This window comes from Centropristis striata, chromosome 7 (genome assembly GCF_030273125.1).
Source record: "Centropristis striata isolate RG_2023a ecotype Rhode Island chromosome 7, C.striata_1.0, whole genome shotgun sequence".
NCBI lineage: Eukaryota > Metazoa > Chordata > Actinopteri > Perciformes > Serranidae > Centropristis > Centropristis striata.
In genome coordinates, this window is record NC_081523.1 from 2,610,189 (window position 1) to 2,754,367 (window position 144,179).

Consider the following 144,179-nt stretch of genomic DNA (forward strand, 5'->3'; position numbering starts at 1 on the left):
ACTAATGCATGCAATGCACTAAAGCATTTATTTTCCCGGCTCTGATTCTGCTTTATCAACTTTTAATCCTGCTCGTCTGCTGCTTTTTTGGGCTAAACAATAATCAGAATACACCTTAAATGACAATCACTCCTTACTTTGTGTAATTATTGGTGTTGGATGTTAAATACAAGCCTGATTTTGGTGCAAAGACGATATTTCTGTGAGTAATTTGCTTTTATGACAATAATCTGTTTTTTAAAAGCCGGGAACAGGAAGTCTGTCCTACTTCACTTGACCTTCTCACAGCGTCTCAGAGCACACAGACACAAATTGTCCATAAGGTCAAAGAACAAGGCTCCTAATGTCCAACAGCATCCTGTGGGATTTTCCACAACACATGCAGAGCTGCAGGAGGTCAGACTACTGCCTCAGCATTTATTTACTACTTTTACCCAGAACAGATTGGCCGTGGTCGTCCTTTTTAATCCAAAAAACTTCAAAGCAAAGTTCTTAAAACACAGTTCTATAGTACAGTAATACCATAGATAATTGGATTATTATTATTTGCATTTTCTTAAGTCGATTTTTGTCCAAATATGGTTATAATGTGTGATACATTTGGATGGAAACCTGGCTATAGTCACAAAAACATACTTAATATTTGGGAAATAAATGTGAATTTGGCAGAAATTTACATAATTTTTGGATAAATTAAGGAGCGCTCTTGAGAGGCGACTGGAGAGATCTGTCTTGTTCTGGAGCTTTCAGTCATCTCACATGGTCTTCATCAGCAGATAAAGTTTGCTCCCTTTGCCGTGTTTAGCCTTTACATGATTAGCCTGTTAGCACATACACACTGTACTGCTATAGAGCTAACTATTAGCCTGTTAGCACATACACACTGTACTGCTACAGAGCTAACTGTTAGCCTGTTAGCACATACACACTGTACTGCTACAGAGCTAACTATTAGCCTGTTAGCACATACACACTGTACTGCTACAGAGCTAACTGTTAGCCTGTTAGCACATACACACTGTACTGCTACAGAGCTAACTGTTAGCCTGTTAGCACATACACACTCTACTGCTACAGAGCTAACTGTTAGCCTGTTAGCACATACACACTGTACTGCTACAGAGCTAACTGTTAGCCTGTTAGCACATACACACTGTACTGCTACAGAGCTAACTGTTAGCCTGTTAGCACATACACACTGTACTGCTACAGAGCTAACTATTAGCCTGTTAGCACATACACACTGTACTGCTACAGAGCTAACTGTTAGCCTGTTAGCAATTTGCAGACCGGACGCTAAGGGGTTAACATCCCCTCTGGCTCCAGCTGCAGCCGGGAGAGACTGCTGCGGGTGGACTGGGCCGCTTCGACTCGTTCTTACTCTTCTTAACGAGCCTCCGGCCCTTGCGGCTCGTTAAGAAGAGTAAGAACGAGTCTCCAAAAGTCTCCAATAACACCAGAAAAAGTCGCTTTAAAAAAAATAGTCGCTAAGGGGGTCTGAAAAGTCGCTAAATACAGCAACAAAGTTGCTAAGTTGCCAACACTGCTTCGCCGGCTTTTACAAATGGCGCGTGTTGTTGTGGCGTCGAGTACTACGTCACATCCTGCTTAGTGTTCTATCCAATCAGCAACCAGGCTTTTTACAGGGGAGAAAAACGACCCTGCTCTTCTACAGGGACAAAAAAGTCCTGAAAAAGTCCCGCCTCATTCTGGGTATTGGACTGTAGTGGAAACAGCCTTATTGTGAGCTTTACATCTGCCGATTTGGATTATGACTGACATACTGTCATGTTAGTTGTTTGTGGAGACCAAACCAGAGCTAAATGCTAAAAAATTCTGTGTCTGCTGGATGCCAAATTTAGGACTTTTTCCACCACATTCACTGTATGAGATGTTAATATGTCAGTCATGTCTTCACTGCCCCAACTTGGCAGACCATAAACTGTATAAAAATAGTGAACATAGTCATAATTTACTTGGTTTGCAGACATTTGGCATTTTGGATTGGGAACTGGAAGTGTCTTTTAGTCCAACCGAACACTGAACAAGACATTTTTAGGTGCACCAAAAGGTTAAAATGAAGTTTGATGAAGTGAAAACACAGTTTTAAGGTCACACAGGACTCTGTGGTAGCAACCTGACGGTCATATGGTTGCCACAACCTAAAATCATACCCTGCTTTATCGTCTATTTTACTCTAAATGGGACCATAATTTACTAAATGAACATTGAGCCTTAAAACTAGCGATTAAGACCATAAACTCCTTATGAGAATGTTTACTGAGGTAATAAATCAAGTGAGAAATAGTTATTTTCCTATTGACTTGCATACAAACTGACTTCTTCTTGCAGCCAGTGGAGTCGCCCCCTGCTGGACATTAGAGAGAATGCAGGTTTAAAGCAATTTAGCATTTATTTCCCTCTTGCAGCTCCAAGTTTTCCAAATTGTGGCTTTAGTTATGATAGTGAAAATAATATATATATATATTTTTATATTATATATTGTGAGTTTTGTGTTGTCATTATCTCTAAGCCAGAATCATTCAAATTACAAGAAAAACAGGCTTAAAATATTTCACTCTACGCGTAATGAATCTATATAATGTACAAGTTTCACTTTCTGAAATAATTGACAAAAAATATTGACTTTTTCACAATATTCTACTTGTTTTTAGATGTACCTGTATTTATAGAAAAAATGAAGAGGGTTAAGCATAAAAACATGTTAAAATTTATATTTTTCGTTATGCTGCATGACCATTTTAAACTTCTTTGACCTCGACGGTCACACGGCTGCACATTTGGCATGTTGGCTCATCCAGTAAACGCTCCATTGAAGTGCTGAAAGTCGCCTCAGGGAAGGTAAAACGTTTCTGTTCCCGTAAGTCCAGTATTTGTAACGACACGCTCACTCCTCAAACGCTCAACAAGGACTGCTGTCTGGGATCCTTCCAGATTCCCTCTGCAGGCAGCAGGTCCATCCACTTTTTTTATTTTCCCGTAATCACTTTGGAGCAGGGGAAGTCCAGGATGGTAAACTCTGCAGACAGATAAGGCAAACAGCCAGAGAGTGATTTACAAGAAAATGAAACTTTCTCTGTAAATGCTCTACTGGCACTTAGAGCATGTGACCGAACCCAGAGTTAAACATTTGACTGGTGATGCAACAAAAGGCCGCTCATAGAGGTTAATCTGATAGCACACAAATCAAATATTGGTTCAATTTGTCAACACAAAGAGACGATAGCTCTGCAGGACTGAGGCCAACTTCCTCAGAGCAGTGAGTGAGGAACAGAAAGTTACTGTATACGAACGTCGTGGTATCAGTTTCAATGGAATCTTTGTTTTTCCAGTGTGGTGTCACTCAGCTTTAACATGGGAATAAATCAACAAGGAAGTGCACACAAAGTGGGTAATAGTGCAACTTTGCTGTGATTTTTATGTCAATAAATCAAAACCAAGAGGGTTGAGATTTACCACATAAAATGTCCTGTGGAACTGCCAGGATCTCATTATTCTGCAGCCTGTGTGAACACGTTTTTGTGCATTTCTCTGCCAGGCTGCAGCAGTAAACTAGTGAACTTCACACACAGTTTCCTGTTCCTACAATGTGGTGAAGCTGACCGCTGCGTGGCCTCCCCCGACCCTTTGGCCCTAAGATCACTGCAAGGAACGCTGCCACAACCAAGTTATCTATACATTCTGTGGCAGGGTGGCATGAAATAAAAACATTTCTTTCCCCATATATTTCTTTATTGGGTTGTCAGGACATATTCAATCAGTAAGGGTACAATTCACCCATTTCCCCCCCTTTTAGAACCCCATTTTTGTGTCTTTTTTGTATGTCTTTGGTCATTTTATGTATTTAATTGGTTATGTTGTGTCTCTTTTGGTAATTTTGTGTCTTTTTTTGGTAATTTTGTGTATTTTCTTGGTTATGTTGTGTCTCTTTTTGGTAATTTTGTGTCTTTTTTGGTCATTTTTGTGTCTTTTTGGTCATTTTGTGTCTTTTTTTTGTATGTCTTTGGTCATTTTATGTATTTAATTGGTTATGTTGTGTCTGTCCTGTGAGAGTGTAATTTTGTATCTTTTTTTGGTAATTTTACATCCTTCATGTGATTTCCGAGCTTCTCCTTCTCTTTATACTCCCTAAGTCATAATTACTAACGGTAAAGGGCGCCGCTAAACAACACACGTTAATATAGCTGCTCTTTTTGGTCATTTTGTGTCTTTTTTTGTATGTCTTTGGTCATTTTATGTATTTTATTGGTTATGTTGTGTCTCTTTTGGTCATTTTGTGTATTTTCTTCGTTATGTCGTGTCTCTTTTTGGCAATTTTGTGTCTTTTTTGCTCATTTTTGTGTCTTGTGTCATTTCCCCCTTTTAGAACCCTCCACCCTGAACTAGAGACTCACATTCACATAAAATAAGCAAAAAACAATAAATAGTACTGATAATGAGCTAATACAGCTCTCTCCCCCTCAGAGAGAAACAGAAGGGCTGAACAGGAGACAAATAAACAAAAACCGGGAAAAAAAAAAGTATATATACACATACATACACACACACACACACACACACACATAATATTATGTATATATATATATATATTATATATACACACATATATATATCTACACTACCGGTCAAAAGTTTTAGAACACCCCAATTTTTCCAGTTTTTTATTGAAATTCAAGCAGTTCAAGTCAAATGAACAGCTTGAAAGGGTCCAAAGGTAAGTGGTGAACTGCCAGAGGTAAATAAAAAAAGGTAAGCTTAACCAAAACTGAAAAATAATGTACATTTCAGAATTATACAAGAAATGGGTTAACAACTTAACTCTATGGGGTCTTGGGCTATTTTGTCCATTTTTGAATTCTTTTCATGTCTTTGTAAGTCATTTTGTGTCTTTTTTTGGTCATTTTGTGTCTTTTTTTAGTCCTTTAGTCCAACATAAAATGTGATTTTGAATCTTTTTTTTTACTTTCAAAACACTATCATGTTCAATAAAGAATTTCAAATGTTGCAAATGTGCATTAATTTCAGAGTACACTGAGACATTAAACTGCATCATTTTCAATTAAATTCTGGAAAAGTTGGTGTGTTTTAAAAATTTTGACCAGTAGTGTATATATATACACACACATGAAACCAAACCAAACAAATAATAATGAATAAATAAATATAATAAAAAGGGACATTTAGAGGAGATATACAGAACGCTTGGAAAAAACAAACAAAAATTAGCTATAACAATTTGTATATGTTGTGCCAAGAGTTTGACCACCAAATCAACATACCAAAAACAATTACTGGCCTTTTAAAAGTTACATCTATTTATCTTAATTAGAACCATCTATGTTAATCATCTAATGATGAAATGGTCTCAATTAGGGAAAGAATGGGATTTTTAATGGGACTTTTTAATGGAACGTTTTCTAACTGTAATATATACGAAATTAAACGTTTTCTTCTTTAATTTTCATTTATCGTTGGTGTAGCCTGTTACAGCTGGAGTTGTGTTTTGGTTTGTGTCTGTTTTTCGGTCTTTTTCCTGTCAGGGACCACCTCCTGCACCTCCTCCAGGTTACCATGGGTAATCAGGCACACCTGCAATCAACTACTGATTAGAGGATTCATTCATTCATTCATTCATTCATTATCTTTAACCGTTTATCCAGACAGGGGTCTCTGGGGGCTGGAGCTGATTGGGCGAGAGGCGTGTCCACCCTGGACAGGTCTCAGACTCTCACAGGACAGACACATAAGCCATGTTTCCTTTAGGGCAGGGGTCTCAAACTGGCGGCCCGCGGGCCAATTGTGGCCCTCGTGACGATATTTTGTGGCCCCCACCTTGATATGAAAGTTTAATGTGAGTTTTATATGAATGGCACTTTACCGTGTTGTGTGTGGAAGGTCCCTTTAATTACTTTTTTTTGTAATTTTGTTTCTTTTTTAAGTAATTTTGTGTCTTTTTTTAACAATTTGTGTCTTTTTTTGTAATTTTGTGTCTTTTTTGATCATTTTGTGTCTTTTTTGGTCATTTTGTGTCTTTTTTAAGTAATTTTGTTTTTTTTCTGTCATTTTTTGTCATTTTTTGGTCATTTTGTGTCTTTTTTTGGTCATTTTGATACTGCCTCCAGTGGCCCCCAGGTAATTTGAGACCCCTGCTTTAGGGGGAAGAGTGTCCGCTGGGAAAGTCTCAGGCCACGGCCTCTCTAATGTCGCTCACTCTGCGTGTCTCCATTACAAAAAGGCCCCCAAAAGGATTTAGAGACTCTGGAGGTGACTTGAGGTTTTCCATCGTCGCTTAGTGACAGTTTTGTGACCGTGATCACATACGCGAAGGATTGAACACGGGAGACTCAACTGTGGCCGCCGTCGCTAACTGTGCACAACGTCAGCAGCTGATCATAAACAAACCAGCATGGCTAATTATGCACAGCGTCTCTGTGCTACTGTCCACTTCGTTCCGCGGACTGAACTACGAAAGGGCAGAAAATCACTTTGCCTTCACAGGATCACTATGAACGCCCTAAGGAGAAGAGACGCGTGTTGTTGTGGCGTCGAGTACTACGTCACATCCTGCTTAGGGTTCTATCCAATCAGCAACCAGGATTTTTTCAGGGGACAAAAATGGTCCTGCTCTTCTACAGGGACGAAAAAAGTCCAGACAAAAGTCCCTCAGGATGGCTCGTATTCAAATCAGGGGTGTTTTATCGAGTGAGACCCGCCTCATTCCGAGTATTGGACTGTAATGGAAATGCCCCTATAGAGACAGACAACCACTCACTCATTCACTCCTATGGGCAATTTAGAGGCACCAAGTGCATGTTTTTGGACTGTGGGAGGAAGCTGGAGTACCCGGAGAGAACCCACGCTGACACGGGGAGAACATGAGAACTCCACACAGAAGAGCCAGAGTTGAACCGGTGAGAGTGAGGCAACAGTGCTAACAATTTTTTCCGCATGAATTCTGACGTAGCGAACATTTACCTCATGACTGATCAACTGTTTCCTCTCTGACATGAAAAAACTATTATAAGTTTCCCAGTTGAATCTACTTCCTGAATATTTATTTTCTCTTGGTGGCCAAAGTTGTCCGGTGAACAACCTCTTTTTGTTGTTTTCTCTCTTCTTCTCCTGTTTACTGACGGATTACACTGCCATCTGCTGACCAGAGTATGTTACTGCGGCTTTGTTTATTTGCTCTAAACCAGCTGATGGAAACTCACCAATTTGCATTTTCTTTCATGCAACATTTGAAAAAATTGCTTTGAAATTTGCTTCAACTTTAATGAAAACACAGTTGATGCACTGACGTTAACTGGTGTTAACTCATGTTTTGACTTGTGATTTCCAAGCTTCTCCTTCTCTTTATACTCCCTAAGTCATAATTATTTACTAACGGGTAAATGGCGCCGCTGAACACAAACGTTAACATAGCTGCTCTTTTTGGTAATTTTGTGTCTTTTTTGGTCATTTTTGTGTCTTTTTTTTGTATGTCTTTGGTCATTTTATGTATTTAATTGGTTATGTTGTGTTTCTTTTGGTAATTTTGTGTCTTTTTTTGGTAATTTTGTGTATTTTCTTGGTTATGTTGTGTCTCTTTTTGGTAATTTTGTGTCTTTTTTGGTCATTTTTGTGTCTTTTTGGTCATTTTGTGTCTTTTTTTTGTATGTCTTTGGTCATTTTATGTATTTAATTGGTTATGTTGTGTCTCTTTTTGGTAATTTTGTATCTTTTTTTGGTAATTTTACATCCTTCATGTGATTTCCGAGCTTCTCCTTCTCTTTATACTCCCTAAGTCATAATTACTAACGGTAAAGGGCGCCGCTAAACAACACACGTTAATAAAGCTGCTCTTTTTGGTCATTTTGTGTCTTTTTTTGTATGTCTTTGGTCATTTTATGTATTTTATTGGTTATGTTGTGTCTCTTTTGGTAATTTTGTGTCTTTTATGTCTCTTTTTGGTCATTTTGTGTATTTTCTTCGTTATGTCGTGTCTCTTTTTGGCAATTTTGTGTCTTTTTTGGTCATTTTTGTGTCTTTTCGGTCATTTTGTGTCTTTTTTTTGTATGTCTTTGGTCATTTTATGTATTTTATTGGTTATGTTGTGTCTCTTTTGGTAATTTTGTGTCTTTTTGGTAATTTTATGTCTCTTTTTGGCAATTTTGTGTCGTTTTGTCATTTTATGTCTCTTTTTGGCAATTTCATTTTATGTCTCTTTTTGGTAATTTTGTGTATTTTCTTGGTTATGTTGTGTCTCTTTTGGTCATTTTGTGTCTTTTTTTGGTAATTTTACATCCTTCATGTGATTTCCGAGCTTCTCCTTCTCTTTATACTCCCTGAGTCATAATTACTAACTAACGGGTAAAGGGCGCCGTTGAACAACACGTTAATAAAGCTGCTCATTAACTGGCTGATAACGACCTGCTGGCCTACCAGCAGGCGGAGCAGGTTCCTACTCACCCAAACTGCATTCCAGCATATAAATAAATCTGGTTTTCATTGTTAGGACGCTGCGTTGGTCTCATGGTGACAGATAAATGAACGGGCGTGTTTACAGTAGAACCAGTGGAGGCGTCACCCGCTGACTGGGAACTGGCAGGAGGAAGGAGGGGGATTTCCAGGTGGCTGCATCTGTTTGCTGTTAAAATGAAATGAAACCTTGCACCTTTTAACCAATTAGTATTGTATGAGAATACAGCTTGATTTTAATCCTTTGAAGTCTAAGCATTCACATTTTTAACCCTTTGGAGTTTAGGGCTGTTTTGTCTGGGTTTTTTTTACTCCTTTTCATTCTGCCTGTATATAAACCACTTAAACATCTTTACCATGATTTGTTGGTAACATTGTTTTCAGCACAACCTCACCTATATGACCTGATTATTTTCATTTTCAATTACTGGATCAACATTTTGAACACAAAAAAACACACAAACACAAAAAATTACAAAAAAAACACATACAAACACACTCAAAACGCACCAAAAACGCAATAAAAATACAAAAAAACACAAAAAATACAAAAAACACAGATAAAAACACAAAGAAATGACAAAAAAACAAAAAAGAAAACCGTAAACACAAAAGATTGCATTACAAATGCTAAATGCACAAAGCTAAATTAGAAAAATCATGTTACTACACTTCGAGGTGTTTTTAAAAAACATTTTTTACCTTTGATAAAAAAAAGGTTAATGCATTAAATTGGACATGGAAACTTCTGGAAAAGCCAAAATTTTAGAGTTTTTTTTTTATCACTTTCACATGTTTTTGCAGCAGAATTCTGCAGCAGTTTCTCAAACAAATGTTGCCATTTTACGTGTCTGCAAACCAGATACGTTGAGTTTCATGATGTCACAAAAAACGAGGCCATGTGTCGTTTTCAGTGAGCGGCGCCCTCTAGTGGTCGCACTAATTATTAATTAACATAACTTTCTGCTACTGATATGCAAAGGGCCTCCTCAAAATAAACTTCTGTGTTCACTGGAAATATATTAACTTTGCACAATAAAATCAGACTTGGACTGAAAACGACTCCTTCTGCACTTAACTAGAACAGACACAGTTACGCTGGTTGACTCCAAATCACATTATTTACCTAAAACGTATATAATATGGGTTTTCATTAGAGCCTGGTGCGTCTCATACTCTAAAGGCTAAAGACGATCTGTGCATCACATCAGAGGGCCGTGACAACAGATTAGCATTAGCTGAGTTCATTATGCAATAAAAAACATGCACTTCTTCCTCTTCCTCTTTATCAATAAATAAAAAAATTCCATAAAGCTTCCATAACTCTCTGTATGACTGAAATGATTAAAATCCACTATTGCTTCTTTGTGGTGTTTATATATATATATATATATATATATATATATATATATATATATATATATATGTATATATATATATATATATATAAAACTTAAAATAAGAATAAATAAATACAAATAAATGTAAAAAAATAAATAAATAAATAAATAAAATAAAATAAATAAATAAAAACAATTAAATACATATGTTGATCCAATTATCTAAATCAATAAAATATTAATAAAATATTTCTATATTTATAACTTTTAATCTCTATGATTTAAATTATTTAAAACATTCAGTCATGTAGAGATTCTAAACTTATTATATATTATGATATTTTATTAAACTCCACCATGGCGTGTCATAGCTTGTTTGTGGTGGTTTTAATTAATCAAACAAATCAGATCAAGATTACTTTATTTATCCCCAAGAGGAAATAATACCTCTACTTAAAAAAACAGGACAGGCCACTTGTTTACAATATCAGGAAAGATTAAAACGCTGTCGTTCATACAGTTAAAATAGTGACAGTAGAGTAGAAGCAAAAAATATTCTTAAATGCTCCTGTGGGGCACATAGAAATAACATCATGGTCATTTTAAAGGCTTTTACAGTGACTGAGTGGGAGCTATACACCAGCGGTTCCCAAACTTTTTCAGCCGTGCACCCCCTTCTATGTCCCAACTGGGTTGACGCACCCCCAATCCCCCACACCTTCAAAAAAAACAAAATGCAATAAGAGTTTTTATAGCCATATTAAAGGTGGAGGATGATGACAGGCTCAGGATCAGAGGCAGAAAGCTGATCAGTTGGGAAAATGTTATAATATTTGAGCTGCGTTGAACAAAAATTGCAGCAAATTTAAATGAGCGTGGAGTGAACACAACCCCGTCATCATAACACAGGTTGGAAAAATTATACTAGAACAAGAAGATAACTTCTTCTACACTTCATTATAAGATCAAAAACAACCAAAAATAGATGCAAAAATGACCAAAGATGACACAAAATTATCAAAATAGACACAAATTGACCAAAAATACATGTAAAAATTACCAAACAACCAAAAAATAGATGCAAAAATAACCAAAATAGATGCCAAAAGGAAATGTAATTGTGTCATTATCAGACCGCCATTACATTTTTCATCTCGCGCACCCCCTAGCAGCAGCTCACGCACCCCCAGGGGTCCACGCACCACACTTTGGGAATCCCTGATTTACACCATAATAATGATTATATTACAGTTTTGCTGCTTTTGTTGTTGTGTAATTGTTTATTCAGTGGTCAGTGGTGTGAGGGTTAATCCCTCTGCAGAGATTAGAGAAGTGTGTCTGTGACTCAAAGTGTGACAAACTGTTCCTCTTACCTAAGAAATAAAGTCTCAGAGTGCTGGGAAATTTAAATTAGAGATAGTAAAATACTACTACTACTGCTGGACGTTAAAGCTCTGAGCTGACCTCCTCCAGGAGGAGGAGGAGGAGGAGGAGGAGGAGGAGGAGGAGGAGGAGCAGAGGGAAGTGAAAGTAAAAGTGAAGAAGACAGTATAAAGGCTGCAGGAGCAGACAGACTTCAGTCACTTCACCTGCAGGTGCTGAAAGGAAGAAACCGGCTCAGCCAATCAGCATCCAGAGAAAGAGACGACATCACCACCCAGCAGCAGGACATCATGGCTCCGTGGGGCGACAACAAGCTCTTCTTCTGCATCCTCTTCATCACCTGCATCAGCCGTGAGTCTCTTTCATCTCCTGACATCTTAGAGAACAAACAAAACCTGAATATTAAAGCTACAGGATGTAATAAATCTGATTTAAATCTGTCTGGATCGGCTCCAGAAGGAAGCAGCGGTTTGTAGAATGAGCATAAAAAAAAAGAGGAAACTCCTCAGTGAGGTTTAAATGTGCATCTGTGGTATTTCACTTGAATTGGAAATTAAGATTTCTGCGTTTGCATAAAGATTTAAGCCTGTCTTTTTGAGTTTTTATCACAAGTTCACTGCAAATTATTCGTTTCTTACCAAGATAAAAAAAACTTTTTATGTCTTCTTTGTGATTTTACGTCTTTTGTTTCTTTTTTTGGTCATTTTGTATCTTTTTTACATCTTCTTTTGGCCACAAAATGACCAAAAAAGACAAAATATTCACAAAAAAGATAAATTAAAGCTGCCAGCAGTGATGAACTGATGATTATTAGGTTCTTACCAAGATAAAAAAAACTTTAGATTTAGAATTGTTAGATAATTTATCTTGTTTTAAGAGTTAATTTTTCAAGAAATCTTGTCAAGGTAAATTATCTGTCCATGCAGCAAGATCATTTCCCTCAGATTTACTGTTTTTATCTGTTTTTTTTACAGTGTTTTTCTTCTTAATTCTGTGTGTGAATCAGGTTTACGGTCTGTAGTCTGTGTCTAGATAATCCAGATAGGAATTATTCCATAAAAAAAAACTTGGTTAAAGGTTAAAAACTTGCTGCAGCAGGAGATGTGAATAATAATAATACCAATGTTGAGTCAATAAAAGGAAAAGAACAATGTATAATATGTAATATCAAGTAAATATAACTCCCAAAAAGTCAGTTAACGACTTAAAATCAATGCAGCATTTAACAGTTAAATGTCTTTAATAGTTTTGCTGTATCTGATTATTAGTTATGAGGGTAAACACACACACACACACACACACACACACACACACACACACACACACACACACACACACACACAAACACACACACACACACACACACACACAGGGCGTGCTGCTGGTTTTCCCCTCCGCTCCGGCTTTGTATTAATGTTAACTATTAACTGCTGGAAGTCCCAGTCAAGTGACAAAAGACAGTGATGCAACGTTTGTTGTGTCAATGTTAACACAGCAAAGTGTGTGAGAGAAAGTGTGTGTGTGTGTGTGTGTGTGTGTGTCCTGAAGTGCTCCATCACTGATTTACTCTGTGAATTCCCTGCAGGTTCAGGAGTTCACTTCATATTATGTCAGAATTTATTGTGTTTTTAGCTGTTGCAGAGTTTTTCTTTGCACAAGATTCAAGGAGGTAGAAATAATTATTTTTATTTTATTTTTATTTTATATTTATTTTTATTATTATTTGTATTATTATTTTTTTATTTTATTTCATTTTATTTTATTTTATTTTTTTATTTTTATTTTTAATTTCTTTGCAAGATTGCACACCTTACATTTTGTTTAGCATAAAAAGTAATACATGTTAAATATAATAAAATATAAATGCTGCAACACAGTGGATGCAAATTCAAACATTATAATCACATTTAAAAAACTATATCTGGATCTTTTGCTCATATTATGTCAGAGTTTACTGTGTTTTTAGCTGTTGCAGAGTTTTTCTTTGCATTTGAGCTTTTTTTGTGTCAAGATTCAAGAAGGTAGAAATTATTTTTATGCTTTTTTTTTGCAAGATTGCACGCCTTACAATTTGTTTTCATAAAAAGTAAGAAAAATATAATATATAATACAATATAAATGCTGCAACACAGTGGATGCAAACTCAAACATAAACACATTTAAAAAACGATTTTATTTTATTTTTAAACAATAAAAATACCTGGATTTTCAGCTCATGCTGTCAGAATTTACTGTGTTTTTAGCTGTTGCAAATTTTTTCTTTGCACTTGAGCTTTTTTTTTGTCAAGATTCAAGAAGGTAGAAATTATTTTTATGCAAGATTGTACGCCTTACAATTTGTTTTACATAAAAAGTAAGAAAAATTTGATATAATAAAATATATAATACAATATAAATGCTGCAGCACAGTGGATGCAAACATTATAATCACATTTTAAAAAACGATTTTATTTTAAAACAATAAAAATACCTGGATTTTCAGCTCATATTGTCAGAATTTACTGTGTTTTATTTATATTATATTTATACACCTTATATTTCCAGCTGCTTAAACAGAAATTAAATTGTTTTGTTTTGCATAAAAAGTAAGAAATAGTAAATATAAAATATAATATAGACACAATGACCAATAAAGACACAAAATGACTTACAAACACTAAAAAAAAGACATTAAAATGTTTAAAAAATAGACAAATAGCCCTAGACTCCATATATTTTAGTAAGAAAACAGGAAAAAAGTCCAAACAAAAAACTTTTTACAGATCTAACTGGGTCACAGAAACTTCTTACATAAATCTCCGGTAACCTGATCCACCTTTTATCCTCGTGTGTCTGTTGTTCTGCTGCTATAAAAGCGTTTGATGTTTAGTGAAGCAGTAGCCGGCCACGCCCGCCATTAAAACACATTAACACACACATTAACACACACACACACACACCACAAAAACCTCACAAACAAATGAGCCTGTGCATGCAATAAAAACATCAGTTATGCACTAAAGTGTTGACTTCTTGCACACTTTATTCAGCTTTTCATGCATTTATTTAGTCATATTTTAACTTAAATCCTGCAGGTGAATCCAGTTCTGCTTTGAACTGAACTGTGACGAAACTGTAATTACAGTTGTTGCATCATTTCACTATAAAACTCTGTGGGCGTAAAAACTGCTTGTAAAAGTTTGTAATTTCCCTCTTTAAGAAGAAGAGCTGAAGTCAGCTTTGTATTGTTGCTGGTAACAATTCAGTTATGAGGTAAATTATATTAACTGAAGTTTGATAAATGTCTCATAGTTTATTTCTTAATTTTATTTTGATTTAATTATATTTTTCTAGCTACGATTTCGTAAACTTTATTTATTAATTTTTTTTTTTTTAGAATTTCTTGCCACAATTGGATGATTTTTTTTAATTTATTTAATGACATTAATGCTATTTTATTTGACTCAGTTGGATGTAAATTTTTATATATAATTGGGGAAAAAAAAGAGCAAAATTTTCTTGTATTTTACCAAAAAAAGACACAAAATGACCCCAAAAAGACACAAAATGACCCAAAAAAGAAACAAAGTGACAAAAAAAAGACACAAATTTACCACAAAATGATAAAAAAAGACACAAAATGACAAAAAAAACAAACACAAAATGACCAATAAAAGACATTAAATGATCAAAAAGACTAAAACACATTAACACTTTAACACAGTGGAGACAGAGCTGACTTTTTTTTTTAGAATTTCTTGCCACAATTGGATGATTTTTTTTATTTATTTAATGACATAAATGCTATTTTATTTGACTCAGTTGGATGTAAATTTTTATATATAATTGGAAAAAAATTGAGCAAAATTTTCTTGTATTTTACCATAAAATCTGTATTATTGCCATTATTATTATTATTATTATTATTATTATTATTATTCATAATAATAATTTAATTTCAATTAAACATACATTTCCATCCAACTGCGTCAAATAATTCTAATTAAAATCTAAAAAAAAAAGAGGGAAAAAAAAGTGTAATTTATGTTATTCTACACATTATTTGATAATTTACATCATCTCAAACTGTTAAAATGTGAATATTCTGCCAGTGAATATTGTTTTTTTTAAATTGTTTTTTGTGTGTTTCAGTGGCGCTGGCTGAGGTCCCGTCTGACTGCTGCCTGATGGTCAAGAATAAACAAATTCACAGGTCAAGGGTCGCAGACTACCGCCAACAGGTCGGAGGTCAAGGCTGCTCCATCGACGCCATGATGTAAGTGTCTGTAGAGCAGAAGTTCTCAACCTTTCTGAGTCTCGACCCCCAATCTAACATCATGTTGTCTCACTGAACAGAATCTCACAGTTCAGATCAGACAAACTCAGTTGATACGATGAATTTTGGACAAATAATGAAGCAGACAACAACTAAAACATCTCTCTGTCTGTGCATTTATATATATGTTTTATATTTTATTGTTCCTTTTAATCTAAGTGCTTTGCTATCAGTTTAAAGGTCCATTCTGACCTCCTGAGTGTGGAACAGTCAGCTTCAAGCCAGAGACTCCTTGGAAAGTAACAACTTGATACTTTGGGATTTGTCAGAAAAGACACAAAATGACCCAAAAAAGAATCAAATTGACCAAATGAATTACATAAAATTAAGCAAAAAGGGACTCAAACTGACCACAAAATGACAAAAAGTGACCACAAGGAGAAACAAAGTGACAAAATGACCAACAAAACACACAAAATGATTAAAAAAAAAAGACACACAATTACCAAAAAAAGACAAAATTACAACAAAAAAAAGACACAAAATTACCAAAAAAACACACAAAATGACTGAAACTTTGCTATCAGTTTAAAGGTTCATTCTGACCTCCTGAGTGTGTAACAGTCAGCTTCAAGCCAGAGACTCCTTGGAAAGTAACAACTTGATACTTTGGGATTTGTCAGAAAAGACACAAAATTACCCAAAAAGAATAAAAATTGATCACAAAATTACACAAAATGATAAAAAAGACACAAAATTACCACAAAATTACATAAAATTCAGCAAAAAAGGACTCAAATTGACCAAAAATGACAAAAAATGACCAGAAAAGACACAAATTTACCAAAAAAGACACAAAATGACCCCAAAAAGACACAAAATGACAAAAAGACACAAAATGACCCAAAAAAGAACCAAATTGACCAAAAGAATTACATAAAATTAAGCAAAAAGGGACTCAAACTGACCACAAAATGACAAAAAATGACCACAAGGAGAAACAAAGTGACAAAATGACCAACAAAACACACAAAATGATAAAAAAAGACACAAAATTACAAAAAAAAGGACACAAAATTACCAAAAAAAGACACAAAATTACCAAAAAACAGACAAAATGACTGAAACTTTGCTATCAGTTTAAAGGTCCATTCTGACCTCCTGAGTGTGTAACAGTCAGCTTCAAGACAGAGACTCCTTGGAAAGTAACAACTTGATACTTTGGGATTTGTCAGAAAAGACACAAAATTACCCAAAAAGAATAAAAATTGACCACAAAATTACACAAAATGTCCCAAAAAAGAAACAAATTGACCAAAAAAAGACACAAAATGACCAAAAAAAGACACAAAATGACTAAAAAAAGACACAAAATGACCAAAAAAAGACACAAAATAAAAAAAAGACACAAAATGACAAAAAAAGACACAAAATGACAAAAAAAGACACAAAATGACCCAAAAAAGAAACAAAATGACCCAAAAAAGACACAAAATGACAAAAAAAAGAAACAAAATGACCAAAAAAAGACACAAAATTACAAAAAAAAGACACAAAATTACAAAAAAAAAAAAGACACAAAATGACCAATGATTTGGCGACCCCCAGAAATCATCTCGCGACCCCAATTGGGGCCGGGACCCCCAGGTTGAGAGTAGCTGCTGTAGGTGGTGTGAGGTGGAGCATGTTTCTGACACAAAAGGACCCAAAAAAGAATAAAAATTGACCACAAAATTACACAAAATGAACAAAAAAAGACACAAAATGAAAAAAAAAAAGACACAAAATGACCCAAAAAAGAAACAAAATGACCAAAAAGACACAAAATTACTAAAAAAAGACACAAAATGACCCAAAAAAGACACAGAATTACCCAAAAAATTGATTCTGATCCTGATCCTGATCCTGATCCTGACCCTGGTGTTTGTGTTCCTGCAGCTTGGTGACCCGGGGCGGTAAGAAGCTGTGTGCTCCTGCTGACGTGTCGTGGGTCCACGAGGTGGTGAAACACGTGAAGCAGCTGAAGAAAGACTGCAGGGAGAACAACTACCAGGTACGCCGTCTCATCAGATCACACAAAAGGTTTCTTTATTAAAAGGGAAAGAGAAAACACCCTGATGCAGGACTCACACCGCAATAAAAGCTCATTATTATGCCTGATCCATGACCATCAAGACACAGAAATATAGAAATGCAATATTGTTTTCTAATTTAATTTAATAAAATAAATAAAAATGGACCAAAAATCTATTTTATTTTTACTATAAAAACATTATTATTATAATTAATAATAATAAAAATAATTATTTCGATTGAATATAAAATATGTTAGAATTCCTTGAGATTTGTTATTTAATTGAAATTGTTTAATTGTTTATTTTGATTTAATAAATTATTTTTATTTTTAGATTTTATTAGAATTATTTTACACTGTTGGATAGACATTTTTATGTATAATTTAAAATAAAAAATATAAAAAAATAGACCCAAAATGTCCAACATAAAAACATTATTATCATTATTATTATTAATAATAATAATAATAATAATAATTATTGTTATTATTATTATTTCCATTAAATATAAAATATGTTAGAATTCCTTGACATTTGTTATTTAATTGAAAGTTTATTTTGATTTATATATTATTAAAATAAGAAATAGACCAAAAACATCTTTTATTCTACCATAAAAACATTAATAATAATAATAATAATAATAATAATCGATTAAATATAAAATATGTTAGAAATCCTTGAGATTTGTTATTTAATTGAAAGTTTATTTTGATTTAATAAATCATTTTTATTTTTAGATTTTATTAGAATTATTTGACACAGTTGGATAGATATTTTTATGTATAATTTAAAAAATAAAATAAAAAAATAAATAAAAAATAGACCCAAAATGTCTTTTATTCTAAAATAAAAACATTATTATTATTATTAATAATAATAAAAATAATTATTTCAATTAAATATAAGATTTAATAACAGATTATTTGTATTTTTACAAATAATCTGATTATTAGAATTATTTGACACAGTTGGATAGACATTTTTATGTATAATTTAAAAAAAATATATTTTTTAAATAGCCCCAAAATGTCTAACATAAACATTATTATTATTAGTATTAAAGTAATTAATTCCATTAAATATAAAATATGTTAGTATTCATTCACATTTGTTATTTAATTGAAAGTTTATTTTGATTTATATATAATTAAAATAAAAAATAGACCAAAAACGTCTTTTATTCTACCATAAAAAACATTATTATTATTATTATTATTATTATTATTATTAATATTATAATTTTTTTTATTTATTTTACATTTAAATTAAATATAACATTTAAGAGTCAAATAATTCTAATAAAATCTAAAAAAATAAAAAAATAAATAAAAAAGGAGAAATAAAGTGCCGTCTCTGTGATTTTGTCTCTTTGTCTTGTGTGTTAATGCGGCCCTGAGTTTGTCTGTCAGGCTGTTTCTCGCCTCATTAACTTTACATGTTTCACAGTTTAACAGTGAAACCAGAAACTCTTCGTCTGTTTCCAGTCGAGACTAAACACGCTGATGTTTTGTCTCTGGCGTCACTTTTGGACAGCAGCTTTATTTTGAAGCAGCGATGACGTTATTGGCTCTTAACTCTAAATATTTGTGTGTCTGCAGGGGAAACGCTGCTCCGGACTGAATCGTGAGTAAACAGAGAGCGACCTTTGACCCCTTCAACAACAACAACACCACAGCGGGAGTGAACCACTGCGAGCCGGGACGAGAACGGGTCAAACCACTAAAATAAATGAATAATAAGAGATTCCTTTACCTTTATTACCATTGTAGCAGATAAAGTTTTGTTCAAATCGCAATTAAATTAAAAAATTTGGAAGGAATTTATTTTTTTATGGTGTATTTCTGTTTAAGAATTGTGAAATATAGAAGAAATATAAAAATGTGAAACTCTCAGGCAGCGGCACTTTGTTGTACGGATTTTTCAAAATAAAGCTTTGTTTTTCCAGATCCTCAGCATATGTTTCATTCTTTGCAGAAACTTTGTAACACATTTTAAATACACAGAATTTATTTACAGAAATTACACAAATTAGGTAAAATTATATTAGCTATAGTTTAAAATATATTATATTTATTATAATTTCATACATGTATTATAATTAATTCATAAACATTTAATTTGATTTAATGACATCAATGGCAGTTTATATTAATGAATTATTAAAATTAAATGTACATAAACTTTATCCATGCATATAAGGTAAATTATATCGCTACAATTTCATAAAATTATTTTTGTTTTCGTTCATAAAAAATGTATTTGATTTAATTACCATATAATTTTTTTTTTAGTTTATACTGGAAATACTTGACATTTTATATGCAGTCGAACTGAATTTTTTTTTTTTAAAGAAATTCTTATATTGTGCCATAAATTATTGGATTATTGGAATTGATAACTGACATCTTAGAAAAACATAGAAAATTAAAATAAAAAAGTTAAAAAAAATTTGATTTGTCTTAATTTATTTCATGTAATTTTTGTTGTTTTTATTAGAATTACTTACTAACTTACTGGAAGAAATCTCAGTAACAGATATTTAACAAGAATAACAACCTAAAATTCTGGTAGCATCACGGTCTTTACTGTGTTTCTGTTCAGTGTTTTCTGTGTTTTCATATAAATCCAACAAAGTCTGATCAATTTAAAGTTTAATAACACACATTACCTGCAGATTGTTTCATGCATTTGGTTCAAATTAGTTTAAATGAGCCGTAAAAAGACTTCAGATCTGTTTTCAAAGGATTTCAAGCTGGCTAAGTGTGAATAAATACAGACGATGCAGACAGACAGGAAGCGATCAACGACTTATTACCACAATAAAGGTAAATATTCTGCTTACAGGTCGGTAGAGAGGTGTGGTTGAGGGTAAAGTTCAGGTTCTGGTGGCTTGAAAGCAAAGAGCACATGGTGGAAAAAAGAAAGAGCCGGCTGAATGAGGAGAGAGGAAACGGCCCAGAGAGGGGCGGGGCTTAGTGTGGGAGTGATGTCACTGGGACAGGAAGTAAAGGTCAGAGGTCATGGAGATGGCAGTGAAAGGGTTTAAAGTAGAGGGAATGTTACTGGAGGAACGGAGATGTTAGTATGAATCTAACGGCTTTTCTCAAGCGATCTGATTGGCCAGACGTCCACGTAGACCAGTTATTTGTTTACAAACATTGACATGCATGAGTACGCCTGCTGCAAAAAACAACAGACAACCAATAAAAAGACTGTGATCACAAAGAAAACCAGAGACTTTCTTCATTTTACTATACTAAGTATAAAGGGACAGAAGAGGCTGGAAGCCTGACAATACTTCAGACAATACTTCAATATGTAAATCTGTTTTTGGTAACTTTTTGGGTTATTTTATGCTTTTTTTTTGTAATTTCATGTCATTTTTTTGGTAACTTTGTGTCATTTTTGGTAATTTTGTGTCTTTTTTTGGAAATTTTACTTGTTTTTTGGTAATTTTATGTCCCTTTTTTGGGTAATTTTACAACTTTTTGGTCATTTTATGTATTTTTTGGTAATTTTATGTCATTTTTTTTGGTAATTTCATGTCATTTTTTAGTAACTTTGTGTCATTTTTGGTAATTTTGTGTCTTTTTTTTGGAAATTTTACTTGTTTTTTGGTCATTTTATGTCCCTTTTTTGGGTCATTTTACAACTTTTTGGTAATTTTATGTCATTTTTTTGGCCATAATGGTTCATTATGTATAGCATGTGGAGACCCAATGTTTTTTTTCCAATATTCATGACACGTGTGTGTTTTTAGTGTGAAAGAAAAAAGCTGCAGTGCAGCAAAACACACTGGCTACTGCCTTCTTATAATCATTCAAATATAACAGTACCAAAAGTAAAAATGCTCATTTTGCAGAATAATATATACTGTCTGATAGGATTATATATTAATGCATTTATTTGTTTTGTCACTTTAATGTTGCAGCTGGTGAATGTGGAGAAATTATCAATTTATTTATATATATTTCATATATTAGATTTAACCTAATTTATTAACCTTGGGACCAATAAATCCCATTATTATTATTGATATCACACTATCAATATTTATTGATTATTCTGTATTGTTAATAAAGTTATACAGGTTGTTTACACAGAGCTGAGAGGAGAGGACAGGAGAGGCTGGAAACTTGACAATATGTATAATATGTGGAGAAAACATTTTTTGGTAACTCTTTTTCGTCATCTTGTGTTTTTTTGTAATTTTGTGTCTTTTATTTGGTAATTTTGTGTCATTTTTCTAATTTTGGGCCTTGGAAGTGATTTGGTATCTTTTATTTGGTCATTTTGTGTCTTTTTTTTTGCAATTTTGTGTCTTTTTTCTGTAATTTTACAACTTCTTTGGTAATTTTAGATCTTTTTGGTATTTTTGTGTCTTTCTTAATCATTTTGTGTGGGTTTTTTTGTGGTAATTTTGTGTCTTTTTGGCCATAATACTTCAATATGTGCAATATGAGTTTTGACTCAAACATGACAATACTTCAATATATACAAAATGTGGAGAAAACATTTTTTGGTAACTCTTTTTTAGTCATCTTGTGGGTTTTTTTTTGTAATTTTGTCTTTTTTGTAATTTTGTGTCTTTTATTTGGTAATTTAGTGTCTTTTTTTGCAATTTTGTGTATTTTTTCTGTAATTCTACAACTTTTTGGTAATTTTGTATCATTTTAGTAATTTTGTGTCTTTTTTAATCATTTTGTGTTTTTTTTTAATCATTTTATGTTTTTTGTGTGTGGTAATTTTGTGTCTTTTTTGGTTATTTTACTTTGATTTTGGCCATAATACTTCAATATGTGCAGCATATGGAGACCCAATTTTTTTCCCCAATTTTTATTCATGACACCTGTGGGCAAATAATCAGAGAAATTGAGATTTTTTTTTTCATGATTTATGTCATTATAACTGTGTTATTCCACCCAAAAGACATATCTGAGATGTTCCCACTTCTAGCCATGATTTGTTGACACAGAGCTGAGAGGAGAGGACAGGAGAGGCTGTTTTTTTATGAAGAGTTTTGACTTAAACATGACAATACTTCAATATATACAAAATGTGGAGAAAACATTTTTTGGTAACTCTTTTTTAGTCATCTTGTCTTTTTTTTTTTTTTTTTTGTAATTTTGTCTTTTTTGTAATTTTGTGTCTTTTTATAAATTTGTGTCTTTTTTTGTAATTTTGTTTCTTTTATTTGGTAATTTAGTGTCTTTTTTTGCAATTGTGTGTATTTTTTTCTGTAATTCTACAACTTTTTGGTAATTTTGTATCATTTTAGTAATTTTGTGTCTTTTTTAATCATTTTGTGTTTTTTTTTTAAATCATTTTGTGTTTTTTGTGTGTGGTAATTTTGTGTCTTTTTTGGTAATTTTACTTTGATTTTGGCCATAATACTTCAATATGTGCAGCATATGGAGACCCAATTTTTTCCCCAATTTTTATTCATGACACCTGTGGGCAAATAATCAGAGAAATTGAGATTTTTTTTTTTATGATTTATGTCATTATAACTGTGTTATTCCACCCAAAAGACATATCTGAGATGCTCCCACTTCTAGCCATGATTTGTTTACACAGAGCTGAGAGGAGAGGACAGGAGAGGCTGTTTTTTTATGCAGAGTTTTGACTCAAACATGACAATACTTCAATATATACAAAATGTGGAGAAAACATTTTTTGGTAACTCTTTTTTAGTCATCTTGTGTTTTTTTGTTGTTGTAATTTTGTCTTTTTTGTAATTTTGTGTCTTTTATTTGGTAATTTAGTGTCTTTTTTGCAATTTTGTGTATTTTTTCTGTAATTCTACAACTTTTTGGTAATTTTGTATCATTTTAGTAATTTTGTGTCTTTTTTAATCATTTTGGGTTTTTTTTAAATCATTTTGTGTTTTTTGTGTGTGGTAATTTTGTGTCTTTTTTTTGTTGTAATTTTACTTTGATTTTGGCCATAATACTTCAATATGTGCAGCATATGGAGACCCAATTTTTCCCCCAATTTTTATTCATGACACCTGTGGGCAAATAATCAGAGAAATTGAGATTTTTTTTTAATGATTTATGTCATTATAACTGTGTTATTCTGCCCAAAAGACATATCTGACCATGATTTGTTGACACAGAGCTGAGAGGAGAGGACAGGAGAGGCTGTTTTTTATACAGGGTTTTGACTCTAAATGCTTTCTACCTTCTGTTATAAATAAATTAATATTTTTGTCAGTTTAAAGATCATTTTCCTGAAGACTTTCATCACTTTGCAGACTCAAACTCAAACTTTTGTCCTTTCTGTGGCTGTTTTAGTGTCTCAGTAATCGGAGCCTGTGTGTGAAGCCGATGCTCCCTTCGTTGAACCGTAAAGTTGAAATAAAAGATGCAGCCGATCCAGTTTGTTGGAACTTTTTGTGGCTCTTTTGTGAGTTTACACAACTCTCCTTTCATAGAAACTTAAAACCTTCACAAACATAACAGACGAGACGTTAATGTGGTGTCTCTGATGAGGCAGCAACAGGACAGAACATTAATAATAGCTGGATTGTGGGATCAGTTCGGAGAATTTAAAGAAAAAGGAGGTTGACAGTTTTGTTTTCTAGATTTTGTTCCTGTGGGTTTCAGATGAGTGATTTCCTCGACTTTAGTGTTCCCGTCACTACAACAGACCTTTTCATCTGGTTAATCTGAGAAGTTTAAAGGCTCAGATCCCCTTTAATTCACCTTTAAATCCTCCTGTAAATGTCCAGGATAAATAAAGGATTATATTTCACATTGTAAGTGTTTGGCAGAGACATTTATTTACAGTGAACGTGCCAAAATTAATGTCTAAAGTCTTGTTTATTCCAACTTCACTAGAGGAAGCTGCTGATTACCAGACAAGATATACACAAAGATAAGAGGTAAATCTGAATACGATGGAATAAATGACTGTGTTTATCACCTGTCTGATCTGGAGGTGTGTGTGTGTGTGTGTGTGTGTGTGTGTGTGTGTGTGTGTGTGTGGTATAAACATCAGAAACTTCCCCATGTTGCTTAACGTCCCTCTCGCTCTCTGTCGCCTCGTCCAAAATTATGCAACCCATCTGAATAATTTCCATGGAAAATGTGTCTTCACTGTTCAGGAGAATCAAACTTAGAGAATTTCCTTGTTCCTTGTGACGAATGCATGAAACATTAAGCAAGTACAGCAAGTACAGAACTGTGTGTTAGATAATTGTGGGTTTGGACGTGTTTCTGCAAGATGAATGCATAGAAATATGATCAGAAATATGATGCTTTCCCTGTGAACAAATGTCTGCTCTGTTGGCTGCAAGAGGCCGCTTTCTGTGTGGCTTTCTTTCTTTTTTTAGAGGAAAGTCTGCACGTTGTCCCCGTCTCCAGTCCTCCGGCTTCCTAAACCCTTTTTTTGAGTAATTTTAACATTGTTTTTTTGGCCATAATACTTCAATATGTATAGCATGTTTTTTTCTCCAATATTCATGACACTTGTGGGCAATTTATCAGAGTAATTTTACATTTTTTTGGTCATTTTGTGTCTTTTTTGGGGTCATTTTGTGTCTTATTTGCTAATTTTACAACTTTTTTGGTAATTATATGTAGGAGTGCACCGATCGATCGGCCGGCCGATCGGCACCGATTTCCTTAATTTTGCGGGATCGGCCGATTCTTTTATGTCAAACCGATCTTATCTACCTCGATAATAACCCCCCAATGACGAAGCAGCGGTCCCAACTTTGTTGCTTGATTCAGCAACTTTTCAGATCCCCTTAGCAACAAATCCAGGGACTGCTTCTTACTCTTTTTAACGAGCCGCTAATGAGCCGGAGGCCGGCTCGTTAAGAAGAGCCGCCGTTAGCTACAGTTAGCTCTGGGGGCTAACTAACTTGTCCCACCTTGGAAACCCTCTCCCCTGTTTGTTTCTTCTTCTACAGTTTGTTTCTTCTCCTACAGTTTGGCATCTATCCCGCCACACTGTATCATCAAATGCTACGCTGCCCCCGTGTGGAAGGCACCAGGAATACAACTTTGTTTTCTTCCAGATATGATGAAATATTCGATTTTTTATGATTTAATGACTATTCGAATATTCTAAAATCGATGCCCTCCCTAGTTGTTTGTATGTTGTACTATAACGAAACCAAAAACTCAGCACACTTTATTTATAGTTGCAGTTCTTCTGTCAGTTTGTCCTGTAAATTGTTGCTATTTATTTTAAGTTCAATATTTTATTAACTACCTCAGACATTGTGATTTCCTTTATTTGTTAAAGAAAAATACTGCTGTGTTTATTGTTTTTCAATAAAATAAAAAAATTCTGAATCGGAGGGTCAGGCTTTTTAAAAATTGGTGATTGATGATCAGCCAGAAAATTGCAATCGGTGCACCCCTAATTGTATGTATTTTTTTGTAATATTGTGTCATTTTTAGGAATTTTCCAACTTTAAAAAAAAAAATGTACGTCGTTTTTTTAGCCATAATAGTTCAATATGTATAGCATGTGGAACTCCCAATTTTTTCCCCCAATATTCATGACACACCAGAGAAATTAAAATGGCAATTTTTCTTTTTTTTTTCTTTTTCTTTTTTACATTTTATCTTTATTTAGAATCACATTTCAATATCACATTACAACAGTCATCACCGTTTTGATAATAGACATTGTGATCCATATTTTCAGATTTTTTTCTTTTTTTTTTATGATTTATGTCATTATAACTGTGTTATTGTGCACAAAATACATGTTTGAGCTGTTCCCACTTCTAGCCATGATTATGCTGATCCCATAGAGCTGCAGGACTTATAGATTTTATATATATTTTATATATTGCAGTGAAATAAGGCCACAGTGATTAAGGACTTCCAGCTCCTCTAGTTTCATTCTCCGGTGGGTTCGGGGAACTGTATTGTCTTATTGTGTTAATTCTCACGGCTGAACATTTCTTTATGAAACCATCTGCTGCTTGATGAGCCTCCAGACTTCTGGTTCCTGCAGGGATTTGCTCCCAATCAGACACGGACAGGCTGTAATGATGCTGAGTGATAAAGTCATAATGTTCCTGTTGGACGGGTCGAGGTCAGAGCTCTGAGGAGCCGCTCCACTCTTTTCACACCAAACTGAGAAAACACTTTCATTATGTCAGCGGTCATGTCGAAACAGAAAATGTTTCCATATAATATTGGCCATAAACTGAATGTTGCACGCTCTGACCTCCTTGTTTCTATCATATTTTTATTGTCTATATTGTTTCTACCTATTTATTTGTGTTTGTGTATCCAGATTTCTTTCCCCTGATAATTATCACTTGTTTATTAGTCTTCTGTCCACTACACCAGTGGTTCTCAACCTTTTTGAGTCGCGACCCCCAATTTAACATGCATGTTGTCCAAGACCCCCACTCACTGAACACAATCTCACACGCACAGTTCAGATCACCCAAAAAAGAAACAAAATGACCAAAAAAGGAAACAAAATGACCAAAAAGACACAAAATTACCAAAAAGACACAAAATTACCCAAAAAAGAAAGAAAATCACCAAAAAGACACAGAATTACCCAAAAAAGAAACAAAATCATCAAAAAACGACACAAAATGACTAAAAACAGACACAAAATGACTAAAAAAAAGACACAAAATGACCAAAAAAGACACAAATTGACCACAAAATGATCAAAAAAAGACACAAAAGGACCAAAAAACACACAAATTGACCACAAAATGATCAAAAAAAGACACAAAAGACATTAAGTGACCAAAAAGACAAACACATGAACACTTTAACACAGTGGAGACAGAGCTGACTTCCAAAATGATTTGGTGACCCCCAGAAATCATCTCGCGACCCCAATTGGGGTCCCGACCCCAAGGTTGAGAATAGCTGCACTACACTGTAAAAATATCCCGTTGTTTTTACCGTAAAAATGACAGCGAGTGGGGTTTCTACTGTAAATTTAAATGTAAATATCAGCAAAAACTGTAATTTAGACTGAATAATCTCATTATTTTTAGGGGTAATTGTGTCATTTATTCACACATCATGGTATTTCTCCATTAATTTTACATGAAAATGTTATATTTTTACAGCAAAACTGTGTGTTTCCTACAGTTTATGACAGTAAAAGTTAAAGTTTTGTGCTACTCTTTAAAAATGTCCTGTTGTTTTTACGGAAAAAAACTGGCAGCTGTGGTTACCAGAATATTTCCGTAAAAAATACAGTACATATGTCGACATCTTTACAGAACAACTTGTACATTTTACATCCTTAAACTGTCTTAATTAAAAAAAACAAAAACATTTTAAAGTTGTAGATTATAGCGTCCTTTACTGCTAATTTAACAGGATGATGCTGCTTTTATACTAATTATTTATGCAACATTCACATGCAGATTTTGCTTCTTGTGCAATGAATAGCAGTAAATTAACATCCAGTTATTATTTATTGTACACTGAATACCAGTAAAATGTACAAGTTGTTCTGTAAAATTTATATTTGTACTGTACTTTTTGCAGAATTATTCTGGTAACCACCACAGCTGAAAGTTTTTTTTCTGTAAAAGCAAAATAATTTTTTTTACAGTGTATGATTTTGCGTCTTTGTCTTATATCAATTTTACTCTTTTGTCTTTCTCTTGTTCGGCTGCAAGCCTTTTTCCTTCTGTAACACTGTTTTTAAAGGTGCTTTATAAATAAAGTTATTACTATTATTTTTAATATGATCTGTGGTTGAGGAAGTTCCTCATCTAAGGCCAATAATGTTCTTAAACAACCAGCTGGATTCTCTAAAAAGAGAGATTTTCTGAAGATCAAAAGACAGGAAATGCTGGTTGTTTACCTGCTAATAAAGCATCTAAACATTCATCTGTGATGCTGCGTTTCAGCTGAAGTCGAGAGTGGGAATTTCCCAGTTGAAAGTTTCATCTTCCGGCCTCAAAGTGTCCTCGGTGCACGACTCCAAACATAAACAAGTAAACATCTGACAGACAAACGGATGTTTTTTCTCTGAGTGTAAACAGAGTCAAACTTCCAGCATGAAGCCTAGAAACAGAATAAGTGGAGATAATGAGTAATGCAGGAGATGACAGACGTCATTATACATTTTATTTTACAGGATTTTGCTTGAAAACGTCTGCAGAGCAGGATTTACGAGATAATAGTATGAATTATTTTAATTAAATACAGGCAAATATGCTCACTCCACTGAAACGGCTCTCCTGAGAGTTTCAAATTACATTTTAATGTCCTCTGATGCAGGTAACTGCTCAGTGCTGGTTCTACTTGACCTCATATGGTCATATGGCGTCCCGCAGGGCTCAGTACTGGGCCCCCTGTTATTTTCCTTATACCTACTGCCCCTGGGTCAGATCATAAAAAGACATAATATTGCATACCATTTATATACGGATGAGATCCAGCTCCACTTCTCTTGTAAACCTCGTGATGCTTTTAAGCATCGAGTCGAGGCTTCTCGACTGTGTCAGGGCTATTAGGAATTGGTTGGCAGAAAATTTCCTACAGCTGAATGACAATAAAACTGAGGTTTTGGTTGTTGCTCCAGACACAGTCACCCCCACAATCGTTCAATCCTTTGGGCCTCTGTCTTCTGCTGTCTGCTCTAAGTCCTCTCTTACTAACTTAGGGGTGTTTTTTGATCAGTCTACATTGTTTGACAAACACATAAAACAGTTGACCAGATCTTGCTTTTTCCATCTTAGAAACATCAGTAAACTGAGATCTGTAGTTTAGTATGTCCGCTCTTAACCGCCTTCAGTCAATTCAGAAGTTTACTAGAAGGAATTCAGAAATGTTCCTTGACTGTTAAACTGTAAAATGACTCACCATGGCTTTTTTTAAGAGCCTTTTGTCCGATTTTATCTTGAGCCCCCTAAAATCTGAGCCTTATAAGTTAGAAAGAGGATCTTTTCCTCACTGTATTAAGTTTAATATATGCAGAGTTTTATGAAACCCGTGTTCCTGCTGATTGAGGCAACATGATGCTTTAACATTAAGTTTAATATTCAAGACTAAAACACCTGAATGTGCTTGTGGCTGCAGCTTTACACCAATTTCTGATATTCTGCTTGTTTGTGCATCATTTTATGAACATTTTGTTGAAACTCAGCTAAACTGCTTTGTGTCTTTGGGTTTGAAATCATTATTAGAGCTAAAAAATGAAGTTATGTGCAAAATGCATTAAAAATATTAAACATATTGGTTCTCATAATCCATAACATCAAGTGATTGATAAGTTATTATGGTTCTGTGAGGCTCTAAACAGAAAGATTTGAGAGGAGTGGATACAGTACCAGGATACAACACTACAGACGATAAATAAATAACAATAAGCAAATAAATGAGAGAGAAAACATACTATAATACCTGTGTGTCTGCTCTGTTCTCAGGTTTCACTGTGCTAAAGAGCTGAAATATTGCAATTCAGTGACCTGACAGCAGATTTATCTTGTCGTTGAGCTCCATCTGGTGGCTGAAGAGCCTCATTACACACAATGTTTGATAATAGAAGTTCAGTTTATTATGACAGGATATCATTTTTTCTTTCATTTATCTAACTCAGGAATGCAGCAACAATTCAGAGAAAAGGCTGCTGGTTGGTGAAAGTGTTTATAATTTATGATAAAATTATCTTTTTTCTTTCAGAGGAGATAGTGATAGTGGGAAACTTCATCTCATTTTATACTGACACACTGAGTTTTGTGTTTTCATTATCTCTAAGCCAGAATCATCAAAATTACAAGAAAAACAGGCTTGAAATATTTCATTCTATGTGTAAAGAATCTATATAATGTATAAAATATTGAACTTTTTCACGATATTCTAATTTTTTGAGATGTACATGTATCTATAAAATGACTTATTGGATTTATCGTCCTTTGTTACCAAGGAAATACATAAAATGACCAAAAAAGACACAAATAGACCAAAAAAGACACAAAATTACCAAAAGGAGACAAAAATGACCATACTGCATTAATACAGCGTTGACTTCAGAAAACAATATTCCAATTTTCACTGTGTTTTGTGTTTTCATGATCTCCAAACCAGAATCATCAAAATTACAAGAAATACAGGCTTGAAATATTTCACTCTGTGTGTAATGAATCTATATAATGTATGAGTTTCACTTCCTGAAATGGTTGACAAAAAATATTGAACTTTTTCATGATATTCTAATTTTTTGAGATGTATCTGTAATCTATAAAATGACTGACTGTAAATGGATTTATCGTCCTTTGTTACCAAGAAAATACATAAAATGACCAAAAGAGACACAACATAACTAATGAAATACATAAAATGACCAAAAAGACTAAAAAATGACACAAAATGACCAAAAAGACACAAATTTACCAAAAAAGAGAAATTAAATTACCAGAAAGACACAAAACGACAAAAAGAGACACAACATAACTAATGAAATACATAAAAAGACACAAAAAAGACAAAAAAATTACCAAAAGAGTTGGGCCCATTCTAATTATTTGAGATGTACCTGTATATCTGGATTTATCTACAACTGTGTATTAGTTAACTATTTTTCATTGTTTTTCTTTGCCAAGTTTGACAATATAGAGAGGGAATATAAAAGTTGGGGCCTCAATTATTTTCTAGATCCGTAGATTATTTACTTTAGTAATAAATTATTTGTTTGGCCTTTGTATAAAATGCCATCACAATGTCTCAGATGATAGTCAGAATACTGGCATAACCACAAAGATTTTGATTTCTATATTGTAAACATAATAATTAAGGTCTCAAATGAGAATTATGTTTTTTAGAATCTGTATATTATTTACTTCATGAGTATGTATTGGCTGTTGTATATATTCTTGGTCAGAAAATAGTAAAAAAAAAAGCTATCAAAATGTCTTTAAACGCCTTTGAAACCCAAAGAATGAAAATGTATGGTAAATAATACATGTAATTATTTCATTATGTCACTGTGTTTCCACCAAAATAGAAGAAAAAAAATATTTATAACATTCAAAAAGCTGTGATGTTTTTTTTTTCACTTTTTCATGATATTCTAATTTTTCTGAGATGTATCTGTATGATTCAGAATCAACAGATTTTGGGTGAAAAGTGAAACTGTTGAGGAGAAAAAAAGAGACAGGAGCCGTTTGAGTTTGTGATCACATGAGCACTTTGTTATTTAACATCCATAGTAGTTTGATAATGTGGTACGTACACGTCATAAAGCCTGGACACAGAGAGAGGAGCAGTGTCACTGATGCTGGACGTATTTACAGGCAGCGGAGAGGAAGCAGATAAAAACAACCAGAGAGAGAAAGAAAGAAAGAAAGACGGATTCTTTCTTTCTCTCCGTGGAGCCTTTCAAAGCACAACATTTCATTTCAGCCAATCAAACGAGACGCGAGTCTCTGCCTCGAGTCGCTCTGCTCTCATCACTACCACGGGCTTGTTTGTTTGTTTGTTTGTTTGTTTGTTTGTGTGATTCTGAGCAGGATGTCAATGAACAGCAAACTGCCTGGAGGAGCCCAAACAACACCGAAAACACCTTCACACCTTCCTCTTCAACTAAAGCTTAGACTTTCTGTTTTTAACCTAAAATGCATTAATAACATTCATACATGAAGCTCTAATGGCCCGAAATAATTAATTATAATTAAAAGGATTTAAATATATTTACAGTTCAATAAAGGCTGAAATTATTTATCATACATTAAAAAAAACAACCTGTACAATAATGCAACACAAAGAAGAAATTTAAAATAATGTCCTATATGTAAGTTTTTCAAAAACTACACAAGCATTCATTTATTTAATAAATGTACACTTAATAATGTGAAATATTTGGATTGGGCGTCTCTATACTCAACATCTATCCAGGTTTTCTATATATAGCCGTTCATTTTTAGTTCTTCGTCATTTTATTTTGAACCTAAGGCCACATTTTATTTCACACCTGTTATGATTTTATTTCACGCCATCACAACATGTGTCGGGTTTCCCTTTAAACGTCAAAAAATATCATCTCCTCTATATCATCTCTGGAGTCTTTGCAGACATAAATGTCCCGTCAGACACGAGTCGGAGCTTATATAAAATATAACATCAGAGTCTCCCTTTGCTTTAAGGCATAGATAATAATCATCTAGTCCTCTAGAAATGCTTCATAATCAGCAATAACCCCGACACATTCAATAAAAAGGCCTCCACACGTTGCTTTCATTGGACATCCTTCCTTAGTTTCAGATGCTTCCCTCTGCTCGATAAATAAATAACAACTCACCACATGTGGAAGTCATATAGAAGCATTTACACTTTTACACTTTGTACCAGGAGATTCACCGCAGCTCAGCAGCTCAGCCTGCAGCCGCTCGCTACACGCTACAACGCTACAACGTCTCAACGCTACAACGTCTCAACGCTACAACGTCTCAACGTTACATCGTCTCAACGCTACAACGTCTCAACGTTACATCGTCTCAACGCTACAACGTCTCAATGTTACATCGTCTCAACGTTACAACGTCTCAACGCTACAACGTCTCAACGCTACAACGTCTCAATGTTACGTCTCAACGTTATGTCTCAATGCTACAACGTCTCAACGTTACGTCTCAACGCTACAACGTCTCAACGCTACAACGTCTCAACGTTACATCGTCTCAACGCTACAACGTCTCAACGCTACAACGTCTCAACGCTACGTCTCAACGCTACAGCGTCTCAACGTTACATCGTCTCAACGCTACAACGTTTCAACGTTACATCGTCTCAACGCTACAACGTCTCAACGCTACAACGTCTCAACGCTACAACGTCTCAACGTTACATCGTCTCAACGTTACGTCTCAACGCTACAACGTCTCAACGTTACGTCTCAACGCTACAACGTCTCAACGCTACAACGTCTCAACGCTACAACGTCTCAACGTTACGTCTCAACGCTACAACGTCTCAACGCTACAACGTCTCAACATTACGTCTCAACATTACGTCTCAACGTTACATCTCAACGTTACGTCTCAACGTTACGTCTCAACGCTACGTCTCAACGCTACAACGTCTCAACGCTACAACGTCTCAACGCTACAACGTCTCAATGTTACGTCTCAACGTTACGTCTCAACGTTACGTCTCAACGTTACGTCTCAACGTTACATCGTGTCCTAATCAGGAGCCGGACGTGTCTTTAAAGACTTTAAAGAGGGGGGACCGAGGAGCAGGAAACACAAGTGGAGGGAAAATAGATTGTTTTTTTAAGGTTACATGCACTTAAATAATGTTGATTTACCCCAGCTGTGACGGAGGACTCCCCAAAAACTTTCTCATAGTAGTTTTTGCTGGATTTGAAACAAAAACTTTAGAATTTGCAACAAAAACTTTTGGATTTGTAACCAGAACTTTTGGATGTTTTTAAGTTTTTGTTGCAAATCCAAAAGTTTTTGTTGCAGATTCAAAATCAGAATCAGAATTTGCAACAAAAACTTTTGAATCTGCAACAAAAACTTGGATTTGCAACAAAAACTTTTGAATTTGCAACTAGAACTTTTGGAAGTTTTTAAGTTTGTGTTGCAAATCCAAAGATTCTGCTTGCTGCTGAAACTTTTGTTGCAAATCTAAGTTTTACCTGCAAATCCAAAAGTTTTGTCTGGATTTGCAACAAAAACTTTTGGAAGTTTTTAGGTCTGTGTTGCAAATCTAAAAGTTTTTGTTGCAAATTCAAAACTTTTTGTGTCAAATCCAAAGTTTTTGTTGCAAATCTAAAGGTTTTGTTGCAAATCTAAAGGTTTTGCTTGCTGCTGAATCCTGTGCTGGAGCGAAGATGTAAGAGACGTCGAGAGTGAGTTTTGGCGTCATGGAGGAGAGAAGCAGCAGTGATGTGACCAAGCTGTTACAACAGAGACGAGTTTTACATCTTTCAGCCTGAACGATTCTGCTCAGCACCAAGAAAAACGTTTAGATTTGCAAACAAAAGTTTTGGATTTGCAGTAATAAATGTTAAATCACAAATCTAACTTGCATTGAAACATCTTTTGGTTTCAGTGTCGATAGTTTTTCTTTCTGTGTTTGCATGATAAAGACACAAAGTTAACTCATATTTGCTGCAGCTGCAAGCATATGAAAAACTAAATATTGGTAAAATATATTGACATTTAGACGGACTAAATCATGCCCAACAACAAAAATCTACTCAGATTATTGGGGGTCTGTACTTTGCATCAAGGTAGAATAACAATTTACATGTTTGTAGGTTTATAGCCAACAAACAAACTCATGGTCATGGTGCTGCAGAATCACACTGATCCAGGTCAAATAGAAAGTTTTTAGGGAGTCTCCTTGTGAGGAAAAGGAGGAAAAAAAGGCCATTTATCCCGTCGGTCCGTCCATCATTTCCTCTCTATAAACCGGCTTTAATGAGCAGATATTAAATAAAACAGATGGAGAATGGAAACAGATTTAGACTCGTCCTTTTGCCTTCTTTTCTGTTAAACAGCCATCTAGACAAACTGTGGTTTTATACTTTCCTAATAGTAATAATAATAATAATAATATGTTGAATCTCTGCATGTGGAGCAGACGTAGATCAAAACATTTTCACTTTTACATCAACCACCTTAAATCTTACCAGAATAAGCAAGGGTTCACTGGCTTCTACAGGGATTTAAAAGATCAATTGGCACCAAGTAAGCAGGAGGACATGAAGGGCCCCGCGGGGGGCCGGGGGCCCTCAGAGTGGCACAGAGGGGTCAACGTCTAGACTGTACAGCAGAGTGCAGCGCGGCGTGTTATCTATCGGAGTGAGACGCTGATACCCTCGTGGTTTGGTTGCGTGTGTGTTATAGAGAGTGGACAGTGGCGTGGCTAAGCTAGCAGCTAGCAGCTAGCAGCTAGCAGCGCGGCTTCACGCCGGCAGAGAAGCGAGTCGGAGAGTCTTTGGGTTCTGGTCTGGTCTTTTGGTTTGGTGGATGTTTGCATGCAGACTCGTCTGGTGAACCCTCCAAAGAGATTAGTGAGTTTAGCCTGCATGCTCCCTTTGCACCTCTACATCTTCATCATCTTCATCATGTTTCTACAAGGTTTTTTTTCAGGAATCATCCCAAAGTTCAGGTTTGTGTTTCAGTAGGAGTGTGGCAGGAGTTCCCTCATCTCACACGAGTTCCTCCTATATATATACATATGTATTTATATATGTGTATATATATACATTTATATATAAATATATATGTGTATATATATATATATATGTGTGTGTGGGCGTGTGGCTCAGCAGTGTGTGAGTCCAGCAGCGTCCAGGCTCTCCTCCATGCTGTTGAGGGTGACGTAGATGATGGGGACCAGGCCCCGGGTGGAGCCCAGGGAGCACAGCAGCCAGTCTGGATCGGCCTTGTTCAGGACCTGCAGGACGTCCCCCTTGTTGAAGCTCAGCTGGCCCGGCTCCGTGGCGATGTGGTGACACAACGCTCGGACCTCACTGAGGAGACACAGAGAGACAGAGGAAGTCTGTTAGGAGAGAACTGGGGTCAGATTCACAAAGCATTCTTAAGAAAAAAAAATGCTTCTTAAGTGCCACTTTTTTCTTAACTTTGCTCTTAAGACAAAATTGAAGAAGATTTGGTTTTCAGGAAGGATTTCTAATCTTTTCTTTAGTTTTTTTCTTAACTTTCTTCTTAAGTTTTTCCCTGAGAGAACTTGAGAACAAATGAGATTCTTGAAAACAAAGTTCTTAGATTTCTTCTCATATTTCTTAGCAACTTTAATTGAAGCCCTCAGCGTATATTTACTTGAACAAATTTGTATGACATTTATTCGATTTCTTTAATATTTAGTTTAGCCCTAGACTATGTGATAACAAGTTTTGTTCATTGAAGTTGGTCAGAGTAGTTTTTTTGTGAATGTATCACATAAAGCTTATTTTGCCAGTTGACATATAATGTAAATGTCCTTCAGTCTGTGTGACATGTAGGTTTATTCCTAGATTAAACTACAATGTACTCTTAGGAAATCACAGAGGCAGCTGTTGTATTTGATATTACTTCATTAATCACTATGAACATATACGGATAAAAACGTTTGTCATGCGAGGGATCTAAAGATAAAAATCTAAGAACTTCCTGAGTGAGAAACTAAGAAGTTTCTAAGACATACGACAGTTCTTAAGAAAAAATGGTGAACAGCATTTAAGAACATTCTTAGGAACATCTTTTTTTTTTTCTCAAGGATTTTCTTAAGTTTTATCTTAAGAACACTTTTGTGGTGTCTATTTTGATACATTTTTAGATTTAGTCATTTATGAAGCAAAAATACCCCAAAATTCCCTTGTTGTCAATTCTGAAGATTTCTTGCTTTTTTGTCTTACATAATAGTAATCTCAGTATCTTCAGGTTTGGACCTTAAATGGGCTATTTTAACATTTTGAAAACAAAATGATTAATCCATTAATTGAAAAACAGCAAAGCAATAAAGCTGTATGGTTTATATTCTTATAGCTTTCTTTTGAAGTATAGAAACTGGATGAAGTTTCATTTTCAGAACAGTTTACAATTCTCATCAGCTTACACTGGGTCAGCTTGCCACTTTTTCTTTTTTTGCCTTTATTTAAGAGAAGGACTCAGCCTCTAATATATGTGGCATGCACTCTACCATGGTGAGTCAAATTGGACCTTTTCTTGTCATTTTTTTCAAACCATAACCTAAAAAAAGCTGTTTAAGACCTAATCTTTGCTTTGACCCCAATATGAACCTTACAGGAGACCTCAAGTCTGACTGAAACAACTTCAAACAAACATGATTTCACATTTTTTATGAGCATTATTTAGGAAGATAAACTTTGATATTCTGATTTACTTTTGTGCCTTTATTATATCAGTCAAAAAAACTAGATTTGAGAACAAAAATATCAACACAAACTATTTTTTTTAACTGCAAGTAAAGTAAACTTGTCATTAATAATATATTAATGCAGTGTGTTGCCCTTTTACTACAGTTTACAGTGTAAAGTGTGTTACCATGGAGACTGTTGTCTGGCTCCAGTGGGCGGGGCCGAGGAGTGGCTGTGAGTGGGTGTAGCTGGAGGCTCCGCCTTCTTCCCGCTCCCTGCTCCGATAGTCTGAGCCACCAGGTCCAGAACAGAGCGGTCCAGAGAGAGCCACCCTGACGGAGGTCTGAGGAACAAAACACAACGTGGTGAAAAGAGAAATTCATCGTAGTTACAGCCAGAGTCAATCTAAAAGCATGTCATGTTGTAAACTCTTAAGAGTGAGGGTGAAGGGTGAAATTATTTTTTTTATTGGCAACAAACCCCAGGAAAATACACGAGTCTGGCTTCTGAAAACTTTTGAAACAGCTCACAAACAAAGTTTTTTTTTTTAAAATAAAGGCTCTGTTCCTTAACCCTCTGGGACCACTAGGGACATTTTCAGCGATATTTGTCATTTTCCACTTCTGTTTTGGCAATAATTTTGGCTGTGATACTGCAAATGACATGATTTTTGGAATATGTTTTTTTCTTGATATATTTTGTAATCCAAATTTCAATTTTTCTTTGTGTTTCATATTTTTATTGATCTGTATACAAAAAAAAAACAGAGGGACATACCTACATCAGGGTACATTGGTGTCGACATTAAACATGTTGTACAAATCCTTAGATTTAAATTGTATGATTTTAAGAACAAACAACAGTCACACAAAACGAAACAAAATAGACTATACAGTATTTAGATATTTAGACATAGTCTGTATAAAATGAATAAACTGACCACATAAACATAACAGATAAAATACATAAATAATAATAAAAGAGAGAGGGGAAAGAGGAGGAAGTAAAAAAAATAAAAAATAAAATAAAATAATAATAATAATAATAATAAAAATAAATAAAGGACAAAGAAAAGAAAAAATTTAAATTTTTCTAATGTGTCTATAATACATTGTGAACAAATGTACTCCCCTTTTAGACCCTTCAGGCTGAAAATGTCCACTTAAAAAAAACGCTATAAAAACTTAACAGATTAATATTTTTTTCTACTTTTTTCTGCATAAAACTCTTAAAGAACTTCTGCCCTGCTCAAAACTACCACACATTCAAAGATTTTGAGGATTTTAACCCTTTAAATGCCAATTTGATTACAGGTTGTCACTGTTTTCCAAAGAAAAAACACACAAAAATGTAGTTAATTTCCATATAATAAATGATTTTTGGCTGGGGCATTGGTTTTTATGACAGCCTTGGATATGTCAAAGATTAAGAACAAAATTGATTTTGATGCATTTTTAGTTTTTGCATCAGATTTAAAATGTAAAAATTCATTGCCACTTGATGGCAGACATGCCCACTTCCAAAAAACGCGATAAAAATATTACTGTTGTATATATAATTAATGTAATATTTGATAGTTTTGATCAGGACTGAAGTTGATTGAAAGATTCAACCAAAAAAAGTTGAAAAAAATATATATCAGTACATTTTTGTGTTTTTTTCCCCCATAAAAAAAACATCAGTGACATTGTGCAATCAAACTGGCATTTAAAGGGTTAAAATCAAAAATGTTTTAACATTTGGTAGTTTTGAGCAGGGCGGAAGTTGTTTAAGAGGTTTATGCAGAAAAAAAAGTAGAAAAAAATGAATAAATATTAATCTAAGTTTTTATCACGTTTCTTTTGGAAATAGACATTTTTCAACTAAAGTGGGCGCAGAGGGTTAAACAGTTTGTGTTACTTGAAAATGTTACTTAAACAGTTTAAAAAGATGCATTTTTTGGGTAATATTTTCAGCTCTGGATTCAGATGTACAAGTAACTAATTTTAGCAGCAAGACATGTGCATGTGTGATAAAATGAGAGTAAACTCCAGTGTGTGAGTCGTGGCAATAAGTTACTTTTGTGATTCCCACACAGCTCTCCCTAGCAGATCAATGTATTGTTGGTTTGGTCTTCAGGCTGGTCTGGTTCTTTCTTGTGGACTCACCTGGTCTTCTGAGTTCTCCCCTTCTGTTCTGCTGCCTCCCCCCTGACAGGAGAACCAACACTGGAGCCAAAGAGCCTCCCCCAGCGGAGACCCTGGCCCTGTGAGGGGCTCTCCTCCTGGGCTGCAGCTGGAGCTCCGCCCCCTGCAGCCTCCGGAGCTTTGGTCTCCTTCTCCTGGTTGAGGACGGACTCTGGGGGGCTCCCCATCCAGGAGGGTCTCCCCCTGGAGCCGGCTGACTCCCCGCTGGAGCTGCTGCTGCTCTTCCTGCTCCTGCTGCCCTCCCCCTCCCCCTCCTGGCTGGCCTCGGCCCCCTCCACCACTCCCTCTCTGGTGGGAGGGAGGTGCTTCTGTCTTCTCTCTGAGGACTTCTTGCGTTTCTCAGTCTTGATGAACTTTGACCCCTGGGCGGACTGGTCGATGTAGACCTGAGAGGACTGCATCAGCTGGTACCACCAGCCCGCCTGCCTCTCCTGCCGCTGGCGCCCCTCCTCCACCATATCCCTCTCTTTCTCCTTCCTCCTCTCCTTCTCCTGTCCCTCCTCTCCTTCCTCTTGGCTCTCCTGCCCGACTCCTTTCATCCTCTGCCCACTCATCCCTCTCTGCTTCCACAGGTGGGAGAACCCTCCTTCCATGTCTGTCAGACTCTCACATGTTTCTCCTTCGCTCCTCAACCTCTCCTTGCCTCCTGCTCCTTCTCTCCTCGCCCCGACTCCTTCCATCCTCGGCCACGTGCCCTCTCTCCTCAGCGCCGCTCTCTCTTTCTTCACCTCGCCGCTGGAGTCTCTGACCATGTCGCTCACCGTGGTGCTCCACCCCCTCATCAGCTGGAAGGTGGAGCGGGTGGACTGGTCCACGCTCTGGCCTGCGGAGCACAGCTGCTCCTTGCGGCGGAGGTGCTCCTGGCCCCTCTGGAGGAGGTGCGGCTCAAACAGCAGGTCCAGGTCAAACGGGAGCAGAGACAGAGGCTGCAGCAGGAGGAGCAGCTCCTCAAAGAGAGGCTGGCACGCCCCTTGGGACAGGGGCAGGAAACCCCACGGGTTGTAGTGAGCTGCTATGATATCTGAGGAGAGAAACACAACAAGAACAAGATTCAGAAGAAGAAAGACCTGCACATATGGACATTAAACAAGTATCTGAGTACCTTTTATTATTATTACTATTAACTATTGGTTTATTTAACAGGGACAGTGCATGGCTCTCAGCCGCACCAGAATAAGCTACTAGCTAAATTCCATCCGTGGTCCCTGGGCAGGAACAAATAACATCAATCTAACACAAACAAACAAGCCTTTCAAACAGCAACAACAAAATTTCACACTCTTAAAACACAATAGAACACAGAACAACAGCAAGAGTAAAGTCACAGTATTAAGACACAACACCAAAGACACACCTCAAGAAAGATAAATGATCGTGTGTTTCCCCTAACCATTATATTAGGGGTTGACTTGACCATCAAGTTAATTTTATTTTCCATATAGCGCTAGCCTTGGTATACCCATACTGCCTTGCACGCTCAAATTTAATTTCGAACCTCCATCCAGTCTGGCAACCTGAGCCGTTTCTTAGCCCTGTTTTAGGGATCCAATCACAGAGCGGGGAGGGACGGCAAGACGATGACGTGTACTACTCGGCACTTGGAAGCTTGTAGTTTTCTTACGGATCCAACATGGCTGCTGCAGACGCGAAACTCTCTTTAGCTGTAGATGATGTTTTAAATAGTTTAGAGCGAAAGCTGAAAGGCGAAAGGTCTCTTGGCGGCTCCGCTGTCCCCCGGCTCGTAGCGAGATCACCGGTGGCGGGACTATTAGCGCCGCTAGCGGCACTAATCACCGGCGCTACCGTAGCGCCGGTGATCTGGCTACGAGCCGGGGGACAGCGGGGCCGCCGAGAGGCCCGCAGCAGCTTGTTTATTGCCCATAAAATCAGTGGATGTGTGTGGCTGAATGACATGAGGGGGAATAAAGCGTGAAAATAAATCTTGCAGAAAGCGAGAACTGGAGAAGCAAAGCAGCAGCAACACTCTCTCACAGACACACACACAACAAACATCCATCTCTGTTGCTCTACTACGTCATCTGGTATAACTGATCTGATTGGCTAAGAGCTACCTACAGACGCTTTGATAGACATTCTAAGCGCCCAAAAATTTGGTCTGGTGTAAGCCAGGCTAATATAGTGCCAGATCACAACATTAGTCATTTAAGGTTACCTTTCCTATATATCTTGTCCTTTTATTTAACAAACGAAATAAACATATGTTATTTATCCTATTTACACGACGGTGAGTCATTTCTGTCTCTACATGGTTGCACGTTTATATTTCTCGTCTGTTCTCCGTAGTCCGCACAATGCGGGCACACAAACACATGTGCAGGGTTTCCCATTAATGACCTAGACGTGGCGTCCTCCTCCGAGACATCCACGCACATTCACACACACACACACACACACACACTGAATTCACCGAGCTGCCCACTTCTCCTGCAAAACAATTCCAGCATGATAGAGAGACGCCTGAATGCATCCCTGTCTGGATCAGTCCCGTCCCCACATCATCTCTAAACTAAAACTAAATACCAAACACACTGCTGCATAGACCGTTCGGCTAGCATTAGCTGACAATTAAAGTTGTTTTAGTCACAAAAGGCTAAACTGTGACCAACGGTCTGAATTACTTCCTGTCGCTAAACACATGCTGCTTTCAAAATAAGAATACGGTGTGTTAGCAGAATCCACCACAGAATTTACAAGAAGACTATCAAAATAAGATGCCTTAAATAAAACATACAAGAACCTTTATTCTCCTTTACAATTATTAATTAAAATATGCAATGATGAGATCAGTGTATATGATGGAATAGTGGCATTAGAATCTGCAAGAGGCCACTAAATTTGGGCTTTTTTAACAGCAGCACAGTAGGATAACAGAGATTCTTTGTCACAGTATCTCCTGACTGGAAATGTCAATGTGAACAATTTTTGCTCTCATTTAGCTCTTAAAGTGCAAAAGATCGATGCATTTTACTTAAAAATGTACAACATTTTCTCCATAACTTTCCAACTGACTCTTACCTTCATGTGTGTAAAGGTGATTGAACCAGAATTCCAAAGATTTTAGGCTGTAATGGAAGAAGCACATTATTATAAGTTAAATTACACAAATACACCATCACTTTCCTACACGCTGACATGGTTTAAAACTGATCTGATAGAATAAAGTCAACTCAAACCACAAGAAGTGATTGCAACTAGGGTTGTCATGATACTAAAATGTTCAACTCGATACCGATACTCAGGAAAATATTCGATACCATTTTCGATACCACAAGGATAAAAACAAAGACCCCAAAATTTAACAGAAATATTTATATTAACAAGAAAAATGCAACATGTAAAAATGAACAGAACCACAGGTTAAATATTTATAATAAAAAACAGTTGTGCAAAAAGAAACTGCAACTATGATAACAAGCTTCAGGTCTGAGGTAGTGCAGAAAATAAATAAATACAGTAAACAAAAACAATTAGAACAATATTTTGAGGTTGTATGCTACGGAAGCCCTGAACCGCAAGTGAAGAAATTTTTTTTTGAGATATTATCTTGAAATAACGAGATCATATCTCGTTATTTCAAGATAATATCTCATTATTTTGAGATAATACACATATGTAAAAAAAAAATAAGAATTAAAAAAAAAAAAATCTTCCAAAATTTTTTTTTTCTTCAGATATTATCTCATTATTTCGAGATAATATCTCCTAATTACGAGATAATATCTCGTTATTTCGAGATAATATCTCGTTATTACGAGATAACACAAAATTTTTTTTTTTTTTTTACATAAAAAAAATAATGAAATGAAAATAATCGAAATCATGAGATAATATCTGAAGAAAAAAAAAATTTCGGAAGATTTTTTTTTTTTTAATTCTTATTTTTTTTTTTACATATGTGTAATATCTCGAAATAATGAGATATTATCTTGAAATAACGAGATATGATCTCGAAATAACAAGATAACATCTCAAAAAAAAAATTATCTTCACTTGCGGTTCAGGGCTTCCGTAGTATGCTGTGCACAAGCTTGATAAAAAAATAACAATAATTTAACTTAAGTGTTCATTCCTTGGCTAGGTATCGATACTTTTGAAAATGAGTATCGTATTCGGGAACAACGTTTTAGTATCGATACTTTTGACAACCCTAATTGCAACTAAACCAAGACGCAACATCAGCAAATACTCTCACTGACGACCTGCAAACCTAATTTTTTGGTCACCTCAAGAGGAAAATGACAGAATACAGACAGTAATACTGAGGTTGAGGACATTAACTCACTTTAGCAGGCCGAAGATGAAGGCGTTGAGTCTCATGTTGTGGCTGGTGAGCTCAGAGAACTGGCTCACCTTAGAGAACAGGCTGTGGAGGACACGTGTGGACGGACCTGAAGGAGATAAACAAACAAACAAACATCATCACTGTGTTCTGGGTAACTCAGAACCACCTCACTGTTTTATAAACTATTACCTCAAATGGCTGCTAAGAATGAACCTAAAGGTTCATCTCAATAAATTAGAATATCATAGAAAAGCTTATTTATGTTAGTAATTCAATTCAAAAAGGTGAAATAACACATTATATAAATCCATTACACACAGAATGAAACATTTCATGTCTTCGTTTATTCTAATTATAATGATTATGGCTTACATTTAATGAAGACCCCAAATTCACTGTCTCAAAAAATGTTTAATATTACAAAAGATCAATTTTAAAAAGTATGTTTAATATGTACAGTACAGGCCAAAAGTTTGGACACACCTTCTCATTCGATGCGTTTTCTTTATTTTCATGACTATTTACATTGTAGATTCTCACTGAAGGCATCAAAACTATGAATGAACACATATGGAATTATGTACTTAACAAAAAAGTGTGAAATAACTGAAAACATGTCTTGTATTTTAGATTCCTCAAAGTAGCCACCCTTTGCTTACTAGAATATAAGACATGTTTTCAGTTATTTCACACTTTTTTGTTAAGTACATAATTCCACATGTGTTCATTAATAGTTTTGATGAATTTACAATGTCAATAGTCATGAAAATAAAGGAAAAACATTGAATGAGAAGGTGTGTCCAAACTTTTTGGCCTGTACTGTACATGTTGTCCTCTGAAAAATATGTCCATCTATATGACTCAATACTTGGTTGGAGCTGTTTGATTTGAACTGGAAATGGACTTTTACATCATATTCTAATTTATTGAGATGATCCTGTACAATCAATCAGATCAAACTTCCATCTGCAAAAACTGAATTTGAACTGTTTTCCTCCAATATGATAAATCTACAAGTGAAAAAAGTCAACTTTCTTGACAGCTTTTTATTCAGGAAACTCGTATCACTTTCAACAATAACATGGAAACATCATTGTATTGAAACATCAATAGTAGAACAACCAAACATCATGTTGTGGTTTATTTTGAAGACAACTTATGTAAAACAAGATTAGTCTAGTGTGCAGCTCTTGGTGTCATTTAAATGTGCATTGAGCATTACGGTGTGTTTAGACCGGACGCGTAGCGAATATTTCGCGTGACAAGATTACATACAAAGTCAATGCAAACACGCGAATAGACGCAAATTTTTGCCGGCGGTGCGAATCGCGGGTTTCGCGCGACGCGAATGCCGCGATTGACGCGAATGTCGCGGCGCGAATGAAACAACGCAAATTCGCGTGCGTTCAATAAATTCAACTTTGGCGAAATATTCGCGTGACGCTGTGTCGGGACAGCCTATCAGCGTTGAGATTCTGGACGACAGTGACGTCATGCATCCCGGGAACCCGCCTATTCCGGAAAAATGGAGGAGAAACTTATTGTTGCGGTCTGTGGGCTTCCCGAGCTTTTTGACACATCATCACCCTCCTACCGCAACCGGAACCATAAAGATCTTGCCTGGAGGAGGGTGAGTGAGGTCACCGGTCTGCCTGGTAAGTTGTGACAATGTGATTTCAGCTATCTGTTGTAGCTACTTCTCTACAAAGTTAGCATTAGCATTAGCAGCCTTCGCCGGCCGGCGAAAATTCGCGAGTTATTTACTCGCGCGAGTGACGCGAGTAAATTCAACTAACGCAATGCGAAAATTCGCTACGCGTCCGGTCTGAACACACCGTTAAACTGAAACTTTTCAGTTAAATCATCTGGCTCCACTGCTGTTTTTAAAAGGTGCCTTATAACTAAAGTTATTATTACTATTTGATGTGATGAAACTGCAGTAACCCTCCAACCCTGATTCTAGAAAGTTGGTGTAAAAAGTCAACATAAAACAGAGATGATTAAACCCAGAGTGATGTGCTGATCTCCTCACCCAGCTGTGTGGAGGCCTCCACCAGGCTCCAGGGCTGACAGCGTCTCTGTCCGATGATCAGGTCCAGAACGTAGGCCTTCAGGCCGTCCTGCAGCACCTCGTGCAGGGCCGGACACAGGTACTTCAGGATGAGGTGGCCCACGTTGGGACTCACCCAGCTGTTCCCCAGCTTCGCCTGGAGGAGCAGAGAAACATGACGGCATGAAGGGAAGGAATGAAAAACAGAACCAGGGACTCTGGAGGCAAGATGAAGGATCAAAAGGACAGAATGATGCAAAACTTCTGGCCAGTGGTGCTTCTACACAGGGGCAGGGGCCTCCAGGGGCCCCTGCCCCTGGAGGCCCCTGCCCCTGTGTAGAAGCCCTTGGCCCCTGCTGTGGCCCCGGTGTCAAATTAATAATAAAATGATCAATTTATAACGAAGACGGAACAATTCTTACCTAGTTTTTGTTCAAACAATATCTCATTGTACACAAAAGGAACCCAGATTGTGTACATTGGATAATAGTTTAACTGTGCAATAAAAGCTTGTGTACACTACCGGTCAAAAGTTTTAGAACACCCCAATTTTTCCAGTTTTTTATTGAAATTCAAGCAGTTCAAGTCAAATGAACAGCTTGAAAGGGTAAAAAGGTAAGTGGTGAACTGCCAGAGGTAAATAAAAAAAGGTAAGCTTAACCAAAACTGAAAAATAATGTACATTTCAGAATTATACAAGTAGGCCTTTTTCAGGGAACAAGAAATGGGTTAACAACTTAACTCTATGGAGTCTTGGGCTATTTTGAATTCTTTTCATGTCTTTTTTTGTCATTTCGTGTCTTTTTTTGTCATTTTGTGTCTTTTCTTTTGGTCATTTTGTGTCTTTTTTTGTCATTTTGTGTCTTTTTTTGGTCATTTTGTGTCTTTTTTTGTCATTTTGTGTCTTTTTTTTGTCATTTTGTGTCTTTTTTTGTCATTTTGTGTCTTTTTTTGGTCATTTTGTGTCTTTTTTTGGTCATTTTGTGTCTTTTTTTTGGTCATTTTGTGTCTTTTTTTGGTCATTTTGTGTCTTTTAATTGGTCATTTTGTGTCTTTTTTTGTCATTTTGTGTCTTTTTTTTGTCATTTTGTGTCTTTTTTTGTCATTTTGTGTCTTTTTTTTGTTATTTTGTGTCTTTTTTTGTCATTTTGTGTCTTTTTTTGTCATTTTGTGTCTTTTTTTGTCATTTTGTGTCTTTTTTTTGGTCATTTAGTGTCTTTTTTTGTCATTTTGTGTCTTTTTTTTGGTCATTTTGTGTCTATTTTGGTCATTTTGTGTCTTTTTTTGTCATTTTGTGTCTTTTTTTTTGGTCGTTTTGTGTCTTTTTTAGTCCTTTAGTCCACCATAAAATGTGATTTTGAATCTTTTTTTTTACTTTCAAAACACTATCATGCTCAATAAAGATTTTTAAATGTTGCAAATGTGCATTCATTTCAGAGTACACTGAGACATTAAACTGCATCATTTTCAATTAAATTCTGGAAAAGTTGGTGTGTTCTAAAACTTTTGACCAGTAGTGTATATATATATATAAAATAAATCATTCTCACTGTACTGCCCTTTCAAAATAAAATAAAAAGTAATTGTGCACAAAAATGAGAAATGTCATTGTCATACAACAATAACTGTTATTGTTGATGAGTCTCATTGTTTCAATCAATGTATTTGTATCTTCCAAATATACTTAAATGAGATGTTTAAATAATAAGCTAAAATAAAAGTTTTCAATGCTTAAATATGGCCCCTCCTTGGCCCCCACAGTTAAACCGCCACTGTTTCTGGCCCATTTGTCTCTGTAGATGAGTATATATGTTGTTGTTATGTGTCAGAGTAAAGAGACAGAAAGTAAATATATTATTTATGTGCCTGAGTTTTTAAATCAGAGACTGATGATAGGATGTATTTGTTCTCTGGATTAAACTGATCTGCAGCCCAGTTTTATTACCAGCTCTGCTTGAATAAACAACATTAAGTGCCAAGAATTCAGTTTGCACATTGAAGCCCAAAAGTCACAAGGGACCAATTAAAAAACTCCTGAAAATGTTTGTGTTGTTTCCTGTGTGGCTCATGTGCTGTTTAATTAAAAATGACAGGAGGAGTTTTAAACATGACGGGACTCAAACTGAGCTTGACTTCACATGCGTGACACACCTGGGAACGGCAGGAATACTTTTAAACATAAAGGCTTAATGAAGATTTTATACACTAACGTTATTGTTGCATAGGTTAAACCAGGACAAATGAAGATGTGAGACAACAGATGGAGCCATCTGAGTGGGAAAGTGATGCCATTTACCAGCTGAAAGCTTTTATTACTGTTGTTCGGAGATATAAATAAGTTATTGTGCAAAAGCTATTAGCTTCTAAGTCCTGCTGTGTGAGCTTTAACCCTTAATAGGGCACTCATTGAAATACTTGCAAATTCCAAATTTCAACCCTAGAGAATATTGGAGGATATTACATACTGCCAGAATGTGTAAAAAAAACATACGAAAATAATATTTTGAGAAAAAAGTTGACGAGATTAAAGTGGCAAATCTACAAGAAAAAAATGTGCAGATTTATGAGATTTAAAGTGGTGAATCTGCGAGAAAAAAGTTGCTTTTTTCCCACTTTTTTCTCGTAAATCTGCAACTTTTTTCGCACAGATTTGCTACTTTAAATCTCTTAAATCTGCTACTTTTTTTCTTGTAGATTTGCCACTTTAATCTAGTAAATTTGCAACTTTATTCTCGAAATATTAATCCCCTCCCCTAGTTTGTATTTGTATTTTTATTCATACTTAATTTGCCCTAATATGCCGTCATAGTCAAGTTCTCCTGGTACAAGTCATTGAAGAATAACTCTGTATGACTGTTTCTTGCAGATTTTTTTTCTAAATTTTTACATTGGAGGTCCAGGTCAATAAAGTTAATATTATTCCACTATTCCACTGCGACGTATGTTGTTGTTGTGGTTGTCACTGTCATGACGCGTTGGTTTATATTGGGTTAATATTACTATTTTTAATTTTTTTTAAATTTTATTTAATTAGTTATTTTATTTATTCTTGTTTATCTGTTTTCTCTCGTTAGCGCTTCTTGCTTTGTTTGCCTATTAATTTTCATTGTGTGATACATATAAATGAGCCATGTTATATAATTTTATATATATGTCGTAGCATCTGCCCCTCATCCACATACACGCACACACACACACACACACACACACACACACACACGCACACGCACACCTGTGATGCCTCTGTGCAAATCGTTTATATTCATGTTTTTCTTTGTTGTTGTTCGCGCTGTATGTCTACCGTCTCTACTTGTGGTCCACATGGTGTAGTGTATTTGTCTCTAATGTCACCTGTTTGTTACGTCATTTTACCAATAAAAATAAAAAATAAAAAATAAAAGTTAATATTATTATATTATTATCATACTGATTGGTCAGATGTCATTGTGTCACTGTCTGTGACGTTTTGGATATACCGATAAAGGGTTAATCTGCCAGTAGAACCAACCCTCCTTTTATGTTAAAGGGTTTATCAGCAGTCAGTTAGTCATTAGTCGAATATAAAGTCTTACCTTCACATCTGGGTCTCGACTGGTGCCAAAGTGTGCCACGATCAGATCCACTGCAGTGTTGACGGCTTTCACCAAACCTGAGACAAGGAAGAAAGAGTTCATCAATTCTCACTATGTAACTTTATTCTTCTGCTCCATAACATTTTAGAGGCATATATTGGACTTTTTACTCCTTTACATTTAGCTGACAGCTTTAGTTATTTTTCAGGTCGAGATTTAACAAGTAAACCTATAATTAATTATAAAATTATAATTTTGTGTCTTTTTAAAATAATTTTATGTCTTTTTTTTGGGTCGTTTTGTATGTTTTTTGGGTCATTTTGTATCTTTTTAATTTTTATTTCATTTTGTTTATTTTTTGGTAATTCTGTGTGTCTTTTTTGGTCATTTTGTGTCTTTTTTAAAAGTAATTTAGTGTGTCTTTTTTGGTCATTTTGTGTCTTTTTTAAAAGTAATTTAGTGTTTTTTCATTCATTTTGTGTCTTTTTTTGTAATTTTGTGTCTTTTTTTGGTCATTTTGTATCTTTTTTTGGTCATTTTGTGTCTTTTTTGTAATTTTGTGTCTTTTTTTGGTCATTTTGTATCTTTTTTTGGTCATTTTGTATCTTTTTTTGGTCATTTTGTGTCTTTTTTTTAATTTTGTGTCTTTTTTTGGTCATTTTGTATCTTTTTTTTTGTCATTTTGTGTCTTTTTTTGTAATTTTGTGTCTTGTTTTGGTCATTTTGTATCTTTTTTTGGTCATTTTGTATCTTTTTTTTGTAATTTTGTGTCTTTTTTGTAATTTTGTGTCTTTTTTTTTGTCATTTTGCATCTTTTTTTGTCATTTTTATTAATTTTGTCTTTTTTTGGTCATTTTGTGTCCTTTTTTTAATTAATTTTGTGTCCTTTTTTATTAATTTTGTGTCTTTTTTTAGTCATTTTGATACTTCCTCCAGCGGCCTCCAGGTAATTTAAGTTTTGAGACCCCTGTGTTAGATAAATCACACAATGAATGAGAAACAAAGGTGGAACAGGCTGTGTAAATCGGCTCAAGGACCCTTCAGCGTTGTAGATGATGAAGACGTTGGTGCGTGTGAGAGGTTAAACTGGACCATGGAGCTGAAGGATGATCTCTCTGCTCATTATACGACAGACAGAGAGGCTTTGAATCTCTCTCCTCACTGTCAAGTAGCCTTTCAGCAGCGAGGAGCTCTTGATCTAAGCACCTTTCAACAACATCGTTTCTCTCCCTGTTCTGCTTGTCAACAGCACTGCATGCTCTGGAAAAGTGTTTATTTAAACTCTTATCTGTAGCTACATTAACCCATTGACGCCGGGAAAGCATTACCGCATTTCTACCATTAAAGCCGGGAGCGCTGTTGCGTCACTCTACCATTAAGGCCGGGACAGCGGATATGTCATTTTGTAGTATTTGTATTTTTTTCCACCTATTTTCGGTCCCCTGGCCAATGAAATGCATCAGAATACATGCGGGAGTGTCGCAATGCACCATGGGACTTTTCCAGAACTTATAAATCATGGAGGAAGACGACTATAGCGGAGGAGCTCAGCAGGAAGTGACGGAAGAGATCTGATGAAAACAGCGCCGATGATTTTATTGCTGATCTGAACTTTGAACCCTCGGAACCAATCGACCGGCATTTATGGATGAGGAATATGTTTTAGACGACATATTTTCACCAAAGAACAGACAGATTTGTGGCCATCTGGAGATAATAATATTATTAATAATATATTAATATTAATAATAATAATAATAGGCTAATTGATTGTGATGATGATATAAGAAATCATGACTGTTTATGTCTTATATTACTTTATGCGTCGTTGAGTACCCTGAAAAGTGCAATATATAAAATGTATTATTATTTTTTATTATTATTATTATGATATATTTTTTTTTTTATACAGTAGGCTAATGAGAACTATGTCTTTTTCTTCAAGTGGTCATATCATGTTTGCATCTTGCTAATGGGCATGTTTTAGTATTATGCATAGGATTTTTTATTCAGACAAATGTTACATTTGCTGAGTTTGTTGATTTTTAAAAAAAATTTATTGAAGGTTTGGACAAATAAACTCAACTTCGTATGAAAGCCACGGGTATAAGCTCTCAAATACTTGAGTTACTACTACTACTGAATTTCATTTCTATCTGCTACAGAGGCTGAAAAATCTATTATTTAGTAGGTGTTGAATTTCCAGAAAAACTTCAGGTTTTAGGGGGTCATTTGAAAATCGCCCAGAGGTTTTACAGGCATTTTTTTCCAGGCGCTTTAGGCCTTAATGGGTTAAACAGAAATGGGAAAGGGATACTAATAGTCATATTATGGAGGAGACTGGGATGAAATATTGTGAATTTCAGTGGAAAATAACAAGCTGGACCTCCTGCAGATTGTTTATCTGGAAGAATCTCAGCAGATTCTTTATCACACCAGTTCAGCATCACATCACTCAGCTTCTTCTCACCAGATGTTGGAGAACTTTTGGCTTCCAAGAGGAAAATCATTATCTCCTGTTCTGTCCTAATGTAAATGCTTTCTGCCGTTAGATCTATAAAGAATTGGTGACAATATTTGGGACAAACGTTGCTTTTAATTGGGGTGAATTTCTTTTTAGGCTTCTGCACTCTACATCCTCAAATAAAAACACTAAATACCTGTTTGGCAGACTTTGCTAAAAAAGCTCTAACAAGGAAATAGCCCATTTCTACTGCCCTACAAAGTCTAACTGCAGTAACTACATTTCTGGTTGAAATTGAGTTATAACTAAAAATGAACTCCTTGCTGTCTGTTTTTATCTTGTGACAAAGTTTTAGATTTCAAATTTGCTTTGTTTCAGATAAATAATGACATAAAAATTGCAGTCAGTACAAAATCCAACTCAAAACCAAAGCAAACCGCAGTAACTTCACTCCGACTGTGATACAGTGTAGCTTTGTATTTCTTCATTGTGTTGAATAGTGAAGACAAGAATAATAGAAATTATACATTTATTTGACATGGAAATTATTATCTAGAAGGTGATGAAGTAAAAAAGTGAGATAAAATGATATTAAGACAAAAATATAACATTACTTTATAATATTGAGTCTAAAATGTACAAATAGTTGAATACAGTTGTGAAACACTTTGAGATACACTTATAAAAAAATCAATTTGAAAATGTTTATTGACTGAAAACTAAATATAAAAGTTTTTCTCAGTATGCTATTTTTGTAATGGAAAGAATCACTTTCTCTGTGAGGCTTCAGAAAGACAAATTTAAGGAAATCTAGGAGAAGTGGAGATTGTATATTGCCCTGAAATGCCCTTCTTTTGTTTAATATTATGTAACTTTCAGTTTTTTAATTTGTTTTACTACCTGCTGTAGATGGAAACACCCCAAAGTTCTGCTTGTTTGTTTATAAGTAGGTAAAAATCTGAAAATATGGATCACAATGCCAATTATTATAACGGAGATGACTGTTGTAATGTGCTATTGAAATGTGATTCTAAATAAAAATAAAATAAACTGTTATCTGTGAGTTTTGTATCTAAATCAAGTTTAGAATAGTTTTGGATTTTTCATTAGTTTTAGTTTTAATTTTGTTGTGAATTTTTGTTTTCAAATTCAGTTAGTTTTAGTTAGTTTTTAGAGTGAGTTTTCTAGTTTTAGTTTATTTTTTATTTTTTTTAAATGCTTAGTTTTAGTTTAGTTTTTATTAGTTTTAGTGTTAGTTTTAGTTTTTTTGTAATGGGCTATGTGTTGGGTGCCAGATTCAAAGAGGTCATAATAAATGTTTCCTTTATTTTCTTTGGTTTATCATCTCAGCCCCAATAAGGTTATTAACTCTTATAGTTCTGGGTGTTTTGTATTTTGGTTCTAGTGTAAACATCCCAGTCTCAGTAAACATATTCACCATGTGTTGCATGTTCAAATAGAAACACTGAATTATGAATGAAAAAAGTTGAAAAAAACGAAAACTAAGGACATTTTCACTATCATTTTAGTTAGTTTTGTAACCACAAAATACAGTTTCAGTTAGTTATCGTTTTATAAAAACTCTAGTTTTTATTTTTATTTCAGTTAACGAAAATGTTTTTTCAATTCTAGTTTTCGTTATTTCGTTAGTTTTCGTTAACTATAATAACCTTGATCTAAATGTGTGTGTGGTGCAGCAGTACAGAGCAGTGTATTACTCTATTGACAGCCTGTCATAACTTATATCATAAACCTAATAAGAGATGCAGAACGTGAGGTGATATTCTGTTGCTCAGAGGCTTTTCTGCTAATTAGAAACAAAAATGAATGCTGGTTTGGAGTCTGGACCTCCAACGTGATGCAGAAACAGACAGACAGGAAGTCTGGAACTAAATCATGACAAACAACTAAATCATGACAAACAACTAAATCATGACAAACTACTCCCTCTGATGGATTTGTTTGTTTGGGACACAAGAGCAACTCAAAGTCACTGAGATCTGCTTCATGATTTACTGCTGCACGGCTGTTTGATGCTTGAATGCAAAACGTCTGAAATGAGACGTTCAGAGGTGGAACGGAAGACAGAAGAGAGGCTTCACGGTCTGCTGAGTGTTTTCTGATCATTTCAATTAGAACAAAGTGTGAAACTGCATTGGAACAATCTGTCTTCAGAACTTGTTGTCATCTGATCATCTGTCATCATCTATATCAGTGGTTCTCAACCTTGGGGTCGGGACCCCAATTGGGGTCGCGAGATGATTTCTGGGGGTCGCCAAATCATTTTGGAAGTCAGCTCTGTCTCCACTGTGTTAAAGTGGTAATTTTTTTGGTAATTTTGTGTCTTTTTTTGGTGATTTTGTGTCTTTTTTGGTGATTTTGTGTCTTTTTTGATCATTTGGTGGTCAATTTGTGTTTTTTTTTGGTCATTTTGTTTCCTTTTTTTGGTAATTTTGTGTCTTTTTTGATCATTTTGTTTCTTTTTTGGTAATTTTGTGTCTTTTTTTGGTAATTTTGTGTCTTTTTGGTCATTTTGTTTCCTTTTTTAGTAATTTTGTGTCTTTTTTGGTCATTTTGTGTCTTTTTGGTCAATATGTGTCTTTTTTGGTCATTTTGTGTCTTGTTTAGTCATTTTGTGTCTTTTTGGTCAGTGTGTCTTTTATGGTCATTTTGTGTCTTGTTTAGTCATTTTGTGTCTTTTTTGGTCATTTTGTTTTCTTTTTTTGGTCATTTTATGTCTTTTTTGGTCATTTTGTTTCTTTTTTGATCTGAACTGTGCGTGCCAGATTGTGTTCAGTGAGCGGGAGTCGCGGACAACATGCATGTTAAATTGGGGGTCGCGACTCAAAAAGGTTGAGAACTACTGATCTATATGACTCCTACAGCTGAGGAAGACGCCTCAGAAACACCTAGTGAGGTGATGTGAAGAGAAGTTTTTTATTAAATCTCTATTTGTTCTATAATACTACCGAAGTCAGCTACAGGATGTTGTTTAAATATCAATAACATGACAAGAAATTCCCATAACACAGTCTTGATATTGGAACTACAGTCATGGAAAAAATTTAGACCCTTGTTTTCTTCAATTTATTTTTCTTTCTAATGTCTGGTACATCTAAAGGTACATTAGTTTGGACAAATATAATGATAACAACAAAAATAGCTCACAAGAGTTTAATTTAAGAGCTGATATCTAGACATTTAACATGGTTTTATTGATAATGATTTTGGTTATTATCAAGTTAAGTTAAGTTTTCCCGACGGCTGCACAACTCCAGAAAGTTTGGTGGAATAAATGGAATTGGTGCCAAAGCCGGTGTGGTGTGGGAACATTTTGTATTTCACTATTCAGCTCAGCAGCAGAACAACAACTGCAGCCGCCGCTTATTGTAAACAAACCAGCATGCTAACTGTACACAAAGTGTCCGCCGCTGATCGTAAACTAAACGTCATTGCCAACTGTGCACAGAGTGTCTAGTGCTTGTTGTAAACAAACAGAGATCGCTAAGTGAACACCTCCTGCAGCAGCAGCACATACACACTGTACTGCTACAGAGCTAACTGTTAGCCTGTTAGCACATACACACTGTACTGCTACAGAGCTAACTGTTAGCCTGTTGGCACATACACACTGTACTGCTACAGAGCTAACTGTTAGCCTGTTAGCACATACACACTGTACTGCTACAGAGCTAACTGTTAGCCTGTTAGCACATACACACTGTACTGCTACAGAGCTAACTGTTAGCCTGTTAGCACATACACACTGTACTGCTACAGAGCTAACTGTTAGCCTGTTAGCACATATACACTGTACTGCTACAGAGCTAACTGTTAGCCTGTTAACACATACACACTGTACTGCTACAGAGCTAACTGTTAGCCTGTTAGCACATACACACTGTACTGCTACAGAGCTAACTGTTAGCCTGTTAGCACATACACACTGTGCTGCTACTGAGCTAACTGTTAGCCTGTTAGCACATACACACTGTACTGCTACAGAGCTAACTGTTAGCACATACACACTGTACTGCTACAGAGCTAACTATTAGCCTGTTAGCACATACACACTGTACTACTACAGAGCTAACTGTTAGCCTGTAAGCACATACACACTGTACTGCTACAGAGCTAACTGTTAGCCTGTTAGCACTGACTGTCCTGCCTCTTAAAGGAGCCACACCTCTTTTACAGTGGACACATTATAACACAGACTTTTTGTGCTATTACACAAACAGCTGTTGAAATATTATTTATAATATATAATAATATGATATTTATCTCAGTGCAGTTTCTTTTAACAGAGCCTGAGAGTCCATTTTATTTGTTTTGATTGTAATTTATTTATTCATGTTTTATTTGTCTAGGATGTTTTAATATTTATTTTCCACATTTCAATTTCAATGTTTAACATCCTTGAAATTTAAAAATTCATTGCTGTGGAAAAGGATAAACTCCACAATACTCATGATAGTTTCTGGCAAAATATATAAAAAATGTGTTATCGTGACGGGCCTAGCAATGCGCTCCAAGGGAAACATCGTACAGTCAGACATTTAGTCGTTTAGCAATTAAATATTTAGAGACTTCTCACTGATTCCCAGTGTCACTGTTGATCTCAGACATTAGTTGAATTTCCTCACACACAAGATTTTAATATTTTAACTTCAGTTGAGACAAATAAGCCAAAGATATACTTTTTAAACTTTTGCATTGTATCCCCCATTGTTATTAATGTTGTTAAAATGCATCCCTCTTTGTCATAAAATAAATAAATAAAATAAGTAAAATAAATAAATAAAATAAGTAAAATTAATGAATAAATAAATAAAAAAAGTAAAATAAATAAATGAATAAGTAAAATAAATAAATAAAATAAGTAAAATTAATAAATAAATAAAAAAAGTAAAATAAAATAAATAAGAAAAATAAAATAAATAAGTAAAATAAATAAGTACAATAAATAAATGAGTATAAGTAAAATAAATTAATAAATTAAATAAGTTAAATACACACACACACACACACACACACAGGTCCTCACCTCTCTTCTGCGTCAGGTCCACAGAGATGTGTGGCTGTGAGTAGGAGCAGGAGGAGGAGGAAGACGAGGCGTCGGGGGAGAGACAGAACTCCTCTGGAGGTTTCTCGGTCAGAGAGAAGTAGTCCGGCAGGAAGTCACTGTAGATCTGCTGGAGCTTCGCTGATTGGCCAACTGCTGAGACACACACACACACAAACACACACACACACACACATGATCAGACACACACAGAAACACACACTGCCACTTTAAAAGCTTAGATCAGAATCTGCAGGTGAGACTTTGAGGAAAATCTGTTGTCCAGGAAGCCTCCAGGAATAATTCTGAGTGACTTTACTGTTTGAAAATGCTTCAAAATGCTTGTCTATCTATTTTTAATTATTATTATTATTATTATTTTAATTTATTATTATTATTATTATTATTATTATTTTTCCTTTTTCTTATTTTTCAACACTCAATAATGTTGATATGTTTGGTTGGTAGTATTGCCATTGTAATTTATTTATTAATTTTTTTGTTTGTTATGCTATGCACCGTAAAACCCAACTTGTTGTTTCAACTTAAATATATGAGTGTCAACAAAGACAACGAAGTTAACTTAAATTAATCTTGCTATTTGACTCAATATTTTAAGTTAAAACAACTTTTTGCACAAATCTTTGTTGTACTGAAAAGGAAAAAATAGTTATGATAACAAACAGGCAACATTGGGTTTTACAGTGCACTACCATTTTATCTTCTTTGTTGCAGTTGCTATTATTGCCCAATTGATGCTTGCCACACCTGTTTGTTTGTTTGTTTGTTTTAAACTAAATGGAAAAACCAATAAAAATGTATCACAAAAAGAGGAATATTTGTTGTCCAGGGAGTCTCCGGGAATTATTCTGAGTGACTTTACTGTTTGAAAAATGCTTGTCTATTTAAAAAAATAAAATATTATTATTATTTTAATTTATTGTAATTTATTTATTATTATTATTATTATTATTTTTCCTTTTTTTCCTTATTTTTCAACACTCAATATTGTTGATATGTTTGGTTGGTAGTATTGCTATTGTTATTTATTTATTTATTTATTTTTTATTTGTTATGCTACACTAGCATTTTATCTTCTTTGTTGCAGTTGCTATTATTGGCCAATTGATGCTTGCCACACCTGTTTGTTTGTTTGTTTTAAACTAAATGGAAAAACCAATAAAAATTGATCACAAAAAGAGGAATATTTGTTGTCCAGGAAGCCTCCAGGAATTATTCTGAGTGACTTTACTATTTGAAAAATGCTTCAAAAACTACAAAAGTATCCAATCTACGTTTCGACTATCTTCATATTTCTGCATTCCCTCACTGTCAGTAAAATCATGAGCACCATTGAGGCGTCCCAGCGCGTGGACGGAGGGCGCCGAAGGGAAATCGAACACGTTGCGTCTGGGAGGTCGCGGTCCACTGGCCCTTCTGGGCTCCAGGCTACCAGACAGGGAGCCCGATCCTGAAGAGGAGTGGCCCCCCGAGACCCTCTCCAACCCCAGAGGGTTTCTACGGCGGTACTCCCTCCATTTGAGAGCCTGGGGGGAGAGGTGGTGTGCTGATGGGGGGGAGTTAGGTGATGATCGGGGGGTTTGGTGGTGGTCGGGTTAAAGGTGGATTATGAGGAAGTTGGATCAAAAGAAAATTATGGGAGGAAAACAGGAGAAAAAGAAAGGAGGGCAAGTGGAAAAAGGTGAAGGAGAATATTTCAGAGCATGCATGGAGGGAGAGAAGAAAGAGGAGAAGACAACAGTAAGAATGTAGAAGAGCTCCAACACTTAATACCATCAGAGAACTGAAACCTGTAGTCGGATCACAGAAACAACTCTGTGAAGATGAGGAGTTTCATTCTTTGGGCTTCAACTTTCCATCTTTTAAAATGTTTAACCTGTTACTGTTCAGAGACCTTTTTGGTGGTTGTGGGCAGTGGATGTTTAGGGGGAGGTAGCAGGTCAACAATAAATGCCACATAGAAGTGTTGAACATCATCTGAAAGATGAGAATCTGAAGATTAATTAGTGATGAAGCTCAGCACTGTGTGTCAAGTTGTTTTGGTCAAATTTTTTTTTAATAAAAATGACCTTATTAGTTAATTACTTATTTACTGAAGCCTATTACGGTGAATAAAGGGTCATAACATTAGTAATAGTAACACTTTATTTCTAAAGTCCAGTCCAGGTTCAACTGGGTCCCAGAAGCTGTTGCAGCAATTTTTGGGTTGATACCATTTGCTACACATATTTGGTGCTAAATAATGCAATTTTATTAATATGGAGAATGGATAAAAATGGTCAGAGAAAACCTCCAGAATATAACATCAATATATAAAGACCTTTGGAAGAACATATAAGGATCCATGCTGAGATTTGGGTTTAAAAACGTATGTTCTACAAACTGCAGAGAAACCCTCTTATTGTTAATAAACCTATGAAAGCTGCACATCCTCTGAATGCTCCAGGTCTCTAGTTTATGGCTGTAAAGTTTGATGAGGCTGTGATTATCCTCGAGGTCACAGCAGCTCATTTTATACACTGAGCTCCAGACTCAAGAAATGCCCTCACTGCAATGAAGTGGCTACTACTGATGACTAACATCATACCACATGAAGAGAACTGGACTCATTGGATCCACAAGAGTGCTTAAACTGCATGTTATCATCATGTATGTAAAGAGGAGAGTAGTGGAACACAGAGAGCCTATTTTTATTGAGATAGCATGGTGTCAGAGGTCACATGACCGCTTTGAAAATCGCCAAAATAGACTAACTTTGTAGAGTTTTCTCAACAACTTTCCCACATGGTATCCTAACATGCTTGGGTTTTATAGATTCCTTAGATATTTTAGTTTCATATGATATCATTATATTTAGCATACTTGAGCCCGCTCCGGCCTCCGGGGGAAAAAAAGTGGCGTATCATTCCGCCGGCCTGCCCGCAGGACTTCTGAATAGTAACAGGTTGATGAATCTTTAATTAAATGCCCGTGTGTACGTGTAAATACCTCTGCTGTTAAAGGTTTACTATTAGACTGGTAGTTGCAAATGACTAAATTACATTTCAGATTTTTTGAATGTAAACATGTTGACTGACTCCACGATGCAGAGACTTACAGGTGCAAGAAATCAAATGAGAAGTAAAGTAATTCAGAACAAAACAGGAAAGATGACCACAGTCATAAAGTTGAAAGAAAAAGTAGAAAAAGAGTAAGAAACTGTTATTGTACTGTTCATTTTGCTGTGTTTTAAAGGAGAAATTATTAAAACCTACCATTATGTGTCCTGGCTCCATGACCTTTGTTTCCTTCCACATGTTTTCCAGAGTCCAGGCAGCCCAGCGGGCTCAGAGAGTCACTGTGGACTGCTGGTAAATTGGGCAGAGCTCCACGATGGAAGCAGTGTCCCTGCACCGGCGGCAGCATCGGAGGCACCGTCCCTCTCTTGGCCCCCAGGGACGGAGGGGGCGGGGTGGCCGGTAACGGCGCTGAGCCCCCTCCTGGTTTCCCTGACGATGGGGGGGTGTGCAGGCCGGCTGACAGCGGGCAGGACAGGCTGTGTGGCGGCTGAGGGCTCGGGGTGCAGGTGGAGCAGGTCCCGGAGCTGGCCACGCCCTGCAGCCGCACCGGGGAGTAGCTCCCAAGAGGAGAGGGTCGCACTGACCCGGGGGGAGGGGCTGCTGCAGCCAGAGACCCCTGGTACCTGTGCACATTCTCAGCTGCATCCTCACCGTCCTCCCCCACCGGACCTCCAGAGCCAGAGCCAGAACCAGAACCGGAGCCGGAGCTGGAGCGGGCCTGCATCCCAGAGACGTAGCCTGTTAGCAGGGGCAGCAGAGGCTTCGGCTGCGGGGGTTTGGAGGCGAACTGGTGGTGGAAGGTGAAGGGCTGGATGGGCAGGGTGGTGGGCCGCTGGTCTTTACTGTAGCGCACCACCGCCGGGCGGCTGTCTGAGGAGCTGGAGAGACCACCTGATGAACACAGAGAGGACGGGAGATAAAGACCGGGTTAGCTTTGTATGCTACATAAACATTAAATTCATTGAATTCCTCTGTGTAATAAAAACAATCAAGGCTGCAATCTACGGTGGCCCTGAGAGCTCACAAGGCTGCAACTTAAAAAAACGCATACTAATACATAAAACACAAGCAAACTGAGAAAACATCTTCATCAATCTGACAACACAAGAACAGCATTTAGAAAACGAAAAGTGTTTCCAGAGGACACTTAAAAGTGATGCACGCGTCTAGCCGGCGATCGATAGCTCGGTTAAGCGTCCTTGAGTGTCTAGAAAAGCGATATATAAATTAAATGTATTATTATTATTATTAACGTTAGCTGGCTATGGATAGCGTGTTAGTGTTAGCAGGCGAGCAAGACCAAAACCAACTCGGTGCCGTTGAGAGAGACCAACTAAAACGTGTATCATTCATTTATTTGATTTGTTTAGCTGCAATGTGACTGATACGGGCTAGCGAGCTAATGCTAGCGGTCTAACACTATATATCACGTTATAACATGAAAATATCATTATTATGAAATAATGTGATAATTTCACATCATAACGTTATAACAAATAAAATTATAATTATGTTGAAATAAAATGATAATATCACAAGTGTGTCCAGATGTGTGCATCACTTTTAAGTGTCCTCTGGAAACACTTCTGTTGTGTTGTGGTCTTTGCAGCGTTTTCTAAATGCTGTTCTAGTGTTGTCAACCAGTGTTGCTCTCTAACCAAAAACGTGAACATTTTAATCTTCATGACAGTAGGATGATCTGTTGCCCGACTGTCGTATTAGACTGCATTGGTTTTATGTAGGTGTACCTAATAAACTGCCAATTGGGTTTAAATGGCAATTTTTCCACAGTAGAAGATCATCAGTAGTGTATTATTTTATTCCAGGGTTCAAATTAGAGGTACAATGAAGAAGAAATAAAATGTTCATGTATATTACTGTGTAAACAATCTTGAAACCCATCAGTCTGACCCTGGTTTCCCTTTAGGACACATCAGAATAACGGAGATCCTCTGATTAGCAAAGACTGTATTGTTTCTTTGTACATAAATGCAGATAATAAAAACCTTAATTGTCATCATGATAGCGGATGTGTTCCACCCTTTAGCCCTTTACACAGACTGTTTACCAAAGTCCACTCCAATGTGATTGGTTAATACGACTCGGACTACAAATGGAAACCAAAACACTTCAGACACAAGAACCTTGACCCACTGCCAACAGACTCTGCATTCATGTGCAGATGTTTGTTTACAAAGAGATAACTGAAAATAAAGTAAGAATCATCACAACTTCCCCATAATCAAAAATCATCAAATGTGTTACTTTCAACCAACCATCTAAAACCAGAAGATATATTTAAAATGTACACTGATAAAATACAGAGCAGACAGAAAGGCTCACATTTCAGAGAATAAAAACAACTGTGATTAGCCTTTTAGCACGGTAACTGTTCAAACATAAAGGTTATATTTGAAACATTAAACTGAGACAAACAGAAAAAACTGCCCAGTCACCAGGCAGCTGATCGCACAGAACCACAGTTCAACAGTGCTCTGACAGGCCCACGTGCACACAAACACACACACAAAAACACATTCAGAGACTAAACCTGAAGGCACTGCGTCAGGAGGGACACCAGCCAGGAGAAGCCCCTTTTTCTGCACTTCTTCTCTGCCACTCAGTCACTATCTGTGTGTGTTTTACCGTCTGTGTGTGTGTGTTCGTGGCTCCAGAGCAGTGTAGGGCAGACTGAACATGTGTGACGTCGACAGTGTTGCGCAAGCTGTTTGTCACCCGAAGGCCCGCCCGCCCAGGCCACCTGAGCTGGGTGCAGTGGCGTCTCACGGCCACAGAGGGCGACGTTGAGCCGCTGGAGAAACATGATGGAGGAGAAACACTCCACACCCAGCAGGCCTCAGCTCCCACTGGGGATGGAGGAGAGAAACACTCCCTCTCTGCCTCTCCTCTATCTGCTCCGTCATCCTACTAATTGCCATTTCTTGCCTTCTCCCTCTGCCTCCTCTCTTTCTCCTCTTTCCATTAGGCAGCCGAGGCTTTTGCCTTTGCAGCTTCACGTTAGCATCATTAGCGAGCGAGCTGCAACCAAAAGAAGCCTTTTAAAGAGGCCTGCATGTTGCGGTGGAACAACGCAGCTGACTCAAGTGAAGTCTGATGAATAATATATGTATCGAGCTGCACACAGCCTCTCATTATAATCTGAAGTCATCACACGCTGTTAGGAACTCAAGAGGAGGATTTTGAGACATGTGTAAGATGCACCATGTTCTCAGAGATGACCCATTTTTCTCAAATGTCTTTATCAATCTTCCCTCTGCCGTTTATGCTGTCATTGTTTTCTTGGTCTCACAGCTCCAGTCAGCTAAACAAGCCATAATTAAGCCGCTTTAAGTAGGTGTGGACTTTTTGTTGTAGCACCTGAACTGGTGCACTGTGAGAGATAAACATGTTTATTCAGCAGCAGAATGCAACTGTTATACAGGTACATCTCAAAAAATTAGAATATTGTGAAAAAGGAAGCAAGTATTGATGTATAGAAATTAACATACTTTACATAAGCCTGACATTTGTGTTAAAAATATCTTTCTTTAAATTGATCTTATGTAATATTCTCGTTTTCTGAAAAACGAAAATACTTGGGACTTGATAATCAAGCGTTAGAGAGGTTCTCTAGTTGCCTGGAACACAGACTACAGTTTGTTGCATATAAGGGAGTAAATTCCCCACCCCTTATGACCAAATGTGGTGTCCCCCAGGGATCAATCCTGGGGCCATTATTGTTCCTTATATATATTAATGAAGCCTGACATTTGTGTTTAAAATATCTTTTTTTTAAAATTGATCTTATGTAATATTCTGATTTTCTGAGACACTGAGTTTTTTTTTTTGCTTTCATTATCTTTAAGCCAGAATCATTAAAATTACAATAAAAACAGGCTTGAAATATTTCACTCTATGTGTAATGAATCTATATAATGTATGAGTTTCACTTTCTGAAAATAGAGCTTTTTATTAATTCCACTGAAGTGTTCTTGTTATGACTTATATCTGTGGGTTTGAATTTGTGGACAGGTGTAAACAAAATGCTGTAACTCCTCTTCCTTTAAGATAATTTGTCTAATTATTCGAAGGAGCCATGGGCGAGAAGCATGTTCATTGAATAATATAACAGCATAATGGATTTGTATGAAAAAGATGTTCTTTGTTCAAATGTTCCTGAAGTGATTTGGGGACCTCCAGCCAGTATGAAAGAGTAAAAGGGGACAGCTGGATCCTCCTGGGACATTCCTCTCCCGGTCCTAAATGTCCCTGGTCTTATTCCAGAGGAATTCCAAGCACTCGCTGTGTGTGTTTATCTAAGCAGACACACACAGCAGCAGCTGACACTGAGCTTCAGGAGGTGATGGTGGCTCTACTTACAGAAACTGATCACATTAGTGCATCCATGCAAAAAGTCCTCTCAGATGAATTATTCTTGACTGTTTAATTAGACCAGCCATTCTCAACCTTGGGGTCCCGACCCCAGTTGGGGTCGCAAGATGATTTCTGGGGGTCGGCAAATCATTTTGGAAGTCAGCTCTGTCTCCACTGTGTTAAAGTGTTCATGTTCTTTAGTCTTTTTGGTCATATGTTGTCTCTTTTTTTGTCATTTTGTGTTTTTTTTTTGTCATTTTGTGGGTTATTTTGTCATTTTGTACCTTGTTTTTGGTCATTTTGTGTCTTTTTTTGTCATTTTGAGTCTTTTTGGTCATTTTATTTCCTTTTTTTGGTCATTTTGTCTCTTTTTTTTTAGTCAGTTTGTGTCTTTTTGGTCATTTTGTTTCTTTTTTGGTCATTTTGTGTCTTTTTTTGATCATTTTGTCTCTTTTTGTGGTCAATTTGATTCTTTATGGGTAATTTGTGTCTTTTCTGACAAATCCCAAAGTAGCAAGTTATTACTTTACAAAAAAATATATATAAATGCACAGACAGAGATGTTTTAGTTGTTGTCTGCTTCATTATTTGTCCAAAATTCGTCGTATCAACTGAATTTGTATGATCTGAACTGTGCGCGTGAGTTTCTGTTCAGTGAGACAACATGCATGTTAAATTGGGGGTCGCGACACAAAAAGGTTGAGAACCACTGAATTAGACAATATGATGGACAGTCAGAGGTGTCTGGAACGTGATTGATCATCTGATTGAATTATGGGCTATAAAAGATATTGTGTTAGTCACCGTGACCCTGCTGCTTCGTACGCTGTTGTTCAAACCGACACGATGCCTCTGGGCCCGTTCACACTCAGTTTGTTCAGAGATTCCCACGGCCTCATCAACTCGCCTGAACGTGGTTGTATTCTCAACAACTACAATGATATTTAACTTTTTTTATTTTAATGTTGGTGCCATCTTTGACACTGAATACTTTGTGATGTTTCAGCGACACAAGGTGGGACATAGGGGTGGGCCATATGGCCCTAAAAGATTATCACGGTATTTTTGCAATAATGATATTCTTGATGATATTAAAAAATGCTGAAAAATATGTGGAAAATAATTTCATAGTCTGTATAAATAAATAAAAATCGAATCATAAATCTAAATGTAGTGTAAATTGCAAATCCCAACAGCTGCCCAATACAAAAACATACAACGTACATTTTATAGTACAATGCATCAATCTCGTCCACTTTGAGAGCTAAATGTGAGCAAACACCTCACATAACATTTTTTACAGTCAACATGTTTCCACTAGGACATGGAGCCAGACAGTGTGGAGAAACTGCTGGCTATGGGGGTCCTGGAGAATTTATTTTTCATAAAAGCCCAAATTTGGTGCCTCTCAACATTCTAATGCCACTATTCCATCATATACACTGATCTTATCATTGCATAGTTTAATGAAATATTGTAAATGAGAATAAAGGTTCTTGTATGTTTTATTTAAGGTGTCTTATTTTGACACATTGTGCTCTTATTTTGAAAGCTGCATATGTTTAGCCACAGGAAGTAATAGCAACTTTTTGTGATTAAAAACAACTTTAATTGTTAGCTAATGTTAGCTCACGGCTAACTAACGGCATAATGCAGCAGTGTGTTTGGACCGTTTGGACTCTGGCGGCCCGGACAGGTTGATAGGATTTAGTTCGGCTCACAGAGAGATGATGTGGGGACGGGACTGATACATTACAGACAGACAGGTAGGAGGGCAGCCCGGTGTATTCAGTGTGTGTGTGAATGCGCCTCATGTCTCGGAGGAGGACGGAGAGGTGGGCGGGGTTTAGACTGACTGACAGGTGACAGAAACAACGCTAAATAACTTCATGTTATGAATCGTGTAAACAAACTTTCGGTAGCTTAAAATGTGACGTTCAAGTGCAGCACATGAGACTCTGGAGCCGCCACAGTCTAGGTCATTAATGGAAACCCTTACGTTACTACGGCAACAAGTAGGAATGTTGACAATATCATGATATGCATTTTTTTACTCAAAAAAAATATAGCTGTATTATCGTGAATGATACGACATGGCACACCCCTAGTTATCATGCAAGAACATTTGGCTAACGGCTAACTAACGGCATAATGCAGCAGTGTGTTTGGACCGTTTGGACTCTGGCGGCCCGGACAGGTTGATAGGATTTAGTTCAGCTCACAGAGAGATGATGTGGGGACGGGACTGAGACAGACAGGTAGGAGGGCAGCTCGGTGTATTCAGTGTGTGTGTGTGTGTGTGAATGTGCCTCATGTCTTGGAGGAGGACGGAGAGGTGGGCGGAGCTTAGACAGACAGACGGGTGACAGACACTCTGCTGAGTACATTTACATTTACATTTAGTCATTTAGCAGACGCTTTTATCCAAAGCGACTTACAGGAAGAGTAAAAAGCAAACAGTCAAGGTATAGTGCAATAAGAGCTATTAGTGCTAGTGACAATTCTTTGAGACACAACACTAAATAACTGAATCGTGTAAACAAACTTTCGGTAGCTTAAAATGTGACGTTCAAGTGCAGCACATGAGACTCTGGAGCCGCCACAGTCTAGGTCATTAATGGAAACCCTTACGTTACTACGGCAACAAGTAGGAATGTTGACAATATCATGATATGCATTTTTTTACTCAAAAAAAAAAAAAATAGCTGTATTATCGTGAATGATACGATATGGCACACCCCTAGTTATCATGCAAGAACATTTGTTAACCGAACAAAGAGTCTGTAAAAATGTGTCACCATTTCAATAACAGCACCCTTTAATGACACAACAGCAAAGACAGGTGACACCATTGTTCCCATCAGCATGAGGACGCTTCTGTAACTTTCTCTCACCTTCCCTTGTTTTTGGGACGAGTTGGGCCTACGGGCTCTCTTGATCAGAACGACACACACACACGCGCACGCACACACACACACACACACACACACACACACAGCCCACCGACCTGCAGCTCGGTAGCTGTGGTGGAGCAGCGGGGGGGTTTCTCTCTCTGCACCTTTATCTCCACTCTCACCTGATTGTTATTCAGAGCATGTGTGGCCCACTTCAACCCTTCATTCCCTCTAAAGCTGAGGACACACACACTCCGCATGGCTCTGCTATACATACTGGCACAAGGGGATTTTCTCACACACACACGAAGCGAGTCTAAACACACAGGATCAAACAAAACCATTCAGCTATCATACTAAATGCCCACAAAGCGAGCAAACACTCTCACAAAAACCTCCAGTCTGAACACCGCAATGAAGGATTTTTCTTTTTGTGTAATACTCTATGACCCTTGCATGTATAAAGTACGTCTATGCAGTATATAAAATCACCATGTCAGCCTGGAAATTGTTACACAGACTTCATTTCACAAGGGACAAACTGGCAAGGGACACATGCCACATGTTCTGGTCTTGTCCCAGGCTCAAAGCGTTTTGGACCAACATTTTCAAAACCTTCTCATCCATCTACAACAAAAATATAGAGCCCGGTCCTCTGGCAGCCATTGTTGGTGTTGCACCGGAGGAAACACAACTAATGTACAACACCAACACAACCTGAACGTGTTGGAGTTTTTCTCTTCTGCATATTTTTGCATATAATTTGCACTCTGCACATTCTCCACTTAATTTGCACTAAGTTGTATATAGTATATTGTATATTGTTAAATGTCTTTTCTTAGATTGTTTATTTTTTATCTTTATCTTAAAATTTGTGTGAAAATTTTGCGGGTGTAACAAAGAAATTTCCCCGCTGTGGGATTAATAAAGGTCAAATCTAAATCTAATGACTGCTCAAAGGAAAGCAATAGTATTCTTTTCATTGTTGGCCAGGAGATTGATCTTATTTAACTGGATAAAGGCAGCACCGCCAACTCACAAATGATGGGTAGAGGAGGTGATGGCACTCCTTAAATTAGAACATCTTAGATTTACTTTGCAGCGCAACACTAACAGATACTCTTAGAAAGCAGGGAGTCAATAGGAGTCACAATTACAGGTTCCCTGCATAGAAATTAGTTTGCCACTCTATCTCCTTAAAAGTTATAACTGTTTATAGGTCAAATGTCCAAAATAGCTTTTTCTCACCGAGAAAAGAACTTAGTGTCCCTGTAGCTGATAAGAGTTTATTTTAGGAGCTGATATCTAGACATTTTTCATGATAATAACCAAAATAATTATCAAGAAAATCATGTTAAATGTCTAGATATCAGCTCTTAAATTAAACTCTTATCAGCTATTTTTGTTGTTATCATTATATTTGTCCAAACAAATGTACCTTTAGTTGTACCAGACATTAAAATGAACAAGAAATTGCAGAAAACAAAGGTGGTCGAATCATTTTTCCCATGACTGTATGTTTCTTCTGCTATCCCCTTTGATGTAATTATAGTCCATAAATATGTCAAGCTTTGTGTCTGACAGCTTATATATATATATATATATATATATATATATATATATATATATATATATACACTCATTTATTTAACTTATTTTATGTATTTATTTATTTATTTTACCTATTTTATTTATTTTACTTATTTCATTTATTTATTTTACCTTTTTTTATTTTTAACTATTTTACTCATTATTCATTTATTTACTCATTAATTTTACTTATTTTATTTATTTATTTATTTTACCTATTTTATTCATTTATTCACTTTACTTATTTTATTTATTTATTTTACTTATTTTATTTTTTTTATTTTTTATGTTACATATTCCCTCTCATCCTTTGGGATTTAGTGTCAGATAAAATAAAGACAGCTATAAGCTATATATATATATATATATATATATATATATATAGCTTATAGCTTTTAGCCTGTTGTTGTATCTGTGGTGCATGAACTGATTTTACTCTATTTTCTAAAATGAGGGAATTATCAACATTTGTTCAGTGATGACAAATAGCCTTTTGGCTAACTTCATATACAGACACATCTCAAAATATTGAAATATTTCGCTTTATGTGTAATGAATCTATATAATGTATGAGTCTCACTTTCTGAAATGATTGACAAAAAATATTGAACTTTTCCACGATATTCAAATGTTTTGAGGTGTACCTGTAAATGTTTATTAATGTGCATGTTTCCTGTTAAATAAACTAGTGAGTGAATAAAAAGGTGAGGTACCTTCGGCCTTGGCTCTGGCCTCCCTGGGCCCCTCCAGGTGTCTCTCCATGCTGCCCTGACTGTAACACCTGGTGAAGGGGACAGGCGACAGGCCGTGACTGTCGGCCTCCACGTGCTGCTCCAGGATGGGAGAGAAATCCACAGAGGAGTGGGAGTGGGTGGAGTAGGTGGAGGAGAAAGGGTCCGCCGCCGACTTCAGTGACGGCGACCCCCCCGAACCTCCGTTTCTGCGTTTGCTTCTGGCGATCTCTGCGAAGGAGGTGACGCGCGGAGGAGGAGGCGGGGTCGGCGTGGAGGCGGCGCCCTCGCTGAGCCGTACGGGGCAGCTCAGCATGCGCTCCAGGGAGCCGAGCCGCGGGGGCGGAGACTTGTCCAGGTTTCGGTCGTAGCTGCGGGAGCGAGGACGACTTCCTGTCGGGGCTCCGATGACGCCGCGGCCGGCCACCGGAGGGGACACGTTGACGTACACCTGACCCTCGATCACAGCAGGAGCCGCCTCGGACCCAACAGCTGCCTGATGATCCTTCTTCTTCTCCTGCTCCTCCTCCTCCTCCTCTTCTTCATTATCATCATCATCATGGTCTTCTCGCTGAATGAAGAGATACGACAGTCACATTTTCTCCAAAATACTTTCAGATAAATGACATTACCAACAATTACCAACTGTATCCCCCATTGTTATTAATGAAAAAAATGCTCTTTGTCGTCTCAGTAATTCCTTGCATGTTTTTTTTTCTTTGTTTTGTCTTTATTTTATCTGACACTAAATCCCAAAGGATGAGAGGGAATATGTAACATAAAAAATAAAATAAAATAAAATAAATGAAATAAATAAAATAAGTAAAATAAAATAAATGAAATAAATAAAATCAAATAAGTAAAATAAATAAATCAAATAAGTAAAGTGAATAAATGAATAAAATAAGTAAAATAAATAAATAAATAAAGATTAAAATTAATGAGTAAATAAATGAATAAAATAGGTAAAAATAAAAAAGGTAAAATAAATAAATGAAATAAGTAAAATAAATAAATAAATCAATAAAATAAGTTAAAAAAGGTAAAATAAATAAATGAAATAAGTAAAATAAATAAAATAGGTAAAATAAATAAATAAATAAATACATAAAATAAGTTAAATAAATGAGTAAATAAATTAATAAATAAATAAAATAGGTAAAATAAATTTAAAAAATAGGTAAAATAAATAAATGAAATAAGTAAAATAAATAAATAAATAAAATAAGTTAAAAAAGGTAAAATAAATAAATGAAATAAGTAAAATAAGATAATACACACAAATAAGATAACACACACACACACACACACACACACACACACACACACAACATATATAACTTAAATAAGTAATACTCCAGGAATGTAGTACTGTATTTACATAAAGTTGGATAGTGTGAGACAAATGATATTCTGACTTTACGTCCCCAGTGTTGGTCAAGCTCCATAAACACTGGATCTACCAGAATTAAAGTCAACAGCAGCTTCTCAGTGGATCCAATATTATGTTAGAGTTGCTATTATTCAAGCTAACGATGACATCACCCTGATGACATCACCAGAGGGTGTTTCCTCACACAATAGTATTCACCTGTGACCAAAAAGCTTTTTTAATTTCATGATCTAAATACTTTGAACCTGATGTTTAGGACAACAAATCCACAGTAAACAAAGATCCTAAACTGCATTTATTGGTTTTGACACAGTAGCAGAGTTACTGAGTGACCTTCCACTCTCCAGAACTAAAATAATCCTCAGACATGAGATCACATCACCCAGACAGTGGCTGGGCTCTACAGTGAGCCAGTGCCAGACTAATACCAGGTCTATTTTAAGTTTGGGGGGTTTCTGTCATTGTCACGGGGCCTTTAGTTTAATTTCTTCCATCTATTTATGTATCCATGTTTCTGCATTATTTGCCTCCTTGTTGATATAACTTGACTAACTTACTTTTACCTTGAGTTGCTGTTTTGATTTCTTCCATTTTCTTTTCTTTGCCTTACAACCTGTATTTCCTCTGACTTAATAAAGTAATAATGACTTATTGGTACAAATCAGCTAAATGTTCTGCCTAGATTTAAAATAAAATAAATAAATAAATACAATAGGTAAAATAAATACATGAAATAAGTAAAATAAATAAGTAAATAAATAAATAAAATAGGTAAAATTAAAAAATAGGTAAAATAAATACATGAAATAAGTAAAATAAATAAAAAAGTTAAATAAATAAATAAATAAAATAAGTAAAAAAAAGGTAGGTTGTTGATATAACTTGACTAACTTACTTTTATCTTGAGTTGCTGTTTTGATTTCTTCCATTTTCTTTTCTTTGTCTTACAAACTGTATTTCCTCTGACTTAATAAAGTAATAATGACTTATTGGTACAAATCAACTAAATGTACTGCCTAGACTTGATTAATTATTCATGCCGCCTGCAGCAAGCTGTGTTTTTAAAGATACAACAGAACTGGAGTAGAAATCAAAGAGTGAGAGAAAATGTTTTTAATATTTTCTCATTTGTTTGGATTATGTAATCATCTGAATGAGTAATCTTCACTTCTACCTGATGATAAATGGTGCAATTAATGAGCAATTCTGCTTTTTTTCTCTCAAGGACTCTTGTGCACCTTGTTTTTCATTTTCTGACAATTATCTGGCATCTTTAACACACAACAGCTGCACCAAGACAAGCACAACTTTCAGTGAGTTCATGATTAGGGCGGCACAATTAATCACATTTTTAGTTGCAATATGGACTTTTGCAATATCCAAATCGCAGGAGACACATTAAGACAAAATATCATTATGAATTATGAATTATTATATGATTAATTGTCGTTTTGCAGATATTTTCCAACCTACAAATAATATTTGACGTACTTAATACCATCAGACCTGATGATTTATTGAGATCTGTATGTATTTCACAGAACATGTAGCTACTACTGGAGTTTTACAGTAAATATGTGACTTCTATTCATCAGATGGACAGAAAAACAACCCCAGGTTAAAGCTTACAGTCATAGAAAAATTATTAGACCATCCATAGTTTTCTTTAGTTTCTTGTTCATTTTAATGCCTGGTTGAACAAAAGGTTCATTTGTTTGGACAAATATAATGATAGCAACAAAAATAGCTGATAAGAGTTTAATTTAAGAGCTGATATCTAGACATTTAACATGGTTTTATTGATAATGATTTAGGTTATTATCAATAAAACCATGTTAAATGTCGCAAAATTAAATATCCTGTTAGATGGATTCCAAATTGTTGTAGGTAAGATTCTCCACTCACCCTAGACGACTCTCCATCTTCGTCTTCCTCCTCCACACCCTCCTCTGCAGCCCTCTGCCTGAACAGGAAGTACTCGTTGGGCTGGGTGGGGGTGGGGCTGCCTTTGCTGTGCTCGTCGGAGCAGCTGTTGACGGAGGAGCCGGCGGGACTCGGGGACGACTGGGACGACAGGTCGCAGGTCACCAGCTTGTAGTAGTTCTGTGTGGCGACGACCAGCCGCGCCTGACTCTGCAGACAGGAAGCCAGGTCTCCGGACGAGCCGGAGTGTGGAGGGTGGAAGGAGTTGCAGTTGGCGTCCAGGTCCAGAGCCCCCTGGTGCTCCACGGCGCAGGAGCAGGTGGAGGAGGTGGAGAGGAGCGGCTCACGGAGGAGAGGGAAGGCGCTGCTGAGGCAGGAGGGCTGCTGCTGAGACAGAGGAGGCTCAGTGGGCGAGGTGTGGAGGTCCAGGTAGAACGCCCCGCCGGTCGAGTCCCGCTGGGTTCCTGGTGGGTCAGAAACAGACGAGGTGCAGGAGTGGTCGGTGGAGCTGTTGAGGTTGGTGTGTCCGGAGAGCGCCGGCTTCTCCGGGATGCTGTTGTTCATCTTGTTGTAAATGGCGCTGAAGTTGACGAGCACGCCGTCGGAGCTGTTGCAGGACGAGTCGCTGCCGTAGCCCTGCTGACACTCTGAGAAGGGCTCCGAGAAGGCCTCGGGGTAGTGCTGGGAGTAGTTCTGGGAGAGCACGCAGCAGGAGCAGTGCTGGGTGGAGGAGCTGGAGGAGCTCCGCCCACACCTCATCGGGTGATCTTCGTCTTCTCCGTCGTCGTCGTCGCCCCAGTCGTGCTCTCCGCAGTCCATGGACATGTTGGAGCCGCTGCTGCCGTGGCGCAGCTGGCTGTCCAGTCCCAGGATGTCCAGGTCCTCCAGGTGGGTGGAGAGGTCCGAGGCCACTGCCCTGAGGGACTCCCTGCTGCTCCCACCCACTGACCGGTGCAGCAGAAAGGGCTCCGAGGCAAAGCCCAGGTCGTGGAGGTGGAAGGGAGCCATCCCGTGGTCGAGGGCGGAGCCAGTGTCACTGTGCAGGTGAAAGGACGAGTCTTCAAGGTAACCGCTGAGGTTGTCACCCTCGTCCTCTTCTTCTTCATCCTCGTCTTCGGTGTTCAGCAGGAATGGATTATGACGCAGCGGGTTCCTGCTCCTGGGTTTGGCCCGGGGTAATGTGTGAGCTGTGATCAGCTGGTCCTCCGAGTTACTCGAGGTGAAGGACGAATCGTCGCTTGCCGTGCTGCCTCCTCTTCCTCCAGCCTTCCTCTCTCGGCCCTTGTTATGGGAGGCCCAGGAGCCGCTGGAGGTCTGGATCAAGCTGCTGTAGAGCAGAGCCTCCCTCTGGAGGACGTCCCTCTCTGGGAGGGAAGTGGTGCGACTCAAGCCCAGGTTCTCCGGAAGGCTGAAGGGGTTGCTCCTCTTCAGCGAGGAGACCCCGCAGCCACCTTTTCTCCCGCCCGACACCTGGCAGTGCACCAGCGGGATGTGGTGCACGATCAGCGTCTCGCCGGACAGCTTAGGAGGGCTGTCCATGGTCCAGGAGGAGGGAGGCTGGGGCTGGAGCAGAGGGGAGGCCCTGTGTGGGTGGAGGGGAGGGTGGAGGAGCTGTTTGGTTGAGGGTTTTGTTCACACTCTGGTCACTGGGCCCAGCTCTGCAGGGCTGCCAGGGACCTGGAAGGAGAGGTCAGGGAAGTCAACACCGTGGTCAGAGTGGTACATCTGGAAAATACAGAGAGAGACAGAGAGAAGAAGGACATGTTAGGAGCAGGAAAATACAGAGAGACAGAGAGAAGAAGGACATGTTAGGAGCAGGAAAATACAGAGAGACAGAGAGAAGAAGGACATGTTAGGAGCAGGAAAATACAGAGAGATAGAGAGAAGAAGGACATGTTAGGAGCAGGAAAATACAGAGAGACGGAGAGAAGAAGGACATGTTAGGAGCAGGAAAATACAGGCATTAACCCATTGAAGCCTGGAAAGCGGATATGTCGTTTTGTAGTATTTGTTTAAGCTCTCAAATACTTTTTGAATTTCATTTCTATCTGCTACAGAGGCTGAAAAATCTATTATTTAGTAGAAGTGTTGACACTTCTGTTGACTTTCCAGAAAAACTTCAGGTTTTAGGGGGTTATTTTATAATCGCCCTGAGGTTTTACAGGCGTTTTAGGCCTCAATGGGTTAAAGCACACATTTCACCTGCAGGATCAAAGCTACATGGTCGTATAAATCATCTGGAGAGAGTCCAGGAAAAAGGGCAAACACTAGATCAATACAACAAAATTATTGTTGTATTAGCTGAATTGTAGTACCAGAAATGTAGTACTGTATTTACATAAAGTTGGGGAATAGTGTGAGACAAATGATATTCTGACTATGTCCCCAATGTTCTACCAGAATTAAAGTCAATAGCAGCTTCTCAGTGGATCCAATATTATGTTATAATTGCTATTATTCAATCTCATGGTGAGATCACCCTGATGACATCACCAGAGGGTGTTTTCTCACACAATAGTATTCACCTGTGACCAAAAAGCTTTTTTAATTTCAGGATGTAAATACTTTGAAATAAATGTCATTTATGCACCAGAAAAACCTTTAAAAAGAAAGCTTAAATCTAAATTAGCTACAGTAAGAGTACTGACTCCTAGTCTAATGTGTGCACTGAGCAGAGTGAGTCAGCACCATGTGAAATGGAAACAGTGAGATACACACACACACACACACACACACACACACACACACACACACACACACACACAGCAGCTGACTCTTTAACAGGCCTATGATCTCATCCCCATTCGCATATTACACCCTAAATGAGAGACACACATACCGACACACACACACACCAGCAACCGTTATCCTTCATCTGTCACACCTTCAATGAAAAAATAAAACCCACAATTCACATCTCTCCTTTAAGATCAAGTCAATGTAATTAGCTGATTACTGGTATATTTCTAACATCTGGTTTTTGCACCCTGTGAATTGATTCATAGACACGCTGACTAGGGCTGGGCGATATATCAATATATCGATATATATTTAAATGTGATATGGAATTAGACCTTATCACATATGTCGATATGGTTCAATTTTTTTTTCCTTCTTCATACATAAATGCTGCCCTTTCTAGTGTTGATTTCAGATAAAGATTGGGCTATTTTATTTCATAGGCTATTTTTATTTAAGAATTCTTAGTATTTAAATGTGCACTTTATGGAGCTTTGATTTAAAAAAAAATATATACTCCTGTTGTTATACCGTATTTATGTTCACTTAAATAAACTGTTACAATAAAACTACTTGTGACATGTCATATTTGGCTTTGACTGAACATTTGCTCTCGCTTAGCAATTAAAAATATCAGGATATATATCGTATATCGATATTCAGCCCAAATATATCGGGATATGACTTCTTCTCCATATCGCCCAGCCCTAACGCTGACAGTCCACTTGGTTTCAGATAATCACACACTGGCTGCTGATCCATTGAGCCTGTCAGCTTTAAATTGCAGGGCAACAATACTGATTAAACTTTTATGAACATCTTTAACTTTAAGCTTTAGATTTCTATATGTCATTTTTAACATCATGTGTTATTCTTTTGTGCATTTATAGCAAACAAAGCAGACAAGAAAAATAAAAGCTTGTGTCTCATGCTGCTGGTATTATTGCCTCCACAAAAGCAGGTTATGTTTTCAGTCGGGCTTGTTTGTCTGTCTGTCTGTCAGCCGGATTACAGAAAAACTACTGGTCCTCTTTTCATTAGATTTGGTGGAACGGTGGAGCATGAACAAAGAAAGAACCCATTACATTTTGGAGAAAATCACAAATTATTTTCACTTTCATTTACACTGTCGAAAGGACATTTGGTCTGCTCTCTCTGAGTGCCTTTACTTGTGTTTCTTACAGTTAAAACTACATTTTTCCAAGATGTTTTCTGCGTTCTGACAGGATGTGATTTCTTCTGTCAACAGCTTTCTTATCGAGCTAGCTGAAGAATATAAACACGTTGTTTTTCCATCAGCTTTATACGTCGCTGCCTTATCTAAAATGACGTTGAACTCTTAAAGGTTTGCAGTAGAAAATGTTGGATGTCACACAATGTTTCATGCAATATTAAATGCAGTGTAACAGCTGGGACACGCTGACTATCTAATCCACCATGTGTTTAATCATTTATTTAAATTAATGTTGAAATAATGTACTATTTTTAGATGGATATTTCTGTTGCAAAGCTTCAGGAGCAGCCTCAGACTGTCCCATTTTGGAGACTAGGGCTGCACAATTAATCGATTTTTAATCGTCATCGCGATTTTGGCCGCCACGATTAAATTAACCTGATCGCCGGTGATATTTCCATTTTAAAATGCGGCTCTCCTGCATATCTAATCAAGCACTTTCAACACCAGTAGTCCATCAACCACCAGGGGGCGGGGTCTTTTTCCCGCCCTGAAAAAAGCCTGGTTGCTGATTGGATAGATCGCTAAGCAGGATGTGACGTAGTACTCAACGCCACAACAACACGCAACATTTGTAAAAGCCGGCGAAGCAGTGTTGCCAACTTAGCAAATTTGTTGCTATATTTAGCGACTTTTCAGACCCCCTTAGCGACTATTTTTTTAAAAAAAGTGACTGGCGACAAATCCAGCGACTTTTTCTGCCGTTATTGGAAACTCGTTCTCGGCCCCCACAGCTTGTTAAGAAGAGTAAAAACAAGTTGAAGCAGCACAGTCCTCCTGCAGCAGTCTCTCCCAGCTGCAGAGCCGGAGGGGATGTTAACTCCTTAGCGTCCAGTCTGCAAATTGCTAACAGGCTAACAGTTAGCTCTGTAGCAGTACAGTGTGTATGTGCTAACAGGCTAACAGTTAGCTCTGTAGCAGTACAGTGTGTATGTGCTAACAAGCTAACAGTTAGCTCTGTAGCAGTACAGTGTGTATGTGCTAACAGGCTAACAGTTAGCTCTGTAGCAGCACAGTGTGTATGTGCTAACAGGCTAACAGTTAGCTCTGTAGCAGTACAGTGTGTATGTGCTAACAGGCGAGAAGGTTAGCTCTGTAGCAGTACAGTGTGTATGTGCTAACAGGCTAACAGTTAGCTCTGTAGCAGTACAGTGTGTATGTGCTAACAGGCTAACAGTTAGCTTTGTAGCAGTACAGTGTGTATGTGCTAACAGGCTAACAGTTAGCTCTGTAGCAGTACAGTGTGTATGTGCTAACAGGCTAACAGTTAGCTCTGTAGCAGTACAGTGTGTATGTGCTAACAGGCTAACAGTTAGCTCTGTAGCAGTACAGTGTGTATGTGCTAACAGGCTAACAGTTAGCTCTGTAGCAGTACAGTGTGTATGTGCTAACAGGCTAACAGTTAGCTCTGTAGCAGTACAGTGTGTATGTGCTGCTGCTGCAGGAGGTGTTCACTTAGCGATCTCTGTTTGTTTACAACAAGCACCAGACACTAAAAACTGTTGCTATTGTTTGTTTAAAAGCAGTGCAATAAAAATACAGATGTTTCCCTAACATGATGAATAATCGAGATTAATAATCGTGACTACAAATATTGATCAAAATAATGGTGATTATCATTTTGGCCCTATCAGAGACCAGTCAGTTTGACTGTAGGCCGGGTCCTTCAGAGGCTGCAGCTGAAGTTGGACCAGATAGTGTCTGCTGGCAGCCCTGCCCAGCCCAGGTTTATTACATTTGACTTGTCTAAGTTAATTCACCTTTTGTAATGACTTTACTTTTCTCCAGCAGAGTATTATAAGGTTCAGTAGGAGCTGGATCAGGAGTGAAAGTTGCTCTAAATCATCTGCTCACCTGACCATGACCTGGACCAGACCGGCGCTAACTAAGACTTAGAGTAATCCCTTTATTATACCTGCTTAGTGACACATAATCCCAGATCCAGCAGGTCGATTGAAAGGGAATTTGAAGTAAAATTTTGATTCTTTAATCTTTTTGCTTTGAGACGAGAGACAAAGAAATGTGGTGGAAGAGTTACAGCTTAAAAAATTAGCAGGAGCCGAGCAAAAAAAAAAAAAAAGGTGGCGTTACAGTATTTTACAGAGAAGCACAAATCACACAGATAATCATATGCAAATGTGGATGAGACCTTTACGAGCACAATGACAAGCAGGTGCCTAGTGAGCACTGCTTCATTATCTTTACTGCTGAATAAAGAGGAGAAAGGCCAGCTGAGGCCGCAGACTGAATGTTAGCGTGGTGGGACACTCAGGAGCAGCGTAATAATGGACATGTCACTCTCGACAAATGACCTTTTAAACGCAGGACTGGATTTTATTTGCTGTCAGGGAGACTTCAGCTTCACCTGCACAACCTTTTTATCTCACAGGAGCCAGCTGCACATGGTCTCCAGCTGCAGCCAGAAACCAAGAAACTTTGACAGATATTTACATATATATATATTAGGGCTGGGCGATATGGCCCTAAAAGAATATCACGATATTTCAGGCTATTTTTGCGATAACGATATTCTTAACGATATTACGAAATACTTAAAAAGATATGAGAGATGTTGATACACAGTATTTATGTCCACATAAATAAACAGGTTCAATAAAACTACTTGTGACATGTCATATTTGGCTTTGACTGAACATTTGCTCTCACTATAAAAATATCAGGAAATATATCGTATATCGATATTCAGCCTAAATATATCGGGATATGACTTTTGGTCCATATTGCCCAGCCCTAATGTTAGCAGATCATTGGTGAATAAATGTTGAGAAGATTTGGAAGAGTCACAACTTCAGTTCAAAAGTTAAAAAAAAAAAAATAATCCCATCTTGTATTATTCACTTTAGCTCTTTGACTTTTTAGAGTTTGGATACAAAAATCCCAATAAATCTCAACTGTGTTCATATCTCTGACAAAAGAAACAAGAGTTCAGATTTATACATTAAGGAAAGAAGGAAACACAAAGTCTAAGCAATAAAAACCCAAAGAGCTGATAATTAGAGTAGAAATGTGTTCTAATAAGTGACTCTTTATAGAATAATCACCTTTATTTTATTGCAAAGTACAGCAATGAAACTATGATCTTTTTTTGTACAAATTTGATCTTGCTTCCAAACTTTTGGCCTGTAGTGTAGATATATGAGGCATAAATGCATCATTTTTTTACACCCTATAAAAAGTAAGTAACTTCAAGCTTCAGTGGAGCAGCTGGGAGTCACCTGCCTTGTTTATGTTCTTCATGATACCTGCCAGCTTTTTTAAAATTCATATTCACTGTGAAAATGTTTTAAACTCTGAGAATATCCAGCACAAGCCCCTTTCCCAAGCCCTTATCTTCTGCTGCTGCTGCTACATTATGCATAGAAATCACAGCAGGCCTATCATCGATAAAACCAGAAGGATTCTCTGGAATGAAAACTAGGTTGTGAGAATATTATGATTTGAATCATAAACGACAGCACTAAACATAACTTTCCGTCTCTGACAAACAGACTATCAGAGTATTTCAAGTAGTGCCGAACAGGACTGTATAATGAACTGTATAATAATCTACTGATTATTTAGTAGAATATTCAAAAGAATAAAAAAACGTCCATCCCGCTTTCCCTTCCACAGTCAATTAATCTTAGAGATAAAATCCAGAATTTAGTGAAGTCATTTTAGGTCAAAGTTTATAGAGCAAATTAAAAAAAAAGTGCTGTACAGTTATTAAAATACAATAAAAATCATACACAAATATAGTAATAAATAAAAACAATGAAAACAATAAAATACTAAAAACAATAAAACAGTATCAAAAAACTAAATCTAAAAACAGAGTTAGAGTTAAAAAAGAAAAAAAAAGTAAAAGAGAAGTAATGTTAAATTATTAATGAGGCAAGTTTCCTAAAGATTTTTTTATTTTTTATTTGTTAACTTTAAAAAAATTAGTTGTTTGTAAAATAATGTGCAATCTTCTTAATGCACATTGCAAAGTGCCAAACATTTTAGTAGCATTTGAAATACGATTTTGACATTAAAAAAATGTGATTAACAATTTTAAATGTTTCTTATGTGTACTGATTGACAAAAATGTGCAAAATTTCGACCGTTGTCTATTTGTTATCTTACTTTTAGACTAGTTGGTCAGTCTTACGTTAAAACATTGTATTTCTATACAAGGTTACTTTAGATTCTTGCATTTTTTTAAATAGATTGCTATGTTAACAGCCAACAATAATGTCTGATCTTGTTCTACGACTGCTTCAGTAACTTTACATCATGGAGGAAGTCAGACATCCTCTTGTTACGTAACACCAAAGCACTCGACTCCAATTAACAGCCTAAGCCTTGTAGTAGTAATATATTCAGTCATGTATTCCCTGTTGCATAAAACATAATGATTAGAAATTAATATGAAAGAAAAGGTTTGCACGTAGACAATTCAAATGGTTTTATACAGACAGAAGAAGCTCCATATGGAAAACTTTTCTCATGCAAAATGCTTGGCTACCTCACTATTACTTATATTATTTATTTTATTTCCATACAGCTCCACATATCTCAGTACAAGGATGTAAATAGTGCTGCAACTAATGATTATTTTCATTATCGATGAATCTGTCGATTATTTAAAACTCATCTTAAAACCTATTTTTATTCCAACCACACATGAGACTCTGCTCTTGTTTTAGTGTTTTTATGGCTTGTTTTCATTTATTGTTTTTTAAATTGTTTCTTTAAAAAGCAATTAAACTATTTATTTAAGTGTTTATTTCCTGTTTTATTTATTTTACTGTTCTTGTTTGCTTGTTTATGTACAGCACTTTGTTGCGGCTGTTGTTGTTTTTAAAGTGCTTTACAAATAAAGTTGAGTTGAGTTGAGTTGAGTAAACGATTAATCGATTAGTTGTTTGGTCAATAAAATGTTGAAAAATATCAATCAGTGTTTCCCAAACCACAAGATGACGTCAAAAAGAGACAAAATTACCAAAAAAAGACACAAAATGACTAAAAAAATACATAAAATGATTAAAAAAAGATACAAAATGACTAAAAAAGACACATAATGACCAAAAAAAAGACACAAATAGACACAAAATGACTAAAAAAAGACACAAAATGATTTAAAAAAGACACAAAATGAATAAAAAAAGACACAAAATGTCCAAAAAAAAGACACAAAATGACAAAAAAGACACAAAATTACCCAAAAAAAGACATAAAATGACACAAAATGACAAAAAAAGACACAAAATGTATAAAAATATCAATCAGTGTTTCCCAAACCACAAGATGACGTCCTCAAATCTCTTGTTTTGTCCACAAACCAAAGAGATATTCAGTTTATTGTCATAAAGGAACAAAGAAACCAGAAATATTCACATTGAAGAAGCTGAAATCAGAGAATTCGGACTTATTGTCTTGAAAAAAACTGCTCGAACCAATTATTCAAGTATCAAAATAGTTGATGAATAATTTAATAATCGATTATTGTTCGATTAATCGAATAATTGTTGCAGCTCTACACTGGATTATTTTGCAGAATTCAAATTGCACGTGTTTTAAATACACAGAAAATACTGAGTGAAAAACAAATCTTTGTGTTGCATTTATATGTATGAAAAGTAGGGCTGGGCGATATGGCCCTAAAAGAATATCACGATATTTCAGGCTATTTTTGCGATAACAATATTCTTGACGATATTACCAAATACTTAAATAATATATATATATATTTTTTTCTTTAGTCTGTATAAATAAATAAAAATCTAAAATGTAGTGTGAAGTGCAGTTGCCAAATACAAAAAAAATTGCTCTTGACTCTTGTGTATGAGAAAATAATAAAATTAACCATTTAGGGGTTCCGGGGGCAAATTTTAATGACATTTTGTAAAGGAGAATAAAGGTTCTTGTATGTTTTATTTAAGGCGTCTTATTTTGACAGTCTTCTTGTAAGTTCTGTGGTGGATTCTGTTAACACACTGTGCTATTATTTTGAAAGCTGCATGTGTTTAGCGACAGAGAGCAAGTAGCTTTTTGTGATTAAAACAACATTAATTAACATGCTGAGGCGCAGGCAGCAAACAAACAAACAACCTATGTTACACTATGTTTTATATGGATAGGTGTGTGTATATTTGTGTGTAAGGGTGTGTGTATATATGTCGATATGTATTCTCTTATATATATATATTTTTGTATATGTATGTGTGTATGTGTATATATATATATGTATGTTTTATTTTATTTTATTTTTATTATTATTATTATTTTTTAATTTATTTACTTATTTATATATATTTTTTATTTTTTATTTTTATTATATAATTTTTTTATTTTATTTTATATATATTTTATGTATGGGTGTGTGGTATATATATATATATTTATTTTTATTAATAATATTTATTTTCTACACACTGTTGTGTTAACTGATCTGTTGTATTAACCTATTAATACAACGATGTAAGGGTCTCTGGGGGGAGTGGAATGGGTGTTGGGTTATATAAGAAAATGAAAGTATGTCTCTTCGATTGTACTGTTTACTGCAACTGTGAATCAATAAAAATATATATATATAAAAAAACAACATTAATTGTTTGCTAATGTTAGCTCGTGGCTAACGAAATGCACAATGCAGCAGTGTGTTTGGAGGGCAGCTATATATATATATAGGATCTTTAAATCAGCAGTTCTCAACCTTTTTGAGTAGCGACCCCCAATTTAACATGCATGTTGTCCGTGACCCCCGCTCACTGAACACAATCTCACAAGCACAGTTCAGATCACCCAAAAAAGAAACAAAATGACCAAAAAAGGGAAACAAAATGACCAAAAAAGCCACAAATTGACCACAAAAGATTAAAAAAAAAAGGCCACAATATGACCAAAAGAGACACAAAATGACCCAAAAAAGAAACAAAATGACCAAAAAGACACAAAAAAAGATACAAAATTACCAAAAAAGGAAACAAAATGACCAAAAAAGACACAAATTGACCACAAAATGATCAAAAAAACACACAAAATGACAAAAAACACACAAATTGACAAAAAAAAGACATTAAGTGACCAAAAAGACTAAAACACATTAACACATGAACACTTTAACACAGTGGAGACAGAGCTGACATCCAAAATGATTTGGTGACCCCCAGAAACCATCTCGCGACCCCAAATGGGGTCCCGACCCCAAGGTTGAGAATAGCTGCTTTAAATAAATGTGAAGTCTGATAGATGATGTCAGTGGAAAGTGACATTAACAAGATCAGCTGAATGGTTGAGATGAACGTTGGCAGCAGCGTTAACAGCAGACGAGGGGAGACTGAAATTGGTTTAAGGGATTATCTGCAGGTCAGCCAGGCCGGGTTATGTAACGTGACTTCAGACTAGACAGACGGACATGAGGAGACAAGCACAACTGTCTGGGATTTATACTCTCACTTTCACTCACTTTGTGATTCTTTATGAACTGATTTTTTTTTTAGATATCCTTGTAGAGCAGGGGTCTCAAACTCAAATTACCTGGGGGCCGCTGGAGGCAGTATCAAAATGACCAAAAAAAGACACAAAATTACAGAAAAAGACAAAATGACTGAAAAAACACTACATTACGTTAAAAAAATTACGTTAAAAAAGACACAAAATGACCAAAAAAATACACAAAATGACCCAAAAATATACACAAAAGTGACCAAAAAGACACAAAATGACAGAAAAAAACTAAATTACTTAAAAAAGACACACAATTACCAAAAAAGACACAAAATTATTAAAAAAAGACAAAATTACCCCATAAAAGTAATAAAAGGGACCTTCCACACACAACACAGTAAAGTGTCATTCATATAAAACTCACATTAAACTTTCATATCAAGGTGGGGGCCACAAAATATCATGACGAGGGCCACAATTGGCCCGCGGGCCGCGTGTTTGAGACCCATGAGTGTAATGTTAGTAAATGAGTTTGGACAAACAGGATTTTGAGGAGAATGTATGCGTATGTTTTCCACTGAGAATCAAACTGTTTGCTCTCTATTTGCTGGTACACAGCTCTGTAAGCAAGACAACATATGTAGAGAAACACAGCATATCGTTAGCCTCTTAGCATAATTGCCTAAGTCATTTTTTGGCCAAATTGTGATATCTGCCTAACTTTACTCTCCTACCACTGCTGCATCTTTCTGCCTCATTGCATATGTTCTCAGCCTATCAGAACACTTGTTAGAGTCCAAAATCACTTTCTGCCTTAGTCATCTCCTTGACTTAGGCCAGGGGTCTCAAACTCGCGGCCCGCGGGCCAATTGCGGCCCTTGTGACGATATTTTGTGGCCCCCACCTTGATATGAAAGTTTAATGTGAGTTTTATATGAAATGCACTTTACCGTGTTGTGTGTGGAAGGTCCCTTTAATTACTTTTTTTTGGTAATTTTGTGTCTTTTTTAAAATAATTTTGTGTCTTTTTTTTAGTAATTTTGTGTCTTTTTTTGGTAATTTTGTGTCTTTTTAAAATAATTGTGTGTCTTTTTTAGTAATTCTGTGTCTTTTTAGTCATTTTGTGTCTTTTTAGGGTCATTTTGTGTTTTTTAAATAATTTTGTGTCTTTTTGGTAATTTTGTGTCTTTTTTTTGGTCATTTTGTGTCTTTTTAAGTAATTTAGTGTTTTTTCAGTCATTTTATGTCTTTTTTTTGGTCATTTTGTGTCTTTTTAAAAATAATTGTGTGTCTTTTTTAGTAATTCTGTGTCTTTTTAGTCATTTTGTGTCTTTTTAGGGTCATTTTGTGTTTTTTAATAATTTTGTGTCTTTTTGGTAATTTTGTGTCTTTTTTTTTTGGTCATTTTGTGTCTTTTTAAGTAATTTAGTGTTTTTTTCAGTCATTTTATGTCTTTTTTTTGTGGTAATTTTGTGTCTTTTTTTGGTAATTTTGATACTGCCTCCAGCGGCCCCCAGATAATTTGAGTTTGAGACCCCTGACTTAGGCATTTTTGCGGCTACATACAAACCAAACTACATTATTTAAATGTAAGAGAAAAATTGCCTTAGTCAGGGCATATTCTGTCACTTTTATCTGTTATGACAACGATGTGTTTAATTTTTTATGCAAACTTGTTCACACTTCTATTTGAACTTACTAAACTTACTAAAATTGTGTATTTTCTTGTTTCCCGAAAACATTCAAATATGACTTAGGCAAATATGCTATGAGGCTAACGATATGAGCAAACACACATACAGAGGAATGTGCTGCATCCATTCTATGTCAGGACAAAACAGTCACATCTAATAAATGGTGTTGTGAAGAGGCAGCCTAAACCAGTCTGGCCCTTTAATGACTTTCCAGACAAACAAAAGGAAATTTCACTTTTAACACAATAATATGGACTCCATCATTTTTTGTCAGGAAACGTAGTAATTCTGTCTGTCCTGGTATAATAATAGTGCTTGTAGTGGTAGCTGTAAAAAATTAAAATTAAAATTTTCCACCTAGTCGTAATTTGGTAAATGATAAACGGACTGTACTTATATGTATATATGATTGATTTACTCCACATTAAAAGTCTCCTCATAACGTGTTCTTATCAGTAGCAACTCAAAACCAGATTATTTACTGTATTTTATAAAGCGATTAAATTAATATTGAGCAGAATTTAGTTTAGTGTTTTGGTTCGGACCCCGAAACCTTCGTGGTATTGGTCATGTGGCCCCTTGGGTAAATTAATAGCCCACCCCTGTCTAGACTGTAGTTAGTGATGATGTTGTTGTTATTAATTACATTTTTACAGGAAGGCATTACTTAAAGTCAGGTACCAGCAAAGATGACCTCAGAAATGTGTCACTTTCCTGCAGGAAACGTGATCCTGATACATGATGTAATGCATTAATCACAGCCGCTCTGCAGCATTGTGTGCTGCTGGACTCACTGCTGTCCCTTACAGGACTTATACGGAGGACAGATGCATTATGGGTGACCAGACTACTCAAGTATTCAAGTACATGCACAGAATGTGAAACAGAGAAACTTGTGAATGGGGCCATTGAACAGACTCTGACGCCTTTATGCTCCTTTGTTTTTACCAGCACAGCGTGAGGAACAGAGCTCAGAATTTGGACTTTTTCTCACAAAAAATGCACATAAACTGGCAAGAATTTAACCAAAATGTCTCAATATAAAGACAAATGACTCTATATATATGTAGTGATTCTCATGAAGTCGAAGTTCTGTCTGTGAAGATTATCAGGATATACTTTATTGAACTAAATATGTTTTCACTTTTATATGAATGAACAATATAGCTATATTGAGGGACAATTCATTGTTTTGTGCTAAAATAATATTTTCGATTCACAAATTCATTACCGTAACGCGTTCAGATAAAAATGTCATGGTTTCCCCCCACACTTATATACAATAAACATTTAATCAACTTTATAAAAATAAATCATTTGCTTAAAAATGTATAATTTAACAGAATGTAATCAAATATAATGGGTTTAACAATGTATAAAGAACAAAATCTGAATGAAAATTGATGAGAAAAAATGGTTAAATGTTACGGTAAAGATAGAATTGTTTGCATTAAAATATGTGGATATTTTAATAAAATACATTTTGGTGATACCAGCTACCCTTGAGCATATTTAAGTGCTTGCCAAAGAAAAAAAAGCTTTCGTTGTTTTTTTAATTTCAATTTAAAAATGTGTTACGGTAATTAATTTTTTTGCTCACAGTGTCTCTAAAAATGTCAGAAAATACCTTAAATTTTTTTCTAATTGATTATAAATTCATATTAATCCTCTGGAGTCCATCTATTTATTGAAAATACACATGTTTTATTTACATTAATAACTTTATTTATATCTGATATGTAGACAAGCTGAGAAAGCCAGTTAAAGTTCAATCATAGGAGCTTTCACAGTGTGACATTTATGTTTCTAGACCATTTTTAAATGTGAATTTTCTTTCTACAATGAAAACTATTACTATTTTTAATTTACATGCAAATAGACAGTTTTGTAGTTTTATTGTTTATTACTTTTTCTGCTGTTTTTGTGTGTATAAATGTTAAAAAAAAAAAAAAAAATGGTACATTTCCACAGACACCTGTGTCTTTTGTTTGTATTTTCGGTTCCTGGCAGCTTTATACTTTGTTAATTAAAATAAAATGAAAAATCTGACTGATAGCCAGGTTTGTGCCAAGTTTATCGTCTGTTTTTATTCTTATTTTTTGTAAAGCACTTTGTGTTGCATTTATATGTATGAAAAGCGCTATATAAATAAAGTTTGATTTGATTTGATTTGAAAAAGGAGCCATGCATGTGATGTAAGGACAGACTGGAAGATGCTAAACAGAGACAGAAATAAATGCATAGGAAGTTGACAAATTTGGAACAAAATCTCCTGGACTTCAGAGGTTAAAACAGTGACTTTATATATGTTATAAAGGGTAAAAGAAAATATGTAATATGTATTCAATGCTCTTGGATTCTTGCTATGATCTGCACCATGTTCATGAGGTTGTGTTCAGGAGTGAAAAGGTTGTGAAAGAGTAGTAGGTCGAGCTTCTAACAAACAGAGATTGTTTAACAAAACATGTCCTCCTTCCTTTAAACCAGCTATTCTCAACCTTGGGGCCTGGACCCCAATTGGGGTCGCGAGATGATTTCTGGGGGTCACCAAATCATTTTGGAAGTCAGCTCTGTCTCCACTGTGTTAAAGTGTTCATGTGTTTTAGTCTTTTAGTCTTTTAGTCACTTAATGTCTTTTTTTGTTCATTTTGTGTCTTTATAGGTAATTTTATGTCTTTTTTTGATCATTTTGTGGTCAATTTGTGTCTTTTTTGGTCATTTTGTTTCCTTTTTTTGGTCATTCTGTGTCTTTTTTTAGTCGTTTTGTGTCTTTTTTTGGTCATTTTGTGTCTTTTTTTTGTCATTTTGTGTCTTTTTTGGTCATTTTGTGTCTTTTTTTGGTCATTTTGTGTCTTTTTTTGGTCATCTTGTGGTCAATTTGTGTCTTTTTTGGTCATTTTGTTTCTTTTTTGGGTGATCTGAACTGTGCGTGTGAGATTGTGTTCAGTGAGCGGGGGTCACAGACAACATGCATGTTAAATTGGGGGTCAGGACTCAAAAAGGTTGAGAACTACTGCTTTAAACCAACAACAACAGCAGTTATGAAATCTGTGTTATTACCAGATTACAGCAGATAAGATCAGATAACGGGTTAACAAGAACAAAGAAGCTGGGCCGAGCCAATCAGATATCATTTCCCGCGCAGCATCAGAAGCCCTGGCTCCGACGAGCCAATCAGAGGGAGCCGTGGTGCTGTGGGAGAGACGGCAGGAGAAAGACTCCAGGAGGGAGGAGGAGGTGATGTCTGCGTCAAAGACTAACTGAAGTCACCATCGCAACCAGTCAGATGAAAACAGACACACGCACATAAATGCCTTCAGTCTGAGAGTGTGTGAGTCTTCACAACACCTTCCTCTGCTGAGTCCTGCTCTCATTCTGCTTCTGGATCTGATGACTTTTATAAATTCTTCTTCTTTAAATATATGGTGTTGACATTGTCAGGTTTTTTCCCCCATGAGTAAGATCAGTACATGTAAACGCATAGAAAATGATCCAGATTGTGTTTTTGTTGTCCTCACCTGACTGTCAAAAATACTGCCAACCAGGTACAGCTAGGGCTGGGCGATATGGCCCTAAAAGATCATCACGATATTTCAGGGTATTTTTGCGATAACGATATTCTTGGAGATATTACAAAATACTGAAAAAGATATAAAGAAGATTTTTTTAGTCTGTATAAATCAATAAAACTAAAAATAATACCATTGACTCTAGGGCTGCAACGATTCGTCAACGTTGTCGACAAAAATCGATAATAGAAACAGTCGACAATGAATTCCATTGTCGACTATTGTTGCCAGACGTGTTTTTCCAACAGCGTGAGGCATCTCACTTTATTACAATCTCTGCCGAGCGCGAGCGGTAACGTACACGCTTGCGGCGTCCAACACAGCTACACGTACCAAAACTTAGAAAGTTTGGGAGCATTTTAGCCTGGATACGGCCAAAAAAAATGACTTGCAAGGTTTGCAAAGCAGTATCACGGCAGCACCTCGGCGATGCACGAGCATTTAAATAGAAAGCATGTGGGGCAGTTGAACCAAACAGAGTCTGATTCGCCTCGGTAAGATTCAAGTAACATTCAGCCGATACGTTTCGTTTATAAGCGCTTTTTTTTAGCTTTAAAAGAGAGCTTTAACGTTATGTCTGACGAACGTATTTTAGATTAAATGCATGCAGTCTGAAGCAGAGAGCAGCATGGAGCCTTTCTGCAGAAGAAGCAGATGTGCAGCAGCAACAGGCTCCTCACTGAGTCAGTACTGGTGCTGGTCTGTGATACGAGGTTTCAACAGGTGAGCCCAGTTCAACCCAGACTACATCCAGAACCAGTTCCACCCACTTGATGGAGCAGAAATACAGTTTTATAAAACACATTTTCCTGTCCAGAAAAAATGGACAGAGGTTTATTTATTTTTTGTATGAATCAGCAGCTGGATTGTTGAATAAAAGATGCATTTTTCATTTAAGTACCCATCTTTCTTGTGTTTATTATCATTTGCCACATATTTAAAGCAACTTCATGCTAAATTTAAGAAAAAATGAATAATTATCCGATTAGTCGACTAATCGTTTCAATAGTCGGTCGACTATTAAAATAGTCGTTAGTTGCAGCCCTAATTGACTCTTGAGTATTAGCAAATGATTAAAAAAAATAATCATCTAGGGACAAAATATTAAATCAACATGGAAAGTTATAAACCCCCAACCAAACCACATACAGTCATGAAAAAAGTCCCTTTAAAATAGTTTAAAAGGACATGTTAAAATATGGAAAATGTCTAGATATCATCTCTTAAATTAAACTCTTATGAGTTATTTTTGCTGTTATCTTTATATTTGTCCAAACAAATGTACCTTCAGTTGTACCAGGCATTAAAATGAACAAGAAACTGAAGAAAACAAGGGTGGTCTAATCATTTTTTCCATAACTGTATCACTCAGAGCTATATAGCAACATGTGAGAAAAGATTGGCTTTGAAGCCTTTTAGCTTGAAGAAACACGCAGCTGCTTTGACAGACCACTAACTAACTATCATTAAAAGGTCAAGTTCTCCTCTTGGCACAAGTGGGAACAAAGCTAAACTTACTGGTGATTTATTTGAGTTTTAGCAGCCGTTTTGGCTTGGAGTTCTAAGACGTCGTTTGAGCTCTACTAGCAAAATGTTAAAACATAAATACACAAACTGAAGTGCATATTCGAAGCCTGCTCTCCTCTTTATAGTCAGGCAGCTTAGCTAAATAAAGGGGACACGCCGGACAAAAGCACCAATTTTTTTCCACATACTCTCTATCATCATAGGTTTCAATTTTTGGTAGGAGCCACTTCATCAAGATTGTGGATGGGAGATGGCAGCCATATAAAGTCTATGAGAACCAGTATATCTTCCAAGCCACTCAGAAGGTCAATCTTGGTGTCAACATCTACATTTTCTGGGTCAAAGAATCATTTAAAGCTATTGAGAATATCACTAGATGATTATTTGATCAAATAGATATGTTCATTTTCACCCAGACTGGTAGGCAACTAGCTTCAAGTGCTGCAGCAGGAATCCTGAGTTGAAAATGTTTGGAATCAATGTTCACGGGAGAGTGTGGATTAGCTGCCATGTACACTGCTAAATAAAATCAAGGGAAAGCTTTAATCTCATGTCAGATCTTGATCAACAAATTATTTACAGTGAGAATCTTTACTGATGTGCATTGTATAACTTGTTGAGATCAAAATGACATAAATAAAAACCTATATCAATATATGTCCGACCACTTAGGAACCTTGGAATTACGTAAAAACATGTGGAGAATGAACATATCTATTTGATCAAATAATCATCTAGTGATATTCTCAATAGCTTTAAATGGTTCCTTGACTCAGAAAATGTAGATGTTGACACCAAGATTGACCTTCTAAGTGGCTTTGAAGATATATTGGTTCTCATAGACTTTATATGGCTGCCATCTCCGATCCACAATCTTGATGAAGTGGCTCCTACCAAAAATTGAAACCTATGGTGATAGAGAGCATGTGGAAAAAAATTGGTGCTTTTGTCCGGTGTGTCCCCTTTATTCTCAAATCTGGTCCTAAGCTGCCTGACTATTACCGCATTTTCCGGACTATAAGTCACAGTTTTTTCATAGTTTGGCTGGGGGTGCGACTTATACTCTGGAGCGACTTATGTGTGAAATTATTTACACATTATTACCGGTATATCATTTCACATGTTATTTTCACACTAAACCGCAAGAGGGCGCTCTAGGCCGAGTATGAGGATGAGTCTGACGTAAGCGACGTAGAAGAAGAAGCGCTGCATCTTCTACCTCCGGAGTTAGCGGAGTTGTTTAAAAGTGAGGATGAAGATTTCATTGGATTTTAGTTATTTGGAGTGACACGGATGGTTTGGTAAACTTCTTAGCATGTTATTTATGCTATAGTTATCTGAATAACTCTTAATATGTTATGTTAACATACCAGGCACGTTCTCAGTTGTGTCATGTAACGTAAGCATACCGTACAAGTATTCAGCCTGTTGTTGCCTCTATTCTATTTTTATTTTAAATTGCCTTTCAAGATGACATGTCTGTTCTTGGTGTTGGATTTTATCAAATAAATTTCCCCCAAAAATGCGACTTATACTCCAGTGCGACTTATATATGTTTTTTGCTTCTTTATTATGCATTTTATGGCTGGTGCGACTTGTACTCCGGAGCGACTTATAGTCCGGAAAATACGGTAGTCTTGTCTGCTGCTTTCCATTGGAGGAAGAGAAAAGAGAGAAATACCACGAGTGTTTTCTCTCCGTGTCAATACTCTGATAACTGGGGATTCATGGAGGCTTCTTGTAAGAGCCAATTAGCTTTGATTTTTCTCCACAAACACACGTCCTTAATGGGTTCTTTGGGAAAACCCCACATTATTGCACGCCATTATTTTGGAGAGAAGGGTGGGAAATTGACCTATTTATGAAACACACTGAGGGGAAAAGGAAAGCTACGCTGTAACAAAGGATATCCTCCCTGTTATATCATCAAGGCTGTACTTCCAGGAATAAATGTGAGTCTGGGAGGGAGGAGAGCATCCGAGTGGAGGCACACCCTAGCCGGGCAGAGACAGACGGCACAGCCAGGGAGGTGGCAATTAGGATGATGGATGGAGTCCACACTCACAGTGGGACTCATGTTTATTGAATGCAATCTTTTGACTATTTGTATACTACAACAGGGAAGAGGAGAACCTTTGTGTGCAGAAGCCACAGTAACAATAGCTGATAAATCCCAAAATACAAAAGGGCACTAAGTCAATTTTTATTGCCCTGCAGCAGAAAATAGCTGTAATTTATCTGTGAATGGTTGATAAGGTTGTTGACTAAACAGGAGCAGAGATTTCGACCATCATAACTCACATTCAAGCTCCCATTAGTCTCCATTAATCCGAACATAAAGTACAAACATTTCCTAACTCCGTGAGAGAGCACTTGACTAAAATGTGACTTCACTGTTTGTGTCACTGTAACTAGGGAATGGGAGGACTGAGGCACTAGGTCATAAATTACATCATGTAGTCTACCATCTGTTTGATAGAATGAAAACAGCCCTCAAGTAAATTTAAGTTTAGTTAAAAAAGTAACAAAATGTACCCTTGCTTATCCTCATTTTCTGTCTGTGAAGAGCAAAAACAAAGCTGCCAACCTCGGCGCTGATAGGGAAGCAAAACAGACTTTTAACAAGAGAGATAAAGACGGAGCTCCTGGTCCTCCCACCCTGTCCCCCTTATATCAGCCTCTCAATCTCCAGCTTTGATCCATGCAACTTGTTCTAACAAGCTCTGTACGAAACTTGGCTGTCATGACTGATGACCAACTGGTCTTCAAGACTCATGTGTCCTCAATTGCCAGATCTTGTTGATTCTCCCTGTAGAACATCAGGAAGATCAGACTACCTGACCAACAATCCACACAACAACTCCTGGTTCAGGTCCTGGTGTTATCACGTTTAGACTACTGCAGCTCTCTACTGGCAGGTCTTCCTGCTGCACCACCAAGCCTCTAACGGTGTGTTCAGACCGGACGCATAGCGAATATTTCGCGCGACAAGATTATATACAAAGTCAATGCAAACACGCGAATAGACGCAAATTTTTGCCGGCGGCGCGAATCGCGGGTTTCGCGCGGCGCGAATGCCTCGATTGACGCGAATGTCGCGGCGCGAATGAAACAACGCAAATTCGCGTGAGTTCAATAAATTCAACTTTGGCGAAATATTCGTGTGACGCTGTGTCGGGACAGCCTATCAGCGTTGAGATTCTGGACGACAGTGACGTCATGCATCCCGGGAACCCGCCTATTCCGGAAAAATGGAGGAGAAACTTATTGTTGCGGTCTGTGGGCTTCCCGAGCTTTTTGACACATCATCACCCTCCTACCGCAACCGCAACCATAAAGATCTTGCCTGGAGGAGGGTGAGTGAGGTCACCGGTCTGCCTGGTAAGTTGTGACAATGTGATTTCAGCTATCTGTCCGACGTATCTCGGACTTCCAGAGCAGGTACAGGGACGCTATGCTTGTCATGGTTGATGACAGAATGAAATGGAGGGAATTATTTGGCGCTAAATAGTCTCTTGGGCGAAAATTCGCGAGTTATTTACTCGCGCGAGTGACACAAGTAAATTCAACTACTCGCGCGATCAACTCGCGCGGTTAAGATGATCCAGAACGCAGCTGCACGTCTGGTCTTCAACCACATGCCTGCATCAAATTCAAAGCCTTGTCTCTTGCCTACAAAAAAGCATCGGGCACAGCTCCTTCTAATCTGAACTCCTTTGTTCAGGTCCACAAACCTCCCGCCCACTACGCTCTACCAGTGAAAGACGTCTGGCTCCTCTACGTCTCAGACCAGACTCTTCTCCTCTGTAGAGCCCCTACAGGTGGTGGAACCAACTTCCAAACTCCAACTGATCTGCTGAGTCCTTCTCAATCTAGGGCTCCAACTAACTATTACTTTCATTATCGAATAATCTGTCGACTATTTAAACGATTAATCGATTAGTTGTTTGGTTAATAAAATGTATAAAAACATCAAGAGTGTTTCCCAAACCACAAGATGACGTCCTCAAATCTCTTGTTTTGTCCACAAACCAAAGAGATATTCAGTTTATTGTCATAAAGGAACAAAGAAACCAGAAATATTCACATTGAAGAAGCTGAAAACAGAGATTTTGGACTTATTGTCTTTAAAAAAAACTGCTCGAACCAATTATTCCATTATCAAAATAGTTGATGATTAATTTAATAATCGATTATTGTTCAATTAATCGATTAATCGTTGCAGCTCTACACTGTAAAACCCAATGTTGCTTGTTTGTTATTATAACTAATTTTTCCTTTTCAATACAACAAAGTTCGTGCAAAAAGTCATTTTAACTTAAAATATTGAGTCAAATAACAAGATTCATTTGAGTTAACTCCTTTGTCTTTGTTGTCTTGACCTAAAATTCTTTCGTAGCATGGACACTCAAATATTTTAGTTGAAACAACAAGTTTGGTTTTACAGTGTAATAGTTAAGCACATTTGATTATTATGAGATCAACTGTTTATACAGGCTGTACACTGTAAAACCAAACTTGTTGTTTCAACTTAAATATTTGAGTGTCCGTGCTGCGAAATAATTTTATGTCAAGACAACAAAGACAACGAAGTTAACTCAAATGAATCTTGCTATTTGACTCAATATTTTAAGTTAAAATGACTTTGTTGTATTGAAAAAGGAAAAATGAGTTATGATAACAAACAAGCAACACTGTGTTTTATAGTTATGACTTGTCAAACTACCTGAACAACATGACAGATGGCTCCGTCACTGTGAAATCATTGGTTGATCCTGTTCAGAGACTCTCTGTTCCCTCTCGCCTCCTGCACCACTGGTACTGTCTATAGCTGTCTGCTGGTTGAGTTACAGGCTCACAGTGTGTCTGTGTGTGTTTTGGTGTGTGTGTGTTGCTAACTGAATGAAAAGAGCTTTTGTTTGTTGCACACATTCAGCATCTCCCAGCAGTGTCAAATGAAGCCTGACAAAAGAGTCGGGGAGCTGAAAAGAAGGAATGCCGAAGCTGAACAACCTTGAAAGTTACTTGCAGACCTTCAGGTTTATCTAACATCACTATACGGCTCAACAAATCACAATTTGTTAAGCAGTTATTGCTTGTCTAACCAGGAAAACACAGTGTGTAAAACTATTTCCACTGATAAGAGAAAAGTAGGAAACAAGCAGGAAATGAGCCAGTGTCACGGTCACTGAGCCGTGTGGACATTTCCAGGTTTAGAAATACACAATTTAAAGATATTCCTGCATCAAACTAGGGGTGGGCGAGATATCGATATAAAAAATATATGTGATATGGAATTAGACCATGTTAATTGTTGGGCTTATTATATTTTTTGGGGTTTATTTAAAAAAAAAAAAAAGTGTTAATTTTGGTTGAAAGGACGCTTATTTTTATAGAAGCGATGTTTGCCTGGATTCATGATGTCCAGGATTACAATCAATGATACTGGTTAAAGCTGTATTGTTGTTTTTTTTGTATTTTATTTGTTTTCTGATCAAATGCATTTGACCAATTATTCCTAAACATTTAATCCAAATGGCTATAATATAAAAGTCTTTTTAATTCGTGCTGCATTTTGTAATGTACTTTTGTGCTGCACTTTTCTAATGTATTTTTACTGTTAAAGTTGTTGTAGAACTGTTGAGTATTACTTGTTGGAATGTGGACCCCAGGAAGACTAGCCAACTGTCATGGCATAAACTAATGGGGATCCTTTAATAAAACAAAACAAAACAAACAAGACCATATCGCATAAATAGATATAGTTCAATTTTTTTCTTTCTTTATCTTTAAATGTGTTTGTCATATTTAGTTCTTTTGTTATGTTCGTTATTCTTTTCTCACATAAATATATTTATTTCGGAAAAAGATTGGCCTATTTTATTTCGTAGGCTATTTTTATTTAAGATTTCTTGGTATTTAAATGTGCACTTTATGGAGCTTTAAAAAAAGGTTCTCCTGTTGTTCTACACTATTTATGTTCACTCATATTTGGCTTTGACTGAACATTTGCTCTCACTTTGATATAAAAATATCAGGATATATATCGTATATAGATATTAAGCCTAAATATATCGGAACATTTGGTCCATATCGCCCAGCCCTAATTCAAACCTTCAACCACTTTTATACATTACTCTTTTCTAGCATATTAATATTCTAGCCTGGTGCATTTTCCTAAACTGTACTAAAACTAAAAAACAACACAATATTGTTTCTTATACCCACAATAACAACCAAGTGATGCTATAAAAGTAAACTGTTAATGGATGAAAAATAAAGAAACACATTTAACAACATGTGGATGTTAACATGCATATTAGTATATAAGTAGTTTCTTACTTAATTGTGTAAATACAGTCATGGAAAAAAAATATTTGGACAAATATAATGATAACAACAATAATAACTCATAAGAGTTTAATTTAAGAGCTGATATCCAGACATTTAACATGGTTTTCTTGATAAAAAAAAAACTTGGTTAATATCAAGAAAACCATGGAAAATGTCTAGATATCAGCTCTTAAATTAAACTCTTATGAGTTATTATTGTTGTTATCATTATATTTGATTAACTGACTGGGTATCATGAATGTCTATACCAAATTTCATTGCAATCCATCAAATAGCTCCCAAATTTTGCAACAGAAAGCAGCAGCATCAGTGTTTTCCATATGGCTTCTTTATCTGTGATTATATGGTGAAGGCCAAGAAGCAGCAGGTAGCACTGGACTTGCAGCTGTGAACTACTGTTGATAAAGCGAAATGTGAAGCCTTATTGATCCATTTAGGAGAACTCTCCCATCACTTTGCCTCCTTCACGGGTCAAAAGTTGGGGCCAGCTACAAAACATGATTGCTGCACAGCAAAATGTGTAGTGTTGTTTTTTCAGTGTTAATAATTTTGAGCTGGTGAGTGTTGACTTCGGAGTTGTTCTAACACTTGTAGTGATCAAAAAGCTCTGCCAGTGTCTCTAAAAATGTCAGAAAATACATTAAAAATGTTCTAATAGATTATAAAAAATTCTAATAGATTATAAAAAAAATTCTAATAGATTATAAAAATGTTCTAATAGATAATAAAAATGTTCAAATAGATTATAATAGATTATAACATTTTTGTAATAGATTCTAATAGATTATAAACATTTTCTAATAGATTATAATTTTCTAATAGATTATAAAAACAATTCTAATAGATTATAATAGATTATAAAATGTTCTAATAGATTATAATTTTCTAATAGATTATTAAAAAAATTCTAATAGATTATAAAAAAATTCTAATAGATTATAAAAATGTTCAAATAGATTATAATAGATTATAACATTTTTCTAATAGATTCTAATAGATTATAAACATTTTCTAATAGATTATAATTTTCTAATAGATTATAAAAATGTTCTAATAGATTATAATTTTCTAATAAATTATACAAAAAAATATAATAGATTATAAACATTTTCTAGTAGATTATAAATTAATGAATGTTAATTATTTAATAATTTTCTAATAGATTATAAATTAATGAATGTTAATTATTACATTAGTGAAAGGAAATAACATGATTTTAGGGTTAAAAATACACTTTAATGTGTCATAAAATAACATGATGTATGTTAAAAATTAACACTCACAGTGAAAAGGAATAACACAATTTGGAGTTAAAAGTGCACTTATGTGTTGTCATAAAACAACACCAAAACTGTCAAATATTTAACACTATTAAAGAGTTAAAATATTAACACTTTTCAAAGTGTAATTTTAACTCAGAATCCGTGAGAACTATATAAACTCAGAAAAGGTGTTAAATTGAACACTGTGAGTTGAATTAACACTCCTGATTTTGCTGTGTGGAGCTGGAAGGGATTCAGTTTATTTTCTGACGGTTTCATTTAAAGTGCTGTATCAACATCAGAGAATGACCACAATGATGTCCAGTCATTAGTAGAATTACTCCATCGATCGCTGCCCTCTTTGATGCATTTCACATCAGGAGATTCTGGGTTTGCTCGGCTGGCACAAAACAAGATGAAGGTGGGGGATTCTTATGAACATGGTGCAGCTCATAGCAAAAATCCAAGAGCATTAAATACATATTTTCTTTGACCCTTTATAACATAAAATCTAAAGTCACTGTTTAATATGAATTTATAATCTATTAGAAACATTTTTATGTATTTTCTGACATTTTTAGAGACCCTGTGAGCAACATTCATTACCATAACACATTTCAAAATAAAAAAACAACATGTTTTTTTTTCTTTGGCAAGCACTTAAATATGCTCAAGGGTAGCTGGTATCGCCAAAATGTATTTTATTAAAATATACACATATTTTAATGCAAACAATTCTATCATTACCGTAACATTTAACCATTTTTTTCTCTCATAAATTTTCATTCAGATTTTACTAAAAAACATTATATTTGATTATATTCGGTTAAATTATAAATTTTTAAACAAATTTATGTTTATTTTTATAAAGTTTATAAAATATTTATTGTATATAAGTGTGGGGGAAACCATGACATTTTTATCTGGACGCATTACAGTATGAATAAAATATAAATAAAATAAAAAATATGTTGCCCTGCTTAGCCTGCCGCCCCCGCGACCCGGCCCCGGATAAGCGGAGGAAAATGGATGGATGGATGGACAAAACAATGAATTGTGCCTCATTATGGCTATAGTGTTAATTCATATAAAAGTGAAATATATTTAGTTTAATAAAGTATGTCCTTATAATCTTAGACTGGCTTCATGAGAATCACCCAGGTGCTGTTCTTCTACAACAAACTGAGCTTAAAGTGAAGTTCTCTGTCTTGCAGAGTCACAACGTGGAACCCACAAGTCACAAGTCACTCCCCTGAACCACCTCTGTGTTCTTGGCGAGCTTTAGATGAACGCCTGACCTTGATCCCTGCTTCCTCGGAGGCTTAGTGACACTTCCCCTCCTCTCCCGCTTCTCTGCCTGAACTTGAAGAGCTTACAGGAGCTTGCATAACAGTATAGCGGAGTGCTGCCACCGCTAACAGGTATTAGCGTTAGCTGACATCCCGTCACAGCGGGGGGAACGTGGCAGGCAGTAGCTGTTTGCTTAAAATGCAAATAAGGGAGAATTTCTTTATTACTGACTGTTGAGGAGATACTAACTGGGGCTGAATCACCTACAGAGTTCTGATCCTCTACAAAACAAATGGACAGTCCGCTGATTTAAACCAGTAAAAACACTGACTAAATAAAATATATCACAAAGGTTAGGGCTGGGCGATATATCGAAATAAAAAATATATTGATATACTTTTTTAATGTGATATGGAATTAGACCATATCACATATATCGATATATTTCCATTTTTATTTTCTTTCTTTATACAGTCATGGAAAAAATGATTAGACCACCCGTTGTTTTCTTTAAGTTATTGCTCATTTTGATGCCTGGTTCAACTAAAGGTACATTTGTTTGGACAAATATAATGATAACAACATAAAACTGCTCAAAAGAGTTTAATTTTTTAAGAGCTGATATCTAGACATTTTCCATGGTTTTCTTGATAATGATTCTGGTTATTATCAAGAAAACCATTGAAAATGGCTAGAAATTGAAGAAAACAAGGGTCTTACTATTTTTTCCATGGCTGTATATAAATGCTGCCCTTGCTAGGGTTTGTCATATTTAGTTCTTTTGTAATGTTCGTTATTAAGTTCGTTAAGATATTTTTTTTATGTTTGTTAAGATATTTTTTTTATATAAATGTGCACTTTATGGAGCTTTGATTTAAAAAAAAAAAAAGAAAGGTTCTCCTGTTGTTATACAGTATTTATGTTCACTTAAATAAACGGTTTCAATAAAACTACTTGTGACATGTCATATTTGACTTTGATTTTAACTGAACATTTGCTGTCAAAATATCAGGATATATATCGTATATCAATATTCAGCCAAAATATATCGGGATATGACTTTTGGACCATATTGCCCAGCCCTAAGGTCAAGTTGTCTTTAGATATTTTAATTGGGAAATGTCACATAAAAACTTTTAATTAAGTGGGTGTGTTATATATCTTTTCTCCAGTGTTCTACTCCTTGAAGAAAGCTGGTTCTTGGTTTTATCTTCATGTCAATCATCACGACGGGTCAAACATAGAGGACAAATTTGTCCACAAAGATTAATTAGGTATAACTCGACTCTGCTGCACATCCAGGTGTACATTTACACAAATACACAAGCTACGATAATACAAAACATCATGAGGCAAATATCTTGTTTCTGAAGCTGCAGTTCTCTCCTTTCATCCATCCCTTCTCTCTCTGTGCTGACTCTGTCCTTCTCACTCTTCTCCTCTTTCTCTGGTCCATTTCCAAGCAACTCTAACTCTCTTTCAAGGCCTCTTTCGATCCATCAAGCTTTCCCCTCTTCTCTGTGCCACCCTCCCCCCTCGGCTTCACTAAATCCCTGCTCCCCTACTCTCTCTGCTGCTCTTCCATCCACTGTGTGCACTGCAGTGCAATACGTCTTTCCTTAGCCCACTTCTGCCACTCTAATCGTCTTCCTCCCTCGTTCCTTTCATCTCTCTTGTCTCTCTCTCTCTCCTCTCAAGCTGCTGCACACACAAACAGCCAACCAAGATGGACTGCAGATGGTTACAGCCAGATCACCTCACAATCCCACAGCGCTTCTAGAGTAGGTGGCCACAGTCGATTTCACAGCCCAGTCCCTTTGAGAGTGAGTTTGTAGGAAATACCCTACGAGTGTTGCCGCTGTTGTTGTGCCTCGTGTTTACTTCCAGCAGAGAGAATCTAATAAGTACTTGAACAGCAGAAGGCGTCCTAATAGAACCACAAGAACAACCACAAGCTGTTTCGTGCTTCTTGTGGTTGTTGCGGTGCGGATAGTTACCTTGGCGTAACTCTTGACAACCAACTGTCCCTCTCCACAAACATCACCGCCACTACCAGATCTTGCAGATTCCTGCTGCATAACATCAGGAGAATCCGTCCGTTTCTCACTCAGAAGGCAGCTCAGGTCCTGGTCCAGGCGCTGGTCATCTCACACCTGGACTACTGCAACTCCCTCATGGCAGGTCTGCCTGCCAAAGCCATCCGACTTCTGCAACTCATCCAGAATGCAGCTGCTCGATTGGTCTTCAATCTTCCCACATTTTCACACACAACACCCCTCCTCCGCTCCCTCCACCGGCTACCGGTGGCTGATACGCTTCAAGACTCTAGCTCTGGTCTACTCTGCTGCTAACGGTTCAGGTCCTACTTACATCCAGGACCTTGTCAAACTCTACACCCCTGCCCGTCCTCTCCGCTCTGCATCAACCAAACAGCTGGCGACTCCCACCCTGCGTGGGTCAACTCGCCTCAAAACCTCCTCCAGACTTTTCTCTGTCTTGGCTCCCAAATGGTGGAACGAGCTCCCCACCGACATCAGGACCTCAGACAGCCTGTACATCTTCCGCCGCAGGCTGAAGACCTATCTCTTCCAACAATACCTCGGTTAAGTCATGGTCACCTAACATATATATAAAATAAATAAATAAAAAAATCTTATTCTTTTCTTCTTTAACATATAGCACTCCTTTAGCGATGACAGTTAGCTCTTAAAGTTCTGTACTTACTTGATTCCTGTGGTCTATGTCTAGTACCATCAGGTTGAATGCACTTATTGTAAGTCGCTTTGGACAAAAGCGTCTGCTAAATGACATGTAATGTAATGTAATGAACCACACGATCTCTCCTCTTCTGTTGTAACATTCCCGTCCACATTCTTGCAAAAATATTTGAGAAATTTTGCAACAGTTGCAGATGCTGCAATATCACCGCTTGCACTATGCTGAATGCAAGAAGCATGAATCAGCTTTTAAGGTTAAACACCTTGCTCAAGGTGTTGAAACAGCAACCTTCTGGCTTGGTTTGACCCATGAATGGTTTCAGGAGGGAATAATGGATATTTACCAATACCAATTTATCGTAAAATAACATCTGTCTGTTTCTTCCTGTTATACGTGTAATGTGTATGCTAGGGCTGCACAATTAATCGATTTTTAAACGTGATCATGATTTTGGCCGCCACGATTAAATTAACGTGATCGTTGGGGATATTTCCATTTTAAAATGTGTCTCTCCTGCAGATCTAATCAAGCACTTTCTACACCAGTAGTCCACCAACCACCAGGGGGGCGAACACATAGTTAAATACAATATTGATCAAAATAATTGTGATTATCATATTGGCCATAATCGTGCAGCCCTAGCATATGCAACAAAAGAAACCTTGTAGTTCTGCCTAGGGATGTCCCAATCAACTTATCTGTCCGCAATTCTGATCCCAGTTGAGAATTATTAAATATCCAACACTTCCTAAAGGGTACAGCTGCACAGTGCAAACTTCAAGTACATTAAAAAATCAATCCATAAAACATGTTTGACAAATGGAGAGCGTTGCATTGCGTTAAGAAAAAAGAAATGCATGCATCCAAGCTGTTCCTGGATGCTTTTAAAAATCATTTTGCTGCTGAAGGCAGATCTATGGGCCTTATCCTCTGAGGCGGAGTTTTAATCTCTTCATCAGGCTAAATGTCTCTGCCGGTAACTCTGAAACTGCAAAGGCAGCAGAGAAGCAGCGTCTGTGGAGCCAAATAATGAGGAATCAGTGGTGCATTCAATCCTACTTGAGGCTTGAAGGATTTATATTTTCACGACTTTCAACTATAATCAAAATATTGAAATTTGTTCTGAACTTTAGTGCATAGGACGTACTTGCTGTAAGAAAGTTATTGCCTCTCCCACGCCGTCCATATTTCTACCCTGATTCAGCAGCTGAACTACCAGTCACCATGTAATTACCAGACTGTTGTTCAATTCCAGCCAACAGCACAGTGAAAATGTCCACAGTATATTGATAGTGTCCCGGCAGCTCCCAGTGCTCTTTCACAGTCAGACAAATGAGCACAAAATACAGAGCAAGCCTGGGCCACATTCATCTGCTGCAGCAATAAACACGCACACAAAGGCACACACACTCACACACACACACACACACACACACACACACACACACACACACACACACACACACACACACACACACTCGTAGCTCTCCCAAACAGTCGTCTGGGTGCCTTTAAATCAGTGAAGCATTGCAGGCCGAGCCATGAAAGGAACAGAACTACCATAACAAGCTAGAGGGCAAAAGCTGTGTGTGTGTGTGTGTGTGTGTGTGTGTGTGTGTGTGTTTGTGTCAAAAGTCTCAAAAATGGCCAGCTGAACATCCATCATGAACATATTTATTTTCCTTTCAGACACAAAAATTATGGTCCTTGCACTTTGACTCAGAATCCCAAAACCAACGGAGGGAGAAATATTCAGGTCTTTTACACAAGTAAGGACAGAAAGACCATAAACTAAAATAGGGCTGCAACCAACTATTATTTTCATTATCGATTAATCTGTCTTTTAGTTGTTTGGTCAATAAAATGTTGAAAAATATCAATGAGTGTTTCCCAAACCACAAGATGACGTCCTCGAATCTCTTGTTTTGTCCACAAACCAAAGAGATATTCAGTTTATTGTCATAAAGGAACAAAGAAACCAGAAATATTCACATTGAAGAAGCTGAAATCAGAGAATTTGGACTTAAACCAAGTATTCCATTATCAAAATAGTTAACGATTAATTCAATAATCAATTATTGTTCGATTAATCGTTGCAGCTCTAAACTAAAACACTCCATTACAAGTACAAGTTTCAGCAGCAAAATGTATTCAGATATCAAAAGCAGTAGTATGTTTTCATCAAGCTGAATGTTTTCTGACAATATTTCACTTTGATTCACACAGCCAGTGGTAAAAATCTTCATTAACAGCCCATTGCAAAAAACACATATTTTATCAAATAAATGTGTGTAGAATCAAAATTAAAAGTACTTGCATTATATCAGCAGATTGCATTTTTTTTTTTTACATAAACAGACCATAAACAAACACCGATATAAAGATTGTAGGAGTATGAATTCAATTAGCAAATACCAATTAATCAAAATTGTAAACAAACAGTATCAACGTTCTGTCGCTTGAAATGCTCTCATCAAGTCTTGCAAATAATGCCAAACAGGCACAACAACACACACCAACTTGTCTAAGAGCAGTACGTAACTTCTGGTGCACCAGTGTGGGAAAGTTGCCACCACAACTGTGGGAAGATGCTAGATCCCAACTACCAAATGGTCTACTCTGCCTCTGATTGACTTAATATTCTTACCCTATCCATGACCAATCTCACTCCTCATGCCTAAACCTAACCAAGCCATCACCATCTGGAGTTGTGTGAACTTGTATTTATATGTAAAAATCCTGCACTCCATCTTTAAACAGTACTTGAATAAAAGTGCTTTTATACTTTTGCACTACTGCCCACACACTATAGAGCAAAATTACTTCATTGTCTTATTTCTCCTGATTGAAAACGGAAAAGGACCCTGATTGGTTCCCTGAGGAACTCCTAGAACATTGTTAATACTTTCACAAAGCCCTGAAAAGAAACGTTGCATCGCCATCACAAGGAGGTTCATGTCGAGGCCAAACCACCGAAGCCTGCAGAGACTACACGTGGACTCAGCTGCCTGTGAAGACACACTGTCCTGTGACTAATATCAGCGCTTTCTTTGACTAGAAGAGTTCAACAGTTTCCAAAGACTGTTTGACTTGCAGGTTTCAAAAGAAACTCTTTTGAATCCACTGCACTGTTAAATAAAAGCCCATTTTATTCAAAAGTCTGTTTACGACCAGCAATGAAGATTAATGGTTTTCAGTTAACAGACGTTTCTGGAAAGACATATCTGAAACAGAGAGGTGTTTCAATTTTAACTGTTGGAGGTTAAATGCCTTGCATAGAGTAAACTCAATGCTATTTACAAAGGAGTTGAACTAGCAACCTTCTGCTCACAGACCATGTATTTCATACAAATATCATGGCAGCAATAATCATAAACCTACATTATGGGCCTTTCTAACCTTTTCTCTTCAAAAGAAATATTTAAACTTGGGAATAAATATTATTTGGTGGTCAAAATTTAGAAAGATACTTTATTAAAATGTCATGGTGGCACATATTTACAGCAATAATGGCATCAGTGGGAATCACATGGTCCTAGCTCAGAGTTACACAAGCACAAGAGTCATGCTTGTTTTTGTTTTATTTTTTGGGTTGAAGTATAGAGAGTTGAGACAAAAAAGGCTTTTGGGATGTTGGCACGCCATGAAAAGTTCTCAAAATAATTATAAAATACAATCCTTCAACACTGGACAACTTTCAGAACAAGCCAAGCAAAGCATTCAGGTGACATTTTTGACTGAGTGCAGCTGCAGATAACAGTGTTGAAAAAGTCTATTTGAGGAAACGTGATAAGACACAATAGGACCTGCATTATATCTGCATACAATGCTTTTACAAATCAGAGATACTCACACACGTTAGATTAAACCTCTGAAGTCCAGGGGATATTGGTTCAAATTTGTCAACTTCCTCTGCATTAATTTCTGTCTGTGTTCAGCATCTTTCAGTCTGTCCTTACATCACATGCATGGCTCCTTTTTCTCCACACAAACTTGGCTATCAGTCAGATTTTTCATTTTATTTTAATTAACAAAGTATAAAGCTGCCAGGAACCCAAAATACAAACAAAAGACACAGGTGTCAATGGAAATGTACCATTTGTTTAACCATTTATACACACAAAAATAAGAAAAAGTTATAAATAAGCAGAAAAAGTAATAAATAATAAAACTACAAAACAGTCTATTTGCATGTAAATTAAAAATAGTAATAGCTTTCATTGTAGAAAGAAAATTCACAATTTAAAAATGGCCTAGAAACATAAATGGCACACTGTGAAAGCTCCTATGATTGCACGTTAACTGGCTTTCTCAGCTTGTCTACATATCATACATAAATAAAGTTATTACTGTAAATACTTACTGTAATTTTGTGTCTTTTTAAAATAATTTTGTGTCTTTTTTTAGTAATTTTGTGTCTTTTTGGTGATTTTGTGTCTTTTTTAAATAATTTTGTGTCTTTTTAAAATAATTTTGTGTCTTTTTTAGTAATTTTGTGTCTTTTTTTAAATAATTTTGTGTCTTTAAAATAATTTTGTGTCTTTTTTTTAGTAACTTTGTGTCTTTTTGGTGATTTTGTGTCATTTTGTGTCTTTTTTAAAATAATTTTGTGTCTTTTTTAGTAATTTTGTGTCATTTTTTGTCATTTTGTGTCAAAACAGTCTATTTGCATGTAAATTAAAAATAGTAATAGTTTTCATTGTAGAAAGAAAATTCACATTTTAAAAATGGCCTAGAAACATAAATGTCACACTGTGAAAGCTCCTATGATTGAACTTTAACTGGCTTTCTCAGCTTGTCTACATATCATATATAAATAAAGTTATTACTGTAAATACTTACTGTAATTTTGTGTCTTTTTAAAATAATTTTGTGTCTTTTTTTAGTAATTTTGTGTCTTTTTGGTGATTTTGTCTTTTTTAAATAATTTTGTGTCTTTTTAAAATAATTTTGTGTCTTTTTTAGTAATTTTGTGTCTTTTTTTAAATAATTTTGTGTCTTTTTAAAATAATTTTGTGTCTTTTTTTTAGTAATTTTGTGTCTTTTTGGTGATTTTGTGTCATTTTGTGTCTTTTTAAAATAATTTTGTGTCTTTTTTAGTAATTTTGTGTCATTTTTTGTCATTTTGTGTCAAAACAGTCTACTTGCATGTAAATTAAAAATAGTAATAGCTCTCATTGTAGAAAGAAAATTCACAATTTAAAAATGGTCTAGAAACATAAATGTCACACTGTGAAAGCTCCTATGATTGAACTTGAACTGGCTTTCTCAGCTTGTCTACATATCATACATAAATAAAGTTATTAATGTAAATAAAACATTTTCAATAAATAGATGGACTCCAGAGGGTTAATAAAAAACTTAAAACGTGATAAGACACAATAGGACCTGCATTATATCTGCGTACAATGCTTTTACAAATCAGAGATACTCACACACGTTAGATTAAACCCCAGAACACACATGCTAATGCTCACATGCTAACACACACAGAAACTATGCACATCCGGCCTCCGCAGGCCCTCGGTTACATAACATGTTCACAGAGAAACATTCCAAGATCGGGAAGAGCAGCTGAACGCTGACAACAGGCACGCCGCCTCACACACTCAATCTTTTATGGTTCAAATAAATGTGCATGACCGTGATGCTGAGGCTTCAGACTCGTAGTGCCATGATGATTAGCTCAACACCCACAGGTCCTTCTCACGCCGACTGGTGACGCAGACACATCCAGAACTGGTCTCATCACAGAACAGAAAAACAAGTGCTTCTTACTGTGCAAAGACACTGCTGCTGTAATTGACTTCCACTATAAATAAACAGAGCTGATTTTACTAATGTTAATTAACAGCTGTGATGTAGCAACATTCACTGGTTCCAGATTTGCTGCACTGGGTTTTGGACAGTTTGACAAAAGAAGAAAATTGTCAACAGATCACAGTTTTATTTTATTAGCATTTATTATCACCTTTTCATTATTATTTATCTTACCTGTTCTTGCTATTTCCTGCATCTTGCATTACATTACAGTATTAATCTTGGCTATAGTAGCCTACATATTCAGCTCAGTTCAATTTTACTTCTATACCATTTCATATAAATACTGTTTATTATTTAAATATCTATTGATCTCAGCTGTTCTTGGTATTTGCTGCCTCCTTTCTATATTGCGCTATATTTTTGCACTCTAATATTTTTGCATGTTTTAATTTACTTATTCTTATTTATTCTTATTTCCTCACTTTACTGTAGCACTTTGAGCTCCACTTCCTAATGAAGGGTGCTGTATTATTAAATGTATAAATAATAATGATTATTATTATTAATACATACAAACTTATTCTTACCCGTTTTTTTTATTGCACTATATTAACAGCTGTGATGTAGCAACATTCACTGGTTCCAGATTTGCTACACTGGGTTTTGGACAGTTTGACAAAAGAAGAAAATTGAAGATGACAGCTTGAGCTGTGGGAATTTGCAAAATGCATTATCGTTATTTTTGGACAAATTGGTCTAATACGTCCAAATTATAATCAAGAAATTAGAGGAAAAAATGATCAGTTGCAAAGTAAATATTAAGTCATGGTAGTGCACAGTAGAGCTAAATTAAACCTCAATTAAACTGGTTAAACCGTTGCTACAGAATATCAAATAAATGTGCAAAATGTCAATCACAGTTTCCCTGAGCAAGTTGTTAATTTGCTTGTTTTGTCCTACCAACAATCCAAAATTATCATTTATATTAAAAAACAAAACAAAAAGCAGCAAGTCCTTACAAGAAGCTTGAATCAGCACTCTCTGCCAATTTTTTTTACCTGAACAATTAATCGATATTGACAAACAAATTGGGTAAGAGATTAATTGTCTTATAGTTTTAGCTCTTATGCAAATGACGTCCAGACTTTACAGGTAACTTTAGACGAAAAAGTTGGCAACTCTCAATTTCTATACTGTCTTTATTACTTTGGGTTTGAGAACTATCAGTCAGTTTCTGGACTCTGACATTTACTTTTGCAAGACCGACCTTTTAGATTTAGTGATAGAGGTGTTAGCTAACCAGAAGGAATCCAAACAAACATCTGTGTTTTCTTTAAGAACCCGATAACTTCTGCTCTGCTGACACATCCTTGTCGTTAAGTTATAGATTTAAAAGCTGAGAGACTTTTTACTGGTACAAGCCGTGACACAGTTCAGCTGGCTGCTGTTGATTTGGGGTGATATTTTAACCTCAAACGTCCCTCTAAGCCTGCTGATCTTCAAATCTCTCCCTTGATCTCTTACTGTCTGTAATCTGCCAGTTCAATGACGTTCTACTTGATTAAGTGTAGGGATGGTTAGGGCTGGGCGATATGGACCAAAAGTCATATCCCAATATATTTAGGCTGAATATATATCCCGATATTTTTATCACAAAGTGAGGGCAAATGTTCAGTCGAAACCAAATATCACATGTCACAAGTAGTTCTATTGAAACCGTTTATTTAAGTGAACATAAATACTGTATAACAACAGGAGAACAGTACATTTTATTTATTTTATTTCATTCTCTTTTTAATTTATTTTATCTTATTGTATTTTACTGTTCTATTGTCCATCTCTTTGTATTGTGTTATCTATTTATTGTTGTGCAGCACTTTGGAAACCTTGTCTTTGCTAAAATTGTGCTATATAAATATAGTGGATTGGATTGGATTTGAGTACCTTTTTAAAAAAGAAAATCAAAGCTCCATAAAGTGCACATTTAAATAAAAAAAATATCTTAAATAAAAGTAGCCTATGAAATAAAATGAGGCCAATCTTGGACGGCCAGCCTATGTAAAAATGTGTCTGCAGTACATTTAACAGGCAAGTTTGTCTCTGAAGGAAATCTTCATCATAATTTTTGTAGTACAAAATACATTGGTACCATCTTTCAAAGACTACTTAGCTCAGGCAATAAAGTAGGATAATCATTGAAAAATAACTAAGTTTTCTAAAATGATTCCCCTGTCTCAAAGTCCCTTTGCTTTCTCCAAAACCAGACTAGGCCTACTACTATTTAGGGCTCCAACTAACGATTATTTTCATCATCGATTAATCTGTCGATTATTTAAACGAGTAATCGATTAGTTGTTTGGTCAATAAGATGTTGAAAAATGTCAATCAGTGTTTCCCAAACCACAAGATGACGTCCTCAAATCTCTTGTTTTGTCCACAAACCAAAGAGATATTCAGTTTATTATCATAAAGGAACAAAGAAATATTCACATTCACAATCAGAGAATTTGGACTCATTGTCTTTAAAAAAAACTGCTTAAACCAATTATTCCATTATCAAAATAGTTGACGATTAATTTAATTAATCGATTATTGTTTGATTAATCGAATTGTTGCAGCTCTACTACTATCATTGGTACAACTACTGCTGCTGCTACAAGAACAGTAAGCAACATTTTCTTGCAACTGTCACTGCAACTACAGCTACTGCAATTTATAATAAAGCATCATTAGTATGATTTCCTCATAAGAACACTACCTATCTATCTGCAGGCAGCTGGAGATGGATGATAATTATTCTGTAGAAGTAAGCATGTTGCCAAATAGTTGACTAATATTGACTGAGATAATTCAGTCTGCAAAAAACAACGTGACTCAAGTCCTGGAATTAGAGTGCAAGGTAGAAAAATAAGAGTTTACACTGCAGGAGTATAATAACCAAGCATTAGAGTCTTATTTATCAGACTGTCACTAATATCAGAGTCAGTTAGGTAAGTAGACAACCTGCCATTAACCCACAAGTGCTACCAGCATGGATTCTTATTGTGTAAAGTGAAACAGATACGACATCTAATAATTATATGTAACAACTAAGCGCTGTAAACACACTGCTATGCACCAAGAATGTCACTGGAAGATCACCACTGAACACTTCAAGGCCTTACAGCAACATAAAAACATCATTCCTATGATGATTTACAGGGAGGATATATTTCATCTTTGTTTTAAATAAGTAGCAAAACTCACATGTTAATGCTGTAGACAAGACACGACGGTGTTATTGCTTTTATGCTAGTAGAATATTCTGCATCCCTAATATAATGCATGTAATAATGCACCTCAACACCAGCTGCAAACATCAATATAGCAGGAAGTAGAGCCGGCCTGCCTTCAAAATAAAAGCCTGGGAATATGCACTAACAAATATGGACTAAAAATGCTTTCAAAAGCATTGTACATGTATGGCTAACAACAACTTCAAAATAGTCAAATCAACTCATATCTATAGCTATATGATGATAATTTATAGCTGCAAATAGATATGATGAACTATATTGTGTTTCCAAAGGGACTTGATAATAAGCAGATTCATATTTTAAGATATGATTTGAAATGGCATTGGAAAACCTTATTTTATTAGCATTTCACATTTAGTGATTACAAATTGTTGTTCTGATTTTCTACAAAAGAATACACTATTTTTTCTTTACTTCTTTGCTTATCCATCTCACTTTTTGACTTGTGTTTTGTTAGAAATTTGTGTTGGCGAAATGCTTGAAATAAAAACATCATCAAATAATGATATAAACAATTACTATTAGATAAAAAATGTAAGTAACATTTAAATAAAATAAAAAAATAAATAAAAATAGGGAACGCTTGCCACCAAGCTTTTATTTTGGTAGATTCGAGCGGTAGCCATATTGTTTCACTCCTTTAACTTGACGCTGTTGTTTCTGGAGATATCGGGTCAATATGGTGATAACATTGAGGTGCAGGCCGCTAGTATGACACCTTAAATCAGCCCTGTTTATAATGAACCAACAATAACAGCTTAATATTTAATAATTCTGTATTTTCATCCAACACAATTTAACCGTACAATTTAACTGCGTTAAAAACACACAACGCCACCAACCAAAGCTAGAACCATCTTTAAATTGAAATATTTAACGACAGTTTTATTTAAAGACATGACAGTTAGGGGCAGAAAACATGGGTTGTCTGTCAGGGTGCGTCTCTCCCGTTGTGACCGACCGAGGCATCATTTTTTCAGCCCAGCGGAACATTTTCCTCCTGCGTCTCTTCTCATCATTCTCTGATTAAATAACCGCATTAAAATGTAATTAAACACACTCACCTTGCCGCCGTTGGTCAGCAGAAGGTCTGTTGTTGACACAAAGCATGAGGAGCTGGAGATAAAACCGGGTCCTGGTGCTGTTGTTAGTCCTGGTCGGGAGGGACTCTGGTTGTCTCTGAGACAGACTGCAGCCAGACACGGCGCTGCATCAGGAGGGGCGGGGCCAGGGCGATGCGTCATCAAGAGGGGCGGGGTCATGACGGGGCGTCATCAATGGGGGCGGGGCCAGGGAGCGGAACGTCATCCTGAGGTCACAGCCCCAGACCGGATTATCTAACCCTGCTGGGTGGGTCCGGGCTGGGGCTCATGGACATAATTTTTTTGGGGGGGGACACGGTTCTACACAGGGGCCTCCAGGGGCCACTGCCCCTGTGAAGAAGCCTTTGGCCCCTGCTGTGGCCCCTGTGTCAAATTAATAATAAAATGATCAATTTATAACAATGAACAATGAAACTATTCTAACCTTTTTTTTGTTCAAACAATATCTCATTGTACACAAAAGAAACCCAGAATGTGTACATTGTATAATAATTTAACTCTATGGAGTCTTATGGGGCTATTTTGTCCATTTTTTAATCCTTTTCATGTCTTTACATGTCTTTGTAAGTCATTTTGTGTCTTTTTTGGACATTTGTGTCTTTTTTAGTTATTTTGTGTCTTTTTTGGTCATTTTGTGTCTTTTTTTGTCATTGGTGTCATTTATGTTTCTTTTTTGTATCTGTTTTAGTTATTTTGTGTATTTTTTTGGGTCATTTTGTGTCTTTTTTGGTCATTTTGTGTCTTTTTCAAGACATTCAAAGATTTTGAATGCTTGAATATCATCTTTGCCATTCTTTCATGTGCTAATGTGCCCCTCTGATTAAACACTGGCCCCTCATTGGCCCCCACAGTAAAATTGGTCTAGAACCGCCACTGCACAGGGGACATGTCCCCTGCAGTTTTTACCGTCCAAAAGAGAAGCGTCAGGCACTAGGACCAACAAAAATGTATTATTAGGGCCTCGGGGCAAGATTTCGGAAAAAGGGAGATGTAACAGTTTTTTTAGATCGCTCTAACAAAGCTATTTTTTCATTTTTCTAAAAAAAAAAAAACATATGTAGACGTTCAGGAAGAACTCAGGACGCTCAAAGTGAAGTCGGATCAATGATAGGTATTATGGTTTTTCCAAAAATGCTTTCTGTTAGAGGCCAGAAATTCCAGCCTGTCAATGTTCCGGGACATTAGCAGGTGTCAGTTAATTCTGTTGATTGCTTTGATCTGATTGCCTTTGATTTTTGATGTGATTACAGTTACAGATACACACACACACACACATGCGCGTAAGCACGCACACTCCTCACACATGCATACACATGCTTCAAACACGTGCGCGCACACGCACACACACATACACACACACACACCCAGGTAACTTTATGTGATTTTAATTACACTTGCACACACACAAACACACACACGTAACTTTATGCGATTTTCGCTGCACACACACACACACACACACACAAATGCGCGCACACTCCTCCAGATACATGTTGCACACACACACACACACACACACACACACACACACATTTTGAGGTTAAAGGGCATAGTTATAAATCTCTGAAGAATCTCATCATAGTGTACACACACCGGCAGTAGCCCCCGTGGCCCTTTCAAAATTTCCCCCAGAGGAAATTTTCTAGTTATTATTATAACTGTAGAACCTCAACAATGCAGAGATTTAAAAAAATCTTATATTTAATGCCAAACAGATACACTTTTGATTATTTTTATTCATTATTTTCATGTGTGTTGAAAGACACCAACAATGAAAGACTTAGGGAAAAATACAATAAAACCTCGGATTACAAATGTGATTCTATACATCCATACTCATGATAATTGTGAAACTAAGTTTTTTCCTCTATAACCGTATCATCAAAACTGATGATTGTTACACCGCAAATTGTCACACTGTTCATGTCATGCATCAATATATTTTTGTCAGGTGACGGATAGTAGAGATGCAGAAGGAGAAACAGGAGGAGAGGCTGGAGGCTCACAGGTGAGGTTGAAAGAATAAACAGTAAACTTAAAAGTAACAATAGAAAACTAGAAGAACTACTAGAAAACACAGTGAACTGAAAGAGTTTGAGTTTTGAGATCTGCACTTTTCTTTGTTTTGTGACTGACCTCACACTGACTGTTGTGGCTCAAAGGTCATCATTCACAAGTTTTTCTCTCTGAACAGACTCATAAAACAGATCACCGTCACTGCAGCTCTGACAGTTCACTGCATTTATAGAAACAAGTGAACAAACAGAGACATGTCAGAGAGACATGAAAAACTTTTCCTCCTGGTTATAAGAGACGTGCTGCCATGTTGGAAGAGTTACAACAAAATCAAAAAACTCATCGACTCTCATGTTGACAGCTCTTGTTTCTCTGTTACAGATTTGTAAGAAGAAAGAAAGTAGAATATCTGGTCATGTTTCACTTTGAAAGCTGCAATTATAATATTTTTAAATCATCAAACATTGTGAAGATTCTCACAGAACATTGATAGATTATTTTCAACTTCCATATGTCACTTATGTGTTTTGCAGTTGTTAGTCTCATAATAAAGATTCAAACGGTTCATTCAGCAGAATCATGAGCAATTCATTTGTATGTACTGAATGAAGAGTTACATTGATACATATGAAAACATTGTGATGCCATCTGCTGGTGACTTAATAACATTACAGCATTTCCTGCTATTACCTGAACCTGTGACAGGTGATAGAAAGTGAAAGCAGATTTTCACATTGTTGACGGTGCTGAGACGCCATAACAGGGAGTGAGCTCTCAGCCGGAAAACACACATTTGGAGTATTTAATGCAGCTAGGGGCAGTAACTTGGTGAGTCTTGCTTTTTAATTTAGATACCAACAGAAATGGCTGAAAGAGCTCTTTTTGAAAGTTACCTGAGCTGCCATGTGTGTTCAGAGACTTTCAGAGATCCTGTGTCTCTGAGCTGCAACCACAGCTTCTGTTCAAGCTGCCTGAAGAAATTCTGGGAACAAACTAGAAACAAAAACTGTCCTATGTGTAAAAGAAAAGCATCAAAGGATCCTCCTTGGGTGAACTTTCCACTGAAGGGACTGGCTGACTCCTTTGCTGGGAGACAGAAATCTGGATCATCTGAGACAGAAAAAGAAGAGAAGAAGCTGGAGGTGGTGTGTAGTAAACATCCAGAAGAGCCTAGATTGTTCTGTAAGGATGAAGACAGAGCTGTGTGTCCTGTCTGTGAGTCTTCTCTCCACCAGAGTCACAAAGTGGTTCCTATAGAACAAGCAGTCAGTGACCTGAAGGACCAGCTGAAATCTGACTTACAGTCTCTGCAGGACAAGAGGGACAAATACAAACAAGTGGAGAAAACATACAATGAAGTGAGTCAACAGTCCAAGAAGCAGCTGTTGTCCACAGAGAGACAGATCAGAGCAGAGTTCAACAAGCTCCACCAGTTCCTGAAAGAGGAAGAGGAGTCCAGACTGGCAGCTCTGAGGGAGGAAGAGGAGCAGAAGGGGAAGACTATCAGCAGAGAGATGAAGAGGATTCAGGAGCAGATCTCCTCTCTGTCAGACAGTATCTCTGCTGTTGAAGAAGAGCTGCAGAAACACAAGGTGCCATTCCTCAGCAGTTATAAAGCCACTCAGACCAGAGCCAGAGTCCAGTGCTCACTGTCAGATCCACAGCTGCTCTCAGGAGCGCTGATAGATGTGGCCAAACACCTGGGCAACCTGTCCTTCAGAGTCTGGGAGAAGATGAAGGAGAAGGTCCACTTCACTCCTCTCATTCTGGACCCAAACACTGCATACTACAGGCTCTATCTGTCTGATGATCTGACCAGTGTGAGACGTGGAGACACAAAGCAGCAGCTTCCTGATAATCCAGAGAGATTCACTGACTGTGCAGATGTTCTGGGCTCTGAGGGCTTCAGCTCAGGGAAACACAGCTGGGAGGTGGAGGTGGGAGATCATCCTGTCTGGACTATAGGTTTGGTTAAAGAGTCAGTTGACAGGAAGGGAGAGAAATTTGCTTCACCAAAATATGGAATCTGGTGTTTATGGCATGGTGATGGAAAATACACTAATGGATCTGGTCAGACTGTCAGAGTGAAGAAGAGTCTCCAGAGGATCAGAGTCCAGCTGGACTATGACAGGGGGGAGGTGTCCTTCTACGACCCTGAAGACAAAATGACTCACATCTACACTCACAGAGACACTTTCACTGAGAAACTCTTCCCATTTTTCAGTCTTGGAAAGGCTGGTGATGCTAAAACTGCTGATATCAAAATCTGTCCAACAGATTTTTCTCTGTAATGTTCAGGAATGTTAATGTTTGTTCAGACTTTATTCTGATTTCATCATCTATCTAGATCTCAGTGGAATCATTTAAAGTAAAAAGTTGTAAATATAAACTCAATACTGGAGCTGCATTACAGGTGATAAACGTTCATACAGGTTTAAATCAGTTCTAATGTTTGGATTTTAAGAAACAGATTCAGTGTTTTAGTGACAAAAGTTATAAATAACAATTTATCCTGATTATCAACATTTACTTTTAAAATCAAATCTTTTAGTATCTTTCATCAGTTTTGTTTTTTATTTGTTGGTTTTTATTGTTATTGTTATAGTTATTTCAGTTTTAGATATGTTGTTTTATTAAATGTTGCAATGTTTTATTTTCATTCAGTCTTTAATTCTTACTCTGCTTCTTCATACTGTAGATGATATTTTGTAGTGATCACATGGTGAATAACATGAATGATTAATGTCAAATTGTGATGAACAAAAAGGAAATACCAGCAGAACAATTTAGTTTGTTTCCTCAATCAAATATATTAAAAATAATCAAATGTGCATCAGATGGATGCTGCTTCACATGATGTGTAATTAAATCAGCAGCAGTTTAATTTACAGGTTTGTGTTTATGTATTTCCAGTTTCTTTATTAGTGGGGCGGATTAGCTGAACAATCGTTCACTTTGTGATAAAAGCATGAAATTTGGTAGATGTGCTGGTGAATATGTTTCAAACAAATCTGGATATTGGGCCACCTCAAAAGCGCCCCCTAGTGGCCGTGGCAGGCATTTGTTATACAAATAAGTCAATGATGAATAAAAACTGCCCTTCTAATAATACCAACTGGTGATGAATTGTATATTGTTGGAAAGCCTGATTAGTCACCTTTACAACGAGGTACAGCTTGTAAGGATCGTGCATTCATGGAATGAGCAACGGGGCTAAACGTGTGGGTAGCACCCCCCAAAAATGTGCATCCCCTGTGAGGCGGATTAGCTCAATAAATCACAAGAATTGTTTATTTTGTGATAGAAGCACACAATTTGGTGGATGTGTTGGTGGATATGTTTCAAACAAATCTGTATATTAGGCCATCGCAAATTCGCCCCCTAGTGGCCATAGCAGTCATTTTCTTCGTTAAAATTACAAAAAATATTTAAATTATTTCTTAAAATATTTAAAAAATGTAAACTAAATATACGAACGTAAATTAAAAAATGTAAATACACATATTAAATTAACAAAAATCCAGTTAGACACTCTTTCAGTTATTTTTCCTGCCCCACCACAATCGGGCTAGCCATCGAGCTAGCTAGCAAATGAGCTAGCTAGCATTTGCTTCCTGGGACAAGCAGTGCAGTGCACTGTCCATCAAGGTATGTCTAAATATTTTATTTCACCTGTTATAATTATGAATAAAATATGCTATGAACATCATAAAGGCTAAAGAGAAAAACAATCATCATGGGCCTTGGCGGAAAAGTAAATTAGCAAGATAGCAAAAATAGGTACTTAAGCTAGCTAGTTAGCTTGGAACATGTATCAGTGGCTGTTGGGTGTGAAAGCTTAATAAGACACTGTTAAATTATGTCCTGTGGAATGTGGACATCCCTCTCTGCACACACACACACACACACACACACACACACACACACACACACACACTATATGTAATGTCTCCTTTGCCCATGTGGTTCTTTTTTTCTTTTTTTTAAAATGTATTTTATAACTCCATCACAGTTAGTCAGGCGGCTTAGGACCAGATTTGAGAAGAAAGGGACACGCCGGACAAAAGCACCAAAATTTTTCCACATGCTCTCTATCACCAAAGGTTTCAACTTTTGGTAGGAGCCACTTCATCAAGATTGCAGATCGGAGATGGCAGCCATATAAGCCATAAGCCATAAGTCTATGAGAACCAATATATCTTCCAAGCCACTTAGAAGGTCAATCATGGTGTCAAAATATACATTTTCTGGGTCAAAGAATAATTTAAAGCTATTGTGAATATCACTGGATGACTCACTGTAAATAATTTGTTGATCAAGATCTGACATGAGATGAAAGCGTACCCTTGATTTTTTTGAGCAGTGTACATGGCAGCTAATCCACACTCTCCCGTGAACATTGATTCCAAACAGTTTCAACTCAGGATACCCTGCTGCAACTTGAAGCGAGTTGCCCAGTCTGAGTGAAAATGAACATATCTATTTGATCAAATAATCTTCTAGTGATATTCTCAATAGCTTTAAATGATTCCTGGACCCAGAAAATGTATATTTTGACACCAAGATTGACCTTCTAAGTGGCTTGGAAGATATAGCATTTCTCATAGACTTTATATGGCTGCCATCACCGCAATCTTGATGAAGGGGCTCCTACTAAAAATTGAAACCTATAATGATAGAGAGTATGTGGAAAAAATGTGGTGCTCTTGTCCGGCGTGTCCCCTTTATTTGGCTAAGCCGCCTGACTAAGTCACACACCTCAGTACAAGGATTTTGCCAGAAAGAGTAACCTGCTACAAATAACCCTAGTAGAATTTTTAAAATGTATGATTTTTTTCTCTGTCTAAATGTGTTTTGTTTTTATTGTTGCAGGTCATAAAATATTGAAAATTATTTTTTCTTTTTAAGGAGCAACAGAAGAATACAAGCCAAAGAGGAGGCCGTAGCCTGTGAATGGGAATATCAAGACCTAATAAAATGTTATACAAAGTTAATGTTCTTTTCTATTAGACTGTAATAAAGCTTTTGTCACTTTAACATGTCTCTAAATTATATTTGTGGTGCTGAAAACATGAAACAGCAGCTGAAGGGTAGGCAAAGCATTCCACGGCAGTAACCACCGGCGGCCATTTTTAAAAATGTCCGCTTTTAAATGGCCATTTTAAAAAATGGCCGCCACAGCCATCAGAATTTTTTTTGCGATGGCCCAATATCCAGATTCATTAAACATGTATTCAGCAATGAGTGTACCAAATTTGATGCTTTTATCACAAAATGAACGATTGTTCAGCTAATCCGCCCCACTACACAGGGGATGCACATTTTTGGGGGGTGCTACCCACACGTTTAGCCCCGTTGCTCATTCCATGAATGCACGATCCTTACAAGCTGTACCTCGTTGTAAAGGTAATATACAATTCATCACCAGTTGGTATTATTAAAAGGGCAGTTTTTATTCATCATTGATTTATTCGTATAACAAATGCCTGCCACGGCCACTAGGGGGCGCTTTTGAGGTGGCCCAATATCCAGATTTGTTCGAAACATATTCACCAACACATCTACCAAATTTCATGCTTTTATCACAAAGTGAACGATTGTTGTAAAATATTGAGCTAATCCGCCCCACTATATATAAACGAGTCAAATAGCCAATTCACTGTACAAAAATATAGAAATAACTACAAATACGCATCAACTTCAACATTTGTGGACGGCTGGGAATTATAATAAATATAATAATTGATATTTTCTTTTGTAAAATCAGATCACAAATTAATAAATTGTACATAAAGAATCCAGAATCATCTTCATACGGCTGTGATGAAGGTAAATGTGAGAAAACGTGAGAAATAAAGCATGGCATGTTTAAAAAGAGTTGTGCAACTTGTTTATTTTTAATGGAGTTTAAAAGATTTAAAAGATGGTTAAACTTTTCCCTCCTACAACTTCACCACATTATAAACTGTAAAAACAGCAGTTCAAAGGTTAAAAACTAATAATTTACAACAGTCTCCTGAACATAAATATATATTTTTCACTTCTAGTGAGAAAAACCAACAGAGGAGCAGAATGGTTGCAGCTGTTGGTTAGTTTAGTGATGTGAAGTTGTAACAGTGTGTTGATACTAAAGTGTGTTCTAAACAGCCTCATTGAAGAGAGGGAGGACTGAGGGTTGCTACACAGAGATGGAGTGAGGCTGTCTACAATCATTTGCTCTGAAGGAGAATGAAGATGTTCACTAAAGATTAGTTAGAGTCAGTCAGCAGGACTGTATAATGCTGACTCAGTGTGTGAAGGCTGCACACATGGAGAAGCATTTCCAACAAGACAGCTCTGTTTCAGAAATGCTTCCACTGCTACATTTGACTCATTTTGTCTCCTATTTAATGCAGTTTTCAGAGACAACATGCTCACATGTGCATCATGTCACCAACATGACTGAATGGACAGAATGTGTACAGTATGTGGCTGCATGGACACATTTTACTTTGATACTTTGATACTTTACTTTGTCACCTGTTCAACACTCCAAATACTGGAACATATACTTCACATCATATGTGATATGTGTTGATATTAATCATATTGATATTATATATCATATTTATACAATATTCTTGTCCTTTTGCCCATTCTACTTATTTACATATTCTTGAACTCTTAATATATTATCTATTGTATGTATATCTTGTATAGTCAAGTATTTATATGCATATATAATGCCGGTACAATATATCATATTATATCATATCTTGTGTGTGTGTGTGTGTGTGTATATATATATATATACATATATATATTTACATATGTTTACATATATATTTTGTTGTGTATGTATGCACATAGGCTAAATATATGATGCTATGTTATTATTATTACTACTACTACTGCAATTATTATTATATACATACACTGATGCCATTACTATTATTACTATATACTGGGATATACTACTATTATTATACTGGCCTTATTACTATTATTATTACTCTTACTATTACACTATATATATATATATACTGTACTATTATTATATGCTGTCCAGTCACAATAACATTATTACCATCATATCATCAGTATAATTACCATCATCATCATCTATTTACTTCCTGTAAACGACACAAGATGGAGACAAAGTGCACATTTTGTTCACAGCCATCTCATTTTGAACACTAAACATTTTGTTTCTGTCACTTATTTACATGCATATTATTGTTTGCTGCACAGGTTGATGGATAGAAACACCTTTTAACACTTTCTGATAGTTTCACTTTCAATGTGAACCCTTCCCCAGTGACCAAACAGAGACAGAGAGGATCAGGACTCAGGAAATGTGTCAAAAAGCATGATTTTAGTCAATTTATCCTATTATTGTTTGCTGCACAGGTTATCAGCATTTATATATTCTTATATATATTTAAAAATAATCAAATGTGCATCAGATGGATGCTGCTTCACCTGATGTGTCATTTAATCAGCAGCAGTTTAATTTACAGGTTTGTGTTTATGTATTTCCAGTTTCTTTATATACACACGAGTCAAATAGTCATGTCATTGTACAAGAATATATACAAATACAAAAAGCTCATTGAGGAGAAATAAAAACTAACTACTTACTAACTAACTAAGCAAAGAGGACCGAGGACCGAGCTAAACTCTGAAGAGGTAAAAACACACAAATAATCCTGATGGTGCTTTTCTTTGCATTATAAGCTAGCTAGGCTAGCGTTGAAACACTGAGGTTAGCCAGTCAGCTAAGACACAGAGGTGACTAGAAAATGATGAAACACGTTACATTACATTTACAGTAAATGTTACATGTACTTGTAGCCCAGAGGCTGAAATATGAATTTAAAACTATTTATTAGCCATCATGCTATAGTGTTATTTATGTTTAATGAGTACAAAGTTTAATGAGATCAAATATGAAACTGAAATAGATGTGTTTTGCTTTTAAACAAAGTAAAATAATATTATAGTTTATAGTATTCTTATAGTGCAAATATGAAATTGCCTAACTGCAAGGGAGATTTATTCTGTCAGATTAAGTAAACACTTGTAACATGTACAACTATGACAAATAAAATACTCTTTCCATGAGAGGAAAAAGATGATGTGTGTTTGAGGGAGAAGAGCAAACATGATTGATGATAGAAAGATGACATGATTCAAAGGGAAAATGTTTATTTTAGTGTAATACTAAGTTTATTTTCTTGGAAATGTGAATGTTATACAAATGTGGTTATAATGCAGAGAAATAACTGAAATAATTCATGCTCGCAGTGAAAAGGTTAACATTGAATCTGTAAATAAATATAATCCAAACGAATGGAGAATGAGCAACAGGTCTGCTTCGCTGATTTCTGTCTCATCATTTCAGAAACTCCTATCAGAGGATTATCCTTATATCTGCCAGCAGAAACCAAGCCGGGACCGCTACAGATGCATTCAAAGACCATAGTAAATGTTATGGTTCAACTTTGTTTAACCCTCTGGAGTCCACAAAAGCGTCTGAGCGCGACTTCTTCATGACGTCAAAAAAAGACACATGAATTACCAAAAAAGACACAAAATAACAACAACAAAAAAAGACACAACAACAGATAAAAAATGACAAAAAAAAAGACACAAAAAAATTAAAAAAGACACAACAACAGATAAAAAATGACCAAAAAAGACACAAAATAACTAGAAAAAAAGAGACAACATGACCATAAAAGACACAGACGACACAAAAAGACAAAAAAGAGACAAAATGACCAGAAAAAGACAACAACAGACACAAAATGACCAAAAAAGTCACAACAGCAGACACAAAATTACCAAAAAAGACACAAAATAACTAAAAAAAAAAGACACAACAACAGACACAAAATGACAAAAAAGACACAAAAACCTAAAAAAAGACACAACAGACAAAAAATGACAAAAAAAGACACAAAATGACCAAAAAAGACACAAAATAACTAAAAAAGACACAAAATGACAAAAAAGACACAAAATAACTAAAAAAGACCCAACAGACACAAAATGACCAAAAAAGACACAAAATAGTCCAAGACTCCATAGAGTTAAAAGCAAAAAACATCTATTTCAGTTTCATATTTGATCTCATTAAACTTTGTACTCATTAAACATAAATTACACTATAGCATGATGGCTAATAAATAGTATTAAATTCATATTTCAGCCTCTGGACTACAAGTACATGTAACATTTACTGTAAATGTAATGTAACTTGTTTCATCATTTTCTAGTCACCTCTGTGTCTTAGCTGACTGGCTAACCTCAGTGTTTCAACGCTAGCCTAGCTAGCTTATAATGCAAAGAAAAGCACCATCAGGATTATTTGTGTGTTTTCACCTCTTCAGAGTTTAGCTCGGTCCCTCTTTGCTTAGTTAGTTAGTTAGTAGTTAGTTTTTATTTCTCCTCAATGAGCTTTTTGTATTTGTATACATTCTTGTACAATGACATGACTATTTGACTCGTGTGTATATAAAGAAACTGGAAATACATAAACACAAACCTGTAAATTAAACTGCTGCTGATTAAATGACACATCAGGTGAAGCAGCATCCATCTGATGCACATTTGATTATTTTTTAAATATATATAAGAATATATAAATGCTGATAACCTGTGCAGCAAACAATAATATGAAAAATTGACTAAAATCATGCTTTCTGACTAGGGATGGGTACCTTTCACATTTGAACCGATACGGTACCGATACCCGGTACCTGGGAATTGGTACCGGTACTCAACGGTACCAATTTTCGGTACTTTTGCGTTTGTTTATGTGGTAATAAATGTTAATTTGTTTAATAATAAAATCTAATTTTTCAATTCAACATATTTATTTCTCAAAATATAAACTTTAAAAAATATATCAAAACAATATAAAATCCAGGATGAGCAGTGCTTTATTGTTGAGTGAACGTGCATTTTGTTACATGAAGGTTGCAGTGTTATCAAAGAATGCAGAGGAGCGCTCTCAGGTGGCAAGTGCACGGAGGAAAAAAAAAAAAAAAAAGGTTGCAAGTGCACGTGTGATTTGTTGTGATGACGTCGTAGCTGTGCGGCGCAGCACCGGTCAGACAGCATTGTGGGCGTGGCATGGTTGGAATAAACAAAGTTGAGTCGGGCTCCTCTGTGCACATATCGAGGATGACGCAGGAGTCCGAGGGATTTCATTTCAGCGAGGCAGTTTGGAGTAAAGTGGCAGGTAATATTCCTGAGTTGAAGAGCGGAGTATTAGCGGAGGACCAGAGATGCAGCAGCTAGTTGCTAGCTGCTAATGACTGATCTACAGAAGAATGGAGAGAGCAAACGGAGTAAGGAAGGTCCAATCTGGAGGCAGACGAAGGCCAAGCCCGGGTAGAGACATTGGAGAGATAGCAGCTGGCGGCTAGCAGGCCTAGAGCCGGCTGTTCGTCTCTGCGCCGGGTTGGAAGAGGGCAGCAGCTAGTGGCCGCGGTGAGCAGACAGGACCAGACAAAGAGGTAAATAAAAAAATAAAAAATGGTGCGATCGCCAGCACGCTTGTTAATCAAAGACATCAAATGAAAACAGGTTGAAATCAATGATCAGTTTAAAGTTAACGCCGTTTAGGTACCGAAACATGGTACCGTTTGATTTTACATGAATCGGTACTCGGTAGTACCGACGGAATTCGGTCGGTACCTATAAAAGTACCGAATTCGGTACCCATCCCTACAGGAGACTGTTGTAAATTATTAGTTTTTAACCTTTGAACTGCTGTTTGTTACAGTTTATAATGTGGTGAAGTTGTAGGAGGGAAAAGTTTAACCATCTTTTAAATCTTTTAAACTCGATAATAAATAAACAAGTTGCACAACTCTTTTTAAACATGCCATGCTTTATTTCTCACGTTTTCTCACATTTACCTTCACAAAAGAAAATATCAATTAGTATCATTATTATAATTCCCAGCCGTCCACAAATGTTGAAGTTGATGCATATTCGTAGTTATTTATATATTTTTGTACAGTGAATTGGCTATTTGACTCGTTTATATAAAGAAACTGAAAATACATAAACACAAACCTGTAAATTAAACTGCTGCTGATTTAATTACACATCATGTGAAGCAGCATCCATCTGATGCACATTTGATTATTTTTTGATGAAACAAACTAAATTGTTCTGCTGGTATTTCCTTTTTGTTCATCACAAATTTGACATTAATCATTCATGTTATTCACCATGTGATCACTACAAAATATAATCTACAGTATGAAGAAGCAGAGTAAGAATTAAAGACTGAATGAAAATAAAACATTGCAACATTTAATAAAACAACATATCTAAAACTGAAATAACTGAATAAACTGAAAAATTCATCAAAAAAACCCAACAAATAAAAAACTAAAACTGATGAAAGATTTGATTTTAAAAGTAAATGTTGATAATCAAGATCATTAATATTTATAACTTTTGTCACTAAAACACTGAATCTGTTTCTTAAAATCCAAACATTAGAACTGATTTAAACCTGTATGAACGTTTATCACCTGTAATGCAGCTCCAGTATTGAGTTTATATTTACAACTTTTTACTTTAAATGATTCCACTGAGATCTAGATAGATGATGAAATCAGAATAAAGTCTGAACAAACATTAACATTCCTGAACATTACGGAGAAAAATCTGTTGGACAGATTTTGATATCAGCAGTTTTAGCATCACCAGCCGGTCCAATACTGAAACATGGGAAGAGTTTCTCAGTGAAAGTGTCTCTGTGAGTGTAGATGTGAGTCATTTTGTCTTCAGGGTCGTAGAAGGACACCTCCCCCCTGTCATAGTCCAGCTGGACTCTGATCCGCTGGAGACTCTTCTTCACTCTGACAGTCTCATCAGCTCCATTACTGTATTCTCCACTCCGATGCAATAAACACCAGGTTCCATATTTTGGTGAAAGAAATCTCTTCCCCTTCCTGTCAACTGACTCTTTAACCAAACCTATATTCCAGAGAGGATGATCTCCCACCTCCACCTCCCAGCTGTGTTTCCCTGAGCTGAAGCCCTCAGAGCCCAGAACATCTGAATATCTAGTGTTTCTCTCTGGATTATCAGGAAGCTGCTGGTTTGTGTCTCCACGTCTCACACTGGTCAGATCATCAGACAGATAGAGACTGTAGGCTGCAGTGTTTGGGTCCAGAATGAGAGGAGTGAAGTGGACCTTCTCCTTCATCTTCTCCCAGACTCTGAAGGACAGGTTGCCCAGGTGTTTGGCCACATCTATCAGCGCTCCTGAGAGCAGCTGTGGATCTGACAGTGAGCACTGGACTCTGGCTCTGGTCTGAGTGGCTTTATAACTGCTGAGGAATGGCACCTTGTGTTTCTGCAGCTCTTCTTCAACAGCAGAGATACTGTCTGACAGAGAGGAGATCTGCTCCTGAATCCTCTTCATCTCTCTGCTGATAGTCTTCCCCTTCTGCTCCTCTTCCTCCCTCAGAGCTGCCAGTCTGGACTCCTCTTCCTCTTTCAGGAACTGGTGGAGCTTGTTGAACTCTGCTCTGATCTGTCTCTCTGTGGACAACAGCTGCTTCTTGGACTGTTGACTCACTTCATTGTATGTTTTCTCCACTTGTTTGTATTTGTCCCTCTTGTCCTGCAGAGACTGTAAGTCAGATTTCAGCTGGTCCTTCAGGTCACTGACTGCTTGTTCTATAGGAACCACTTTGTGACTCTGGTGGAGAGAAAACTCACAGACAGGACACACAGCTCTGTCTTCATCCTTACAGAACAATCTAGGCTCTTCTGGATGTTTACTACACACCACCTCCAGCTTCTTCTCTTCTTTTTCTGTCTCAGATGATCCAGATTTCTGTCTCCCAGCAAAGGAGTCAGCCAGTTCCTTCAGTGGAAAGTTCACCAAAGGATCCCTTGATGCTTTTCTTTTACAAATAGGACAGTTTTTGTTTTCAGTTTGTTCCCAGAATTTCTGCAGGCAGCTTGAACAGAAGCTGTGGTTGCAGCTCAGAGACACAGGATCTCTGAAAGTCTCTGAACACACATGGCAGCTCAGGTAACTTTCAACAAGAGCTCTTTCAGCCATTTCTGTTGGTATCTAAATTAAAAAGCAAGACTCACCAAGTTACTGCCCAAAACTGCAATAAAAATACTCCAAATGTGTGTTTTCCAGCCGAGAGCTCACTCCCTGTAATGGCGTCTCAGCACCGTCAACAATGTGAAAATCTGCTTTCACTTTCTATCACCTGTCACAGGTTCAGGTAACAGCAGGAAATGCTGTAATGTTATTAAGTCACCAGCAGATGGCATCACAATGTTTTCATATGTATCAATGTAACTCTTCATTCAGTACATTACAAATGAATTGCTCATGAATCTGCTGAATGAACCATTTGAATGTTTATTATGAGACTAACAACTGCAAAACACATAAGTGACATTTGGAAGTTGAAAATAATCCATCAATGTTCTGTGAGAATCTTCACAATGTTTGAAGATTTAAAAATATTATAATTGCAGCTTTCAAAGTGAAACATGACCAGATATTCTACTTTCTTTCTTCTTTTACAAATCTGTAACAGAGAAACAAGAGCTGTCAACATGAGAGTCGATGAGTTCTTTGATTTTGTTGTAACTCTTCCAACATGGCAGCACGTCTCTTAAAACCAGGAGGAAAAGTTTTTCATGTCTCTCTGACATGTCTCTGTTTATTCACTTGTTTCTATAAATGCAGTAAACTGTCAGAGCTGCAGTGACGGTGATCTGTTTTATGAGTCTGTTCAGAGAGAAAAACTTGTGAATGATGACCTTTGACCCACAACAGTCAGTGTGAGGTCAGTCACAAAACAAAGAAAAGTGCAGATCTGCTGCAGACTGTGACAGAAACGACTCAATGGACTGTACAGAGTGGTGGAAAGAGACTGAGGACATTTAATCAAATACTGGACTCAAGTGCTTCAGTTCATTGAGATTAATGATACAAAATATAATCAAAAAATAAATGGTGATGTATTATTATTAGGGCCGGGACTTTAACGCGTTAATTAAGATGAATAAATTACACAAAATTTAATGTGTTAAAAAAATTGACGCATTTTAATCACACTTATTTTTGCACCGCGGAACGTTTCTCACTGGATGAGTTTCAGGAGGACCGATTATACTGGAGCACCAACTAGCGTTGATGAGTTGAGACAACAACAAACCACAGTGACCATGAAGGAAGAAGCTGATGAGACCTTTGGTTGGCCCCGTGGATGATGGGACATTTAGTTACTAAAAACCAACGGATGGAAGCGTCCATAAGAGCATGGTTGTGTTGCTAGGCAACAAGGAATTCACATATCACCATAGCAGCACATCCAGCCTCAAGTATCACCTCAATGCTAAACATATAGCAGCGAGCGTGGACGCTATAAAAAATAATAATAATAAACACTATTTTTGTTGCTTAAGCTTATGTATTCAGTCATTATTCAATGGTATACTAAAAATCCATGTGAAAAAAATTACTTCTCACTGCTCTCAGGTCAAATATCTATATGCGATTAAAATTAGATTAAAATGCGATTAATTAATTACAAAGCCTCTAAGTAATTGGATTAATTTTTTTAATCGAGTCCCGGCCCTAATTATTATTATTATTATAAGTTAGATAAAACTGTATTGCTGTCCAGGGGAAATGCACATGCTACCCAGCAGTATTTAAAATAAGTAAAATTAGCTTCATCTCTACCAGCTGCAACATTAAAGTGAATCACATTATTACCAAGGTTATTAAAGTTAACGAAAACTAACGAAATAACGAAAACTAGAATTGAAAAAACATTTTCGATAACTGAAATATAAATAAACATGAGAGTTTTTGAACAAACGATAACTAACTGAAAATGTATTTTGTGGTTCACTAAAACTAACGAAAACTAAACTAAAACTAAGCATTTTCTCAGAAATAAAAACAATTTAAAACTAGCAAACTCACTCTAAAAAACTCATTAAAACTAACTGAATTTGAAAACAAAAAATCACAATGAAATTAAAACTAAAACTAATGAAAAATCCCAAACTATTATAAGCTTGATTATTACATCACTAATTATAATCCGATAAGATTTATTATACTGAAATGGAACATTCAGAATGATAATATTTATTCTTCTTTTAGTATTTTAAGTAAAGTTTGATGCTGATACTTTTGTTCTTGTATTTGTAAAAGAGTATTTCTACACGATAGTATTGCTACTTTTACTGTTAAAGATCTGAGTACTTCTTCCACCACCTTTCTACTGTAAGTTCAACATGAATTCATTCATTCATTCAGTATCGTGGGGGGCTGGAGCCCATCCCAGCTGACATCAGGAGAGAGGCGGGTCCACCCTGGACAGGCCTCCAGACTATCACTGGACTGACACATAGAGACAGACAACCATTCACGCTCTCATTCACTCCTACGGGCCACCAATTAAATCTGAGCTGCATGTCTTTGGACTGTGGGAGGAAGCCACCATGTAGCTCTACCAGCTGATAGAAAATGTATCAACAACTCTACCCATTCTACAGTATGTTGATGTGAAAAAAAACCCACAACCTGACTGTATTAATATTCCTGATTACATATATAAATGTATTATTTTTGTACATGTGTCTATCCAGATCCCATTCCACATGGTCATGTCCTGCTCAAACTGTGAGGAAGTCCTGGACAGTGTTGTTGGAAAACACTGTGGATCATTTCTTCAGTGGGTCACATTCACCTTCTAATAGAGGACAGCAACATGTACAGTAACTGCTCGGGGTGTGACGAGATCTTGCGAAATTAAACTCAACGATATTTCTCGTCGCGCTAAAAGTCAGTCTCGCGAGATTTGTGAGTTATCCAAACTTCTATTTGTGACCTGTGGGGGCAGTAAAAGGAAAAGAAGAAGAGGAGGAGAAGGAGGAGAAGCAGCAAGCAGCCAGAATGACGTCACAGGCTGACAGGCTAACAGTTAGCTTTGTAGCAGTACAGTGTGTATGTGCTAACAGGCTAACAGTTAGCTCTGTAGCAGTACAGTGTGTATGTGCCGACAGGCTAACAGTTAGCTCTGTAGCAGTACAGTGTGTATGTGCTGACAGGCTAACAGTTAGCTCTGTAGCAGTACAGTGTGTATGTGCTAATAAGCTAACAGTTAGCTCTGTAGCAGTACAGTGTGTATGTGCTAACAGGCTAACAGTTAGCTCTGTAGCAGTACAGTGTGTATGTGCTAACAGGCTAACAGTTAGCTCTGTAGCAGTACAGTGTGTATGTGCTAACAGGCTAACAGTTAGCTCTGTAGCAGTACAGTGTGTATGTGCTAATAGGCTAACAGTTAGCTCTGTAGCAGTAGTGTGCTGCTGCTGCAGGAGGTGTTCACTTAGCGATCTCTGTTTGTTTACAACAAGCACCAGACACTCTGTGCACAGTTAGCGATGCCGGGTAATTCAAGGTCGCTATGTTTATCATAATTCGCTATGCTGCTTTGTTTTGATCAGCTGCTGAGGTTGTGCAGTTAGCGACGGCGGCCACAGTTGAGTTTCCCGTGTGTAATCCGTCGGTTATGTGATCACGGTCGAAACTGTCGCTAAGTGATTAAGTCACCTCTGGATAGGGATGGGTACCTTTCACATTTGAACCGATACGGTACCGACACCGGTACTCAACGGTACCTATTTTCGGCACTTTTGCATTTGTTTATGTGGTAATAAATGTTAATTTGTTTTTTTATAATAAAATCTAATTTTTTCAATTCAACATATTTATTTCTCAAAATATAAACTTTAAAAAATATATCAAAACAATATAAAATCCAGGATGAGCAGTGCTTTATTGTTGAGTGAACGTGCATTTTGTAACATGAAGGTTGCAGTGTTATCAAAGAATGCACAGGAGCGCTCTCAGGTGGCAAGTGCACGGAGGAGAAAAAAAAAAAAAAGGTTGCAAGTGCACGTGTGATTTGTTGTGATGACGTCGTAGCTGTGCGGCGCAGCACCGGTCAGACAGTATTGTGGGCGTGGCATGGTTGGAATAAACAAAGTTGAGTCGGGCTGCTCTGTGCACATATCGAGGATGACGCAGGAGTCCGAGGGATTTAATTTCAGCGAGGCAGTTTGGAGTAAAGTGGCATGTAATATTCCTGAGTTGAAGAGCGGAGTATTAGCGGAGGACCAGAGATGCAGCAGCTAGCTGCTAGCTGCTAATGACTGATCTACAGAAGAATGGAGAAAGCAAATGGAGTAAGGAAGGTCCAATCTGGAGGCAGACGAAGGCCAAGCCCGTGTAGAGACATTGGAGAGATAGCAGCTGGCGGCTAGCAGGCCTAGAGCCGGCTGTTCGTACTGCGCCGGGGTGGAAGAGGGCAACAGCTAGTGGCCGCGGTGAGCAGACAGGACAAGATGAGGAGGTAAATAAAAACAGAAAAAATAGTGCGCTTGTTAATCAAAGATGTTAAATGAAAGCAGGTTGAAATCAATGATCAGTTTAAAGTTAACGCCGTTAAGGTACCGAAACATGGTACCGTTTGATTTTACATGAATCGGTATTCGGTAGTACCGACGGAATTCGGTCGGTACCTATAAAAGTACAGAATTCGGTACCCGTACCTATTTCTGACACATTTCCTGAGTCCTGATACTCTCTGTCTCTGTTTGGTCACTGGGGAAGGGTTCACATTGAAAGTGAAACTATCAGAAAGTGTTAAAAGGTGTTTCTATCCATCAACCTGTGCAGCAAACAATAATATGCATGTAAATAAGTGACAGAAACAAAATGTTCAGTGTTCAAAATGAGACGGCTGTTAACAAAATGTGCACTTTGTCTCCATCTTGTGTCGTTTACAGGAAGTAAATAGATGATGATGATGGTAATTATACTGATGATATGATGGTAATAATGTTATTGTGACCAGACAGCATATACTATATATATATATATATATATATATATATATATATATACATATATATATATATAGTGTAATAGTAAGAGTAATAATAATAGTAATAAGGCCAGTATAATAATAGTAGTATATCACAGTATATAGTAATAATAGTAATGGCATCAGTGTATGTATATAATAATAATTGCAGTAGTAGTAGTAATAATAATAATAATAATAATAATAATAATAACATAGCAATGTGTCATATATTTAGCCTGTGCAGGGTGTGCAGTGCATACATACACAACACAATATGTAAACATATGTATATATATATATGTATAAATATAAATATATATACATATATACATACATACACAACACTATATATGTAAACATATGCACACACACACACACACACACACACACACACACACACACACACACACACACACAAGATATGATATAATATGATATATTGTACCGGCATTATATATGCATATACATACTTGACTATACAAGATATACATACAATAGATAATATACTAAGAGTTTAAGAATATGTAAATAAGTAGAATGTGCAAAAGGACAAGAATATTGTATAAATATGATATATAATATAAATATGATTACCGTAATATTAACACATATCACATATGATGTGAAGTATATGTTCCAGTATTTGGAGAGTTGAACAGGTGACAAAGTAAAGTATCAAAGTATCAAAGTAAAATGTGTCCATGCAGCCACATACTGTCCACATTCTGTCCATTCAGTCATGTTGGTGACATGATGCACATGTGAGCATGTTGTCTCTGAAAACTGCATTAAATAGGAGACAAAATGAGTCAAATGTAGCAGTGGAAGCATTTCTGAAACAGAGCTGTCTTGTTGGAAATGCTTCTCCATGTGTGCAGCCTTCACACACTGAGTCAGCATTATACAGTCCTGCTGACTGACTCTAACTAATCTTTAGTGAACATCTTCATTCTCCTTCAGAGCAAATGATTGTAGACAGCCTCACTCCATCTCTGTGTAGCAACCCTCAGTCCTCCCTCTCTTCAATGAGGCTGTTTAGAACACACTTTAGTATCAACACACTGTTACAACTTCACATCACTAAACTAACCAACAGCTGCAACCATTCTGCTCCTCTGTTGGTTTTTCTCACGTCTAGAAGTGAAAAATATAGATTTATGTTCAGGAGACTGTTGTAAATTATTAGTTTTTAACCTTTGAACTGCTGTTTTTACAGTTTATAATGTGGTGAATGTGTAGGAGGGAAAAGTTGAACCATCTTTTAAATCTTTTAAACTCCATTAAAAATAAACAAGTTGCACAACTCTTTTTAAACATGCCATGCTTTATTTCTCACGTTTTCTCACATTTACCTTCATCACAGCCGTATGAAGATGATTCTGGATTCTTTATGTACAATTTATTAATTTGTAATTTGATTTTACAAAAGAAAATATCAATTTGTATCATTATTATAATTCCCAGCCGTCCACAAATGTTGAAGTTGATGCGTATTTGTAGTTATTTGTATATTTTTGTACAGTGAAATGGCTATTTGACTCGTTTATATAAAGAAACTGGAAATACATAAACACAAACCTTTAAATTAAACTGCTGCTGATTTAATTACACATCATGTGAAGCAGCATCCATCTGATGCACATTTGATTATTTTTTTAAATATATTTGATTGAGGAAACAAACTAAATTGTTCTGCTGGTATTTACTTTTTGTTCATCACAAATTTGACATTAATAATTCATGTTATTCACCATGTGATCACTACAAAATATCATCTACAGTATGAAGAAGCAGTGTAAGAATTAAAGACTGAATGAAAATAAAACATTGCAACATTTAATAAAACAACATATCTAAAACTGAAATAACTGAATAAACTGAAAAATTCATCAAAAAACCCAACAAATAAAAAACTAAAACTGATGAAAGATACTAAAATATTTGATTTAAAAGTAAATGTTGATAATCAGGATCATTAATATTTATAACTTTTGTCACTAAAACACTGAATCTGTTTCTTAAAATCCAAACATTAGAACTGATTTAAACCTGTATGAACGTTTATCACCTGTATTGCAGCTCCAGTATTGAGTTTATATTTACAACTTTTTACTTTAAATGATTCCACTGAGATCTAGATAGATGATGAAATCAGAATAAAGTCTGAACAAACATTAACATTCCTGAACATTACAGAGAAAAATCTGTTGGACAGATTTTGAGATCAGCAGTTTTAGCATCACCAGCCTTTCCAATACAGAAATATGGGAAGAGTTTCTCAGTGAAAGTGTCTCTGTAAGTGTAGATGTGAGTCATTTTGTCTTCAGGGTCGTAGAAGGACACCTCCCCCCTGTCATAGTCCAGCTGGACTCTGATCCTCTGGAGACTCTTCTTCACTCTGACAGTCTGACCAGATCCATTAGTGTATTTTCCATTCTGAAGAACTAAACACCAGAATCCATATTCTGGTGAAACAAATATCTTTCCCTTCCTGTCAACTGACTCTTTAACCAAACCTACATCCCAGCGAGGATGATCTCCCACCTCCACCTCCCAGCTGTGTTTCCCTGAGCTGAAGCCCTCAGAGCCCAGAAAAATGGTATACTTAGTGAATCTCTCTGGATTATCAGGAAGCTGCTGGTCTGTGTCTCCACGTCTCACACTGGTCAGATCATCAGACAGATAGAGACAGTAGGCTGCAGTGTTTGGGTCCAGAATGAGAGGAGTGAAGTGGACCTTCTCCTTCATCTTCTCCCAGACTCTGAAGGACAGGTTGCCCAGGTGTTTGGCCACATCTATCAGCGCTCCTGAGAGCAGCTGTGGATCTGACAGTGAGCACTGGACTCTGGCTCTGGTCTGAGTGGCTTTATAACTGCTGAGGAATGGCACCTTGTGTTTCTGCAGCTCTTCTTCAACAGCAGAGATACTGTCTGACAGAGAGGAGATCTGCTCCTGAATCCTCTTCATCTCTCTGCTGATAGTCTTCCCCTTCTGCTCCTCTTCCTCCCTCAGAGCTGCCAGTCTGGACTCCTCTTCCTCTTTCAGGAACTGGTGGAGCTTGTTGAACTCTGCTCTGATCTGTCTCTCTGTGGACAACAGCTGCTTCTTGGACTGTTGACTCACTTCATTGTATGTTTTCTCCACTTGTTTGTATTTGTCCCTCTTGTCCTGCAGAGACTGTAAGTCAGATTTCAGCTGGTCCTTCAGGTCACTGACTGCTTGTTCTATAGGAACCACTTTGTGACTCTGGTGGAGAGAAAACTCACAGACAGGACACACAGCTCTGTCTTCATCCTTACAGAACAGTTTAGGGACATCTGAATGTTTACATCTCACCGTCTCTTTTTTCTTTTCTTCTTTTTCTGTCTCAGATGATCCAGATTTCTGTCTCCCAGCAAAGGAGTCAGCCAGTTCCTTCAGTGAAAGGTTTACAGCTGGTTCACCAGTTAAGGACTTTCTTTTACAAATGGGACAGTTTTTGTTTTTAGTTTGTTCCCAGAATTTCTTCAGGCAGCTTGAACAGAAGCTGTGGCTGCAGCTCAGAGACACAGGATCTCTGAAAGTCTCTGAACACACATGGCAGCTCAGGTAACTTTCAACAAGAGCAGTTTTCTCAGCCATTTTAAACTGAAGTTATATTTCAGTCAGCAGGACTCACCGTGTCTCTTCACTTCTTCAGTTGATAAACTCCAAACGTGTTTCAGCAGAGATTTCACTCCTTTAAGTGACTAACAGCTCTGATCAAAAGTGTCAAAATCTGCTCTACTAGTTTCTGTTACTCCTCCCACAGAGTGACTTAACATCAAGAAATGTTGTTGTGTGAGTTTGTTGCCGGAATGAAACTCAGTCAAATATTTTCCTCTTGATTAAAAGAAGACAATTTCCTTGTACATGTAGCTGGTTTACAGCCAGAACAAACCAAAGGTGTCCAAAAAAAAATGTGACTCTTCATGTTCAGCTTCACTTTAGAGGAATAGAAACGTCCTCAAAATGCCACAAAGAAGCAGAAGGTTGTAGTATCCCATTTCAACAGGCTGACTGACACTATAAAGAGATGAACAACATTATATTTTTCACTCAACAGGAAACTTTCTGCCAACATGTCAGCATGACTGTTTATTTCAGACAGATAATTCAATGTTTGTCACTCAATTAAACTTCAGGTACATGATGAGTTTTTAATCTAACTCATTTGACATTTCTCATACTGTGCAGTTTGCCAAGTTATTCTTCACACATTTTCATTTGTTTACTCATTCATCTATCATAATTTTTTACCCTTTATCTCGTGTTCAAGGAGAAAAAAAAGGACTCGAGTCCATCCCATCATAAATTGGATAAATGATTATCATTACATGAACAAAGTCAACAGAAATACAAAATAGTATCAAATGTCAAAAAGGAGTTATATTTCAGTCTGCAAGACTCACCAACGTTTAGTCTCTTCACTTCTTCAGTTGATGAACTCCAAACGTGTGTTTCAGCAGAGATTTCTTTCTTTAAAGTGGCGTCTCAGCTCTGATCAACAATGTCAAAATCCTCCGGTGAGGCGTGAACATTTTGATAGTTCGACTGTAACTTAACAAGTTGAACAACATTTTTGTTTTCCAGCCAGCAGGAACATGTGACAGGGAGCAGTTTCTACCAACATGTCAATGTGTGTTTACTTCATCAGTTGGACCAGCTCTAAAGCACTCCTCTAACTTTCACTAAGAAGCAAAGTTGTTATGAACTTATATTCTCCTTTTCATCACAAGATAAAGTGGACAAATGCATACGTCACTTATGATATGTCCCAGCAAACCCACTAAAATGACTTTTTCTCCAATATTATTACATTAGTACATTTAATGTGTCACATTTAGGATTTAGTGTCTGTATGAATTCTCTCATTCGACTGTATTTTATTAATGTTTTGCTTTCTGGCACATTTTTCACTCTCATTCATGCAAACTCTTCACCCTCTTTTTGACATTATGATATGAGTTAATTTAATCGTGCATTTGCTGAAATATTTTCTTCATAAGATGAACAAATGCACAATATAAAAAAATGGGAAAAAAACACAAAGATATTCAGTTGATGTCTTGAAATGTTTAAAATGTATAAATATGATGAAAGCAGTGAGTGGAGAGGTATAATGGAGGTGTAAATATTACAAAGTAACATGTCTTCAGCCTCAAACTGTTAAAAAATATTTTTTATCTTATTGTGGTTTCAGTTTCTAAAGTAAAACCCAGAATAACACAAAAAAAACTGAGGAAAATACTTTCACATCAGTTTGTTTAGTGTTCTGATGGGAGTTTCTCTTCCTGCAGTGCACAGAAAACACAAAAAAATAGAGATTAAATCATACTTGATTGGAGAAAAAGTCATGCTAGTTGAGTTCTTTGTGTTTGTGCAGCTTCTCCATCCTGGCAGCATTTCTCTTATAACCATCAGGAAATATTTGTCATAGCCTGACATGTCTCTGTTTGATGATTTCAAACTATAATTGCAGTGAAATATCACAGCTTCAGTCACTTCAGATTAAACCACCTGTGTTGACCTTTGACCCACATGTTGCACAACAGTCAGTGTAAGGCTCGTCAATGAGATTTTTTTATCTCTGCAGAAGAGAAACAAGAGTTGTTGAGCTACATGTAGCCTAAGAGTGGATTCTTTCCTACCAGGTAGCAGGGAGTAACATGATTTTATCTATAAGATATAGTTACACTGTTTTGAACTGGTATAAACTGAATTAATTCCATAAGATGTTATCCTGCCTGAAATCTGACTGTTTCGTTCAAATGTGTTCAGCTGCTCAACATAAGCCATCCATCATTGACTAATTCTCTATTTATCCTTGAAACAATTGTTACAGGCTAGGAGGGGCTAGGGTTTTCGTGGCTACATCAGCAGGGCATTCTGGGAAGGTGTGTGTATTGTTTTTCCTGTTCTACCAGGCAGACACGTGCGTGACCGACTCCGCAGCCATGAGTGTTGTATTGTATTTTTCTTCAGCGAGGAAAATAAAAGTGTAGTTCTTTCGACGTGGTAAACAGAGAGCTCTCCAAGGGGGGGGGGGGGGGGGGGTCCACCTACTACAGTTCGAGATAGAAAAACACGCTGACTGCTTCATTTCTGCATGGCGAGGTTTTTAAAGATTATAAAGATAGAAAAAAGTTCAGGAACACACATGCAGAATCTGTGAAACCTGACAAAACCAGCATAATCATCATCATCATCATCATCGTCGTCGTTTCTTGAGACCGGGCTGGTCATTCTGGGTCATTTATAGACATGAAACTAACATCACACCAACACTCTGGATGATTTATGTGTAGCAGCTTAAACAGACAGACTTCTATTATAAACTCTTTAACATAGAAAAAATAATAATGAGAAAGAGTGAACAATCTACAGTAAATATTCAAACCCTCCGGATCACAGTAGTTCAGTTAACGTCTCCTTGTTATTATTGTACCTCTTCTTTCTTTTTATGATTCCAGCTTCACCTCAGAGATGACCCAGTTCAGACTGGTGACACTGGCTGCACTGCTCTACTCTCTTCCCAGTGCTGATGGAGGGAAAGTGCTTGTTTTTCCAGTGGATGGAAGCCACTGGGTCAACATGAAGGTCCTCATCCAGGAGCTCCACTCCAGAGGTCACAACATCACAGTGATCTGACCCAAAACCAGCTGGTCCATCAAAGCAGAGTCCCATCACTACCAGTCGATCACTCTCGACGATTCCACTGGATTTGACGAGAGCAACATGAAAGATTTCACCTCAAAAATGCAGGAGCTACCTTGAGGCTTCCACACTTCAGCGTTTGTCAAAACTGGAGCGGAGTTCATGGAGATGATGTATCACGCTCACAAAGCTTTGGTCGATGGAATGACAAAGATGTTTGAGGATGCTAAACTGATGCAGTACTTCCAAGAGGCAAAGTACGATGTTGTTCTGACAGACCCCTGCTTCGGCGGAGGGGTTCTCCTGGCTCAACGGTTGGGGCTCCCGCTGGTCTTCAATGTACGATGGACGATCTTGTCAGATGGACATTGCACGGTTGCCCCCTCGCCCACCTCATATGTTTCCATACCAGGCAGTGCACTGACTGACAAGATGACTTTTTGGCAAAGGGTGAAAAATGTTTGTTTTGCCTTAATGACACTTAATAACCGCGTGACATTACAAGAGGCTCTCTACAAACCATTTGTCCAGCGTCACTTTGGTCCTGATGTCCACTACAAAGAGCTCGCTCAGGCGGCAGATATTTGGTTGTTGAGAACCGACTTCACCTTTGAGTTCCATCGTCCCACCATGCCCAACGTCGTTTACATGGGCGGGTTTCAGTGCAAACCCTCCAAGCCACTTCCTCAACATCTGGAGGACTTTGTGCAGAGCTCTGCGGAGGATGGAGTCATAATTATGAGCTTGGGGACCTTGGTGGGGAGTCTTCCTGAAAAGGTAGCAGAACACGTGGCTGCTGCTTTCACCCAGTTACCTCAGAAGGTCATCTGGAGGCATACTGGGAAGAGACCGTCCAACCAGGGCAACAACACCTTGCTGCTGGACTGGCTACCCCAAAACGACCTCTTAGGACACCCAAAGACTAGAGCGTTTGTGGCCCATGTTGCTAGAGTGCTGGACACAGCAGCCTCTCTACCAACCTGTGCCCCCTCCCCAGCAGCCTCTCTACCAACCTGTGCCCCCTCCCCAGCAGCCTCTCTACCGGCCTGTATCCCCTGCAGCAGCCTCTCTACCAACCTGTGCCCCCTCCCCAGCAGCCTCTCTACCGGCCTGTATCCCCTGCAGCAGCCTGTGTCCCCTCCCCAGCAGCCTCTCTACCAACCTGTGCCCCCTCCCCAGCAGCCTCTCTACCGGCCTGTATCCCCTTCCCAGCAGCCTCTCTACCAACCTGTGCCCCCGCCCCAGCAGCCTCTCTACCGGCCTGTATCTCCTCCCCAGCAGCCTCTCTACCGGCCCATGCCCCCTCCCCAGCAGCCTCTCTACCGGCCTGTATCCCCTTCCCAGCAGCCTCTCTACCAGTCTGTGCCCCCTCCCCAGCAGCCTCTCTACCGGCCTGTATCCCCTTCCCAGCAGCCTCTCTAGCAACCTGTGCCCCCGCCCCAGCAGCCTCTCTACCGGCCTGTGCCCCCTCCCCAGCAGCCACTCTACCAGCCCGTGCCCCCTCCCCAGCAGCCTCTCTACCAACCTGTGCCCCCTCCCCAGCAGCCTCTCTACCAACCTGTGCCCCCTCCCCAGCAGCCTCTCTACCGGCCTGTATCCCCTGCAGCAGCCTCTCTACCAACCTGTGACCCCTCCCCAGCAGCCTCTCTACCGGCCTGTATCCCCTTCCCAGCAGCCTCTCTACCAACCTGTGCCCCCTCCCCAGCAGCCTCTCTACCGGCCTGTATCCCCTTCCCAGCAGCCTCTCTACCAACCTGTGCCCCCTCCCCAGCAGCCTCTCTACCGGCCTGTATCCCCTTCCCAGCAGCCTCTCTACCAACCTGTGCCCCCTCCCCAGCAGCCTCTCTACCGGCCTGTATCCCCTTCCCAGCAGCCTCTCTACCAACCTGTGCCCCCTCCCCAGCAGCCTTTCTACCGGCCTGTATCCCCTTCCCAGCAGCCTCTCTACCAACCTGTGCCCCCTCCCCAGCAGCCTCTCTACCGGCCTGTATCCCCTTCCCAGCAGCCTCTCTACCGGCCCGTGCCCAAGGTTCCTAGCTATCCTTCCAAGTCTCAGCCCTTAGGTTCCCAGGTAACAGCCCAGTAAAAATGTGGGCTTTCATCTTCCTGACAAAACTGAAGCTGCACCCAGCACAGGGGCTTCATCAGGGTAGGTTTCCATTCCAACAAAATGTATTGTAGTTAATATCAGAGTTGGTTAACGCTCATGGTGTTGTGATTCTCACTTTAGACTGAGTGGGGCCCATCACAATTATACAAGAAAAGGAAGATTTGGCTCCAACTGAAGGGTTCGTTCCTTCTAATATTATGTATAATATATGTCAAGCCTTTTTATTCTGCTTACTGCCACTTTAACTAAAGCCATTATTGACTTCTGACCTCTTCTTTTCCAGTTGCCTTAAAAAAAGTGCTGGGCCTCGTTGACTTGTCAAAACTTGTCCTAGGACTGGATTTAGAAAAATACATTTAATTTTGTATTAATTTGTTATGGAGATCTACTTTATTTGTATCAAATTGACAATCCTCAGAGTTTTGCACTACCCAAGGCCCTCCAAGACCTTACCAACTCTAAAACTAAATTCCAATTGGAGGTTCATGCTACTGATCAGTTTTGTGCATGCTGTAAATTAAACTGCTGCTGATTTAATTACACATCATGTGAAGCAGCATCCATCTGATGCACATTTGATTATTTTTAATATATTTGATTGATGAAACAAACTAAATTGTTCTGCTGGTATTTCCTTTTTGTTAATCACAAATTTGACATTTATCATTCATGTTATTCACCATGTGCACACTACAAAATATAATCTACAGTATGAATAAGCAGTGTAAGAATTAAAGACTGAATGAAAATAAAACATTGCAACATTTAATAAACAACAGATGCAAAACTGAAATAACTGAATAAACTAAAAAGTTTCTCAAAAAACCCAACAAATAAAAAACTAAAACTGATAAAAGATATTAAAATATTTTATTTAAAAGTAAATGTTGATAATCAGGATAAATTGTTATTTATAACTTTTGTCACTAAAACACTGAATCTGTTTCTTAAAATCCAAACATTAGAACTGATTTAAACCTGTATGAACGTTTATCACCTGTAATGCAGCTCCAGTATTGAGTTTATATTTACAACTTTTTACTTTAAATGATTCCACTGAGATCTAGATAGATGATGAAATCAGAATAAAGTCTGACCAAACATTAACATTCCTGAACATTACAGAGAAAAATCTGTTGGACAGATTTTGATATCAGCAGTTTTAGCATCACCAGCCCGTCCAATACCAAAATATGGGAAGAGTTTCTCAGTGAAAGTGTCTCTGTGAGTGTAGATGTTAGTCATTTTGTCTTCAGGGTCGTAGAAGGACACCTCCCCCCTGTCATAGTCCAGCTGGACTCTGATCCTCTGGAGACTCTTCTTCACTCTGACAGTCTCAGCTCCATTAGTGTATTTTCCTCTCTGATGACATAAACACCAGGTTCCATATTTTGGTGAAAGACATCTCTTCCCCTTCCTGTCAACTGACTCTTTAACCAAACCTACAGTCCAGACAGGATGATTTCCCACCTCCACCTCCCAGCTGTGTTTCCCTGAGCTGAAGCCCTCAGAGCCCAGAACATTGACATAGTAAGTGAATCTCTCTGGATTATCAGGAAGCTGCTGCTTTGTGTCTCCCTGTCTCACACTGGTCAGATCATCAGACAGATAGAACCAGGGGTTTGCAGTGTTTGGGTCCAGAATGAGAGGAGTGAAGTGGACCTTCTCCATCATCTTCTCCCAGACTCTGAAGGACAGGTTGCCCAGGTGTTTGGCCACATCTATCAGCGCTCCTGAGAGCAGCTGTGGATCTGACAGTGAGCACTGGACTCTGGCTCTGGTCTGAGTTGCTTTATAACTGCTGAGGAATGGCACCTTGTGTTTCTGCAGCTCTTCTTCAACAGCAGAGATACTGTCTGACAGAGAGGAGATCTGCTCCTGAATCCTCTTCATCTCTCTGCTGATAGTCTTCCCCTTCTGCTCCTCTTCCTCCCTCAGAGCTGCCAGTCTGGACTCCTCTTCCTCTTTCAGGAACTGGTGGAGCTTGTTGAACTCTGCTCTGATCTGTCTCTCTGTGGACAACAGCTGCTTCTTGGACTGTTGGCTCACTTCATTGTATGTTTCCTCCACTTGTTTGTATTTGTCCCTCTTGTCCTGCAGAGACTGTAAGTCAGATTTCAGCTGGTCCTTCAGGTCACTGACTGCTTGTTCTATAGGAACCACTTTGTGACTCTGGTGGAGAGAAAACTCACAGACAGGACACACAGCTTTGTCTTCATCCTTACAGAACAATCTAGGCTCTTCTGGATGTTTACTACACACCACCTCCAGCTTCTTCTCTTCTTTTTCTGTCTCAGATGATCCAGATTTCTGTCTCCCAGCCAAGGAGTCAGCCAGTTCCTTCAGTGGAAAGTTCACCCAAAGAGGATCCTTTGATGCTTTTCTTTTACAAATAGGACAGTTTTTGTTTTTAGTTTGTTCCCAGAATTTCTTCAGGCAGCTTGAACAGAAGCTGTGGTTGCAGCTCAGAGACACAGGATCTCTGAAAGTCTCTGAACACACATGGCAG

The 144,179-nt window shown here is 36.9% G+C and overlaps 6 protein-coding genes and 1 pseudogene across 9 annotated transcripts in view; 3 read left to right on the top strand and 4 right to left on the bottom strand.

The window, feature by feature from the left end:
• Window positions 1–11,410: 11,410 nt before the first annotated feature.
• On the top strand, window positions 11,411–19,455 carry LOC131974252 (C-C motif chemokine 19-like). Its single transcript, XM_059336491.1, has 4 exons — window positions 11,411–11,555; window positions 15,336–15,459; window positions 17,398–17,512; window positions 19,136–19,455. Exons 1-4 carry the CDS (start codon window positions 11,495–11,497, stop codon window positions 19,166–19,168), a joined length of 333 nt encoding a protein of 110 aa, XP_059192474.1. The 5' UTR covers window positions 11,411–11,494; the 3' UTR covers window positions 19,169–19,455.
• A 15,420-nt stretch (window positions 19,456–34,875) lies between these two features.
• rusc2 (RUN and SH3 domain containing 2) lies at window positions 34,876–113,004 on the bottom strand. Of its 4 annotated transcripts, none has more exons than XM_059336482.1 (13): window positions 112,898–113,004; window positions 72,936–74,678; window positions 69,620–70,208; window positions 60,244–60,939; window positions 58,320–58,535; window positions 56,951–57,121; window positions 49,440–49,516; window positions 45,850–46,024; window positions 43,818–43,923; window positions 42,551–42,597; window positions 39,476–40,535; window positions 37,516–37,671; window positions 34,876–35,981 (listed from the first exon to the last, which is right to left on the bottom strand). In XM_059336482.1, exons 2-13 carry the CDS (start codon window positions 74,490–74,492, stop codon window positions 35,774–35,776), a joined length of 5,058 nt encoding a protein of 1,685 aa, XP_059192465.1. In that variant the 5' UTR covers window positions 74,493–74,678; window positions 112,898–113,004; the 3' UTR covers window positions 34,876–35,773. The 4 variants fall into 4 exon arrangements, with proteins under 4 accessions (XP_059192465.1, XP_059192464.1, XP_059192467.1 ...); XM_059336481.1 differs by having other exon boundaries at window positions 56,951–57,124; XM_059336484.1 differs by lacking the exon at window positions 58,320–58,535.
• Window positions 113,005–115,802: 2,798 nt separating this feature from the next.
• On the top strand, window positions 115,803–117,857 carry LOC131974247 (nuclear factor 7, brain-like). The gene has a single exon (XM_059336487.1). The coding sequence runs from the start codon at window positions 115,816–115,818 to the stop codon at window positions 117,241–117,243; it is 1,428 nt and encodes a 475-aa protein (XP_059192470.1). The 5' UTR covers window positions 115,803–115,815; the 3' UTR covers window positions 117,244–117,857.
• Window positions 117,858–126,364: 8,507 nt separating this feature from the next.
• Window positions 126,365–128,115, bottom strand: LOC131974250 (nuclear factor 7, brain-like). The gene has a single exon (XM_059336489.1). It carries the CDS (start codon window positions 128,034–128,036, stop codon window positions 126,612–126,614), a length of 1,425 nt encoding a protein of 474 aa, XP_059192472.1. The 5' UTR covers window positions 128,037–128,115; the 3' UTR covers window positions 126,365–126,611.
• A 6,683-nt stretch (window positions 128,116–134,798) lies between these two features.
• On the bottom strand, window positions 134,799–136,578 carry LOC131974246 (nuclear factor 7, brain-like). The gene has a single exon (XM_059336485.1). The coding sequence runs from the start codon at window positions 136,504–136,506 to the stop codon at window positions 135,076–135,078; it is 1,431 nt and encodes a 476-aa protein (XP_059192468.1). The 5' UTR covers window positions 136,507–136,578; the 3' UTR covers window positions 134,799–135,075.
• Window positions 136,579–139,383: 2,805 nt separating this feature from the next.
• Window positions 139,384–141,646, top strand: LOC131974355 (uncharacterized; annotated as a pseudogene).
• Window positions 141,647–142,178: 532 nt separating this feature from the next.
• LOC131974249 (nuclear factor 7, brain-like) overlaps window positions 142,179–144,179 on the bottom strand; it is a 2,169-nt gene continuing 168 nt past the window's right edge. Inside the window, exon 1 of the mRNA XM_059336488.1 lies at window positions 142,179–144,179. This exon is cut by the window's right edge and continues 168 nt beyond it. Within this exon, the coding sequence (XP_059192471.1) occupies window positions 142,790–144,179 (1,390 nt within the window). The 3' untranslated portion in view covers window positions 142,179–142,789.

Excerpts from the sequence above, each read along its gene's own strand:
- LOC131974252 (XM_059336491.1), top strand. The coding sequence starts at position 11,495 with ATGGCTCCGTGGGGCGACAACAAGCTCTTCTTCTGCATCCTCTTCATC. Across the intron at positions 15,460-17,397 it reads TGCTCCATCGACGCCATGAT|CTTGGTGACCCGGGGCGGTA; the intron begins GTAAGTGTCTGT and ends GTGTTCCTGCAG. Across the intron at positions 17,513-19,135 it reads GCAGGGAGAACAACTACCAG|GGGAAACGCTGCTCCGGACT; the intron begins GTACGCCGTCTC and ends GTGTGTCTGCAG.
- rusc2 (XM_059336481.1), bottom strand. The coding sequence starts at position 74,492 with ATGGACAGCCCTCCTAAGCTGTCCGGCGAGACGCTGATCGTGCACCAC. Across the intron at positions 49,517-56,950 it reads GGACCTGACGCAGAAGAGAG|GTTTGGTGAAAGCCGTCAAC; the intron begins GTGAGGACCTGT and ends TCCTTGTCTCAG. Across the intron at positions 37,672-39,475 it reads GGGAGAACTCAGAAGACCAG|ACCTCCGTCAGGGTGGCTCT; the intron begins GTGAGTCCACAA and ends TTTGTTCCTCAG.
- LOC131974247 (XM_059336487.1), top strand. The coding sequence starts at position 115,816 with ATGGCTGAAAGAGCTCTTTTTGAAAGTTACCTGAGCTGCCATGTGTGT.
- LOC131974250 (XM_059336489.1), bottom strand. The coding sequence starts at position 128,036 with ATGGCTGAAAGAGCTCTTGTTGAAAGTTACCTGAGCTGCCATGTGTGT.
- LOC131974246 (XM_059336485.1), bottom strand. The coding sequence starts at position 136,506 with ATGGCTGAGAAAACTGCTCTTGTTGAAAGTTACCTGAGCTGCCATGTG.